The sequence below is a fragment of the Dreissena polymorpha genome, chromosome 5 (assembly GCF_020536995.1).
Source record: "Dreissena polymorpha isolate Duluth1 chromosome 5, UMN_Dpol_1.0, whole genome shotgun sequence".
NCBI classification, from domain to species: domain Eukaryota; kingdom Metazoa; phylum Mollusca; class Bivalvia; order Myida; family Dreissenidae; genus Dreissena; species Dreissena polymorpha.
In genome coordinates this window covers 49943920-50088098 of record NC_068359.1, presented here as the reverse complement: position 1 = coordinate 50088098, position 144179 = coordinate 49943920, and the positions used below count along the sequence as shown (strand labels likewise).

Below are 144179 nucleotides of genomic sequence, written 5' to 3'. Positions count from 1 at the left end.
ATTAACGCACCACCTCCAGCGATACGAACAGCTATGCTATTTTTATGGAAATAAAAAGGAAATATAAAATACGGATAAAAAATATGTATCAGAACGATTACCAGAGACAGCAGCGTTAAAGCTAGATTATCCTCACTTCACCGTTTTTACTGAAATAATGTTGTTTGCATCGTGTTGATTTGCCGTCCGCATATTTGTAAATACATATTTTAACAATCTTACTTCTATGTTCGATGCTTGTCTTGCCAAGCCCTCACAAACGAACCGTACGGATTTACGCTCATTACCATGACGAAGTTTGTCAGCTCAGCGTCATTTTGAACTCATATGTTTTTGTCTCATAAATAAGCATGCTCAAATCGGCACGGGTAGCAGTCGCAAAGATGGGAGAGTCTATTTCCTTGGACCAGACACAACTTGAGTCTAATTGACTGAGATGTCTGATCATGTTTTCACCACATTTGATGTAAAGTTTCAGGTTTTCCTGTATACATTAAATTGCATCTACCGATCATAGGAAATTTATTTTGTCTAAGTAATATGTTCGTCCAGTATTTGTTACCAATATTTATTGTTTGTTTCTTTTTAAACGTGTTTTCGTGAGAGTACTAAAAATGCATTCAGCTCCATCAAAAGCAGTTTATGAAAAATGAAAAATTGCTCAATTAATTGCAGAATTAACATGATATCAGCGTTGAAATAAAATCACAATGTATTTACAAAATGAAAAGTTATACGAGTTTTCCGACTATCAAAGTTTTCACGTGAAATCAAATATAGTACATTTGTGTGTGCTTTTTGTAATTTGAAATTGTGTGTTGTGTCTTTTGATTGCTTTGTTGTTCATAGCATAGTACGTTGTAATTGATTTTAATCAATGTCATTACATAAATAATACCATTTTATTTCACCGATGGTATGAAATATTTGAAGACATTTTAATTTCATCGATGCTTATTTGCTTATACTGTGGATAGTCTTCCCAGAATTAGTAAATTGTTAAGTGTGCCATTTTATTTATAATTGTGACTTACGTCATTTTATTTTATTTGTTGTTTATACAATACTCGATTTACGCTGAATCGATCTATTCTTTCAAAAGGCTTATTAACACAGATCGACCGATTCCAAATCCATTATTTTCCTACGGCGAAACACGCCCTAAAATGTTACACACAAACAAAGAACAAAATGTAGCGCCTTTTATGACCATCTCTTCAGACGCAAAATTATCTCCTCTCCGTTATGTATATGCGGACTTCACGAAACGACATCACATTATTTTCTTGAATGCACTCGGTATGAACATATTCGCGGTGAACTTATAAACTCAATATCCATGTATATCCATGTATTCCTTCCCCTGCATTGAAATTATATATGGAGACACCACTCGTGACTACTAAATCACGTGCCTTTCGTTCCTATCCCATTCGAACATGTACGCATAAAAAAAACATTGTTGTAATTCTATGTAAACAAAGCTGTATTGTTTGAAATAAAAAATAAATATATTTAAACTATTCGATTTTTTTTTAATTCGTTATTTGATTTTATTTATTTAAATACGCTATTTTATTGGATTTATTTTTTATGTTTAATACCTTTATTTAAAGCAGGGACCTAACCAAGTTTGTATTGGGCCCTGTTAATTTTTGTCTTTAACAAATTTTAAACTGTAAATATTTTACCAAAAAAATTTCGATATTAATCTGTCTGAACGTGCTAATAAATCATCTTTTATATTGTCATTTACTACAAAACATTTTATTTGAAAACATAATAAAACCCGACATTTCCCACGCTCTTAAAAGCACAAAGTGCAAATTGAAGTTTGAGCATAACACTTTCACCGTCTACTTGCCGATTTACAGAACGCCTTTTTGATTGTTAGCTGAAAAGGTAATAAACAAACAACAAACTGAATTGTCAACAAATTTTATAATTGAATAAAGCGTTTTGCGGTTAATTGATACCGTATAGCAGTTATATTGAAACCCGTTAATTGCCCAATTCAAAGCGATTCGCCGTTCACGCCGACGCAAAGGAAGCCTTATTATATAATAAATAGTAGATATTTGTATTGAACAAACACGAGTAAAGTTTTCTAAAAAGGACAATTACTCAAACATCTCGGTTTAATATTTAACCAGCCATTCTGCATGCGAGAAGCAAATGTCATTCTCAATCCCAATGTCGTATGCGTCGAGTTTGCAATTGCTGAAACAAATAGTACAATGTGTTCAAACTTGGAGGCGTATGTAAACATTTGAGTATTTGAAAATCCTCGGCTAGGGGATTAGACAAAAGAACAATAGGTGGGCTTGTAATGGTCATTGTTTCTTGTTCATTATAATGTTAAAATAATCAACTATTTCAATAAGAATCCTGAAGTAGGTTTTATGTCTTTCCCAACGGACTAGTTCCATTCGAATATGGAATAAGGATTATTAAAAGTACTATCTATGTTATTGCGAAATATTGAAATTGCATTATAAAATATTTACAACAAAACATCCATTAAACATTTTTATTGAAATAGCAAATCAAAAATAATATTAGAAGAATGAAATATTAAAACGAGATTTAAACGTGATTTATGTGTACAAATCTTATTATAGCTCACAGTTTATCTCATCAAACGTCGGAATATTCTTTAATAAGACCTAAGGAAAACGATATGCGAAATGCAATACTGAGTTACTCTGCATATGAACATGCTTATTGATTTTCAACATTTCTTTAACTACTATATTTGGACGGGCATTTTATTTGTTTTAAAGTAATAAATGACAAAGAATCATTTAATAAATAGTATTAATCGATAAGGTTCAGAAATCTCCAAGACCAAAACAATACGTAATAAGTATCCAATCAGGTTTGCATATTCATGATACAACAAGAGAATTTTTTAGTTGGCGTTATAATGGCGTAAACATTTCCACGTTGGCTAGTCGTAACAGTACAATAGTTCAAAATGATGCGTATACAGCGACTGATTTTACATAGTTCTAAGAGAATAATTTTACGGCAGCACCAGGCGCATTGTCTGCACTTTGTGGTTTCTGTTGCTTACAAAGTTTCTCATTTCTGTATAATTTATTATATCCTTTATTTATTTTCAAGATTTCGCCATGAGCCGATCGCTACACCGTCGGTCAGTCGCATGAATGAAATGGATATGTCGGTTGATGACGTAATATGGAGGAGGCTCTCCACTTACCCAAGTATTCAGACTATGGATATGACGCCAACTATAACCACGTCGTTCCGTTGAGCACCTGCCGCTTGTTTCGTTATGTCATCACAGGAAATCACAATGACTTCATTGAGATGTCGTTCGACGTCAACAGTTTTGACTGTTTTCTTAACCGGTTGACTTAACCGTGGCGTCAGAATTTTACTAGACTTTATCAACCGGTCATAACTGTGTAATAGTCATTTTTAACATTTGAATTGTATTCAATTGAAAAGAATTCGTTTTATAGCATTAAATATTTCTACATTTGTGTAATATGATCTTTGTAGCATTTTTATCGTGCTTCATGTGTGTAATAGACGCTGTGTACCATTTTACTTGTGTGTAATAGAGATCTTTGTAATCGTGCTTCATGTGTAATAAACACTTGGTAACATTGTAATCGTTCTACATGGACGTTTTGCAACATCTTATTCGTGTTAGCTTAGTAATATACATTTTAAACATCTTAATCATGCAACATGTATGTAAAAGACACTTGGTATCATCTTAATCGTGTAACATTTATGTCAGAGACGTTTTTCAGCATCTGAATTGCGCTTAACGTATGTTATGGACACTTTGCAGCATTTGTATCGAGATTCATTTGTAAAATGGTATTTTGAATCACATCACTCGTGCTTTCTTTGTGTACAAGACACCTGTAACATTTTTATCGTACAAATTGTATTACATTAATCGTGCTTTGGTTATACAGTATGAGTTTTGTAGCATCTCAATCGTGCTACATGTGTTTGATAAACCTTTTGAAAATTGTGTTAAAAGCATGATTTGTATCGTAACGATATGCTATTGTGTGGCATACATGTTACTGAAGAATTGTACCATCATATGTGTGTTTCAATGTTTCTATCTTTGCGACGCATGACAGTGTCTAATCTTCCACAGCTTATGTTTCGTACAGTTTCTTGATGTCACGTCTTATGTACAACGTTCGGGTTTAACTTCTCGAGTTCCGTTTGATTACACTTAATACTAGAAACCATTGAACCAAGAACGTTATCATTCATTCCGGTTCACATTTATTAATTATATGTTAACGGACTTAAAAAAAGGTTCGAATTGTTTGTTCAACCTTTTTACATGTCAATCAAATTGTTCCAATTAACGGCAACCGTATTGGCTCGGATAATGTGTAAGCAAACAGGTAATGTGTACACAAACTGAGAGGGAGGAAGGCAATATCGCAATACTGCGCGGGAGTTCCATTGTATTGTGTTTAATTTATTTTATCACTGTTCCAATACTAAAATTTGTTTAAGTCGTATTGGTTTTAAACTATTTTAACATTAGGAAAATAGTATAATTAAATATACAATATATTAACTCTAAAACAACATGCTCGGACAGTAGTATTCATAAAACGTGACACTGTCTGTTAATTTAATTTGCCTCGAAATCCAAGATACACGATGGTATTATACTGACTTGCAATGACACAAATAGGAATTTAAGAAGAGATATTGGTATTACTTTCAGCTGGTATTTATTTAATACAATTTTGAGACAACTTACTGCATGGACACGATTTCGTTTACAACATCCAGTGGAATCAACTAAAAAATCATATGGTGATTTGTTGAGGTTGCAACAGTCTATTATATTCTAAAGAACGTTTGTATGGTAGCAGTTTGAAATATTTGTGTTTTTATCGAACTTCAATACTCCGTACCATAACAATTACTCCACGGCCATGAACCCGATAAACAAACCTCGTCAATTTAACAAAATGAAACCATCGACAATCGATTTTTATATTTCGGATAATTATTTCTGTTCAATTTTGTGGTTTACCGAATATGCTCGAGCTATTAGCCCGCATGTCGCCTTTTGGGGAATGACTCCATGATGTAATTTTCTTTATGTATTTCATTTGCTAAAGAATTATGATCCATTACATGTCATGAGCAATCGGTTGATATTCACGTCGTTGTATGGGAAGAACCAATTGTATGAAAATGTATAAATGGATCAACGCTAGAAGAAAAAACGTTTCATGCACATTGGTTACCTTATGGCGTTGTTCTTCTTTATTTGGTAAAACATGTTCATGCGTAAAACAATTTCTATAATTTCTTGTCAAAATCAATTCGGATGGATCTGAGACTTCCTTCGTCAGAATTGAACGAGCATTATTGGTCTAGTGTTTGACAGCAGTTGGTGTTACTAATTTCAGATAACATCTACTTTAAAATGAACCCTCCGGAAGGACATTAATATTTAGTAATATTTAAGCCCATTGTATTTGTTTACATATAATACCTGTTTGCATATATATGTCTTTTGATAATAATTGTTTTACTGGATATTGGCTTCAATAAAAACATTCAATCAAACAGTTCTGGAAAAAAATGCTTAATTCATAGTAGGAACAACGTTATATCAACATTAAAAATAATCAGACAACATGAATACAAAGGTAAACAAATAGTGTTTGTTGTTGAAATTCCGAAATGAATAAAGATTTAAAGTGAAACATATTGTGACGTTTTTTTGTTTTAGTTTATAATGCGACTTTCTATATTGTATTGTGGGTTTTCTTCATAGCCCAATACATTTTTCATTACATGGATTTTCACACGATGGTGAAGTATTGGTACTGTTCACCTTATCCTCATAAAAAACAATAGAAAAAACTACATTATTTTGTATTATTATATTTATTTACTTTAACACTTTTTTAATTTGTCTATGCAAAGATCGAAATATATGTACATGCCAATAAACAATATTTTTTATTTCGATCTATTGCAAAACATTTTATTTGAAAGAATTGTACAATGCAAATGTTCACACACTGTGAATAGAATTTCGTGCAAATTACAGTTTGAGCCTGACATGTTCGCCTTTTATTGGCCGAATCGAAGGCGTCTCTGATTTTTGTCGAAGACGAAACAAAGAATCAACAAACCACATTGTAAACAAATTTTAAAAGTGACTTATGCTTTTTACGGTTAAATATTCCTGTATTAATTATAAAATGTAATCCATAGATCATCTAATTTTCATATAAAGAGTGCACAAATTTTGTAAATGTAGATTGTGTCTTTCATACTAATATTCTCGTTGGATATACTCCAAAATACTGAACAATTATTAAAATGGTAATTTCGAAACGAGTATCGATTTCAAAGAATGCAATAACAATTTCCCTGTATACAGATGTTATACATGTAGCTATTGAGCGCATCGTTCGAGTTGGGAACGCTCTGTGCGTGCAACATAACGCCTGTCAATTAAGACTAATAATCTATGTATCTCGAAGGAAATATAAACCAGAGCTATACAATTATCCACAAGACTAACCATCGATATAAAGTGCGTGCAAAATCAAAAGTAATAACTTAAAGACCTTTGACGCTGTTTGGACACATCGGTTTACATACGTCACAGATTATTATTGAATTCGAAACATGGCAAGTGATTTACTTACACGACATGATGTTATATAAGTTCACACAACTCATCACATTATATTGTTGATTGCAATATTCTTCTAGCTGTCAATAACGCTCATTGTAAACAAACAAACATTGACAGTTGATGTTTTATTCTTTCATTAGAACGAAAAAAAGAAACGATTTAATTCAAATAGAAAGAAACAGTATATGTCCTAGGATACAGTATAATTACGAGTAATTAAGGAACTTATATCTAAATATTTCAAGATGTTCTGCTACATTGTTGACCGCTGGCTATGTATCTTAGCACTGTTTTGCTTTCAGCTATTATGATAGTGTGTTAAGTATGTTTTAATATGTTTAATAGTCTCTTATAATTCTTATAGAACGGCTATATATATACAACTCATCACATTATATTGTTTATTGCAATATCCTTCTAGCTGTTAATGACGCTCATTGTAAACAAACAAAAAAATACAGTTGATGTTTGATGTTTTCAGTATAAAGAAAAATATGAAACAATTAAGTTCAATTAGAATAAGAAACAGTTTAAGTTCTAGTATACAAAAATAATTACGACCAATCATGGAACGACAATACACATAGTGAAAATTCTGTGAACTGCAAATAATCTACTCATTTTGCTTATGATAAAACAAATTATGCAACCGAAACGAAACAAGAAAGTGAATATTTTCGTTAAAAAACTGAATAGGAGGCCTTCAATCATAACTATTTCAATGAAATGTCATGTCATGTTACATGATCTAACCAAAAATGTCATCAGCATACGTGAAACAAACATAATAATTTATTTCAAGAGCCGATATTGCAAGAAAATGTGTTCCTATAAGTTTTATTTTCGTTTTGAATGATATTTATCGGCATGCGTTTATTCTCTGACAGCAGAAGAATAGCAACCCGCTTTGCTATAATGTTAATAATTTCTCTCAGCGTTGGTTAAATTTGAATACCTTTTCATTGCTCACAACAACAAAACTGACGTGATATGCTTAATTAAAGATATTTTTTACTTTATTTATGATTATCATCGTGACGCTTGAAAGCTATTTTCCAATTAATAATTATGTTTCAAGTATTTTCATTACAACTGTAATAGATTGTAAAGCGTATGCAAGATCTTAGTGAAAATATTGCCATATTTCTAAGGAATGTGACAACTACATCAAATATAGCGGAAAGCCACGGACTATGCCATACTTGATGTTGGCATATACCACGAGGCTTAAACTCGCGTGAAACGTAAGTTGCACTGGGCGCATACCGTATTATCAGAAACGGTCAATTAACTGCCTCACCACGCCAATGACTAACACGATTTGGTATTATTGGTCAACCATCCAACAATCACAATAGCGTGATAGTTGCCGACGTTATAGATTTATTGCCCACTGGGTGCGACCGCGGTGGCTTGGGACTCGATTAAACGCAGATGATTTGTGTACGACGTTGTTTATAAATGCGGCTTTAACGAGCATCGAGGGTCGCCAAAGCGTGCAAAATCTCGTCTGCGCCTCTTATGGCGTTTGCGCGTTGATGGAATTTTTTTTAAAGTTATCAAAAGGCCATTAACAAACTGGCATCATGCAAACGTCCCGATGAACGCTGTATTCTTTATTCAAATCAATCCCGGAAATAATAACGGATATACCAAGCCCAATCTTTTTTATTCTCGCAGACACTTTTTTTGGCAAAATAGATGCTGACCTTACCTCAAGTCGCTTTCGGTTTTCCTATATTTCTCCACGCAGATAAAGTCTAATTTTCTTTTAGGCAATATATGTGTTCGTATCATATCGACTGGTAACAATGATCAGTTTTAATCAGTCTTTTCTATGCAAATTTACGCTTGAAATTGCAGCTCTTCTTCAGATTTCGGCCAATTGTGGTTATCATAGTAGGTTTGTTGGGTAGGACTGTTGTGATACAACACTTTCCGTCACACAGTGCAGTCACAAGAGCGCATGGATCTTATAACTGCTACGAAATGCATATGAACATATCTCTTATGAACATGATCGTACGGGCATCCTATTCGTACATCTGCCTCCCGATGTCAGTTTGGATTTGCAAACACGTATGACTGCAACAACGCTTGATGGCAAATGGAATATGAAAGCACAGCTCGTAAACCGTGGATATGACGGAGAGTAAGTAGAGACCAAGAGTCAAAACGAGAGTTATGCCCCTTGTAATGGCGGCCGCATAATTTTAGTGTGCACGGGATTATTTGTAAAGCACAACATGGGCGTAGATATTGCAACATTCAGATGGCGAATCGGAGTGTTTTCAATGCCACATAAAGTAAGGAGTACTATGCATGGTCTTGTTCTTAATGCAATGGCTGTAAGTGTGAGTTTGAGAATGCTGGCGTTGTTATGTGCCCTCGTGGTGCTCAGTGGTGACGTGTAGGTCAATCCTGGACCAGGGAAAAATGCAGCCGGTGCGGCCCCTAATCGACCAGCAACCAGACAGAGACAGCTATCATTTGCTCAGGCGGTTGCTTCCCCCGCTGCCTCCCCTTCCCGTAGCGAACTCCACTCCAGAGGTAGCCAAGACAGAACATCGGACATTACGGGCAATACGGACATTCTGGCATATTTACAAGACATGAGGTCAGAGGTCAGGCAAGATTTGGCTTCCATAAATGTAAAAATTGACGATGTCAACACTACCCTTAATAATCTAAAACATGAAAATGAACAACTTAAATCGGAAAATAAAATGTTATGGAATGAGATATCATCAATGAAATCTAAAATGGATAAATTAGACTCACAGTCACAACGAAATAACCTGAGGTTTAATGGTATTAATGGAACTTAACATGTGATGAAACAGTAAAACTTCTTAGTATTGATATTGATTATAAAATAAATTTCAAAGATCATATTGGGAATATTTGTAAAAAATCGGGTAGGCAATTTAATATCCTTAAAAGAATAGGTAAACATCTAAATAAACTAAATTGATTGACATTTTTTCATACTGTTATATAATCCAATTTCAATTTTTGCCCAATGGCCTGGAATTTCTATTCTGAAAACAATACAAAGAAAATAGAAAGACTTCAAGAAAGGGCACTTAGATTTGTTTACAATGATTTTTCTTCATCTTACCATGATTTGCTTCAAAAAGTTAAAATTCCATCTCTTTATATAAGAAGAATGCGTACTTTGGCTATTGAAACCTACAAAATTCTTAACGGGCTTGCCCCTGTAGTACTAACTTATTTAGTTGTAAAAAGAAATTCGTCAAAATTTTTAGATATTCAAATATTTTACAGATTCCTAGAGTAAAGACTTCAACCTATGGTCAGCGGTCTTTCAGGTATGCTGCCCCTGTGCTGTGGAATTCCCTCCCAGAAGAATTTAGAGCCAACATAAGTTATAATCAATTCAAAAAATGTATTCAGTCTTGGAATGGAAATGTCTGTAAATGTTCTTCTAGTTCCTGGGACAGGGCCACAGCACAGGTACAGCATACTGCAAAATAAGTAGTTTCTAGTTTCTGTACCCTTCTTTTTCATGCTTAGTGTGCTTATTTTGTGCTTATTTTGTGCTTTTTGCGCTCGTTTTGTGCTTTTGTGTTGCATGTTCAACATTTCCCTGTTGAGTTATATTGTCTATATATATTCTGTACTGCTGGTTGTTTGTGCTGGAATGCTTAGGCCTATGTGTGTACCCGTCTATGTGTATAAATGTATGCATTAATGTTGTATGTTTAGAGCCAGTTGCATGACACCAGTGACAGTAAAATGAACATTATTCACTTTTCATTACTATTTTTTATTCGTTACGTAATCTGTTTACCTAAATTCTAATACGACCCAAACTTTGCCTTGATTGTCAGTCTGTATGTGCTTGATGCCAGTTCATGAACATTTTACCATTAACATTTTTCACTATTATTATGTTTAGCATGAAATCTGCTTTTACCTTAAATCTATAACTACCTTCGGTCTGCTGTGATTGTCAGTTTTTCTAAGGGCTTATATGTACTTGCTGTGCTTGTCAGTTTTAAATGTGCTTATATGTACTTGCTGTGCTTGTCAGTTTGTATATGCTTATGTGTACTAGTCAGTTTTTTATGTGCTTATATGTACTTGCTGTGCTTGTCAGTTTCATATGGGCTTATATGTACTTGCTGTGCTTGTCAGTTTTATATGTGCTTATATATACTTGATGTGCTTGTTAGTTTGTATATGCTTATGTGTACTTGATGTGCTTGTCAGTTTGTATATGTTTATGTGTACTTGTCAGTTTTTTATGTGCTTATGTGTACTTGCTGTGCTTGTCAGTTTTATATTTGCTTATGTGTACTTGCAACCTTTTATTTGTGAGGAAGCTGCTGACCAGTTCAATTCGAATCTGTTTCGATTTGATACCTCGTCTTTACCCACTTTCTTAGCTCATTTTGTGTTTGGTTTCTTCCTAGTCTTTAAATTCACAATTTTTTACGGCAGTTTTTTCATTTTTATTTTGTTAGATCTACTTATAGTTCAAGATCAGCGGCCCCCTGTACAATATTTCTTTAAATTAAATGAAAAGAAAAACTCTCTTCTTAGACGCTTTCGTTCGACTAATAATAACGTCGATTTTTAAACTATAAGGTAGCTAGATCATCTTTCAAAAACATGTGCTAGACGAAACTATGCAGGTATCAACGTAAAAAACGATTTTCACTTCTAAAATCAAGCAATAATCCGTTCGGGAAATTAGTAAGAGTCCAGACAAAGCCGGAAACGAAAAGTAATTCTGTCTCACCTGGAAATTGGCGAGATTATTTTCAATCTTTACTTTACAGTGATGACCAGATTCCAATCAATAATGTCCGTTTTGATAACAGTGACGATTATGATGTAAATAGCCCTTTTAAGGTTCATGTAGAGGCTTCATTTTGAAAAATGTGGAACCCTCAGCATTGAACTTAAATTTGACTAAAGGAAGAGTACCACATCGAAAATGTATACATATATGCTTTAAAGGATGTTTTTCCTTCAAACTGCTACCAATTTTGTACATCAACGTATCATAACATCCACATAATCAATCAAAATACAAAGCGATTTTAACACTAAAATATACATTATTTTCAAAAATCTGAATCATGATTATCCCACGTATTTCGGCGGAAAATTATATAACTAGTGAATAATATCGATATTGACGAGGGCAAGTTACGCTTAAATAGTAAAAAAAATTACATATCTAGAAATATCAAAACTCGAACACATGTCATTTCATCACCATGGGGGCAGCCATTTTTAAATTATTAAAATAGACAGAAACATGCTAAAAACTCACTCATCGCCTAATTGACATTCTAAACGGTTGACGATGACAAATGCATTGGATTGTAATCTTTCCGTTGATGTTTGCAAACTGCACGATCACTTGACTTATATTATTGCGCATAAAATAGTACGCTTACAGACTGACAGAAAGATCGATACGTAACTCCGTTCAATTCATCACGGTATACTATTCTATTGATAATATATAATAATACATCGCTTTAACAACAATCTAAAAGTAGAAATAATTCTTTTAAACGGAGTTGTTAATGACGAAAGTGAAAACAACGGAAGTTGGATGGATATTCTGTGAGATGCACTTCGGCTTCAGAAAAACAATACAAATAAACTAAAAAAGACGTGTGGGGGAAAATTTTCAGCTTGAAAATATTTGAAATAGGGTAAGTGATGATATCTCTACGTGGTCATTTCTGTTATTTAGTGCGATCTCTTGCTGATTAATGTTAATAGTTGTTTTACTAGTTGCCACCCAACTGTCAAAATAAGTATGTGTTTTCTCAGGTATGTGTATACACAAACCCGGTTTTCTCACCACTGCACGTGGTTTCGACCGATTTGTTTTGCACATTTTTCTACGGATCACAGCGATGGCCACGCTTTCAAAATGGGTAGAAGGAATCGAAATTGTTAAGCCTTTGAAATAGAAGTGTGACTCTTATTATTCACCATACCTGGATTTTTAAAAAGTAGTTACGTTTTAGTTATTTTTAGAGTTTTGTTTAGGATATTTATCCAAAAAAGGCAGTTGAATAAAAACTCATTTGTTGTTTTATGACAATAAGTTTCTGTGAAATGTTGCTAACTTGACCTTGTATATGTATATAGCTTTGTATTTATTCAACTTAAGGTAGTGCATATCCTTCCTAACTTAAGATTGAGATTTTGTAAATTAGTGTAAAAATGTATTGGTTTTAAACCAAAATATGAATAAAGCACACAAATATTGAATGTCAAAAATGTGTTTATGTTATTCTATCCGTCTTTAGCTTTAAAATGATATATAGTTTGACCATATTGTACCACATTCAATGAAGAAAAACCAAAGCGAAGTTTTAATGAATTTTATCCCCCCCCCCCCCCCATGAACCTTCCAAATAGAGATGAAGAAATAAGGATCAGTATATCTAAGCTGAAAACTGGTAAATCACAAGGTAAGGATGGGATAGAAGCGGAATTTTTTTTAAAACATACAACATATTATAATCCAGATCTTGAATAGTATTTTTAATCACATTTTGGATACAGGTATATTTCCGGAATCGTGGTGCGAAAGTATTATAGTTCCAATATTTAAATCGGGCAGTATGGAAGAGCCGGCCAATTACAGAGGAATTTCAATGATTAATGTCATGCATAAAATTTTCTCAAGCATAATTACTGACCGTATTAATGAGTGTGCAGAGAAAAACACCATCATAGAAGAGTCACAAGAGCCGGGTTTAGAGCTGGGTACTCGGTTGTAGAAACGAGTATACGTGGAAACCTAGTATGAAAACTATAAGAAGGTAATACTGTAATTTCATTAACTTATTAGCATGCATATCATATCTATTAACTTAATTTTGCTTTATTTTATTTACATATTGTAGCTGTTTTATACTTGTTACATTTATACACATGTTTATATAGTCGGTTCAAAAGCCTTAATGGCTTATGTTGTCTATTTATGTCTTGCCGACTCAAAATAAATCTTATCTTTCTATCTTATCTGTCTGAACTTTTGATGAAAAGTGGAGCGACACTGAGCAGAAAGTACGATCTTTTATCAAAGACGAACTAAATATGCCAGACTATGCGAATGTGGAGATTGAACGAGCACATAGGCTTAAATCTCGGGACGCTAAAACTGTACGATTATTGTTAAATTGTGTAAATACAAGGACAGAGAATCCATTCTCTCAATGGCCAGACGAAGGCTTAAAAATACACAGTTTTCAGTCCACGAGCATTTCACTGAACGTGTTAAGTCACACAGTCGCGAACTCGGCAAACAATTGGTTGACGAGAGAGCACGAGGAAACTACGCGGTTATGAACTATGACAAACTGATCGTAAACAATAAAATATATGCATACGATGAAAACAACCAAGAAAATTATCGAAATTGGCACAGCATGTGGACGTCCGAGGCCAATCTCTAGCGAGGGTACGTATGCGTCATGGTGGGCCGGAGAAGGCCGAGCTCATGTTTCCAACATACAAGTGCTTGCCGAAGACAGCGCAGACAGCGAAAGAGACCACTTGATAACAACAGGTTTTGTTAAACGGATTTTCAATGATTTTAAAGATTGTATTGTACTTTTTATAAAATCAAGTATCTATAATAGTATGAATTATTTAATAATGTACTTTGCGAGCGTAGCACCGGAAGGCTCTAAAATTTACAATACGTTATGTGAAAATAATGGTGTCTTTTTACTTGAAAGCAATTTATTACTGATAAAAGAACAAAAAAAACATCAAAGGAGAGTCACAAGCCGGGTTTAGAGCTGGGTACTATGTTGTAGATAACTTTGTTTGTCTCCAGAGCATGATTCAAAAGTATACGTCGAAACCTGGTGGTCGTTTCTACGTACTATACGTGACTTCAAAAGGGCCTTTGATTCATTGGTTCATTTCAAGCTTTTTACCAACTTATATGACACAGGTATGAACGGCAAGATCATAATTGTTTTGCAATCGATGTACGCAAATTTACGCGCACATATCAAAGTGTCCTGAAATATCATCACGCAACCATTCTGCTGTAACATCGGTACCAGGCAGGGTGATTTAAGCTCACCGATAATATTTTCATTATATATTAAAAATTTAGTAAGCTAAATACGTGAACATTGTAGACATGGAATATTTATAGCAAATGATATACCAGATATTTATTGTTTGATGTACGCTGATGACGTAGCTAATTGCGCGGACACAGCATATAATCTTCAATTACATTTAAACGCTGTTACAAAATTTTGCGAAGATACTGGTATGCAGATTAACCTAAATAAAACCGAAATCATAGTCTTCCGTAATGGTGGTCCTTTACGCAATTATAAAGCGTGTTTTCTAAATGGTCAAAAGGTTAAAGTTGTTTCAGTCTATAAATATATGGGTCTGTTACTTACCCCAAAGCTATCGCGGACAGCTGCTAAATCCAAGTTGGTGGCACAAGCACGCAAAGCATTCTTCTCTATCAAACAGTTTCAAGTTCCCTTTGGTTATTTTACCCATAGTGACATTTTTAAACTTTTTGACACTATGGTTGTACCCATACTCACATTTGGGGCTGAAATATGGGGTTATGAATACTGTGATATAATTGAAAGATCACAAATAGAATTTTGCAAATATTTCTTAGGCGTTGGTTCGACGGTTAATAACAGAATGGTCTTAGGGGAATGTGGTCGATTATCACTTTGTTGTGTGTATTATCTGAAATGCATAAAATACTGGTGTCAGCTACTACAAATGCCTAACCATAGATATCCAGTAAATTGTTACAGAATGCTGAAGTCTTTAGACGATATTGTAAGGAAAAATTGGGCAACATTTGTGAAGAAACTCTTATTGAAATACGGTTTTGGTTTTGTTTGGGTTTCCCAGGACGTTGGCGATATGAATATATTTTTACAATGTTTTAAACAGCGCAAACAAGGCTGTAAAACCCAAGACTGGCACAATGAGATTAATGCATCTCCGCGCTGCGACACTTACAAACTGTTTAAGTCAATTTTAACTCCGGAGAAATATTTAACAATAGATGTACCCTTTAAGTCTCGTCGCACATTTGCACGTTTTAGGTGTTCTAATCATAAATTGAACATTGAACTTTGCAGGCATTTTAACGTACAGCGCGAAAACCGAATATGCTTATTTTGTTTAACAAGATTTGACGTACATGTATTGGAGAACGAATTTCATGCGTTCTTTGAGTGTCCCCAGTACACTGATATACGAACAAGTTATTTGTATAATTGGTATAATGGCCAAAGAAACGAAACATCATTTAATATCCTAATGAGCAGCACTGATATTTCTGTTATTAAACAATTGACATTCTATGTTAAGAAATTAATGAATGTCATTGGGAATATAAATTTACATTGATAACAAACTTTGTTATGTAAATAATTTTCGTTGTACTTTGTTATGTAACAATTTTTGTTATATAATAGTTTCATTGAAAGACTCTACTTTTGTCACTAAATGCAGAAAAATAATATTTTGAGTCTCTCATGTATGAATGATGTAGATATATATGTGTATGCAGTGGTATCACGGATTTTTGTATCATTTTGTTAAAAAACACCAGTGTACAAACACAACAACAACAACATTTTTACAAGGTGGCATTTTATCATTATGAAATTGTAAATGAATGCTGTTTTTGGGCCGGAGGCCTTTGTTTACATGATACCTAATAAATCTTGAAATCTTGAATCTTGAATTAATAAAGGTCGACAATAAAAAGAGAGGGGACCTTCTACGCGAAAAAAAAACTCGGAACGTTTAAATATTTAATATGGGAAAAAACACACCGCAGCAAAAACATTGTTACGTCACGTCATGCAAAACGCTTAGGCTAGCTTCCATCTTGTTAAACAAAACAGAAATCGAGTCAATCTTTATTAATTCAAAACACAAAAACGAAATTATGCTGTTAAAATAATAATAATAATAATATATATATGAGACTCGCTCTGATAAAACAGTGCTTAATGCATGTACGTAAAGTGTCGTCGCAGATAAGTCTGTGCAGTCCACACAGGCTTGTAAGGAACGACACTTTCCGCCTGAGATAGATTTTCGCTAATAAGAGACTTCTTTCAGGCGAAAACTACTATAAAAGCTGAAAGTGTCGTTCTGGATTAAAGTCGTCGTTTGCGCTGTTCCTCGTCCGAAATATGGGAAATAGCCGATATATGCTCTGTTCTTTAGATACCGTTCCTCTTAGAGGTTACAATGGATGCTGCGAGCTATAGTTTCAACTCACAAGTTATTAAAACGCAACAAAATATGGGAAAAAAAACATTCAACTTAAATATAAAAACCAAAATAACATCAAAAATCAACGTTATAATCTGTGACCTCTACCTGAACGTACTCGACCGTGACGATCTGCGTACAGAAAGCGCTTCTCCCGATAACGTTCTTTTCATTGGCCAAACGCTGACGTCCCAAACAATGACTCACTCAATACGGGTCGGCTCGTGAAAGTTAATCCAAACTCAAATTTAATCAACGTATGTAACTTGCAAATTTCGTTAACCTATTAAAGTATAATGCAAAACGGTTTCAAACAGTAACAGTAACACATATGATAAAGAGATTTTAAACATAAATAACACTTTAATGTGATTTGTTTGCTGATTTGTTTGTTAATCTTCGCATTTTGGGCACACGAACTTCGACTGACGTCTCACGAAACGAACGGTTGTGCAGAAAGCTAGATGCACCCAACTGTCGCATTTATCACACTGTGCCCACTTGACGAGCTTCAAATGTGGATGGAGACTTTGGAAGTGTAATCTGCTTGCAAACGCTGCACGGTACTGTGTCGTCCAGCTCATCATCATCGTTTTCCGTCTGCATGGCAACGTCGGGTCGATTTATTTGAAGACCACTTGTGGATGGAAGTGGACTGCTGGGCGTTATCTTGCTGGTGTCGTTGAGCTCCTTTCTCTGGCACAGGCTATTCAGGGACGACACTCTCCGCCTTAACTGGATTTAAGCTAAGAAGAGATTTTCTTTAAATAGAAAATATCATAAAAGCGGAAAGATTCGTCCCTGATTAACCTGTGCGGACTGTACAGGCGTATCTGGGACGACACTTTACACACATGCATTAAACTGTGCGGACTGTACAGGCGTATCTGGGACGACACTTTACACACATGCATTAAACTGTGCGGACTGTACAGGCGTATCTGGGACGACACTTTACACACATGCATTAAACTGTGCGGACTGTACAGGCGTATCTGGGATGACACTTTACACACATGCATTAACCTCCCTTTCCACATATAACGACTCATACACACACACACACACACACACACACACACAAACATAACACACCGATTGCATATAAGCCATTTCTTTTTATGTTTATATTATTGCTACGTTTCATGCTTGTCTAGTAGAGAACTCATCAAAAGTGTTAAACATGGCATCCACTTAAAAACTTTACCAAAGGCTATTACACTAATATTTTGAACTCACATTCATTATTAAAAGCTTCAATAGGTCAGTTTATCAAAAAATTGCCAAATTGCATCTACCATCACCATTAAATCAGAGTTAAAAAACGAGGCAATATGTGTTTTTTTTTAATCAAAACGTACAAAAACATATATTTTTGTTTTCACAGTTTTCCGAAGAAGAAAGTTTTCAAGTTGGAACAAATATGGTAACCTATTTTAATGTGTAATGCGCCAGTATATGTTGTGTTTTGGTGTTTATATTGTTTTTTATATTCAATTGCATTTCATATTACATTATATTGTATGACAATTAATGCCATTACATATGTAATGACATATTATTTTAATCAATATCATTAAATAGTTCATGATATTTTGTTTTAATCAATGACATAACAAATTTCATTACATTTTAGTTCGATTTAGTTCGATGGTTATTTATAAATACACCCACGCCCTTATAGTTAATATTATTGTGTGAACAATAAATTAAATTACGTTATTTCTTATATTTACTTTCACACATTGTAAATGATACACATTTTTTAAAGATTTGTGAAAACCTGCACATTAACGTGTTTTTTTTAAATAAAGTTTCATCTTTTGAAAGACTTTTTATTTGAAAACGCAATAAAACCAAACTTTTCCTACGCGCCGAAAAACACACGCTGTAAATTTCAGTTTGAGCATAACACTGCCGCCGTCTGCTCAATGGATAAGGCGCTTGCGTTGCAATCCAGAGGTCTCGGGTTCGTTCCCGGGTCGGGGCACATACATGCCAGTCATGTTTTAGCGGAATGCTGACTGACAAATAAAGGCTTAGCCAGGCATTGAGACGTTTTTAACTTGCCGATTGACTGAGCGCCTCTCTGATTGTTTGTTCAATATGCAACAAACAAACGGCACTGTCAACAAATTTCATAATTGAATGAAGCGAATTACGGTTAATTTACACTGTGTCTTCCCATTAAATTAGTAAAATGTACAGTGTGGCAATTTATTTTTAATACGTTTTTTTTTTTTTAATTTAATTTCTTTTTTACGGTGTTTTGTTTTATTTATTTTAATTCGTTATTGATTTTATACATTTAAAAACGTTATTTTATTGAATTGAATTTTAATACGTTTGTTTAATTTATTTACTTTCGACACTCTCCTTTATTTCATTTTTAATACCTTAATTTATTTATTTCCTTTAAAAAAAATTTAACATTTAATATTTGAGCACAAATATATCGATATTTATCTGTCCTAACATGCGAATAAAAAATCTTCATATTTCCATTTATTAAAAAATCTTTTATTTGAAAACATAATAAAACCCCAAATTTCCCACACTCTAAAAAGCACATAGTGCAAATTGAAGTTTGAGCATAACACTTTTGCCGTCTACTTGCTGATGGACTGAGCGCCTCTCTGATTGTTTGATGAATATGTTACAAACAAAACATCAAACCGCATTGTCAACAAATTTCATAATTGAATAAAGCGTTTTACGGTTAATTGATCTCGTATAGAAGTTGTATTGAAACCCGTTAATTGTCCAATTCAAAGCGATTCGCCGTTCGCGCCGAAGCAAATTAAGCCTAATTATATAATAAATAGTAGGTATTTGTATTGAACAAACACGAGTAAAGTTTTCTTAAAAGGACAATTACTCAAACTGCTCGGTTTAATATTTAACAAGACCATTTACATGCGAGAAGCAAATGTCATTCTCAATCTCATTGCCATTAGCGTCGATTTTGCAATTGCTGGAACAAATAGTACATTGTGTTCAAACTTCGAGGGCGAATTTAAACAATCGAGTATTTGAAAATCCTCATAAGTCCCTCGGCTGGGGGATTTGACAAAAGAACAATAGGTGGATTTTTATTGGTGAGTGCTTCTTGTTCATTATAATGTTATATTAATCGACTAGTTCAATAAGAATCTTGAAATCGGTTTCATGTCGTTTCTAATTGACTAGTTTAATTAGAATATGGCAGTTGGATTATTAAAAAGTACCATCTATGTTATTAAGAAATATTGAAATTACATTATATAATATTAAAAAATGTTATTCATTATACATTTTTATAGAAATAATACATCAAAAATTAAAAAAGAAATATGAATTATTCAAACGAGATAAACACGTGATTTTTGTTCAAAAATGTTATTATAAGACAAAAGCTATAATACAAAGATGTTAATTATGTATCAATATTTCTTTCTTAATATATTCGGAAGGGCATTTAATTTGTTTTAATGTACTTAATTACAAAGAATCATTAAAAAAAACAATGTAAATCGATTAGATTCAGATATCTCCAAGACAATGACAATACATAATAAGTCTCCATTCAGGTTTGAATTCTCTTCATAAAAAACACGAGAAACTATTAGTTGGCGTTAAAGATCTAATGGCGCAAACATTTCCACGCTGGCCAATCGTAACAGCCTCTGTGCCCAAAACGGCTGAAAGCAGTATCAAAATAGTTCAAATGATGCGTATGCAAAGACTGATTTAACATACAAAGTCCCTCATGTCTGTACTGATTTTCAGGATTTGGTCATGAGCCTGCACACGATCGCTACACCGCCGGTCAGTCACATTAATGAAATGGACATGTCGGTTGATGACGTCATATGGAGGAGGCTGTCAACGGATCCAAGTATTCAGATTATGGATATGACATCAATCACGCCACCAACCATAACCGGATCGTTTCGTCGAGCACCTGCCGCTTGTTCCGCGTTGTCATCAGGCGTTCACACTGACGTCATTGAGACGTCGTTTGACGTCAACAGTTTTGACTTTGTTTCACACCCGATTGACTTAACCATGGCGTCCAATTTTGACCAGGCTTTATCAACGGGTTCAGATTCAGACCTGATAACTGGCGGGAAACGGCTTACCCGAAACTGTTACAGTGATTCGGACATCACACGAGGGGCGGTAGGACGTTTGAGAGACGTCACCGTGGCGAGATCAAAGAGCATGGGTTACCACGGCGACTATGAATGTAGGATACTCCAACCGTTGGTACCGAGAGCTAATGTCATCAAAGTGGGGAACATAAAACGTATTGCTAGCTTAAGAAACAACCAGGCGATTAAAAATGCTCGTGAATTGTTTTCAAAGACGGAACGAGATGCTATCGAGATGTCCGCAGGAAAAACAAGTGCAATGAAGAACTCTGCAAAGCCATTTTTGCCGAGCAATACGATTCAGAAAATGAAAATAACGCAACTAGTCAGACAAGGACTCAAATCTCTGACCAAAACGATGGACAATTTAAATACCACTATGTTCCAAACCCCTAAGAAATCGTCCAAAGACATACGAAAATACGCACGAATGCGCAATAGGAAGTTTCGCAAAACTATGGATATTGGTGGATTGTCTGACTTTCTACGGCGCAATGAGCAACGATTAGCGAGCTATCCGGATGTCGAAATCCCATATCTGCCCTCAGTACCAGAAGATATTGAACAAGCTTTAAACATTAACAGTTCGGGCTCTGATCTGGATTTCGAACGGCAGTTAACTAAGTTGCACTCAAGAGTCAACACCGAGTTGAAGTATACGCCAAAGCCATGGGCCGGTATATTGGACACTTCTAGAACAACTGGTTCAAGTAATCATCAACTCCCAAAATGTCAGCGAAAGTTAGCCTTTGATGACAAAGACGAGGCATCGCGTGGTGGCACCCACGATGCCAATGATATGAACCCGCACACAACTCGACTTTTACATGATAGCTTTATGGATTGCAGTGTGAACACAACGTTCCCAATGGACACAACAACGTGTTCATTGAGTTTAGCTGTATCCGCCAGACCGGCAAGGCCAAGGCTCGGACTCACATGCAAGAGCAAACCCTTTGCTACGATTACACTAGATGATCTTGACAGTGAAATAGCTGTTGACCTTAAACGAAGGTTAGAGAAGGCCGTAAGAGCAACGGCAATTAAAACGAACGGCTCTTTGAAGAAAAGACAGAGTATTGGACAATTGACCAAGTCCGTATCCAGGAAAAGCCCCACTCAAAAACGCCCCTTACCGAAGCCTTTTCGAATGCTTCCCAATACTGCGGTAGGCGTGAATCATATTCGGTTGAAGAGGGAGTCATTTGTATGACGTTTTTGCAAAACCATAATACTAATAACTGTGTGTTTGTTAACAGTTGCAAGAATTCAGAGTTTATTGTTTTATCGCGTATTTTTTATTCGTTTGTAAAAAATTGAAGTGCTAAATACCTTGTTATTTGTACATAGAAATTACAACTGAATGAAATAATAAATATTTTGACATATATTTGAATTCGTCTTTGATTCTGAGTATTTATTTAACAAGTCGTTCTTCTGTAGGGTAGGTGATAGCAAACAATCCTTTACAATGTGTTAAATGTTACACAGGGGTAATAATAGGTGTTTGAGAGGGACAACTTGTTGTGCAAATACAATCATGATCCTAAACATTGGATTCCTAGCCAAACGCAGTTAAAATAAGCTTATAATACTTATCTGATATATTAACTTTGCATCGTCGCTACGCATCAGAATCGACTAAAAAGTTCGTAGAAGCAAAGGCATTTCATTACACACTCACTTCATCTCAAAGTAAGCGTCTCCTACAAAAATAATTGAGCCGTGCTCTGTGAAAAGGGAGTTTGATGCATGTGCGTAAAGTGTCGTCCCAGATTAGCATGTGTAGTCCTTTGAGGCTAATCTGTGACGACACTTTCCGCACATGCATTAAACCCCTTTTCACAGAGCACGGTCCAGTTATATAACTCGTTTATCAAAATTTTCGCAATACGAAATACGGCGTGATTAACCATCGGGAATGATTTTTTGCATATTTCGATAAGAAACCCGATAAAAAAGATATCGAAACAAAATCTTAACTCCCATTTGTATGTAAGGATATACATGTTGCAAACAAAAAAATGAAAGTGCTATAGATATGCGCGTCTGTTATTTGTATATACTTATTTATCTGAGATTTGTTCCTTCACTGTTCCATCATTGTTCTGGGAAAAAGTGGGAAATTAAATACCGGTACAAACCAGATTTAGTTTTGATGTCATATATGGATCTTTAAACATTGCAGCAATCAATAAAGTTACAACCATGTCGTGTGATTTTAAACTTTGATTTAATATTGAACTACGTATTGTGTAAAATTTTAAAATGAACGACGAGAATTTCAATAGAGTATTAACTAAACTTAAGTCAATGATCATAGAATACAATGTATTCTATAGGTCTTTGCTTAAATTTAGATTTTTTTAAATTAATACGATGCTTTTGGGGGTTTAAGTTATGAAGTGCCTGTCAAGAAGTTTTAATTTCATTCTCTGTACGTAAATTGTATCATCACAATCAAGTCTTTCCAACAAACACAGGACTAATCAAAGATTTACAAAATACACATTTTATTTACATATCTTTGGACTAATTAAAAAAAAATCAGCGTCGATTTGAACGTTCATGTAAACGTCACTGCGCGACACCATTGTGTTAAAAGCAATAATATCGGGAAATTGCAATCATTCTGGAATAGAGAACGCGCCGTTCGTCTCCCAAATGCGTAATTTATAGTACTGCTTCAATGCGTTTAAACCAAAATTGTTTCATGAAAGAAACCCGATCGGTTTTTGAGACGAACAATTTGCGTACAAACACGAACATTGACGTTTAATTCGTCTATAGCGATAATGTACCAATAATACATCTTCATTGTAGTGGAAGATTGAACGGAGCGACTGTCTTGATATTTGGAAGTCCCTTTATGTCTGTTAACAGTGAATTAAATATACTTATTACGAAAAATCTCACCATTTAAAAATTAACATGGTCGAAGGTCAAATTATCGCGTGAAAAAGAATTTCAAGTGATATAACCCTGTAACCTAATAGTCATTGTATGTAACCTAATAGTTATTGTAGAGTATCCATATAGTACTTGTTTGCAAATAAATATAAGGATTCTCACATGATTTCACTACGTTTTATTGAATAAATAAATATATCAAATAATATCACTAACAAGAATCACATTTAAGCAGGGCAAATATTTCCACACACATATCCTATAAATGACAGAAGTAAAATAAAACTGGGTACCCATCATTATCAATGTCGTTATCAGCACTGCAATTACAAGTACTGTCATAACCAGAACTGTCATTATCAGTATGTCATTATCAGTATCAGTATTGTCATTATCTGTATTGTCATCATCATTAGTGTTCCTTTTTGTACTTGCATTATCATCTATGCCATTATCAGCACTGTCATTACCACAATAAAACATATGTTTCCCAAATCGAAATTCATAGTCCACAGACCTTTGGTGACAAATGTATTCAATGAAAGATTAAAGTCTCTATAACGCTCAAAATCAATGAAAATTTTGTAAAGTATTTTTGTAAAATAAACACCTAAACAATCAATGTTCCTTAAAGCTATAGGCACAATTGTAAAGCTAGATGTGGTATGCTTACATACATTTTTGTAGATACAGAACGCTTGTTTTTATTTATTTGTGACACAATTTGTTAACATCCCGCGAATATATCTATTCATACGACACACAAACACTAAAATGGAACCATGTTAGTGTTTATGTGTCGTATGAATAGATATCTTTGTGGGAAATTAAAATGGAATTAAATATGCAAAACAATAATAAAAACGAGCATTTTGTATATACAAACATCTATTTTACCAGACCACATCTGACGTGGAAATTTTAGCAATTGCCATAAGGAACAATGATTTTTAATTGTTTAGCTTTATTTTACCAAATATTGTACGAAATTGTTGTTGATTTTAAGTAGTAATGTTACTTTAGGTAAATGTAAGAACATGGATCAAAATTCAGCGTTCAGCAACTCTTCTCAATGTCAAGCTTACAAAATAATTTCCAAAAATTAACACAAAGCAAACAAAGAAAAGAGAGATAAGTCAAAATTATGAATTCAGCTTCATTGATATGCAAACATTTATCACAGACAGCATCAGATTCTGTTATTAGATCCAACATTTGCCATACATCATCCTTCAGTCTTAATTGCCCAAGATGCCAAGATGTCTGTGACTTTTAAAGGAGAATCAAACATTTTGGCTGCTTGTTAGAGAATAAGACAGAGAATTTCACAAATATGTTCCCACAGAACTGTACAAGTAATAGACATTAGGGTTATGATGTGACACCAATTTAATGCAAGTAAAAAGTAAGAGGTATAAATGCAAGTACTCTACTTACCTAATTATTCTAATGTTTATTAAAAGAAGATTCAAATAATTGAGAATACAAAAAAAAATAAATACAACTACTTATTGAAACAGCTGTTTGTTATTTATTTGTGATAAAAACAGAAATAGACACCTCAATCATAAATCACTGAGTTACTTTTTATGGGCTGTGATCTGTGAAAAGGGGGTTTCATGAATGTGCTTAAAGTGTCGTCCCAGATAAGCCTGTGCAGTCTGCACAGGATAATCAGGGATGACACTTTTTGCTTCTATAGTATTTTTTTGTTTACAGTAAATCTCTGCTTTGCAAAAGTCCATGGGTTGATGTGGAAAGTGTCGTCCCTGATTAGCCTGTGAAGACTGCACAGGCTCATCTGGTACGACACTTATGCTTACCCCGGTATGCATTTAACCCCCTTTTGACAGAGCACGGCTCATATGTGAAGGTTGAACAAGTCATGTCCAGAAGGTAAGATGGCTCAACATTGTACTGTTTTCAGAACTGCACTCATGTCTAAAACCCGCTGTTTTAGGTTCAAATTTGACTTTGACCTCTAAATGTGACCTTGACCTTTAACGTCAGGAGATGAGTGATACATGTCAAATGCATTCCCCTGATGGCTGTCATTTGAAGTGAGGCAAAATTTGTATGAAACAATTTTAACTTTGGCTTTTAAGTATGGCATTGACCTTCCAAATGGGGCATAAATAGGCTTTATACACTTCTGAATCATTCCCATATCTTTACAGTTAATTCATGTCAGTCCTTTTAAGTAATTAATTTCACAGATAAATACACTGAGAAACCTATTTTAAAACTGACATATAAACCTAATATTATATGCTTTACAAGAGAACAAAATTATCCTAAAATCATAATGCTAAAAAATAATTGATATGATTAAAACAATCAATATGATTTTCATTAAACAAATGTTTTGATTTATTCTATAAAAAAAAACATTAAAAAAATAATGCATTAACTAAATGCAATAAAAAATAAATTCATAGTGTTGAAAGCATACTTTCTATGGCAATCACATGAGACTCTTACATTGAGACAAGTACATGTAAATACACTGGACGGCTATTATAAATACTTATATGCAACAAATGCCATTTTTGGATTATAAGATGGTAAACAAACATTTACGTATAGCATCCAAATGATAAACACACTGTTATGTCCATTCTGATATGTTAACAGATAAAATGATTAAGAATGCAAAAGCCTTCTGCTTATTAAATAATGCTGACATAAAGAATATGACATGCATGGTAATAAGGTTATAATATTCATAGAAAATCACATTTTATAAGAAGGTTATTGTTGAAAAAAGAACATTATATTAATGAAAATCGTTTTATCTTTTAAAATTGTATAATTAAATCAAATATAATTAATTATAATTGTTTCAAAATATGTATTACCTTTTTAACACAATAACAATAAGGAGTTTATAACATACACATAAAGGTTAAAAAATTGAATGTCAAATTTCAGAAGCCAATTGAAATACACTAAATACAGTTGTGTTTAACCTATTACAAGGTCAAAATTAAAAGCAAAACTCTGATGTCAGACAGTACACAAGAAACACAGATGTAAACATTCACTAAGTCTTCTTGATGTCAAAGACTCCTAGTTCACAAGAAACACAGAGATAAGTATTCAATAATTTAAAGCTTACTCCAAACATTGACATCACAAAATAGCATAAATGCATAGGGTTATTTTCACTAAACCCATGTAAGTAGTTATTAAACCCGTTGCAGTGACCTCAGGAGGCCAAGGTTAAAGGTCAAAGGCTACTTCATCCCATTGTCAAGAGTGCTGCCTGCTGATGCCTTTCTTGGGCTTATACTTCCACCCGCTGAAAACAGACATGGTGGAATTTTTAACAGCTGTAAAAAGTTACTGTATTTTAGGTTTTGCAATGGTCTACAAAAAAGTGACAGATTTAAAATGGATTATTCATAGTTTCTAAGAGAAAAAAACTAACAGTGAAAATAATAGATCATTTGTTTATGTTTTCTGTAACTTTGCTTCTCATAATTCCAAATGATAACAGTGAATTTACAAATTGCCAATGATGTCAAATTTTGATTTAAATATGCCATCATTTAATACAATAACCATCAAGTTAAACAAGTTAAAATCAATTATTAAACAAGTAAGTCCCAAAGTCGCTCAATTGAGATACAAAGGAACTGACCTGTTCTGTGCAGCCCTAGATATCATTATAACAAATGTTCTGACCAAGTTTCAAAAAGTTAACTTTAAATGTAACTTAAGTGTGCTAACAAGGTTTTACTATAGCTATTTAAGAAAAATTCCCAGCACCAGGTGGCCATGTTTTTCAACTGACACAACTCATCCAAGATATCATTAAAACAAATGTTCTGACCAAGTTTCATGAAGACTGGACAATAAATGTGACTTTAAGATAATTTACAATTAAGTTTTTACTTATATAGCCATATAAGGACAAATGCCCTGCCCCCTGTTTGCAATGTGTTTCAACCAAATGAAACCATTTTTTAATTCATCCAAGATATCATTTGGACATATCTTCTGAACAACTTTCATGAAGATCTGACAATAAATGTAGCCTCTATAGTGTAAACAAGGTTTTACATTAGCCATATATAGCCATACAGGGAAAAATGCCCCGCCCCCTGGTGGCCATGTTTTTCAAGAACCTGGAATCATTTTCCAAATTGTCGAAAATATCATTGGAACAAATCTTCTGACCAAGTTTCATGACGATGGGACAATGCGGCCTATAGAGTGTTAACAAGGTTTAACTATAGCCATAACTGGAAAAATGCCCCGCCCCCTGGTGGCCATGTTTTTCATGCAACTGGAATCATTTTCAAACTTGTCCATGATACCATTGGCACAAATTTATCCAAGTTTCATGACGATTGGACAATATAGGTGGCCTCTAGAGTGTTAACAAGGTAATACTAAAGCCATATGTAGCCATATAAGGAAAAATGCCCCTGGTGGCCATGTTTTTCAAGCTTATGGAACCATTTTCAAACTGGTCCAAGATATCCTTTGAGCAAATCTTCTGACCAAGTTTCTAGATGATTTGACAATGAATGTGATCTCTTGAGTGTTAACAAGGTTTTACTGGTACTATGGCCGCATAGGGAAAAATTCCTGGCCCCCCTTGCGGCCATGTTTTTCAAGCAAACCAAACCATTTTAAAACTCGTCAATTGGCACAAATCTTCTTACCAAATTACATGAAGATTGGACAATAAATGTAGAGTAGAGTGTTCACAAGACACATGTTGACGCCGCACAATGGACAAAAGGCGATCACAAAAACTCACCATGAGCACATTTTGAGTTCTTTAGTCAGAAGGCAATCATGTACCAAACATTTGACGTTTAAAAAGTATATATTCAAGTCTCTTACAATCATTTTGGATATAGATTTTATTTACTCTTAGCAACAATAAACATGTATATAAATCATAATTATTTGTCATATTTTAATTTCCCTGGCGGAGACAGCTGTTTTAATTTTGCTCCATGATTTTACTGTTTTTTTGTTACAAAATGCATTTTCCAATTGTTCTGTTTATAAAGCTCTTGACTTTTTTTTATTAGAAAAATACAACTGAAATAATTGTTAGCTGTAGAAATATAGTACCACAAAAAACTATGCACAAGGTCTGAGGATGAGGTGACTTGTGTTAGCAAAGTCAATAATGTAAAATTTGTTGTTGTTTTTTTTCCCAGACAAACGCCAGTGTTCCGTTCAAACCATTTTAGCAATACACAAACTGTTATAGCTTGCAAACAGTGAGTTTAATGCCTTACGGGGAGTCACACTAATCTGCAATCAATTTGTATACCACAATTGACCTTTCGACAGCTAGAGTGAAGCCACGCCCACCGATTTCAAGGGGGGTCACTCCGCCGAAGTCCGTCATAAAAATGGCTACGCGAATCGGCCGCATAAGTGAACCAAAAAGGCCTCATGGTATACCAGAAAGGCCATACAATAGTTTTTATTATCATTGAATAGTGGTGCTGAATATAATTATCATATCTATTAAATAGTCAAAACTTTTTTATTAGTCTACTTAAAAGCCGTTAAATTTATTATCAAAGTCGGCAAAATTATCGCCAATTATCGCATACAGTATGAATTGTTCGTTAGTCACAATATTTTTCCTTGAGTAATAGATGTTTCAGTTTTTTAATTAAAAGCCGTTAATTTTTGCAACCGATGGCAACATCGCAATTGTGGCACAGGTAAGTAAATTTATTATAATAGAAGACGATGAACGTTTTTATTGAAATCCGATATAACACATATCTACAATGCGTTTGGTCAAAATGACCCATGAGCATTGTTATAATCGTAAAACATAGTTAAAGTCGTCAAAAAAGTAACATACACAATATATTATTATATATTATTATTTCCTCGTAAACTATCTTCTGCAATATTTAAAATATAAAAAGTTGAAAGAATTTTCATGTACAAAAAAACTCGCTAATCAGACCGGGTTTTCAAAGGGTCATTCACAGTTTGCGGCATCTGTTTTGATAACGGATTAGTAGAAAGCCCACATATGGTGTAAAATGACACTTATTGGCCCCTATTGATAATTACTTGCGCATTTTAAAATAGTTTCTTAACTTACATTAAATTTGGAAGACTTAAACGGAAAGAAATAAAAAATGTTTTATTCTATGTGATATTATTAAAAATATTAACTGATTGTCTTTATTATTACGCATTTCATTAGCATTAAAAAAATCTAGCAAAGTTTATAATGTCTTATTTATTTGCCGACTGCATTAGAATGTCAAATTTATTTAACGTTGGCCACCTTTGAAAAATGGTTTTAAATGTTCCTTTCTAATTTGTCTATATAGAGGATAAACAAGTACAAAGTTATACTCTTTTTTATAACGTGTCCGTTGCAAAACTTACATTTTCTATTTTCGCGTAGTATCTTATTATTACGACTGTGTTTTGCTTTCGGGCGATCGCTTAATATGTTGAGATTAAGCTGTTCGTGTGGACGACCACAAAGACGAATCCAACGTTTGAATTTTTCAAGATTAGTACCCGGTTGAGGGAACGGAAAAAACGTACTTCCATCTTTTAACCGTTCTGGATACATTGTGTCTGAATAACAAGTGCCATAACAGCACCTTTTAACCATTTTCTTTGTTTGAAACACAGAATTACGTATAAGCTTATGTGTCGGACAACGGCGAGTTTGACGGACAAAATGGCAGATAGTAACGGGCCTAATCAATGCTGTAATCTGATTGGTTAATAAGCCTGTCAATCAATCGGCTGTCGAAAGGTCAATTGAAGGTAATATTGAAAGAGCCAATGGCTGTGTTCATTTGTTCCCTTTCCTTGAAAATATTTTGCTATGTTTTGGTAATAATAAGGTTTAACCCATTTATGCCTAGGGTCTAGAAAAAAGGCCTTGGCAAACAGCGTAGACCCAGATGAGACACCGCATGATGCGGCGTCTATCATGCGGCGTCTCATCAGGGTCTGCGCAGTTTGCTTAAAGGAATTTCTGTACGAAATATTATATATATAGAAATAAATATACTAGACATCCCTAATTTTGGAAATAAATTGATCCAATTTCAAAGAATGGGAGAGTCCACTAGGCATAAATGGGTTAACCATTTGTGCAGGGCATGGCAGACTGTTTGGTCATTCCAAGACAATGCACATCAACAAGGTTATGTTATCTACATAATATACTGCCAGAATAATACTATGGTCAATAAAGAAATGATGTACGCTTCACAAGTGAAATAACTGAATAAGCACTCTTTATATCTATGTTTCTATGAAGTTAAAGCAGTAATTATACAACATATTTATTATTAAATCCATTGAAACTGACTCAAATTAAAATCCAATGACAAAGTATATTCAACAAACAGAAAACTCACTGAAGCTCTTAATACTCAGGAAATACAGTCATTTATTATATACCTGTTTAATGCTTTTAACAAAATACAGGTTGTATCAATCGTTGAAATAAAAAATCCCTTATTACGCTACTCGCTGTTTCGAATTCTGTATTACCATACTAGCCGGACTACTTCAACCCGTTTAATGACGTCACATTACGCTCACCAAAAATAGAAATATTTTATATTACGAAATATATTACGTAGTGCATCGTGTGACGTCATTTCTGTGACAAAACACAATAGTTTTATCTAAACTCTCTGGAATTTAAGGACATGTCGGACGTGGTGTTTTTTAACAGTAAACTATTTGTTAAAAGCATCGAAAGAATTCAAAACGTATTTTTGAGTGGGTGTTAATTATGCATAAATGTATATTTCGATAGGAATACAATAAAATAGACAGTGTGGTTTAAACTAAGTTTCGATAAAGACATGGAAGAATAGAAGTGGAAGTGCATATCGTTTCAACGCTTTTGTTATAAACATTGGATTAAAGTTGTCGTGGCTTGTGCTATTTCGCGTCACTCGAGGCTCTGCCTCTCGTGTGATACGTCATCACACAAGCCACTCGAGTGATACAAACTCTTGGAACAATTGACTAGCGTAATATTCCGTATATATGAGGCAAGTAATGTAAATCAAGTTATTTATTTGTTGTGAAAGCCTACGAGATGTCAGTGATATTTTAGGAAAACGTTTTAATGGAGATATGACACTCTGAAATTACCTTAAAATTTAGATTTTTCATTTGTTATTTATTAAGTAGATACTTACAAAGTGTCAGAAATACAACTGATTCGTTGCATTTATACACAGAAGTTCTAGGTAAAAATTATGTAAGATTTCATAAGAATTGACAAATAAGAGTGCCATGATGGTCAATGTCGCTCACCTGAGTACAATAACTGAAATCTTTATGATTCAATGTAGTCTTTACGGAAAACACTTATTATAAGTATTAGTGTTTAAAAGTGAGCAATATCTGAACCAAAACGCCACAAATCTTTTGGGGTTGAATATCACACTTTCCTAAGATATTACAACCTTCATTGATATAATTAAGATAAGCAAAACCAGAACAATATATATAATTATGTATGTTTAAAGGGACTATGTTGTTTCAAAGAGCCCTAAAAGGGTGACTCCTTTAAAACATGCATTAAAAAAAAAAACAACATAATTCTATGCTTTATATATTATAAATAACAAAAAAGTTTTACATTCTGAGAAAAAATATATTTTATAGTATAGGTTTGCTTGTTTTGCTTTTTTTATTTACAGTTTGAAATAATAATTGTAAAAATTCTATTATACCCATTTATTGAACAGTTATTTACCAAGCATGATCGAGGGTGCAGTTGGTTGCACGTCAACTTTCATTTCTTTGCGTGGCTCCAAAGTCTTTATTTCAAAACCCGCTTAGGATTTTATTTATTTTTATTAATCCCTTACTAATCTGCTTCTAAATCCCTTACTAATCTGCTTCTATCAAATGTATCGTTTTCTATTTTGTTTTGATGAACCGAATGCAAAATTATGTTCTGGTTAAGTTATTTTATGTAAACAGAAATAAATTATAATTGCACTAGGAATCCAGGATTTTCTTGAAATCTCTTAAAACTTAAAGATTAAACCATTATTATTAAGAGAGAATGAAAATAAATTATCTTTTGGGAAAAAAATTATCCATGCGTGCTTGAATTCAAAGTTAATGCGATAGACTTATTTTGTCTCTTTAAACAATACCATTAATTTTGTATACAATTATAATAATGTCTCATCTAAAATCAGAAACTCTGATGGACGACAGACAATTGCTATGTAAAGGACTTTACTCTTAACCCATTTATGCCTAGTGTCTAGAAAAAAGGCCTTGGCAAACAGCGTAGACCAAGATGAGACGCCACATGATAAGGCGTCTCATCTGGGTCTGTGCTGTTTGCTTAAAGGAATTCCTGTAAGAAATATTCTTAATATAGAAATAAATATACTAGACATCCCTAATTTTGGAAATAAATTGATCCAATTTTGAAGGATGGGAGAGTCCACTAGGCATAAATGGGTTAAACAACAATGGAACATGGCCTGAGTGTAAGCATGGTGATTAGCTCATACAAAATAGGTGGTGAGATAAGGAGAGCATGAAATTCACTTACAGGTGACAGATCCACTATTTTACCACCTTGTATAACAAATAGGGCGTATCATTTAACAATAGATATGAGCCATAACCATAAGAAAACAAGAGCACCGCCTTGCGGGTGCAGACCGCTCATCTATTTTCTTTTAACGGGTGAAGGGACTCTCAATTTCAATCACAAAGGAGGGAGGGGTGGAGTGAGGGTGTGGTGTATAGTGTGAGGGTGTGGTGGTCATTTGTGAGATGATCTTAAAAAAAAAAAAAATTGGGGGGGGGGGGGGTTGGGGGGAGGGGATTCTTGGGTTCGATGTTTGGACGGTATTTCATAAATAAAATAATAAAAATAAATATTTGTGTTTTTTAACCGTTTCAAAAAAAATAATTTGGGGGGGGGGTGGGGTGGGTGGGTGGGGGGGTATAGTGTGAGGGTGTGGTAGTCATTTGTGAGATGATCGTAAAAAAAAATAAAATAAAAAAATAAAAAAAATAGGGGGGGGGATTCGGGGGGGGGGGGGGGGGGGGGGGGGGAGGTCACGGGGGATGATGGTTTGGGTGGAGTCTATAGTGGTTTGTCAGGTAAGAGTAGTTTTGTCAATCAAATCTAATCGTAAATAAAGAAGTTATGGCAATTTTAGCAAAATTTTATAATTTTACCTTGAGAGTCCAGGTCATTCAAAGGTCAAGGTAATTTAACTTGCCAGGTACAGTAACCTCATGATAGCATGAAAGTATTTGAAGTTTAAAAGCAATAGCCTTGATACTTTAGAAGTAAAGTGGATCGAAACACAAAATTTAACCATATATTCAAAGTTACTAAGTCAAAAATGGGCCATAATTCCGTACAAATGACAACCAGAGTTATGCAACTTGTCCTTTTACTGTCCCCTTATGATAGTTTGCGAGTGTTCCAAGTATGAAAGCAATATCTATGATACTTTAGGGGTAAAGTGGACCAAAGCACAAAACTTAACCAAATTTTCAATTTTCTAAGTATAAAGGGCCCACAATTCCGTCCAAATGCCAGTCAGAGTTACATAACTTTGCCTGCACAGTCCCCTTATGATAGTTAATAAGTGTTGCAAGTATGAAAGCAATAGCTTTGATACTGTAGGAATAAAATGGACCTGAACACAAAACTTAACCAAAATTTTCAATTTTCTAAGTATAAAAAGGGCACATAATTCTGTCAAAATGCACGCCAGAGTTATCTAACTTTGCCTGCCCAGTCCCCTCATGATAGTAAGTAAGTGTACCAAGTTTGAATGCAATAGCATTGATACTTTCTGAGAAAAGTGGACCTAAACGCAAAACTTAACCGGACGCCGACGCCAAGGTGATGACAATAGCTCATAAATTTTTTTCAAAAAATAGATGAGCTAAAAAGGGTCTTAATGCATGTGTATCCCAGATTAGCTCATCAGGAATGACACTTTCTACCTTAACTGGATTTTTGCTAATAAAAGACTTCTTTTTAACAAAAAAGAGGATAGTGTTGTCCCTGATTAGCCTGTACAGACTGCACTGGTACAGCACTTTATACACATGCTTTAAGTCCCCTTTTCCTAGATTGCTGCTCGTATGCTGTTTAAATTCAGCAGAACCAACAAAAAACTAGAAACTGGACAGCATTACACAACAAACACAAGCAAATTCGTTGAATTGATATCCCTGCCAATATGCACTTGGACACTCTTACCAAGTTTCCATGAAATCCGCCAAAGCACTTCCAAGATATGGCTTCGGACACACAAAAAAGCATTTTTTCAAGAAACAAAGGGCCATAGATCTGTTATTAACAGATGGTGTACAATTTCATTTGTAGTGCATCATCCTATTATCCATATATATACTCATACCAAGTTTCAATGAAATCCGCCAAAGCACTTCCAAGACATGGCTCCAGACGGACGGACAGAAAGACGGATGGACAACGCCAAAACAATATCCCTACGCCTAAGGCGGAGGATAATGAAAATACCAAAACACTGCAATTCCCATCACAAAACTGACCATTACATATTGGCATATCATATATGACTACGTCAAAACAATAGATGGATGGGCATGCAGATCAAGTACAGAGAACAACATATCCAATGGCCAATTAGCCTAGGCCACTATATCATCAAGAAACACTGTGACAAATAGTATAACACTAATTATAACATAGTATGACATTAATATATCAATATTCAAATGATGCAGACAGATATGGTAAATCTGCCATGACATCTGGGCAGGACAATTTAACCCATTTATGCCTAGTGGACTCTCCAATCCTTCTGAATTGGATCAATTTATTTCCAAAATTAGGGATGCCTCCTAGTGGACTCTCCAATCCTTCTAAATTGGATCAATTTATTTCCAAAATTAGGGATGCCTCGTTTATTTATTTCTATATTTAGAATATTTCTTACAGAAATTCCTTTAAGCAAACAACGCAGACCCAAATGAGACGCCGCATGATGCTGCGTCTCATCTGGGTCTACGCTGTTTGCAAAGGCCTAAATTTTTCTAGAAGCTAGGCATAAATGGGTTAAACTCCCTAGCAGGGGCTTCCATGAACATTATCTCAGGAAACAGTTGTAAGTTAAACAGTTATTATATTAAATATTAATTATCAATTCAGAGTGTATTCTTCCAGTAACTTGACACAAATTCTAAAGAGAAATATTCTCCCCCCCCCCCTCCCCAAGTTTAAAAATTACAAATGGACAACTTAAACATCAATTGTGTCTTGTTCTGATAAAACAGGGCATAATGCATGTGCGCAAAGTGTCGTTCCAGATTAACCTGTGCAATCCGCACAGGCTAATCAGGGACAACACTTTCTGCTTTTATGGTATTTTTCGTTTAAAGGAAGTCCCTTCTTACCAAAAATCTTGTTTTGGCGGAAAGTGTCGTCCCTGATTAGCCTGTGCGGACTGCACAGGTTAATCTGGGACAACACTTTACGCACATGCATTATGCCCAGTTTTCTCAGAACGTGACACAATTATACTATCTTTTCATAATTAAACGGTTAATTAATCTGTCATTTTATCAAGCATCATCTACTTAAATTTTGGAAAACATACTAGTACAAAGTTACCCAAACTATTTCTCAGATTTAAATAAATGTATTAACAAGCCATGTGTTCATCAGACGCAATTTATGACATCATTTCTCTGACAAAATCTACTTGTTTAAGCAAGACTCTCTGGATTTAAGGGACAATAATTTGGACTGGGTGTTTTTTTAAGATTACTAAAATATTAAATATTTTAAAAGCATTTAACAAATCCAAAATGTATTTAGGATTGTGTGTTTGTAATGCATAATTGTTTACTTCAATAAAAATAAAATAACTATCTTTGACAAGATTACGATTTTGTAAATCGTGTTTTGGGTCAAAATGGTTAGCATTCGATACAATATTTTAAAAAAAATGTGACTTAAAACAAAAGCATTTTGATAAAGGGATGGAAGAACAGGAAATGGAAGTGCATATTGTTGCAACTTTATTGTTATAAGAATTGGATTAAAGTTTATTTCCTCCAATTTCAAACCTGATGAGATTTTCAGAAAGTTTGGCCATGATCATGTGAAAACTGGTTGAGTTAGAGATTGGAAACCAAAAATGTAGACTGCAATTAGTGACAGACTCTGAATTGTGGGACACTGTATGGCTCCCTTTGTTTAAAATTAACAAGGCAATCAGTTGACCAGTTATTGATTGGAAACAATTTCACTCTAAGTGTAACAGTGACCTTGACCTTTGACAAAGTGACCATAATTTCAAAGGGGCGATCTGACGCTATATATAAATGCACATGGGAAGTATCAAGCCAATCCGTCCCTCCGTTAACCAATTATTGATTGTAAACAATTTTTACTCTTAGTGTGACAGTGACCTTGACCTTTGACCTAATGACCACAATTTCAATAAGGTTCATCTACTGTCAAAGGCCAATGCACATGGAAAGTATAAAGCCATTTGGTTTATCAGTTCACAAGTTATTGATAAGACTTCAGACAGACAGACAGACCGACAGACATCAAGCAAAACAATATTACCCCTCTTCTTCAAAGGGGGGCATACACATTAAACAATATAACTATTACCTTTCAACGTTCATTTAACACATGACAAAAGTAGTCACCAGTCTTTACATACTGGTAATTTATCATCATGTTGTTTTTCATGCTAAATGAATTATAACAATCTCACACAGGAAAAAACTATTTTTTTCAAGCTTCCCCAAAATGTAAAAGCCCAGTCTGCTAATGGCATTTCCTATTAAATGCATAAATAGGAAATCAACAGGAAGCAAAGAAAAGCAATACATAATATGGTATAACATTATGAAAATAACTGTTTAATGCATCCTATATTTAAACTATTATAGACCTGAAACTATTACTATGAGACCTGAAAGCATAACATAACAAGGGACAAAATTGTCACAAAACCAGGTTTTCATTGTGAAAAAAAATCTGATAAAGGGAGAAAACTCAAACTGAACTTTTGAAATGAACAAAAAAAATTAATCCCCTTTGTAAGTTTTTTTTTTTAAATCTATTTTTAGTCGTGGCGACCTTGACATTGGAGATATTGATGTGATTCTTTCGTGCGACACACCGTCCCATGATGGTGAACAAATGTGCCAAATGATTTTAAAATCTCACAATGAATGACATAGTTATGGCCAGGACAAGCTAATTTATGGCCATTTTTGACCTTTGAACTCAAAGTGTGACCTTGACCTTGGAGATATCGACGTAATTATTTCGCGCGACACACCGTCCAATGATGGTGAACAAATGTGCCAAATGATTTTAAAATCTGACAATGAACGACATACTTATGGCCCGGACAAGCTTGTTCCGCCCGCCCGCCAGCCAGCCAGCCAGCCAGCCCGCAAGCCAGCCAGCCAGCCCGCCCGCATTCGCCAATCTAATAAAAAGTTTTTTCCTTCGGAAAACCTGGTTAAATATGTAAAATATCATATATTAATATTACCTACACATCTATGATTGTGATATTTTTAACATCCACTATATTTTGTTTCCCCTCGAAAAAGACAGTCACTTACAGCCAAAATTTATATTACTAAAAATTATGTATGTCTATATCTATGAATTCTTTCATAAATGACATTTACACAAATCAAAAGTTTAACTTAAAATGTCACATTTTTTACTGGGAGTGTGCAACATAATTCGAAAGAACTGAACATAAAAGTTTATAACTACGGTATCTCATACAGAAATGTTCATTAGATACAACAGTTTCATGCTCATCCCTTGATACCATTTGGAAGAAGCAACTGTAAAAACGAAAAACCAAACAGAAAAAAAACACTTAAATGTATGCAAAATAATAACATAATTATTCATGTCCCATTCCACTTACGTGTACAGAACAAACCAAGTCTGCATGGCTGAGAGTTGTCTACAGCATAATATAAAACTGCTTATCAATACTGAGGCTTTTATAAACAAGAAGACAAAGATGGCCCTGTCTCGCTCACCTGGGCTTAGTCCAAATTTTTGACGCTCTTAAATATTAAGCTACTTTTTATATGGGTAATATTTGGAGCGTACAAAGGGTGAAAGACCAATTATGTGGTGGGAATTTTTTGTTCTTTGTCTATATTGTTGCGCAAGGATTTTGTGCGCAACATTCAAGCCCCGATATAAGACACTTAATAATAACTGATTGCAATAATATTTACATACCTGTGTAGATAATTAATTTATCGATAATGTTCCATAAAAATTATGTAATGACACTTTGAATTTTGCACGCCTGAGCAATTTAAATCCAACCACTATTCAATTTTTCAATATCTCTCGATTCGCTCGCTGTGTAGATATAAATCGATAACACGACCTCGATGTAAAGCATCTGGTTTAAAGTGGAAGAATAAACAGCGTAAAATACAGTTTGCGTTCGTCTGTTGTGGTGCAGCGCGTTACATAGTAAACCAATGTTATACTTTTCTGGATTAATTTAGCATTGTTTTTTTTTCTAAATTGACAATTAAAAAGTTCTGAAATAAATTACATCTTTTATTTTTATACTGTACATAAATAATATTGATACAGATCGTACAGTATACCGTCCTTTGTAACGTAGAATGTAAGTACATAAAACAACACAGACAGAGGTGCGAAAAAAAAATGCATAAAGCCTTCCTGAAACTTAGAACAGTGAATAGAAACTGCACCATATCTGTTTTGAACATATGCTTATTAAATCGACAAAGTTTAGCATACTAGATCTAGTTACGTAAAAGTAGGTGTTAAAAGCTCATGTTAAATAAAATTACGCGTACACGTTACACCGTAATGCCTTCTTCTGATTGGTTCATATTTAAATCAGTTTCATGACATGGCTACAGGTCAGTGATTGTTTTGCGATTTAAGCAGAAGTTTAACTGAAGAATTTATGCCTTTCTAACTTCGAATCGACGATATTTGATGTAAAAATGAACTTCTGAATTAAAACTGAATGAGTTGGTAATGTTATTTTGCAATTTTACGCAAATTGATGAAAATTTAAACTTTCTGGTTTCCACCACAAAAAAGGTCCTTCAACGATGAGACGTTCCAAAGAATTTAGCCCATATAAAAAGTATCTCTAAATTCTTTGCGCGTCTTATAAATGAGACTAACCTGGGCTAAACAAATTAAGTGGGATTATAATTGAAACTATGATGCTTTTGAAAATAATTGTATATTGTTATCATGTAAGAACAAGAACAAAATAGTTAAATTACATAGGTTCACTTTAGGTTTTAAATTTTCTATTTAAGTATGAAATGCTTAAACTTAACAGATGAGCAGTGTATTTAATATCCTTTCAAATGAAATATGCCTTTCCATTTATTTATTTTTAAAGAGCATATTAAAACTGCTGGTAAAATAATGGCTTATGCATTACAAATATTGCAGTGAATGTGAAATTGACATTTATAAATGATCTTCTTGTATGTCTATTCATATAATTGGATAAGAATTTCTATAAGTCATTCTGACAAAATATAGTTAATCAAAAAAGTCAGTGCATGTTAGCCTGAGTTCTAGCTGATTCTTATAAGACACAGTAAATATGGGAACCACGATGACAAAAAAACAATGATTTTACACACATCTTACCCTGTTTAAGGTCCTGTATGAAGCCATACAATCAAATCAAGGGATGGTTCTCAAATTATCTTATTAAATTGCTATCAATTTTAAAGGTACAGTATTTACCAGTGATGTTTTAGTGAAAAAATTAATTACAAACCTGAAGTACAAAAATTGAAATCCAAGACAAAAGTTATACTTAACAGAGGGATAATAAAATGCAGAAATATTTATTTCTTACATTTGCTCTTGAATCGATTATGATGAATGAATATGTGAACATTGACAAGACAAATAATTGTAAGAGAATAATCATGATAATAAATAATTTTACTTCCAAGTGTCAAAAGAATACCTAATAATCAAGGGTAACACATTTAAAATGAAGACGTCTCATTTGATCACTGTTTGAAAATTTGGTAACACATCACGTTTTTAATTATTGTAAATAAGTGGTCCTGAATGGAAAAATGTTTCATAGTAGTGTTAAAAAAAATGGTGTTTTGTATTAATATCATTTTTAAGTGGCAATCTCAGTCCTAAAAGTATTTACAAAATGTAATTTGTTAGCAATAAATGATCTGAACTCGATGGTTTGTATTTTGAAAAGACAGCAATTCTAGCCCCATAAAATATTCATGATGGTTTAATGTCTTATTTTCAACAGAGGTTGGAATATGTATAGGACTACAAAGGCTGTACAGTTATAGCATTGAACATATTTCAAAGGATAAAACATCATTTAATTTTAGACATTTTGCATGTCAGAAAATAACAATCACACATTAATGAATGTCTGAAACGTATGAACAAAGATTTAATGGAAATGTGTATTCATAACAGCACTTTAACCAATTGATCGATAATCATGTGATGATTAATAGACTTTTGGCATGTTAAAAGCTACAATAATTCGCTTTAACCAACGTGTCAATTATGATGCTGCAAAAACAGAGACTATGTTTTAATTGACTTCAAATGGATGAGAAATCAAGTATCATACAGAAGGAGAATAGAGTAACTTATTTGTCACATCTTGATAAATAATTGTTTCAATCACAGTTTTTACTTTTAACCCTTTCCCACTCAGAGGCAAAGTGAAAATGGCTATATGCAAATAGCATAAAACCAGAACAGCCTGCAAGTAACTCTCAGTCTGTTCAGGCTTTATATTGTTTGCTGCTCATTAGTATATAATGGTTGGAACTGAAGCCTTTAAACCTTGAACATAGTTAGAAAGGTCTTTAATTAAATTTCACTTTCTAAGACTACAAATGCATCAAAATACTTATCTAAGTGGTAAAAGGTTAAGGCTTCTCATTGTTACGATAATAAGCACATATCTTGTACTTTATGCATCACATAGTCAATAGGAAAACACATGAGGGTTTCTCTGAAAAAACAGGGGTAAACCACATAGGCTAATCCGAAAGTGTCTTCCCTGTACAGCCAGTACAGCCTGTACAGTCTAATTATTCTGGAATGACACTCTGCACATATGCATTAACCCTTTGCATGCTGGGAAATTTGTCGTCTGCTAAAATGTCATCTGCTGAATTTCTAAAATTTGCATTTTGTTCGATTTTTTTCAAAGAATACTATCAGAATAGCAAACAGTTTGGATCCAGATGAGACGCCACAGAACGTGGCGTCTCATCTGGATCCAAACTGTTTGCAAAGGCCTTTAAAATTTGGTTCCTGAACTGAAAGGGTTAAGGCCTGTTTGCCAAAAGCAAGGCTTATATCTAAAGCAATAGATATAAGTAGATAAATGGATCAAAATACTTTTTTAGGCAGTAACAAAGAACACAGCATTTTGTAAAATCCCTGAACTTTTCCCTTGACAAGTGCCAGTGACCTTGATGACAGATGAGCAAGCTGAGGCTGATGTTTGTTGTACATTTTTCATCACAGTGAATTAAATTTCATATGGGTTTTCATTGTAGTAAATTTTGAGGAAAACAAAATATATACATATATATATCCTTTTTTCTTTGTGTAAAGGTAAAGTAGAATTGTATGATTTTATTATATTGATAAAGCAAAGCATGAACTTATATAAACTAATACAACAATATTAAAGATAATTTCAGTGTTTGGTTTAAGTAGTATGTAGTAATATTAAAAACCCTGAAACTCTTACATTTAAACTTTTGACTGCATTGGCGCAGAAATCGTAACTTATAAAACAGAAATACAGTTAAATTGCTTTCCTAAATAGATTTAAGAGCCAATATTATAGAAAATAGCAGTGTTTGTTTATTATGCAAAACGTAGTAAAAAAACACAACTGTCATGTGCGTAACTGATTAAAAAAAAAAATGTTGCCTTTGATTACAATGCGGATAGTCTTGTCTTGATAATTAAACTCTGAAGGGAAATGAAAAAGCAACATTAAGTGATGCCTGAATTTAAAGAATAACCCAGATTTGATACAGAATGTTTTGTACTAGAATTACAAGCTTTAGGACAAGTTTGCCCACATTTCTTGATTATGAGTAGATAAATGGGAGCCATTTGATTTGATTCTCACACTCATTTTGTTGGAGATATACCGGTAGTCTTTGATAGGAAAATACCAATGGATCAAAATAATGATTTAATTTTTAAGTGGAATGTATAGAACTGCTCTTCAAGTGAAAGAATTAAGCGCTTAAGAAGTTTGAGGGAAGAATATCTCCTAGTGCATTATGTGACGCCAATAACTGATATTTAATTTAATAATCAATTGAGCTTTTATTGTTGTTTTTTTAAAACATTAAGGCTCCACCTGAGATTGGCTTTGAAATATGATTGAAAAAAAGACAACATAAATACCTTCAAAACATTGGATTTATTATCATGACAATAATTAAAAGGGTACTGGAATAAAAGGCGGACATGATATACTTGTAGCCATTTTTTTTCAATAAACCAGACCCTTTTTTAACCTAACCAGGATATCATAAGAAACAATCGTCTGAAAAAAGTTTCGTAAAGATTGGAAAAAAGTGACTACAAATGATCACAAGGTTTCAAATGAACCATTTTTTAACTTTAAGATATCATAAGACCAAGTATTATGAGCAAATTTCATCACAAGGTTTCACTATAGCCATATATTGAACATCTTTTTACTACCTGATTTACCACTTTGTCCTCACACTATTAATAGGCACTTATTTGCTATATAAATCTTACGAACCTAGGGCAACATTGTTTCAACAGTTATATGTAGTAAGATTTCAAGAGAAAACAATGCCAGGGCATTTGTTATATACTTTTATTCTATGAAAGCTGGGCTTTATGCATGTGCAGAAAGTGTCGTCATTCATTTGCCTGTGCACTCTGCACATGTTAATCTGCCATAGCATCTTCTGCCTAAACTGGATTTTTGCTAAGAAAGAGATTTACTTTAAACAAAAAATACCATTATACAAGCAGAAAGTCAACTCTAAAATTAGCCTGTGGAGATTGCACAGGCTATTCTGAGAAGACACATGCTGCACATGCATTAAGCTTTGTTTTCCAATTACGAGCCTGATATTAACCCATTTATGCCTAGCATCTAGAACAAAGGCCTTGGCAAACAGCGTTGACCCAGATGAGACGCCCCATGATGCGGCGTCTCATCTGGGTCTGCGCTGTTTGCTGAAAGAAATTTCTGTAAGAAATATTCTAAATATAGAAATAAATATACTAGACATCCCTAATTTTGGAAATAAAGTGATCCAATTTAGAAGGATGGGAGAGTCCACTAGGCATAAATGGGTTAAGAAAAAGTAATAAAATCTGCCTAGAAGCTGTCCAATACCTGATTTACCCGCAGAACTGGGCCTAGGACCAGACTCAGAGAACTGGGGTGCAGGAGGCATCTGGCTGATAGAGCCCCTGCTCGACGGTCTCTTGGCCGCATTGGGGTCAGGGGTCCGAGGAATACGTGGCCTGGAACCGAACGCCTTGTCGTAGTCCGGATTTCCCGGCTTAATGACTTTTGGTGTAGTCCCCCCTGATGATTTTGCACTCTGAGGCCCTTGAAAATGCATGTGTTGTTGTTGGCATGTTAATGGCTTGTAAAAGGTCACTGAGACTTGAAAAGAAAGGCAGCTTATAACTTGTAAAAACGAGAAAGAGCTTATCTGGTGAATGATTCTCAAGATTTATGCTTATTAACATATAGACTTTTATTGTAAATGTTTTTGCAGAATGAAGCCAAATGGACGAGTTCTGTCAAGAAAATGTGCTTTTTCTTAAAGAATACTGTTGTTTTTTCACCAAATTATTATGATTTAAATGCATATTTCCACTGTACTTACTAGAAGAATTCCTGACTTCACTCTCCTGTGTACCGGGCCTGCTGCCACTGCGGGTGGGTGGGCGCACAGTGATGTCCTTGACCCCGGGGTCAGGTCGACCCGTGGCCTGGCTGGCAGGGCGGCTCCCGTCTGCTGCTGCCCGCCGATGACCTGGGGTGACAGGGCGCTGTAGAGGACCATCCTGCGACATCACAGAGTCTGTATGCTGAGGGAGGGGTAATAAACAGTGGGTATTTCACATTTTGGGAATTGGGCTGTGTCAATTTGCAAACAGAAAATTTGTGTTTCGATTGACGAAAATTGGCAAAGATAGTGTTGCTATTTTTTTGCTAACAAATACTTTAATTTGAGAATAAAAATGAATTAAGTATTATATTTACACAGGCCAACTAATAGAGCTGGTTATAAGATGAATTCAATGTTGAGACTTGAAATTAGAAAAAAAAAAGAATTTTTTGGAAATCTTCAATTGAGAATTTTTAGATCCCATTTGGGAAAAATATATACTTTTTCTATTGGGAATCGATCCTATTGGACCCAAAGTTGAAAGAAAATAAACACTGATTGATGAGAGTGGTTGGGATATCACAAAGTCTGTGTGCCATAATTACAGAATAATAGATGGGAATGGATAGAGAAGTATATTTGTAGCATCTGTAAGCTGAGGGAGGAATAATGGATATGAGTGGATAGAAAAGTATATTTGTAGAATCTGTAAGCTGAGGGAGGAATAATGTATGAGAGTGGATAGAGAAGTATATTTGTAGAATCTGTAAGCAGTGGGAGGAATAATGGATGAGAGTGAATAATGAAGTACATTTGAAGAATCTGTAAGCTGAAGGAAGAATAATGGATGAGAGTGGATAGAAAAGTATATTTGTAGCATCTGTAATCTGAGGGAGGAATAATGGATGAGAGTGGATAGAGAAGTATATTTTTAGTATCTGTAAGCAGTGGAATGAATAATAGATCAGAGTGGATAGAGAAGTGCATTTGTAAAACCTGTAAGCTGAGGGAAGAATAATGGATGAGAGTGGATAGAGAAGTATATTTGTAGAATCTGTAAGCACTGGGAGGAATAATAGATGAGAGTGGATAATGAAGCATATTTGTATAATATGTAAGCTGGGGGAAGAATAATGGATGAGAGTGGATAATGAAGTACATTTGTAGAATCTGTAAGCTGAGGGAAGAATAATGGATGAGAGTGGAAAGCGAAGAACATTTGTAGAATCTGTAAGCTAAGGGAAGAATAATGGATGAGAGTGGATAAAGATGTACATTTGTAGAATCTGTAAGCTAAGGGAAGAATTATGGATGAGAGTGGATATAGAGGTACATTTGTAGAATCTGTAAGCTGAGGGAAGAATAATGGAAGAGAGTGGATAATGAAGTACATTTGTAGAATCTGTAACCTGAGGGAAGAATAATGGATGAAAGTGGATAATGAAGTACATTTGTAGAATCCGTAAGCAGAGGGAAGAATAATGGATGAGAGTGGATAAAGAAGTACATTTGTAGAATCAGTAAGCTAAGGGAAGAATAATGGATGAGAGTGGATAAAGAAGTACATTTGTAGAATCTGTAAGCTGAGGGAAGAATAATGGAAGAGAGTGGATAATGAAGTACATTTGTAGAATCTGAAAGCTGAGGGAAGAATAATGGATGAAAGTGGATAATGAAGTACATTTGTAGAATCTGTAAGCTAAGGGAAGAATATTGGATGAGAATGGATTATGAAGTATATTTGTAGAATCTGTAAGCTGAGGGAAGAATAATGGATGAGAGTGGATAATGAAGTATATTTGTAGAATCTGTAAGCTGAGGGAGGAATAATGGATGAGATTAGATAATTAAGAATATTTGTAGAGTTTGCATGCTAAGGAAGAGTTACTAGATGAGAGTGGACAAAGAGGGATATCACTGAGACTGTTTGCTGCAGAAGCAATATTAGACTAGAGTGGATAAAGGGGGATATCACTGAGACTGTATGCTGCAGAAGCAATATTAGATGACAGTGTATAACCCTTTACCACTTGGATAATCAGTTTAGCCTGTTTGTAGTCCCTTACAAAAACAAATTAAATTTAAGACCTTCCTAATATATTAAAGTTCTAAATATAAAGAAGTGAAACTCCAGCTGCCGGAGCAGCTTTATTTCACTACCCTAAGTAGTGTTTTTCCCAGGCCGTTTTAGTGTGGCGCGGCGCCATGCCTTTTTTGTAGCGCCACGCTGCCCCCTTTCAAAGCCATTTAGCGCCACGCTGCCCTTTCCAAATGCCGCCGCTCTGCCCTATCATGAGCACCGGCTGTTTTCCTTCCCCTTTTGTAACTGTATGCTTAATCACAAGATTTAATCAAAATTGTGCTCCTTTTATGGCCCATAGGCGTTTCTAAGTGCTTTGATGTAACCAATTAATTGAACTAGTATCAGATTATGGCCCCAAGGCAGCACAGATTCTGGTGTTTGTGACTTATTCATGCGTACATAACCCTGTGTAAATATCAATTGATGATGTCAGTGCCGCACTAATCGGTCAGTAATGTGTACTCCTCCATGATAAAATCGTGGACTGTTACTTCTGGTACTTTTGATGAAAAACTTGATGTTATCCTCGTGGAAATTGTGCATTTCATGCATAGTTCAGGTATATCAAAACATATATTTTTACGTGTAATTACATTTAAAAACACAAACAAATCAATTCTTTAGCGCTATTGTCTTCATTACAGTCGAAACCCTATGACTCGAACTCGCTTGGCTCGAATTTCCGGTTGGCTCGAAGCACCGATTTTTTATGCCTATAAATTCATATAAAATTTTGTCGGATGGTTCGAACTCGCATGGCTCAGTTATCGGATGGCTTGAACTGTTTTCACAGTCCCGTCTGCAGTTTTCACACGTTCTTATGTTCGGATGGCTCGAACTCCCTTCGGGTCCCAAAAATCGATTAGGACCGCTTGATTAAAGGCACGCACAAATTGATTTAGCACTAGTCAAATAAACTGTTAATCAATTAGAACCGTTTGATTAAAGGCACGCAATAATTGATTTAACACCTGTTTGCTAACATGTCATTTACTCAATCGTTAATTGATTTGAGTAAAAGATGACATTTTTTATAACAGCTGGCGTTCTTGTAGATGCTGTATTATTATGGCTGCAACAGCTAAATCGCTTCTTGCTGAGCTACGCTAAAACGTGCTGATATTTACAAAATGCTATTTGTTAATTGTATTTGTAACTGTTAAATAATTTTTGTAAATCTAAGTATTAAGTATATATTTGTTTCTTATTAACTTATTAATTCAAAAGCAGTAAGTAGTGCAAAGCAGTACGGGGTTTAAGCAATATGTGGATTTATAAGAAATCTGATGGCTGAATTCCGGATTGCTCGAACTATTGTTGCCGGTCCCGACAAGTTCGAGCCATCGGGTTTCAACTGTATAATTAATAATTGAAATAATTACTGAGACGATGACTAATTAAACAAAATGCGAAACAGGTATTAGGCGGACGTATTATACGATTTTACATTGCTACGCGCACCTGTCGCATACAACTTTTAAACAAGATGGTGGACTATACAGAATTAAATTGTGACTCAGCAAAATGGCAAATAACATTGTAAACGATCAAATTAACTATGGAGATCATACATAAAGAAGGAATAAATGAGATGTGTGTGATATGTTGATGTATGTCACGGAAACAAGTGTAAGCGATCAGTTTACTTGCAATGTTGAACATCTGACAAGATTATCGTTAGAAAATGGGATAGGAAAAACACGGTTTCTTTTATATGTTAGTTGATCTGTGTATAATCAGATTTATGTACATATATTTCTTTTTTATGTTTGTTGTGCTGTACAGTTTATTGAAACAGCATGAAACTAAAATGTACATTGCAAGGTAAATATAAAGTAAGTTAAATACGTCAATGACCATTTAATATGCTTGTATATATTTTATGTTTTTTTCCATAACTGCCTCTAATTCAATTGCATGTTTCTCCCTAATTCAGTTATTCACGGAACCTTTTTGCCCTTTTTGCCTAAACTGCACAATGAAATGACCGTTTTGATAGTAATGTGCCATGCCCCTTTGCCCTCCTGGGAAAAACACTAACCCTAAGATACTGATGAGCAGCAAACAGCATAAAACAAACAAGAGCTGTCACCATAGGATGACTTATGCCCCCTATAAACGCTTGGTAGTAGTTATGAGCTTTTTTGGAAACCTAAATGCAGATTTCGAAACCTAAACGCGGACCATAAGTTCAAGGTCAAGGTCGCAGGGGTAAAAATTTGTGTGCCTATGAAAAGGCCTTGTCCATATACACATGCATGCCAAATATGAAATTGCTATTTGAAGCGACATAGAAGTTATGAGCATTTTTCGAAGTCTAAACGCAAAGTGTGACGGACAGACGGATGGACAGTCCGATTACTATATGCCCTCTTTCGGGGGCATACAAATGTCTTAGAATTTCAAAATATATCAGAAAGCCACATTAACTAGAGAGCGGACACCATGCTAAATCCTTGAAATGCACTAAGTGACCCAGTGACCTAGTTTTTGACCCAGCATGACCAATATTCGTACTTGACCTAGATATTGTCTTGATACAAGTTCTAACCAAGTTTGGTAAAGATCAGATGAAAACCACTTCAATTAGAGAGCTGACACCATGCTTAATCCTTGAAATGCAATAAGTGACCCCGTGACCTAGTTTTTGACCCGGCATGACCCATATTCAAAGTTTGCCTAGATATTGTCTTGATTCAACTTCTGACCAAGTTTGGTAAAGATCAGATGAAAACTACTTCAATTAGAAAGCGGACACCATGCTAAATCCTTGAAATGCACTAATTGACCCCGTGACCTAGTTTTTGACCCGGCATGACCCATATTCGAACTTGACCTAGATATTGTCTTGATACAACTTCTGACTAAGTTTTGTAAAGATCAGATGAAAACTTTTTGAATTAGAGAGTGGACACGAAAAGTGTGACAGACTGACAGACAGACTGACAGTCAGACTGACAGACAGACTAACAGAGGGATAGTGCAAAAACTATATACCCCCTTTTCTTCGAAAGGGGGCTTAAAAAGCCTGCAATTATGTTGCAGGCTGTTTTGTGTTTTTTTGCTGATTGCATAGGGCCATTTTCATTTTTTCTTTGGGAAACAGATAAAGTAGTTAATTTGTTTGTTTCATTAAATTATAATTCACAACTTATTGAGACAATAACAGTTTCATATTAGTTAGTTCCTATTATTAGGAGTTCATGTACATAGATATAGAATCTACAACAAGCATAGGTACTATTTCCTTTTTAACTGTTTGTTTTCATTTAAAAAATGTAAAAGAGGAGAACATCACGGGAATAATACCATCATTATGTCCATAATGCACAGAAAAACCGTAAAATTTTGGACATTTTTTCACATTTATTTTTTACTCTTTGAAATAGTGTCTTAAACCTTTTTTAAATCAATATCATTCCATATAAACAACCAAAAAGCTTAAGATAAAGATTTTGCTTATTTTCTAATAACTTCATGTTCCTGGCAGTAAATTGTTTTTAAATCTGCTTTAAGGTTTCAGTAGATATGTCACTTATATATTTATATGTATTACAGCTTAAAGGGAGGTCTCTTCCTAGCTAAAATCTAGTATAAGCGTAAAGTATTATCCATCTTTAGCCTGTGCTGACTGCACAGGCTAATTTGTAACACCACTTTATGCACATGCATTAACCCCAGTTTTCTCAGAAAATGGCTAATTGTAAGACATAACATTTTAACACTTCCCACTAAGAAGCAAAGCGAAAATGGCTATGTGCAAACAGCATAAAACCAGAACAGCCTGCCATTAACTCAGTCTGTTAACGTTTTATGCTGTTTGCTGCTCATCAGTATCTAAGCTTTGGAAGTAAACATAACTTTCTAAGGGACTACAAATGTGTGAAAATACGCATCTATGTGGTAAAGACTTATAACACAACTACGAGCCCCTACCCTCTTCTTGTGTTTCACGCCGGCAACATACTCCTGTAGCAGCTTCTCCCCCACCTGCTCATCCCCCGAGGCCCTGATGATCTCATCCTTGTCAAGGTCCACCTCCATAGCATCCTGGTCCTCCTAAAACAAATTTTTAAAAGTAAAATTCATTTTAATTAATAAATACTTACCTGCTATCTCTTAGCTTACTCCTTTCCAAGAGTTAACCCCCTTGAAAAGGAGTAAGCTAAGAGAAAGCAGGTAATGTATTTATGACATTAAAATGTACAAGTAAATTTGAAGTAAACTGAAACTTCAAACTTATGGGAAAACAGGGCTTCATGCAATTCCCAACAGGCTTATCAGCAATGACAGTTTCAGCTTTAATGGATGATTTCATCCTTTTTAACGTCAAACTCCAAAGCAAAACATGTCACAGCACTTCCCAGTATGTGGGGGCTCAAACTTAGAAGGCAGCTTTTCTTGTCTCATAAACAGGCTTAAAATTCACAGAAAAGACTCTGAGTTCGAACAGCTGAAATGCAGCATCACATTTACAGTAAAGTGAAGGTTAGAACTTAGAGCTGCAACTAATCGATCCGATTCATCGAAAATCGATTCAAAATGCTTCGATTCGATTACGATACCTAACCTACCAAATTCGATTTGATTCTTTAACATATATATATACAAAGAGACGTTAAGCGCACTATATTCTGACTATTGATACAGGAAGGTGTAGGCTTTATCTTTACCTGTAATTACGACGCGCGTGATTGGTTGCTTATTACTGTAGTCATCCAATCAATAAGCCCGTTATGGTCTACTTTCGGAAAAAGCATTAAAATGTCTGAACAAGTTCTTGCCGACAAATTAAAATTATCAGATGCGCCTAAGAAGCTAAAATCAAAAGTGTGGCATTATTTTGGGTTTGGGGATGGTAGCCCTACCAATAAAGCAAAGTGTAAACTGTGCTTCATGGATGTGGCGTACGCTAAGTCCCGCTCAACCACTTATCTAATGCAATATGTCAAACGCAAACATAACGTTGATTTAGCAAGACTATGAGGTCGCACAAGTGCAACTACTCAAGTCGCCAGCCAGAAAAGTAGTTCCATTTCTGTTGGAGTTTTGTTAAGTTTATTAGAGAATGTGATTTGTCCTACAGGTAACAGGTTTTGCTGTCATGGCACAATGGTAGACATGCTTATAGCGGTTTTGGGTAAATGTATAATAGTGATAGTACTACCATTCAACTGATTCCAGATACGTTCTTATGATTATTTATTTAATTTTTTATATTATTGTGTAATCAACACAATCTTCTAGTCAGAAGTTTTTATAATAAAATTGAGTCCTAATTTGCTCTTCTTTTTTATGTGTTATCTTAAAATCACATTTGAACAGAAATGTTAATTTTGAGGCATAAGAGAAAATATATGATAAAACTAGGTTGGAAGATGAATCGAATCGAAAAAATCAGTATCGGAGTGTCTGATACCGAAATCGAATCGAGCTGTTGGTGAATCGTCGCAGCTCTATTAGAACTCCAAAGTTACGCTCTTTTAGGTCAAGAAAAGGCTTAACATGCTCTGAGGTGGAACATTATGGCCCTCTTGTAGAAATGCATTCACAATAAAGTGAAGGCACAAACTTCACAGCTCTGGTCTCTAAATGTGCAGCGTTCTCAGAAAACAGGGCTCAATGCATTAGTGTAGTGTTGTCACAGATTCAAATGTTTATTCTACAAAGGCAAATCAGGGTCAACACTTTTGGCTTTTATTGAATTTTTTCATTTAAAGGAAGTGTCTTCTGAATGAAAATCAAGAAAGTGTTGTCCCTGATAAGGTTGTGCAGACTGCACAGACTATTCTAGGATGACACATCAAGCTCATGCATTACGCCCAGTTGTCCCTGATAAGGTTGTGCAGACTGCACAGGCTATTCCAGGATGACACATCTAGCTCATGCATTAAGCCCAGTTTTCCCATAGTGAGGCTATAAGTAAAACATGAGATGTGTTTGTCAGAAACACAATGCCCCCTACTGCGTTGCTTTGAAGCCATATATTTGACCTTTGACCTTGACCTTTCACCACTCAAAAGTTTTGGGACAGAATGACAGACAGACAGGACAAATACAATATACCCCTGATCATTCTACCTGGGGGCATAAAACAACCGAACACGTCACAGAACAGGCTTTGAGTTTGCACATTTAGGTCCTCATGAAAGATCCACAAAACTTGTGTATAAGGATAGGCCATGAAATTATTTCACGGCCATGCAAAACAAGCAGATTGAAAGGTAGTGTAGATTTCAATATTTCAATATTACAGCAAGGCTAAAAGGCTTTGCTTACATTTGGGCCCTATAGGGGGACCCATTCCCAATGGAAAAACGTATATATTTTGCCTAAATGGGACCAAATCATTCACATTTCAAGGCCCCCACCCGTAAAAAAAATTAATAATTTTTTTAGTATGTCTAAACATGTCAATGATCTCAAAGTCCAGCTATATAAGTTCGACCTTGAGAAAATAAAATATTGAAATCACTTTTATTATCAAGTATTTGTAACAGCATAAAATCAATACCATTTATTTCCCAATTTTAGTACAAAGGAATGTAAAATTTCTCACTCTAAAGGGACCCGGCCCCATTCCAAAAATGGTGGAAAAAATAACACTGGGCACAGTTCCAGCCTTAAGTTTAAACTAGAGTCCTGTATGAAATTTGTATGCCAGATGTAATGATTTGTACTATTCCAAAGATGACCTTGCAACATGGAACACAGGCATTACATGTAAACTCCAAAGACTCTTGGTCCTAATGGAAGTTTCACATAATTTCAAAAAACATGTTCTGGGTCCTTATTCACCAAGCAATTATTAGACTTAAGAATAAAGAATATACTTAGACCATCTTCCTCTGCTCCCCCCCCCCCACCCCCCCCCACACACACTAATGCAGTAAACAAACCGTTATATAAATGTTGTAACGATAGGTGCTTACTCGCATGCTGGACTTCACTTTTAAGTAGTAAGTAAATGTAACAGTTTTAAACATAATCTTTATTTTAGACCAAAGTCTAAGAATTGATTGGTGAATATTGGCCCAGATTGCATAGAAGAAGCTTTGTGTTCAAACAACCAGATCTCAGTTAGCACAACAGGCTATACTTTCAGAAACAGGCTAAGAGTTGACAAAATTAACAGAAAGGTTTTTATTTCATGGTGCGGCTCCGAGTTCTGAAAAATGCTCTGAGTTCACAAAACTGGCTTTAAGTTCACAAAATTAGCTATGATTTCACATAAGTGGCTCAGAGTTCACAAAACAGTCAATAGAAAGGACTTTCAATAAATGAAACATGCTCCGAGTTTCCTGTTTTTCACTACTTTATGAAGAAGGGGAAATAATCTGTAAACAGTATAATGACTTAGGATCATATTTCCAATTGAGTGAAAATAAAACCTTTCAAAAATGAAAGTGGTTAATAATTACACAAGTGTAGCAGAATGACAGCCTGTGACGTCATTAAAAAAACCTACGCCTAAAAAAGCTGTTGTTTGCACTTATTGATGGTGTTTGTCTGACATCAAATTTCAATTATATGGATGCCAATTTTCAGTCATTTTCAAGTTTAAGCTGTAACCCTGAAACACAATCACTTTGTGGCCTTTTCAAAGATATCAATCAATACTACTGTACCAGACGAGTGCTTGTACTTTCTATAAAGCATTAATGAATTAGGTTGATATATCAATACTACTGTACCAGACGAGTGCATGTACTTTCTATAAAGCATTAATGAATTAGGTTGATATATCAATACTACTGTACCAGACGAGTGCTTGTACTTTCTATAAAGCATTAATGAATTAGGTTGATATATCAATACTACTGTACCAGACGAGTGCATGTACTTTCTATAAAGCATTAATGAATTAGGTTGATATGTCAATACTACTGTACCAGACGAGTGCTTGTACTTTCTATAAAGCATTAATGAATTAGGTTGATATATCAATACTACTGTACCAGACGAGTGTTGTACTTTCTATAAAGCATTAATGAATTAGGTTGATATCAATCAATACTACTGTACCAGACGAGTGTTGTACTTTCTATAAAGCATTCATGAATTAGGTTGATATATCAATACTACTGTACCAGACGAGTGCATGTACTTTCTATAAAGCATTAATGAATTAGGTTGATATATCAATACTACTGTACCAGACGAGTGCATGTACTTTCTATAAAGCATTTATGAATTAGGTTGATAGAAGACAGGAGGTGTGAATAAATAAAGAAATATTTCTTCAAGGAATTAATTGGATTTTAATCTGGTGTGAATAAATAATTTACATTTTGTGGAATTTACATGGGAGATTGCTTTAGATGTATTGTGTTATAGTGGATTGATTAGAAAGGGCAAACTAAATATCTACAAGCTCTTGAAAGAAAGCGAAATTAGCAAAATAGGGGTGATTTTTCAGCACAGTCGCCCTCCTGGAAGACCCATGGTCTATGTGTAACTGACTAACTAGTATTTTTTTTGAAGTTCAGATTAATATTTGAATCTTTTTTAAAGACACTTCAAAGGCATATTCTGGCAACATCTTAAGAGCAAGTATATACTTACCCTTAAAACTTTCATTTCATGTTGACAAAAATGTATTCATTTTAATAACTTAATTTATGTTTAACCACCATTTACTCAAATGATATATAGTTAAATTCATTTATACAATAGGGAACTCAAGTCAAAGAATCCTCTGGTCTTACCTCATCTTCATCATCATCCTCATCATCTGACTCGTATTCATCCACCATTTCAGCTGAAGTTGCATAAAATATGGACAATATTATTTTGGTGGTATGACATGCAGTATCATCACAATAAAGGGACACAATTCACAAAAAATAAGAGGTAACTCATTGAAAATGAGAGATAATCTCTCCCTTTTCTTTGATTTAAAGCTTTAAAATACAATTATGTCTTATCCTGTCATAAAAATTCCTATCAAAATGTTCTTCCTCATGCCTTTATCATTCCATTTAAATGACAATTATCTTCCCAAATGCCAAAATAAATGATATTCCCTCTGCCTCCCACAAAACAAGAGGGCCTTAGGTCGCATCTTAGAACAAAGTACAAAAGGCCCAAAATCAATCACCTAAGACCTAAAAACATGAACGTATTCAATTAGCTTGTGTAATGTTTCAAGAACCTAAGGGAACTGAACGATTTCCATTAGCTCTTTAAATGTTGCAAGAACCATTTCAGAACTAAATCTACGATAAAGTTTAAACTAGTATTCTCATGAAGTTTTATGAAGATTCCATAAAAAATCTGAGAGTTTTCACGAGGATTTTTTTTAAGTTAATATAGTAACCTTTTGTATGACCCCCTCATGGCCAACTTTGAACTTTGCCAAGATATAATCAGGACAATATGTTCAGACAAAGTTTCATTAAGATTTTACAATATATAAGACCTCTTAAGCTTTTTCTTAAATTTCACCTAGTGACCTAGTTTTTGACCTAATTTGACCCAGTTTTAAACAAGGGCTGTTTGTAAAACATGCATGCCCCCCATATGGGCTGTCAGTTGTAGTGGCAGTCATTGTGTGAATACATTTTTTGTCACTGTGACCTTGACCTTTAACCTAGTGACCTGAAAATCAATAGGTGTCATCTGAGAGTCATGATCAATGTACCTATGAAGTTTCATGATTCTAGGCGTAAGCTTTCTTGAGTTATCATCTGGAAACCATTTTACTGTGTCAAGTCACCGTGACCTTTGACCTAGTGACCTGAAAATCAATAGGGGTCATCTGCGAGTCATGATCAATGTACCTATGAAGTTTCATGATCCTAGGTGTAAGCGTTTTTGAGTTATCATCTGGAAACCCTTTTACTATTTCTAGTCACCGTGACCTTGACCTTTGACCTAAAAATCAATAGGGGACATCTGCGAGTCATGATCAATGTACCTATGAAGTTTCATGATCCTAGGCGTAAGCGTTCGTGAGTTAGCATCCAGAAACCATTTTACTGGTTCAAGTCACCGTGACCTTTGACCTTAGTGACCTGAAAATCAATAGGGGTCATCTGCGAGTCATGATCAATGTACCTATCAAGTTTCATGATCCTAGGTGTAAGCGTTCTTGAGTTATCATCCGGAAACCATTTTACTGTTTCAAGTCATCGTGACCTTGACCTTTGACCTAGTGACCTGAAAATCAATAGGTGTCAGCTGCGAGTCATGATCAATGTACATATGAAGTTTTATGATCCTAGGCATAAGCGTTCTTGAGTTATCATCCTGAAACCATTTTTCTGTGTCGAGTCACCATGACCTTGACCTTTGACCTAGTGACCTGAAAATCTAAAGGGGTCATCTTCAAGTCATAATCAATGTACCTATGAAGTTTCATGATCCTAAGAGTAAGCGTTCTTGAGTTATCATCTGGAAACCATTCGGTGGACGGACAGACGGATGGACCATCATGTGCAAAACAATATACCCTCTCTTCTTCAAAGGGGGGCATAATTAGTCTGAAATATCATTTGGGCAAATGCTCTGACAAAGTTTCATGAAGATGTGGCAATAAAAGTTACCTCTAGAGTGTTCACAAGTCTTTTCAATAATTTAACCTGGTGACCTTGTTTTTGATCCAACAAAAACCAGTTTCACATTCAAGCAAGATATCTTGGGACAAATGTTCTGACAAAGTTTCATGAAGATTGGTCAACAAATGCAGTCATTAAGAGTGTTCATTCCAAATGTAGCCTGCATAACCATGACAAACAAAAGGCAATCAAAAATCCTCACCATGAGCACATTGCCATCAGGCAAGCTAAAAAAGACAGCCTAAAGCCTCATGTTAAATTTAAGTTACTATAAAAATTAAAAGATACTATAGCCATATAAGAAACAATGCCCATGTATTTCTACCAACCAGAACCATTTTCAAACCCATCCAGGATATTATTGTGACAAATCTTCTGACCAAGTTTCATGAAGATTGACAATATATGTGGCATCTAGAGAGTTAACAAGGCAAATGTTGACAACGCACGACGGATGACAGACAAAAGGTGATCACAAATGCTCACCATTGAGCACACTGTGCTCAGGTAAGCTAAAAGTCTAGAGCAAGTTCGCGCATACTGGAGTTGAGTTGTTTGATTATGAACTCAATCTGTCGGTTCATGTCCGGCTGGTCCTCCTTGATGAAACAGCGCAGGATTTCTTCCATGCCCTGAGAACAGAGCAACGAGAAAGTGTAAATCAATAGTTGTAAAGTGTACCCCATCTGAATCCTCTGTCCACTCAAAATATTTGGATACTACATTGACATCACTTCTTATGAATAAAATGATGTTTTATTTCAGTGAGAACTTAATCAATTACTAGAAAGACAATATAAGTTATGTAAGTGTTTATAAGTACTTGGCACAAATGGATAATTTACTTCCCTGTACAGTGGGTATGAACGTAGTGTTATTAGTCGATTTACTCCACAAGCATCGCACACTTTTGTGTGTATAGATACAATATGATTAAAATTTACCATATCCTATTAATGGACATATTTAAATGCATCTTTTTTAGCATTTGATCTGTAAAATGTCCATAAGAAACAATGTCTGCAAAATTTGAGTCATAAGCATTTGTGCACTAGAGCTAGAAAAAAAAGCTTCGTAATATATGCTTATCCACAGGTGTTGGGCGCTTGTCCAATTCACTGAAACACTATCAATATGTAATCAAACACTATTATTCATCACTTTGACCAAAAAAAAATCTGATAAAATATATGAATGTTCATTTGTATCATATCAGAACTTTTTTTTGTCAAAGTGATAAATAATGCTGTTTTATGACATATTGATAGTGTTTCAGTGAAATGCCCAATCCCTGTGTGCTTACCATTGCCTTCGCCTCCTCTCGTAAGGTGGATATAGCAAGGATACTGTACAGCGCCCCGTTAACATATGGACGGATCTGCAACAGACAGTGAGATAGAAATCGTGATTGAGGGGCAGAGCTTTCATGCATGTAAACTGTCTATACATGTTGACTTTATCCATGATTCCATTCACCATGCCCAGAAACAGATCCATGGTAACACACTGGTAACAGGTAACCATAGTAAAATTCTTTGAGGTTGCAAGTTTAATCCCAGGCTCAAATCTAACTATCTAAGTCTTTTGCATGAGATGTTAAATCGTTGTGCACTTTTTAAGTCTTTTGCATGAGATGTTTAATCGATGTGCACTTTCTAAGTCTTTTGCATGAGATGTTAAATCAATGTGCACTTTCTAAGTCTTTTGCATGAGATGTTTAATCGATGTGCACTTTCTAAGTCTTTTGCATGAGATGTTTAATCGATGTGCACTTTCTAAGTCTTTTGCATGAGATGTTAAATCGATGTGCACTTTCTAAGTCTTTTGCATGAGATGTTAAAATGATGTGCACTTTCTACGTCTTTTGCATGAGATGTTTAATCGATGTGCACCTTCTAAGTCTTTTGCATGAGATGTTAAATCAATGTGCACTTTCTAAGTCTTTTGCATGAGATGTTAAATCAATTTGCACTTTCTAAGTCTTTCGCATGAGATGTTAAATCAATGTGCACTTTCTAAGTCTTTTGCATGAGATGTTTAATCGATGTGCACTTTCTAAGTCTTTTGCATGAGATGTTAAATCAATGTGCACTTTCTAAGTCTTTTGCATGAGATGTTTAATCGATGTGCACTTTCTAAGTCTTTTGCATGAGATGTTTCATCGATGTGCACTTTCTTAGTCTTTCGCATGAGATGTTAAATCAATGTGCACTTTCTAAGTCTTTTGCATGAGATGTTTAATCGATGTGCACTTTCTAAGTCTTTTGCATGAGATGTTTAATGGATGTGCACTTTCTGATGTGCACTTTCTAAGTCTTTTGCATGAGATGTTTAATCGATGTGCAATATACGAGGTGCTTCATAACACAAAGATTTGAAAGTAGAATGGCTTCTGTAGCTCGTACTATACCCATTACAGAGCTACATTGTAACAAGGTTTGAAAGTGGAATGGCTTCTGTAACTTGTACTATACCCATTACCAGGGATCATATTTTCCAGCAACATCAATCGGTCTGGATTTAAATGGGGAAAAAGTGTCCGAAAATTTGTATCCGAAATTATTACAAATTACGTTAAAATATATACCATTGATTTTGCCATTCATGAAGAGGGTATAATAATGTACAAGTTAAATTGCCTTAAGCATTTTTTTTAAACGGAACATACGAGTTTTGGTTTTATCATTAGCTATTTCATTGTTGTTTCTGTAACTGTTTTATCTGACTTTTCATCGTTGTCAATATTATTAATCTGTGTAAGTCTATACCAATGTTTTAAATCATTGTCGACTCGATAATAGCTTACACACATGCATTGAATCTCACAAATGTCTGTGCGTAGGTTGGCTACTGGCAATAATAAAATCAAATAGTTGAAAAACAATTTGTGTCCGTTATAGTTTGTTGTCGAATAAACCACGGTCGATAGTTAAGATGCGTAGGGATTAAATCACGAGTGCGAAGCACGAATGATTAAAAACACGCATCTTAACTTCCGGTCGTGAGTTATTCAACAACATACAATAAAGTACACAAATTATTTCGATTCTAACACGATTTTTACTAAAGATTTATACACTGTATATTATTTTTTTTGTTACTATATTATGTGAAGTTACGCCCATAAAAATAACTTTCGGCTGTTCTGTCAATCAAAACCGCAACTTTCATTCATTTATTGCCGGATTATTACGCTGGTGGAAAATGTATCAGCATGTTTTGTTTAGTTACAGCGCGTGCTTTCAGTGTATAAGGTACGCCCACAATTATTGCAGAATATCCGATTTTCTTCTTTGTTTATATGAAAGTTTACTGACTGTATCATGCATGAAATGCACAATTTCCACGAGGATAACAGCGAGGTTTTAAACTCCGAAGTAACTGTCAACGATTATATCGTGGACGAGCACCCATTACGGACCGATTAGTGTGCTAAGTATAAGCCAGTGAAATTATCGATTGATATTGACACTGGGTTATTCACGCTTGACTAATACACAACCGCGCGAATCTTCGTTGTTTGGGGTCATACACTGATACTAGTCGGCTAACGTGCAATAGACTGGTCCTGACCGGTTTAGAGACTGCAGTGAATGGTTTATCACACCAAATCGAGATAAGAATGTAATTAGGGTATGCTAGCATGTGTACTGCGTAATCGATTTCATGACATTGGAATTTTAGCAAACAGAATCGGACCGACTCTTTGGGATTTTCAATCGGTCTTTCATGACCCCAAACAGTCTAGGACAGACAAAACCGAAAAAAATATGATCCCTGCCCATTACAGATCTAACAAGGTTTGAAAGTGGAATGGCTTCTGTAACTTGTACTATACCCATTACAGAGCTAACAAGGTTTGAAAGTGGAATGGCTTCTGTAACTTGTACTATACCCATTACAGAGCTAACATATTTTTGGTGCCATTGCTACATGTAAATGAAAGAGAATCCTAGTGAATTCTTTAAAATGTCCTGCACAAAAATTGATTACCCCTAAAAAAACATCATACCGAAAAATTACAAGAGACATTTTATTAGATTAAATGTTAAATAATTTGGCTAAAATCCTCTAGACATCTTTAATTATTCAACAACTTAAAAATACCCAAGGCAGCAAATGTGATAATATACTACCAGACTGAGACACACTGAGAAATTAAGTCAGAAATTTATAACTATAGATTTTCGCACCATGTGATAAACATTTATCAAAGGCCTTGTGGTGTTGTGACTATATATCCATTACATGAATTTTACCCAAACACAGACCAAAGACTAGGAAACAGGTTGATTAATTCTTGCTTGTTCATACCAGGGATAACACATTAACTTCCTGTGCACTAGTTAATAACATAGCTGAAAAAATGGTGTTCTTTTTACTTACAACTTAACATAACCAAGACTTCAAAATTAAAATATCTTGCCATAATTCTATAAATTCAACTATATAGAGTTGATAAGCCATAATTCTATAAATTCAACTAAATAGAGTTGATAAAAAGCTGATTCATTGAATTGATATCTCCAGCGAAAACATTTTGTTTATTGATAGGTGCAAATCCCCTATACAGTATAATAATACAAAATAATAAAGTGTAGGGTAATTGTTCATGCACTGCTATTTTTTTAATATTGATATCTATACACCCATGAATTTTCATGTTGAAACCTTGTAGCATGTCTGAGATAGCCCTGAACAGTTACATCATACAAAAACAACCATGGGCAATAACTGTTATTAACGAAAGTGTATGGTTATGGTTCTTGTATATGGTACTTCTTTCCATTGATGTCTTAGCACCCATATAGTTTCATGTTGAAATCTTGTATCAAATATGAGATATATTGATGAAAATTTACATCATACAAAAAAACAAAGTGTAATAACTCTTATAAGAAATTGTAGGGATATGATTTGTGTGCATGGCATTTCTCATCATTGATATCTATACACCTACAAATTTTCTATACACCCATGAAGTTTCATGTTGATATCTTGTATAGTTTCTGAAATATAGCTTGGACAAGTTTTGTTACAGACAGATGGACGGACGGAAAACGCCAATTCTATATCGCTCCGCCTTTGGCGGGGGATAACAAACCATTGTATAACTGCAGCTTTATACTACTTATAGGTTTGTATGTGATTATTATTTTAAGAACACTTTGTAATTCAGTGTAAGGTCATACAAAGTGATGACATTAATAGTTAACAAAAAACACTTTTGAACACTGTTTGTAATTTTATTCTTCATTGTATGCAGTCTACATGATTTAATAGGTGAGGATTGAAATAAAATCAATAATAAAAATCTCCGCAAAAGTCCCATAACCATTACTGGCAGTCCAATTTATTGACCACTCATTTACAAACCGGTACTAACCTTCAATGTTTGACTGCCCATAACGGCAAATAATCTGGAACAAATTTCAGGCCCTTGCACAGTTAAAACTGACTTTGTCGGAGGGCTGTTATTATTCTTGGCACAAAAGATTTGAGCATTTATAAAGCCTAAATGTGTTTAATCCATAAATGATAAACGTCATCTTCATTTAACACTCGCCTCACATTCTTTACATGAACCCCCGCACAGAGATTTGACTGGAATCAGCATAGCTGTGTCAAATCGCTGCCTTCATAACCAACCACGTGATGATAGCCTAACCACATGGTACCATAATTGAACTGTTGTTAATTATACTTTTTTTTAATATAGGTAATTTCATTTTGGTTATAAATCTTATCTATACACTATTTTCAAAACATGTAAGAAAATTGTTGCATGATTCAGATGACAAAAATGATGCTACTTTTTATAAATGGCGTCGCCCTGGCGACTAGTATGTAATGCATTTTTTTTCGCTTATGGGAGGGGAAGTTATTTTACAGATCAACGTATATATTTTTGTTTTAAGAATATCTTGCATAGTGGTGATTTTTTGTGTAAATTTGTGTAAATAAGTACTGCATTTGTGCCTATTACATTTATTACAACATTTATTTATTACAACATTTATTGCCAATAATGCAAAGCTAGTTGTTTTAATTAATAACTGATCCACAACTGATCACAGGGGAAAGATCACAGGGACTGGGCAAATACGCGAAACTTTCTGGTTTTGTATAAAAACAAATGATGTTTTTATAAAAACAAAACATAATCAAAATATACATATTTTGTGGTTTTTCTAATTTGCTCATTTAGTGGAGAATCAATGTAGTACGATATATGACGACCTATCGCGCAAGCAAGTTTATTGGAAGGCGTAGTGGTACGAAAACGTACAATGTATCAGTTTATTAATAGACATATAATAACAATCGCTATACACAACTTCACCAAATAGCAGTACATAAGTGAATGTCAGCCGGAATAGCTCAGTTGGGAGAGGGTTAGACTGAAAATGTTTACGCAACCGTCATTTCAAGGCCCACAGTTCAATTCGGCACGAACGGAACAGTATAGCGGCTGACAATTTTTTCAGTCAGGTTAATAAATATAATAAAGCTTTATTTTATGTAGACATTTTAAAATCCATTTTACTACAATTGGACATTTTTATTAAAATTAATGGATGCAACGTGGTGACAACGTTAATTAAAATTTCTTACATCACTGAAATATCTTATAAAAAGTACACATGTTTTTATATTAACAAATAAATGCAAACAACACATCTATTTTCCATGTATTTTTATGGTTGTCTATTATAGGCCTATCCCTACAACATATAGAGCGCAAAGCGCGACACGTATTATTGATTGTAACAATGAGTTGCGATAAAAGAAGCAGCTGCTTATCAAGGAGGAGCTATGTCCCAGCAACCCGTTTCCCTAGAGTCAAGCACTCCTCAGAGTGTTTTTTTAAGAACCACATATAGAGCGCGAAGCGCGACACGTATTACTATCCAGGTGGTATGGGCCCTTTAGCATTCAGTGTTTTTTTTCACTTATAGGGGAATGGCGGCGGGGCCCGTCCAAAGGGGAAAAACACGTCGTTTTTTAGGAAAAGGGGAAAATTGAAAATTCACTCTTTTATATGTAATGATATTTATTATATGAATACACATGTTTGTATGAATATTATATACACAGCAGAATGTCTCTGTCCTTTTTCTGAAATATATATCAATAATTTTTTCAACATTAGTTTCAGACAGTTCAGCCTTCATGCACAGTCTCAGTTTTCTCAGCCATTTTGAGTTGAATTGAGTTTTTTTTTATTAAATGGCAAATTTGAGCATTTTTTATCAATAAATTGACCAAATTGGAATGTTTTTATCAACAAATATTGACACAATATAGATACATCAGGGTCTTCATGGCCATTTTGGGAGAAAAATGCAATTCATGTGAAAAGTCCACTGAATTGGAAAAAACTAATCTAATTTAATATAACACTTTATAATAATTAAAAATCATATAAATTATAGTTATCTACTTTGTTAGTTATTTATGAAATAAATTTAAGATATATTTGTCATGATTATGAAACAGTTCTTTCTAAAAAAAAAAAAAAAAAAACACTGGCATTATACGACCATTATGACCATAGTTATCTTCCTTAGAATTTGAGAAATTTTGAAATCCTTGTTCAAAGTCCAAAATTTTCATCCGATTGTTCCCAAACTTGTACAGGTTTTTTTTATCAATGAGGACCCAACCCAAACTCTTTATGAGCAATATTGGACCATAAGTCCAGAATTATGTCTCTTTGAATAATCGGCCAATATATTAATATTTACAGTAGAAAAAAAATTGTTCCATGTAACTTCATTGAGTGCCTTTTACACTGAAATTCCTGAGGCCCTTTGATGCTTTGCATCAATACTTATCTTGTATAATACTTAAACAAAAAATATAATCCTACCAAAACTTGTGGAATTTTCTTGTGATGGCAGAGTTTGTGTGTGAGAGCAAGGAACAAAAACTCTGCATGGGGATTGTCTCTACTCATGAAATGCAGACTCACCTCCTGGTTGTCATGTCCTAGTAGGTCACTAAGAACCTTCAGTGTCTGGTTAGCGTTCGGGGCACACCGCTTTTTGCCTGTCCAAGAAAATGTGTACATATGATACAAGGATATGTTCACAGATATGAGTTTTGTTTAGAATACATTTATGCATTTGAATGTCAGAAATTTGCGCAAAGTCAGGTCACATGGGAATGATTGCTTTCGATATTCATTATAAAAACATCATTAGTAATAAAAACAAGAGCTGTCAGAGGACAGCGCGCTCGACTATTCGAGTGCTTGACAGTATAACGTAAGCCATCAAGGGGAAATGGTTCATATTCAATAATTTATTAGACAATCTTTCAAAAATAAAAAAAATAAAAAAAAAATTTTTTTTTGGGGGGGGGGGGGGTAGGGGGGGGTTAGAGGGGGGTATAATGTGGGATGTGGTCATTTATAAGACAATCTTTCAAAAATAAAATAGGGAAAAAACAAAATATTTTTTTTTTTGGGGGGGGGGGCGTAGGAGGGAGTTGAAAGGGGGGTATAATGTGGGGTGGGGTCATTTATTAGATGATCTTTCAAAAATAAAAAAAGGAAACAAGATGGCCAAGATGACCCTAGTTCGCTCACCTGAAAGGAGTTGGTTCATTCAATCTTTACCCAACGTCAAACTTGACCTAGATATTGTCCAGAAAAACATCCTGGTCAAGTTTCATCCTATTGAACCAAAACTCTGGCATATGGAGTAATTTTGTTTTTGTAAGATTTGACCTGGTGACCTATATTTTGAGTAGACCCCCCCCCCCCTTACCAAACATCAAACTTTGCTTACAAAAATAAATATCATGACCAAGATTCATAATCTGAAACAAAATTGTGACCACTAGAGTGTTTACAAGGATTACGTATAATATAATGAAAATTTGGACAATCTAAGGGCAATAATTATGGCATTAATTATGTGATATATATACAAGAGGGTCAAGACTGCCCTAGTTTGCTCACCACAGAGGAGTCGGTTCATTCAATCTTTACCAAATGTCAAACTTTACCTAGATATTATCCACACAAGCATCCTGGTCAAGTTTCATCATTATTGAACCAAAACTCTGGCGCATCAAGTGTTTTTGTTTTTGTAAGATTTGACCTGGTTACCTATATTTTGAGTTGACCCCCTAACCAAACATCAAACTTTGCTTACAAAAATAAATATTATGACCAAGATTCATAAAATCTGAAACAAAATTGTGACCTCTTAGAGTGTTTACAAGGATTTTGTATAATATAATGAAAATTTGGACAATCTAAGGTTAGTAATTATGGCATTAATTATGTGATTTTTCTCATTATCAAACTTGACTGAGATCTTTCAGCAACTTTGATAAAGAATGCTTGAGAAATGTGAATGCTAGAGTGTTTACAAACCAAATGTGGACGGACGGATGGCGGACAAAGACCAATCCTAAAACCTCACCTGAGCAATCAGGTGAGCTAAAAAGTGTGTTTCGACCATCTTAGCCATTTTCCAACTTGTCAGAGAAATCAATAAAACCAATGTATTGACTAAGTTTCAAGATGATTAGGCAAAAAAAGATGACTTCTATAGTGTTCGATCACAAAGTTTCTCTCTAGTCACATAAGGAAAACTGCCCCACCCCTCTGGCAGCCATGTTTTTTTACTGATCGGGACTATTTGTGAACTCATCTGAGATATATATAAAACCAACCTTTTCACCAAGTTTAATGATGCTTGGGCAAATAATGTGACTTCTAGAGTGTTCATAAGCTTTTTTTTACTATATAAATATAAGAAAAACTGCCCCCCCCCCCCGGCAGCCATGTTAATCAACTGACCGGAACCATTGTCAAACTCAACTCTTGTATCAAGGAAACAAATATTCTGACCAAATTTTATAAAAATTGGGCCAAAAATATGACTTCTAGAGTGTTCAGATGTTTTCACTATATACATATAGAGAAAAATGCCCCCCCCCCCACTGGCGGCCATGTTTTTTTCACCGATCTGGACCATTTTCAAACTCGCCCGAGATATTAATAAAATCAATGTTTTGACCAACTTTCATGAAGATGGGGCAAAAATTGTGTCTTCTAGAGTGTTTACAAAGTTTCTCTAAAGCCAAATAAGGAAAACTGCCCCGCCAACTGGCGGCCATGTTTTTCAAGGGACCGGAACCTCTTTTGAACTCAACCAACATATCATTAAGGCAAACATTTGGACAACGTTACATGAAGATTGGGCATGAAATGTGACATCTACAGTGTTTACAAGGTTTTTCTGTCTTTTTGACCTAGTGACCTAGTTTTAGACCCAGCATGACCCAGTTTCGAACTCAATTAAGATATCATTGGGACAAATCTTCAGACCAAGTTTCATTAGGATCGGACAATAAATGTCGCCTCTAGAGTGTTTACGAACAAATGTGGACGGACGGACGACAGACAGACAAAGACTGGTCACAAAAGCTTACCTGAGGGGGGTTTAGAGGGGGGGGAGGGGGGGGGTATAATGTGGGGTGTGGTCATTTATTTGACGATCTTCATTCAAAAATAAAAAAAGGAAACAAAAGATATTTATTTGGAGGAGGGGGGGGGGCGGTTGAGAGGGGGGTATAATGTGGGGCGTGATCATTTATTAGATGATCTTTCAAAAATAAAAAACGGAAACAAAAAAAATTTGGGGCGGGGGTGATGTGGGGGGGGGGGGCAGGGATTCTGGGTTGGGGAGTGGGGTATTGTTTGGGTGGAATCCATTGTGGTATTCAAGTAGGTGTTGTTTTGTCAAAGTATTAATAAAATCTGATCATAAATAAAGAAGTTATGGCCATTTAAGCAAAATGTTCAATTATCTAAGTATAAAAAGGGCCATAATTCTGCCAATATGCTTGATACAGTTGTCTGCTCTTGTTTAAAGGTTGGGGTCATGTTGGTAAATAAGTATGCAAAATATAAAAGCAATATGTCAAGGGACACAGGCAATACTTGGGGTAGTACGCAAACTTTAACATAGATTTATCAATTATATGCATATTCTAAGTATAAAAAGGGAAATAATTCTGTCAAAATGCTTGATACAGTTGTCTGCTCTTGTCGATAGGTTGGGTTCATGATGGTAAACAAGCAGGGATCATATTTTTTTCGGTTTTGTCGGTCCTATACCGATTGGGGTCATGAAAGACCGATTGAAAATCCCAAACAGTCGGTCCGATTCTGTTAGCTATTAAAATTCCCATGTCATAAAATCGATTACACAGTGTACATGCTAACACACCCTAATGACATTCTTATCTCGATTAGGTGTGATAAACCATTCGCTGCAGTCTCTGAAACGGTCAGGACCGGTTTATTGCACGTCAGACCATTAATCAAAAACTTGTGAACAGCGTATTAAAGACGCATCCGAAAAGACGCTTCTGAATGCACGCGCTGTAACTAAACAAAACATGCCGATACATTTTCCACCAGCGTAATAATCCGGAAATATAATATGATGAAAGTCGCGGATCTGATCGACAGAACAGCCGAGAGTTATTTTTATGGGCGGAACTTCACATAAAATAGTACACAAGAAAAATAATATACATTGAATAAATCTTTAGTGAAACCGTGTTAGAATTGAAATAATTCGTGTACTTTATACTTTGTTGTTGTTGTTGAATAACTCACGACTGGAAAATTAGATGCGTGGTTTCAAATGCTTCGCTCTCGTGATTAAATCCTTACGCATCTAAACTATCGGCCGTGGGTTATTTGACAACAAAGTATTTCTTAATTATTTGGTTTGTTGTTGTCAGTAGCGAACCTACGCACAGACATTTGTTTGGTTCAGTGCATGTTTGTAAGCTATTATCGAGTCGACAACAATTTAAAACATCGGTATAGACTTACACAGATTAATAATATTGACAATGATGAAAAAAGTCTGATAAAGCAGCACACGAACAACAATGAAATACCAAATGATAAAACCAGTTGAGAAAACTCGTTCTGTTTTTAAAAAAATTCCTACGGGAATTTTACTTGTACATGTATATACCACCTTCATGAATGGCAAAATCAATGGTATATATGTTAACGTAATTTGTCATGATTTTGGATATACATTTTTGGATACTTTTCCCCAATTATATCCGGACCGATTGATGTTGCGGGAAAATATGATCCCTGTAAACAAGTATGCAAAATATGAAAGCAATATGTCAAGAGACATTGGAAATATTTGGGGTAGTACACAAACTTTAACATAGATTTATCAATAATACATGTATGCATATTCTAAGTAAAAAAGGGCAATAATTCTGTCAAAATGCTTGATACAGTTGTCTGCTCTTGTTTATAGGTTGGGGTCATGATGGTTAACAAGGTTGCAAAATATGAAAGCAATATGTCAAGGGACATTGGAAATAATTGGGGTAGCACGAAAACTTTAACATTCGCACGCTAACTGAAACGGAAACGCCGACGACGGGGTGAGTAGGATAGCTCCACTATATATATTTCATATATAATAGTAGAGCTAAAAAGACATTGGTCAGGTTAAAATACTTAAAAATAACCTTACAAGTTCTCTTAACCCTTTCCCACTCAGAAGCATAGTGAAAAAATGGTTATGTGCAAACAGCATAAAACCAGAACAGTCTGCAAGTAACTCGCAGTCTGTTCAGGTTTTATGCTGTTTGCTGCTCATCAATATATAATGGTTGGGAATCAAACCTTAAAAACTTGAATCTAGTAAGAAAGGACTTAAATTAAATTAAGCTTTCTAATCGACTACAATGTATCAAAATATGTATCTAAGTAAAGGAATAAAGGCAGAGCAGTTATGCCCAAGGTTAAGTTCAAGGGCATATAATTGTAATTACCCAATGTTCTCAGACACAGGTTTATAGGGAGGGCCACAGAGTTCTCTAAAGTGAAGTCAAAAACTCGGCTAAATGCATGTGCAATAAGTTTTGACCAATATTAGCCTGTGCTAAACAAAAACCAGTTTAAGTTGAAAGTGTCGTCCCAGATTAGGATGTGCGTACTGCACAGGCTAATCTGGGACGACACATTACAAACATGCATTAAACCCAGTTTTCCCAGAACAAGGCTCACCAGATGTTCTAAGACAAAGGTTCATCAAGAGGGCCACAGAATACTCCAGCGTGTAGTCTGACAGGGAGTCGTTGTCCTCCAGCACCTTCACCAGCCACTCTATCAGGCCGTTGTCTATCATGGCCGACTGCAACTGACGTCTGTGAAGAAACAAGTGGAGGAAAGTCATTGTTAATTATGTTATAATGACAGCCACCTTTAACCGAAGGCAGGACTTCTCAGCCACAAGCTTGCTACCTTTTTTCTGTTAACTTAAAACGAAACAACATTTCTGAAGGCTTTAGGGGTCTAACAAATTTTTTAGTTTAGGACTACATTCCTATTTAAATAACTATGTTAAAACCCAGAAAACTGACTTTGTAATTTAGCCCAAGTTCCCTGAATGTGAATATTAGGCCCAAATGTCTAAACACATATTAATTGGTGAATACACTATGACCAACTAGAGCATTCAAATACCGTAAGCTGAGTTTCTGCAAGGCCCATAACACTCTTTCTCGAGTGTTTGTTGGTGAATACAATACGACCCACTAGAGCATTCCCATACCGTAAGCTAAGTTTCTGTAAATTAAATGCTCCTAGCACCATTTTTCGAGTGATTGATTGCGAATACAATACGACCCACTAGAGCATGATTGCCATACCGTAAGCTAAGTTTCTGTAATGCTCCTAGCACCATTTCTCATGATTGCCATACCGTAAGCTAAGTTTCTGTAATGCTCCTAGCACCATTTCTCATGATTGCCATACCGTAAGCTAAGTTTCTGTAATGCTCCTAGCACCATTTCTCATGATTGCCATACCGTAAGCTAAGTTTCTGTAATGCTCCTAGCACCATTTCTCATGATTGCCATACCAAAGCTAAGTTTCTGTAATGCTCCTAGCACCATTTCTCATGATTGCCATACCATAAGCTAAGTTTCTGTTATGCTCCTAGCACCATTTCTCATGATTGCCATACCGTAAGCTAAGTTTCTGTAATGCTCATAGCACCATTTATCATGATTGCCATACCGTAAGCTAAGTTTCTGTAATGCTCCTAGCACCATTTCTCATGATTGCCATACCGTAAGCTAAGTTTCTGTAATGCTCCTAGCACCATTTCTCTGCCATACCGTAAGCTAAGTTTCTGTAATGCTCCTAGCACCATTTCTCTGCCATACCGTAAGCTAAGTTTCTGTAATGCTCCTAGCACCATTTCTCTGCCATACCGTAAGCTAAGTTTCTGTAATGCTCCTAGCACCATTTCTCTGCCATACCATAAGCTAAGTTTCTGTAATGCTCCTAGCACTATTTCTCTGCCATACCGTAAGCTAAGTTTCTGTAATGCTCCTAGCACCATTTCTCGAGTGATTGAGTCCTTGTCCTCACTGCGTAGGTTGTCCATCAGACCCTTAAACAGGTCCTGGTTCTGGGCCAGGTATGTGCGACCTGTAATGTATACAGTTGTCCATCAGACCTTTAAACAGGTCCTGGTTCTGGGCCAGGTATGTGCGACCTGTAAGGTATACATGTCCATCAGACCCTTAAACAGGTCCTGGTTCTGGGCCAGGTATGTGCGACCTGTAAGGTATACAGTGAGGTAAAGAAAATGGTTTCCCACAATTATGTCTTTAATTGCCATATTATTTAATCAAGAGCTGAGTTTGTGAAAAACAATGCCCCCTCCTGCACTTTGAAAAATCACAGTAGCTTTTTCTCCAAGGTCCGTTTTGAAAAAAATAATTGACCAGAACCAAACTCAAACTTGATTTGTAAGTCATGTAGGTAGACTCACACCTCAAACATAAGGACAGTATATGTCAGCGTTTAGGAAAAAGTCGAGTTTTTTTATATTAGTGTACAGTTCTAAGTCTAAGGCCCGTAACTTTGTCAGAAATTGGTGGACTAGAACAAAACTCAAACTTGATCTGTAAGTCATGCGGGTTAACTCACACACCAAATATAAGGTAAATATCTAAAAGCTATTAAAAAAACACACTAAGGAAACAGATGAGGAAGGACAGACTGACAGACAGACTTCTATTAGCCACTCTACTGGGGGCATACAAAAGTTTTAAATGCTTTATAAGCGATTGTTATTGATAGTTTTGAAAACTTGGTGTGCACCCCTAACAGTGAAAAGGCACATGCAGGATAATTGCTGACTCTTTAGCCTATCAAAATGCTGACAGTGGTAATATGACACTGACCGATCTTTTGTGATGTTTGATAAATAAAAATTAATCTGGCTTCCAAAAGCTTACGCAGAGAAGTAGATGAGTATTAGACTAAGCCATGCAAAAGTATGCACAAATTGTCTTACCTGAACTAAGGGAGGCAAATGCATTGAACAATCTCACCTGAACTAAGGGAGGCAAATGCATTAAACAGTCTTGCTGCACATTGCTTCACTTCTGGATCGGCAGATGTTAACAATGACAGGACAGCCACCTGGCAATGGGAAAAACACTGCACTGCCTATATTCTCAAGACGTTTGAGACAAATCTTAACTCAAATTGTACTGACTTGAACTAGGAAATATATGACATTCCTTTAACTAGGCCTTAAACGATATTCTTTAAAGTTTGCCTTGCAAGGCGAACATGGCCTTTAAAGACATTCCTTAACATTTACCTTTAAAGTCTTTCATTAAACTTGTCTTTAAAACACATTCATTAAACTTGGCCTTTATAGACATGTATAAACTTGCTTAAAAAGACATAAATCAAACATGGCCTTCAAAGACAATCCTTAAAATTGGTCTTTCATTAAACTTGGTTTTAAAAGACAATCATTAAACTTGGCATCTTAAAGCCAATCATTAAACTTGGCCTTTATTAAAGTTCACTAAACTTTGCTTTTAAAGACATTCATTAAACTTGGCCTTTAAAGACATACATTTAACTTGGCCTTCAAAGACATTCCTTAAAGTTTACCTTTAGTCTTTCATTAAACTTGGCTTTAAACAACATTCATTAAACTTGGCAGCTTAAAGCCAATCAATAAAGCCAATCATTTAACTTGGAAATTCAAAAAACTTTGCTTTTAAAGACATTCATTAAACTCGGCTTTCAAATGCATTCTTTAAACTAGACAATTTAAAACATTCCTTTAACTAAGCCTTTTAAGACATTCCTTAAACTCCGCCTCTCAAACAAAATCACCCATACCCTGTGAGTTCCCGGTGCTGCACATCCCAGCACGTCGTGCTGTATGTAGGCCCGTATAGCAGCGTCCCTTGCCATAGGACTGGAGGCCTGCGTCAGCCGCTACAAGAAAGTTAAATGTCATCCGCTTAAAGTGTTGTCTGCACAGGCTAATCAGGGACAACACTTTTGGTTTTTATGGTATGTGGCTTTGAGTGGCACTAAAGCATGTGACGTTACGGCCAACGCGTTACAAAATGGCGTCCACATTCAGTCTCAGCCAATGGTGATCAATACAATTAACGCAACTGAACGAAAGAATCGAGCATAATGTCAACGACACGTAGCACACTGTTTGGATTATACAAATATCAATTGAAACTGAAACTCTTCTGTACATTAGATAAATGCCTCTATCTGAGCTTTAACAGGATTCATCAAACAGCAAAATTTATAGTTAAAGAAACACTTACCTCGATAACTTAAATCCGATGTTTGTAATAATAAAATAACAACGATGTGTTATTCAGTCCTTTTTTTGTCATCCCATCAATTATTTTATATTGATTTTGAATCACACTTTTTTAAACGATTGTATCAAATGCTAACCACTTTCACCAAAAACACGATTTACGAAATCAAATGACTTGTCGGAGCGATTACACAAAATTGATTCCTAATAATGCATGACAAACACAAAATCCGATATAAGTTTTTGATTCGTTTGATGCTTAACAATATTTAACTGTTAAATATAAATCCCTTACGACGAAATTGTTGTCCCTAGAATCCTGAGAGGCTATTACTGTGTTTCGTCACAGAAATTACGTCACATGAGATACGTCATAAATTGCGTGATCCATTGAATGAAAATTTAAGTACGGAAAGCTGGTTCTTTAATAAATAGTACAGTTAACGGGGATTAAGTATTAAAGACGGCTTTCATGGCGATAATTTTCTCTGCAGGCCGATAATCACTTCTGGCCCTCAAGCAACGAGGTATTAACCTCTACAAAATTCACAAGAATTTAAAATCTATATATGAGACCCCAATCTCAAACATGTATCAAAGAGTAAATCAGAATCTGACAAAGCCCCATATGAGACCCAATCAGAATGTCACACACCTATCTGAGAGCCAATGAGAATCAGCCATACCCAATAGTTTTTTGTTTTTTTAAATCAGAGTTTATTTACAGGTCCTACCGGCCTCTTCACGAGGTCTTTGAGGTTCAAGTTCAACCTGAGCCATACCCAATAGTGAGCCAATAATAATGTCAAATACCATTTGAGAGCCAATCAAAATCACCCATACCCATCAGGGAACCAATCAAAATCTCCCATACCCATCTGGAAACCAGTCAGAATCTCCCATACCCATCTGGGAACCAATCAGAATCTCCCATACCCATCTGGGAACCAATCAGAATCTCCCATACCCATCTGAGAGCCTGCAGAAGAAGACACTTCCTGCGTTCCAGTGCCGACTGCAGATCCTGTTTCAGCCTCTCATAGTCCAGATGCAGCTGCACTTCTTCCTGTCTCTCCAACACATTGGGCTGACTGTGACAAATACAGAAAAATAGCCTCACTCTTGGAAAATGGGGCATCATGCATGTGCATAGTGCCGTCCTACTACATTACCCTGTGCAGTTTGCACAGGCTAAACCGGAACGACACTTTCTGCTTCTATAAAATTTGTTGTTTTAAGAACGTTTCTTCTTCGTGAAAATCCAGTTTGGGCGGAAAGTGTTGTACCAGATTAGCCTGGGAACATCATGTGATATCTGGCCAGATTGATGTGTCACAGTAAAACAGAGTCAAATGATGAACTTTAAGATCTACAGAAGTGGATGCAACATCACAGCAGGAGAAATTACATGTTCCTCTATTAAGACTTTCAACCTGGTGCCCATAGACCTACCAACCCATTTACTTTCCAAAGAAATATTATCCCTCATGAAAATAATACAAATATTTTAAATTACAAGCAATTATTGTTCAATTAGATTGATTATTATCTTAAAACAAACAGACATTTTCAACATTCTTACAAGACAATAGTTTTATTATGCTTATCCAAATATATTGTAATCATTCTTTCTTGTAAAAATTCCTATAAGATGTCTCTAGCAAAAAAACACAAAATTACCTCTGAGGCTGATGCACAGACTGTCTCAGCATGGTCCCAGCTGTTCCAGGGCGGTTGTTGAAGTCCACAGACTGACCGATGTGGGCACTGAACAGTCTCCCACACAGCTGCTGTAGGTATTCGGGGCTAATCTGTGGGAGATAGTGTTTGTTTGCTTGCTTGTTTGGATTTTGTGGGTTTTAAGAGTATTTCAGTGGTAAGTTTAACCCTTTTGCATGCTGGGAAATTTGTTCTCTTCGTATCATGAGGAAATCAATTTTATGTTACAAAGCCATCTGACCTTGCCCTTTTATTTGGTTCCCTTATAATCAATATTCATTCTTTCCTAAATAGTTACCATCATACTAACTTAGACAATAATCAGTCAAAGAATGATCTAAATATCATGAACATGATGAAACCAATTTAATTATTAAAGCCCATGTCGCCTTGACCTGAGAATTGGTGACCTCAGAATCAATAGACTGCTTAATTTCCTCAAAAGAACCCACTAACAAGAGCTGTCTCCATTGGAAGACATATGCCCCCAAAAAACGCTTTTTCGAAGCCTAAACGCAGATTTCGAAACCTAAACGTGCACCCTGAGTTCAAGGTCAAAGTCAAAGGGGTAAAAATGTGTGTGCGTATGAAAAGGCCTTGTTCATATACACATGCATACCAAATATGAAGGTTACATCTGAAGCGACATAGAAGTTATGAACATGTTTTGAGCGGAAACGCATTTATTTTTATGATTCAAGGGCCGTTACTCAGAATTGCCTGGATAAATTTAATTGATTATCGACCTTAACCTAGATTTTATTGCCCTACACATTTAAATGAAGTTTGGTGAAGATCCGATGACAATTGCTGAATTTATTGAGCCGAAACGAGAAAAAACTCATTTTTTATGATTCAAGGGCTGTATTTCAGGAGTTTCTGGGTCAATTGGTCAATTATCGAACTTGACCTAGATCTTATGAGCTTACACATTATCATGAAATATGGCGAAGATCCAATGACATTTACTCGAGTTATTGAGCTGAAACGAGAAAAAAGCAATTTTTTGATGATTCAAGGGCCGTAACTCAAGAGTGCCTGGGTCAATTTGGCCTATTATTAAACTTGACCTAGATGTTACTGCCTTACACATTTTCATGTGGTTTGGTGAAGATCTGATGACCATTGCTAGAGTTATTGTGCGGAATCGAGAAAAACAAGCAATTGTTGAATTGATATCCCCCGCCAATATGCTTCTGAACACAAAAGTGTATTATTTGACACTCAAAAAAGCATTTTTTCAAGATACAAAGGGCCATAACTCCTTTATTATCTAATGGTGTACAATGCCATTTGGCGTGCATCATCGTCTTATCCATATATATATATACTCATACCAAGTTTCAATGAAATCCTCCAAAACACTGCCAAGATATGGCTCCAGACACAAAAAGCATTTTTCCAAGATACAAAGGGTCATAACTCTGTTATTAACAGATGGTGTACAATGCCATTAGGCGTGCATCACAACCTCTTATCCATATGTATACTCATACCAAGTTTCATTGAAATCCACCAAAGCACTTCCAAGATATGGCTCTGGACACAAAAGTGCCGGACGGACGGAAAGACGGACGGACGGATAACCCAAAAACAATATTCCTCCGCCTATGGCGGGGATAAAAACAATTTTACGGTGATTCAAGGAGCACTCAGGAGTGTCTGGGTCAATTTGGCCGATTATCAAACATGACCTAGATGTTATTGCCTTACACATTTTTATGAAGTTTGGTGAAGATCTGATGACAATTGCTTGACTTATTGAGCGGAAACTAATCCCGACGGAAAGACTAACTGACTAATGGACAGTGCGATTTTAATATGCCCCCAGAACCTTTGTTCTGGGGACATACAAAATTGAACTCTTTTCTTCGAAGATGGCATAAAAAGTACAACATGGCTGTATGTGCAAAAAGATACAGGTTCAGAAATATTAAAAAGCCAAATTGTTTTAAGAAAAATAAGTTTAAAAAAATACTTATTTTAATTAAAATATGGAAATATTTAGCTTTAGTTGAATTTTCATGATTAACACAAGATCCATGACATTACATTTTTCTAAATCCTGCTTTGAATATCAAAATTTCCTTACCTCCCTTAGGCTACTTACTGTTTTCCCCTGCACAGTCTGTTCCAGTGCGTCCACCAGATCTGCTGTGATGCCTATCAAACTGTGGTAGTCTGCCTGCAGTCAGCAAATACAAAACTGCGCAAATTAGTAAACACATCAAAATCAAGTAGCTCCTCATACAACTTTAATTGTCAATCACATAAATTATTTTTTGATGAATAGTAAATCATACAATGTGACAGCGCTTACATTTTATGGGCTATAATTGCGTAATTTTAATTGAGGACATAAACCCAAGGTTAAAAATTTGTATGCTTTCAATAAAAAAAATCAGTAATAAATAAAACATTGCAAATGGCGAGTGGAATGTCAGAATAATACAGCTTCTTTATTGCAACAAAAAAATGGACCAGTCAATATTAGACACTTATTGACATAGGTTTATGTCAAGCGCACCAATTCTTGACTCAATTTGACAACTCTCAAATTCTTAAATTTTCTTTATGCATTTATTTATACAAACATTAAGTAGTCTCTTTGTTCTAACCCCTACAAAGTGTTTTACTTAAATTAACAACCCCAACACTTTCAATGCAAAGAATATTTCACTATACTTGTCACAAATGTTTGAGCACTTTATAGCAAAAAGGATAATACTGACAAACATTTGCAATAAAATGGTTAAATATAATATTTATTAAACAATCCAATTACTGGTAGTAAGAGTAATCCCTCACTCATTTCCTGATTGCAGATTTGAGTTATATTTATGCTATTTAAAGCAAACTACAATGTTTTTTTTATATTTTTTTGCAATTTAAATAGAATAATTTAATATGTTGTTCATTTCAACATTGAAATATATGGACATTTAAGAACTATTAACTCCGGCACATTTTGGATTAAACTTTTCACTGACAATACAACTAATGATCAAATCAGTAAATATTTGCTTAAGTCATAAATTTAAGCATTCACAAGAGCTCCAAAAGCACAAAAGTTAGACCTCTGAGAAAATTATTTATTCCAGATCAAATCATTGTTATGACAAGCTTATCCGTTAAATTTACTTCCCCCACCTAATGCTTGCAAAGCAAAAATCTGTACACAACTTCTTATAGTGTGGAGGGACAATTGTTGTGCCTCTTTTAGCTATCCCTGTATATACTTGCCACCAAGTATGAATTTATTGTACTAACAAGATATATGTCCATAGGGCACAGATGCCCCCTTCATTACACTTTAGTCTCAAAACTCCATATTCGTAAAATAAACCAACCTCAACCTTGATCTGAGAGTCATGCAAGTAGACACACATACCAAAAATCAGTTATATATATCTGCACACCTTTCGCAAATTTTACGTTAAAGCATTATTTTAGAGAAATTGTTTAATCTAAGGCCCCTAACTTCCTCAGAAAGCAATGGACCGTAACAAAACACAAACTGGATCTGTAAGTCAGGTAGACTCACACACCAAAAATCAGGTAAATATTTAGCAAAAAGTCAAGAAAACTTTTATAGTAGAGAAAACTTTTAAGTCTAAGGCCCATAACTTTGCAAAACTCGAAATAGATCTGTAACTCATGCAGGTAGACTCAAAACTCCGAAAACAGAATGCCGAGAGGGACTAAATGAAGTCTGACTACTATATGCCAACCTACTGGGGCCGTAAGAAAAGGCATACAAAAAGATATTTTAAAAGAAAAAATGGTGAAAACTCTGTGATTAAAAAAGCAGTGTGCACCAAACTGTGTGAGACCTCAACCTTGGCCAATCATTTCCATAAGACTCACACACATTAATGATTGTTATAAAGAGCCAATCACATAACTGTTCATTGTTCATACTACTCACTACTCATAATTGTATGTAAAATATCTAGTGTTTAGACGATGTTCACTGTGCAAATCTGAATAAATATTTGTCTTGTTTTGTCTAAAAACTAAAAAAGCTACCTGGACTTTGTTGTGTCGTTTAATGTATGACATGGTTTTGCGCTCAGCTTCCACCAACTGTTGTTGGTAAATCTGAACTTGCTGGAAATGATCTAAAAAAAGACACATCATATTGAGCATCAAACATGTGTAAAATATTAAGGCTGCATACAGGTAATATTGTGGATCAGATAATTGGGTAGTGATTGATTATATAAAGCTACCTGTTCACAGATGGAAAATAAAATGTAACAAAACAAGAGATGTGTTCGTCAAAAACACAATGCCCCCTATTGCGCCGCTTTGAAATAAAAATGTGTGGTTTTTTTTACCTTTGACCTTGAAGAATGACCTTGACCTTGAACAACCACCACTCAAAATGTGCAGCTTCATGAGAACGCCGCCTAAAATTAATTTTTTTGACCTTTGACCTTGAAGGATGTCCTTGACCTTGAACTTCCACCACTAAAAATGTGCAGCTTCATGAGAACGCCACTTTGAATTATTATTTTTTTTACATTTGACCTTGAAGGATGACCTTGACCTTCCACCACTCAAAATGTGCAGCTTCATGAGATACACATGCATGCCAAATATCAAGTTTCTATCTTCAATAATGCAAAAGTTATAGCCAACGCTTTGATAGTAGTTATGAGCATTTTACCATGCTAAATCCTTGAAATGCACTAAGTGACCCCGTGACCTAGTTTTGGACCCGGCATGACCCATATTCGAACTCGACCTAGATATTGTCTAGATACAACTTCTGACCAAGTTTGATAAAGATCGGATGAAAAGTATTTGAAATAGAGAGCGGCCACAAAAAGTGTGACAGACAGACGGACAGTGCGAAAACTATATACCCCCTTTTCTTCGAAAGGGGGCATAAAAATACACTACAAACAAAATAAATACAAGTGTCTATAGAGGAGCAGATTTCTTCTAGAAACTTAGAAAGCAACAATAAACTGTGTATCTTTTCTTAATACCTCACCGGCAAAATATAAAGAAAATGCTCCTTAGTTACATGAAGCTCATTTTACTAACTTGGTTAAACATTGTTACAGATGCTTACCTCTCCCTTCAATAGATGTCCCCCTCTAATAAGCAGTTAAGGCAGAAACATTTTCACACAAGTGCTGTTGTCAGAAAGATGTGCCAATCGATAAAGCCATATGAGGTTTATAGAAACCGCACTCAAAATAAAGATTTCTTATAAATGTGTCTTGTTCTGAGAAAACTGGGCTTTATTCATGTGCGTAAAGTGTCGTCCCAGATTAGCCTGTGCAGTTCGCACAGGCTAATCAGGGATGACACTTTCCGCTTTTATGGTATTTTTAGTTTCAAGAAAGTCCCTCCTTACCAAAAATCAAGGTTAGGCATAAAGTGTCGTCCCTGATTAGCCTGTGCAGACTGCACAGGCTAATCTGGGATGACACTTTACGCACATGAATTAAGCCCAGTTTTCTCAGAACAAGACACAAATGATCAATGCAATCTTAAAGTCTAACACTAAGAAATGCTTCTGCAAGTGGGTTCAGAATTGATTCCTTAAGATTTGACCTTGCATTCGTGCCATGACCTTCAAACTTGGCAGCTGTTTACAGTGTGCAACGCTTCGACTTTTACGTGATTTTAATTCTGCCCTAATTTTCCACTAGATAGTCACATTTTTTGCTCCGGCTAGTCAACATAGATGGTCATATGCGAGTGCCCACTATGCAACAGCACATGAAACAAGGGGTGGGCATTTCCAGAAATATCTCATTTCTGTCCTCTGCCAAAAAAGTATTAAAGAAGTGGATAAGTAAACATGGCAAAGTCAGTTTCAACCAGTTAACCCTTTCCCACTCAGAAGCAAAGTGAAAATGGCTATTTGCAAACAGCATAAAACCAGAACAGCCTGCGAGTTACTCGTAGTCTGTTCAGGTTTTATGCTGTTTGCTGCTAATTAGTATCTACATGTAAGTGTTGGAAATGATGCCTTTAAAACTTGAATCTAGTAAGAAAGGTATTTAATTAAATTTGAATTTGTAAGGGACTACAAATGTGTCAAAATACGTATCTAAGTGGTAAAGAGTTAAACACACAAAGGATACATATAGATCGAACAGCCGGGGCTGGGGTGTTGACTTCAAAGACAAGGTCAGGAACTTCTCTAGCCTCACCTCTAGGTCCTTGGACCACATATCCTGTCAAGACAGCCATCAAACACTTAATATATATGAGCCTTGTTCTGAGAAAACTGGGCTTAATGCATGTGCATAAAGTGTCATCCCAGATTAGCCTGTGCAGTTTGCACAGGCTAATCAGGCACGACACTTTACGCCCAAACTTGATTTTCGGTATGGAGGGACTTCCTTGAAACTTAATTTACCATAAAAGCGAAGTGTCGTCCCTGAAGTGTCTGGGACAAAATTTTACGCACATGCATTAAGCCCAATTTTCTCAGAACAAGACACATATTATTGAAAGGGACTTGTTCACAAATTTTTGTTTTCTTTTTAAATGTCACTCAATAATTAATGCTGAAGCAAAACTTAATATAATATCAAGGATTTTTATTTATTAAAAATGTTTGCCTTATATTAGTCCCTTGAGAGATAAATCAAATGTGCTGCCATTGTTCAAAATATTTTCACACAAAAAAAGGTCACATTATATATTTATTTTTTTATTCTTTTTATTTCGCTTTTTCTTAAAAGTCTTCAGTATAAATACAATACTTCCTTTTCAAAAATATAAATCTATGTTCATGAAATATCAGTTTTTTCAAAACATAGGGGGCTTAAAATGTTTATCTTAAAACACTGGAAGGGTCATAAATCATATTACAGTTTACTTCTAATAGAAAACGTATTGATTCATAATCAATATACCACTAATACAAATGGGAACGAAACAGGCAATAAGTAAAACATTACAACAAAAAGGCAGTCCAAGAGACAGCTATATCTCCCAGCAAGGCTTTTTTCTGCTTGACATGGTGACCTCGATTTTGAGCCAGGGTGACTGGCTCATGTCCCCAGTACATTGTACAAAAACAGAGTTTTTTCACCATTTTGGGAATAGTTCCGGGGAAAATAAGCAGCGTTTTGACTAAAATTGACTAAAAGTGTTTTTATTGTTTTACTAAAAAGTGCTTCAAAATTGAGAATACAAGTGTTGTATTTACTAAGGTTGAACTTATATGGATGGGAAATGAATAATTTTGAGAGCTAAAAAACGAAATTGTTTTGGAAACCTTCAAATGTGAATTTTAAGGTCCCATTTTGGAAAAATATTTCAAAATTCCATCAGGAATGGGCCTATTACCAGACCCCATTTTGAATGAAAAAAAAACACACATTGCAATTACAGCAACATTGTTGCCTTTATGTAGGAAAATCCTTCAACAGGAAAATAAGGTATGGTCTAGACATAAAAATGGAGGTTCAAACATAAAAAATTTGACCTTGAAGTATGGCCTTGACCTTGTGTTGGCATGAATGATGAATGCCTTATGCACACCATCTCAAAACACTCACAATTGAATTTGAGGCAAACTTCATGAAAATCAGTCAAAAGGTATAGAAGATATGGCATGCAAACCAAAAGTGTTACAGAGAGACTGACCAACGGAGTGACAAACTGAGTCACAGACAGAAGAAGGGCCTTCCTGTATTCCCACAACTGCTTTGTGGCAGGGGAATAATTACATACCGTGAACAACTCTTTGTAGGATGGATGTCCTCTTGGGTTAGGCACAAATGGAAGAGCGTAAAAGGGCAAGAACTCTGTCGTCTGGCTAAGAGTAGCTCCCCTTGTCTCAAGAAAGTTCTTGAACTCTTGCATGTTCTTCTCTGCAATTGTCTGAAATTAAACTTATATAGTTAATTAAAAATATAAATATAAAAACATTGAAAAAATGAAAGTATTAAAAATAAAACAAAACCATTGTACAAAAAGTGTATCTCTGATTAACAAAAACAAAACGTAATAAATGCCCATTTAATTTGGCATGTTCTTGATTTATTTTTTTAAATGTAAGCTATTGAAGAATATTGTTTATGCTGAAGCACACTTAAATGAAGCCATATATATATATACAAATATTATGAAATTCATAAACAATCTTTTTTACCACACTAACAAGTTTCATTAAATTTAAAACTACATGTATGCCGAGTATTTTCAAAAGTACATGTATAAATTTAAATGACGGAAAGGTCAGTTTAGCCTGTATATTTATAAAAGATGCTTAAGTATATGTAGCTCAGCGTTGTTAACCCATTTATGCCTAGCATCTAGAAAAAAGGCCTTGGCAAACAGCGTCTAATCAGGGTCTTCGCAGTCTGCTTAAAGGAATTTCTGTAAGAAATATTCTAAATATAGAAATATATTTACTAGACATCCCTAATTTTGGAAATAAATTGATCCAATTTAGAATGTTGGGAGAGTCCACTAGGCATAAATGGGTTAAACAGATGGATGATCAAACCTCCCTGGTCTTCATCAATCAAGTTCTGTCAGAACTGTGCCAAATGCATGTGCGCAAAGTGTGGTCCCAGATTAGCCTGTTTTTTTCCAGAACAAAGCTCAATAATGAAACCCTTGGTTACTTATAAAAATCGCCAGTACCTGTCCTTTAGCAAACTTGATGGGGTACACAGCAAAGTAGATGTTCAGGTAGAACTCGATCTTCTGTGCCACTGAGTCACTGTCCAGTAGAGGTCTCGGCAGCGTCTTGCTCCATAGGTCAAAGAACTTCTGCCTCTTCCCATTGTGGAATGCCTCCAACATCTCATTCTGTGAGCACACAAATATTCTTACAATTCACGATATTTTTGTGTGATTTGGAATTACTTATATAACAAATACAACCGTTTTTTCTTCAGTTATCAATTCTCAGATTATTACATCATGTTATTTAGTGATTTCAGATTTTTGGGAGCCATAGCCAGTTTGCAATACAATAGACTTTGGGGTATAACGGAATGCTATCTAACTGAATTACGGGGTATCAACAATTTTTCAAAACTGTATACATTTGTTTCATGTCAGGGGTTTTCAGCCATATATAACAGGGGCCTATTAAAGACCCCTTCCCAATTGAAAATTTCTTTAAAATCATGCAGTTTTCCCAAAAATCCTAACTTACACCAGCTTTTTCATTTCCCAAAAGCAGTAATTTTAGGGAAAATTCTTCCCAAAATGAGCAATTTCTTCCCAAAATCCATAGGCTAGGGCCTCTTCCCAATAAAGCTAGGAAAACCTCATGTTCCAGTGAGGGGAAGGCTCTAACTTTGCAGTGGGAGCCTCATATTTTGACCAGCTTTTTTGTGGCAGCTGTAAAATACCAAGAACTAATGCCCATAACCCTTTGCATGCTGGGAAATTTGTCGTCTGCTAAAATGTCGTCTGCTGAATTTCTTAAATTAGCATTTTCTTCAATTTTTTTCAAAGAATGCTATTGTGTGCATAACATATTGGTTGGAAGTAACCAAACCTTGCAGTTCAGTGTTTTTTTTCATGATTTTGGGAATGAAGCCAGGTCTCTTCGGATTGGGAAAATTCCCAGGGTTGACTAAAATTTGGAAATTATTGTTGTTTTGTTAAAATATGATTTAAAATCGAGGGTAAACATTATTTCAGTATTATATTTTCTAACTTATATAGCTGATGGTAAACAAAATGTTGAGAGCTAAAAAGAAATAACATACACAAACAGTTTTCAATTCTCTGATTAATACCGGTACATCATGTGATTATGCTTGTGAGATTTTTGGGAGCCCTCCCCCATCACTGGTACAAGAAATAAATTAATACAGTTTTGAAAAAATAATAATACCCTGTTATTCCGTTTCATCTCATTCTGTTATTTATTTATTTTTATTTTTTTTGATTGGATTTCAATTGGAAAATTTTAGGTCCAATGGGAAAAAAAAAAATCCATTGGGAAAAGGTCCCCCTACTGGACCCAAATTTTGAATGAAAATAAACACTGCAGGTGCAGTTTGGGAAACAGCAGGTACTCTGAATGCTCCCCCAGCCAAACCAATATTGAAAATATATACTTAAGTAGGATGGTGGGAGTTGATCCAGTCCTCATTAAATTCTAGTATATTCTTTGACGAGAAAGGACGTTAAGGCTAATAAACTTCAAAACACTCAAACATATTAGCTTTTATTCAACATAAACGGGAAAAATGGAGGGGCATTTTGTTGTAGAATTTTATGACAAATGAGAATTTTTTGTAAGGATTACATGTTTATGACTCTTTTTTGTGTAAAGTAATTTATCAAATGCTTCAACACAAAAGCTTATATTGATTATGCTTAAACTTGGATTGATGAAATTGTTGTGATTATTCACACAAATGCCCCATATCTTTGACAATTGATGTCCAAATGTATTTTATTTTAATACTGATAATATTGAGAGCAGTATTATAGATGGGAAACATACACTGTAACTTTTGAGCATGGGAATGAAGCCTAACCTAATTTAGTCCTTAAAAAGCCACTGGCCATATACCTGAGCTGTGAGTTGTTTCTGTGAGACAGGTCCCTTGCCTTCTGTGGTGGACAAGGGCTTGCCTTTGCCTGAGATTTCTTTGTCAAAATTCTGAAGTGTCTTGTCAAAACCTCCGAAGTCCAAGTACTGAAATAAAATAAAACTAGAAATGGCGCGGCAGAGGCCGACGCGTATCCCCACGCCGCATGTTTGACCCAAGGGCGCCCCAGGGTTGATCATGGGGCCATGCATAGTTGAGATTGACTGTATTGTCATAAGAGAAGTTCAGTATCAATTAGAAGTGAATGGGTGTAAAAATAAAGAAGTTATAGTAAAAGGCAATTTTGGGAGGGTGTGGCCTATGTGGGCGGGGTGCCCCAGGGTTGGTAATGGGGCCATGCATAGTTGAGATTGACCATATTGTCATAAGAGAGGTTCAGTATCAATTTGAAGTGAATCAGTGTATTAATGAAGAAATTATAGTAAAAGGCAATTTTGGGCGGGTGTGGTCTATGTGGGCGTGGCGCCCCAGGGTTGGCAACGGGGCCATGCATAGTTGAGTTTGACCGTTTTGTCATAAGAGAGGTTCAGTATCAATTTGAAGTGAATCAGTGTAGAAATGAAGAAGTTAATGTAAAATAACCTAAATTTTTTTTATAGTAAATGGATTTTTTTGGTGGGTGTGGCCTATGTGGGCGGGCGCCCCAGGGTTGGGATTGGGGCCATGCATAGTTGAGATTGACCCTAATGTCATAACAAAAGTTCAGTATCAATTTGAAGTGAATCCGTGTAGAAATGAAAAAATTATAGTAAATGGAAATTTTTGGTGGGTGTGGCCTATGTGGGCGGGGCGCCCCAGGGTTGGGAATGGGGCCATGCATGGTTGAGATTGACCGTATTGTCATAGGTGAGGTCCAGTATCAATTTGAAGTGAATCGGTGTAGAAATAAAGAAGTAAATGTAAAATAACCTAAAAAAATGAGTGATAATTTCTGACGCGGCCCCACCCCAACCCCTATAACTTTTGACCCAGGGGTCAGATCAAAATTCCAAATAGTGCACCGTCGCACATATGCTCATAGCTACCATGTGTGTAAATTTCAAGGTTCTAGTGCTTTTAGTGTAGGAGGAGATAGTGGCCAGGACGGACGGACGGACAGACGGACGGACAGACGGACGGACGGACGGCGGAGATCACCACAATATCCCCACCTTTTTTTCAAAAAGCGTGGGGATAAATATTATTTGTTATAATTCTGAAGTGTCTTGTCAAAACCCCAGAAGTCCAAGTACATAAAATAAAATATAAATATCATATTATCATGATAATCATTATCATCATTTTTATACTTAAGTTGCTTTTTACATCATGTGCATTGAAAAATTAATCATTTTCCCAGAAAACAAAATGGCACATGGTAAAATATGTTTAAACAACAATATTATCTGGAATGCATTGAAACATTATGTCAACATCTATTAAATTTCAGAGAATTATGTCATTGAGTGCTAAAACAATAATCTTATATTTGTTTTAATTGAAACTTTGAGAATAGGGAATTCGGGGACATCATATAACCAGTATACATTTTAAAGCTATACAAAAATATAAAGAGTAATGATTACAGCAGCTCTTTTGGTGTCATTAAAACTTACTTCTCTGACAATAGCATTCAACTCGCCTTCAAAGGCAACCACTGACAGATTCCCTGACATCTTCAACCTGTTATGATGTGATCTGAAAAGGAAAATAAGCCAATTACTATTAATGGTTAAAGCATTGCATGCAAAAATGCTTATTTACAGATATGAATGTACAGTGCGCTCAAAATACATATGAAAACAGATATGAATGTATTTATGATTCCATGTAGAAACAGTCATCAAAGGATACAAGTAAACTGGGGTAGCTTCACTTGCATTTTTAAATTTCACTAAGTCTTACACTTACAGGTACTTTTGCACAATTCGGCAGAGATTCATGGAAGAATGTTTGAAATATTTTCAAACACACTCACATTCCTGCCTAAGAATTTTTTTACTATTTTAAAATAACCAAATGAAATCGTCAAAGTTACAAAGCAAAATAAATGCTTTTCTTTGATAAATTTGCAAAAACATGTACATGTCAGTGCTTTCCACAGGATTTTTGTCAGGCGCCCCGGGGCTGCTAGAGATGGTTCGGGAGGGGTGTCCCCTGCCGACGTTGATTTTTTTTTTAACGTGTCAATTCACGTTCTAAGGTGCGTTATAACTCAAAGAAAAACAGCATCAAAAGACGTCATTTGTTGCGCTATGAATCTTCAAAAAAATCCCCCAGTCATTTAAAAATAAATTTTTATTATATTGTTAAATTGTTTTAAAACTTTCCCGCACAGATAGTAAAATCCCGACTTGAACGATTCCCCAATACAATCGTTTCAACCCGACTCTATTACTGTATACTTACTACTTTTCAAGTTTCTATTTATTACCCGATAATACCGTTTATTCCGTTTTTATCAATTACTTTCTGGTAAATATTTACGATAAAAGCTCTCAATTATTTCTTTAACACAAACCTTGCCATTTTTTTAAGTGACTATTTATAGATTTGATGAAATATTGCCTCTGAATATGCTTCAATCCCCTAACCTGTTGTGTGCTTGTTAAAATGCTCAATACACGCACGCTTTTGTATGTAAATGATGCGACGTTGTACATGCTGCATAATTTTCGCGCTCTTTTTAATTGAGAAAAAGATTCGACACAAAAAAATTTGCACTGCTAATTTGAAGCAAACATATTTAACGTTGCGGTAACATTTACATTCGGAAGTGTGTTTCGAATTAAAAACACGTTAACATCGACTTACGGGAATGGGTTTCGGATTACAAATTAAATTATTCCCATTTGAGATTTCAACAAATATCAGAGACGTAGAATAATCGATACGCGCGTCATGCTATTCTCTTATCAGTGGATTATCCATTACCCCATGTGGTGTTTATGGCGATTACATGTGAAAGAAGGTACCGAGTGCTCTTTTAAAACATGGAATATTGATACACTGATAGAGAAACCTTGTTTTTTTTACAATCTCCACTTTCTTTTACTGAAAAATACACTGATCGGAAAATTTCAAGCGCCCCTAGGGCTCTGATTGCGAAATGCAAGTGCCCGGGCAAGGGGCGCTTAAATGGCCTGGGGAAAACCCTGCATGTATAACCTATAGTGTAGCCGTAGCAAGTGAGCTTTTGTTCAAGGGTTACATGTAGATCCCCAGGGCTGGCCCTTTTATTTTATTTTATCCTTTTTCTTGTCATTATAATTATGAACAAGCAAATTCGTTGAATTGATATCACCCGCCAATATACTTCTGGACACAAATATATCTGGACGGATGAACAACACCAACGTGCATCATCCTCTTATCTACTTGCATACTCATACCAAGTTTCAATGAAATCCGTAAACCACTTCAAGATATGGCTCCGGACACACAAAAGAAGCATTTTTTCAAGATACAAAGGGCCATAACTCAGTTATTATCCGATTGGTGTACAATGCCATTTGGCGTGCATCATCCTCTTATCCATATATATACTCATACGAAGTTTCAATGAATTCCGACAAAGCACTACCAAGATATGGCTCCGGACACAAAAGTGCCGGACGCACTGACGGAAAGACGGACGTACGGAAGGACAAACAACGCCAAAACAATATCCCTCAGCATATGGCCGGGGAAAAAAAGTGATGAGAGTACTTAAGTTTATTTAGTAAACTAATGAAATGATATTTTCCAACAATATGAAAATCTGTGAACCATGTCCATTTGACAAAGAATTTGATTTACATGTACACTGTGATAGACATGCAATATGTACACTTATCAAAGGTGTATGTACGAGTCCGTTAAACGGACCATTCCAAAACCTTATTAGTAAAACCAATTCCCATTTTCAAACAAACAACACTTAATTTATGCCCCAAATTTTTGTGAGAAAAAAGTAGCATGTCTATCCCTAGTACCGGCCCTCTTAATGAATGCATACACATTTTGAAAGTGAACATATACAAAAACATGCATGTGTTATAATTATGTCAATTTATAAATGTAGTTAAATGTGTATTCTTGGACAAAACAATTAAAACTGCATTTAAATCTGCAATGTTTTGACAAAATACTAGCTAGACTTAGCTCCCTGTAGTAATCTGTTTCATATACAATTGTCTCATAGTATCAGCCCTTCTGATTGGTTGCTAAGATTTGTTAATATGTGCATGTGCTTGTTCTAAAAAAGTAACTTACTGGAAAATGAAACTCTTACTCATGCTGTTCTTAATTTTTTTGTTATTTTTTTTTTCAAAAATAAGCACCATATAAATCATTTGATAAAGCTACTATTAATCCATAAACAAACTAATATTATTGTGTGCTACATAATTAGAAATCATAGCATCACCCTGGAATAAACATGACCTACTTGCCAACAAACACCGGAAATCATGAGAATGATCGTCGTTATAGTCATGGATAACCATCAAATAAATTACAACTTCTAAAGATTGAAAAAAACATTAACTTTCCAGCACTTCTTGGAGGTTTTTTGTTAAAGGCATGATACCATGAGGAAGACCAATACTAAATACTATGAGAGTAAGGGATATAATAATATTTTTTTTCTAATTTTATTTCAATTACATCTAATAAATTATGACTTTAATTTACATGATTTAGTTCTCCTAATTTTAATAAAAATACATATTAAATTAGTTTTTTCCAAATCAGTGGAAATTTTGCGCATACAAATTCCCAATCCCGAACTTTTATATTTTCCATAATTGTGTTGAAATTGTATCTTGGCATGTGCTGACTAATTATTTATCCAAACACTCTAGAATATTCAGTTAAACTACAGGGCTGATTACTTGAAAACCTATCTCAAAGCATACTCTGGCAAGAAGGCAAGTTTTTCATTTTTTAGTGTGGATCAATAACAGTTAAACACCTTCTGAATTTAACTTCTGTCAAGGTCTTAACTTGGTCACATTAGGGGAGAAGTTGTGTGGTGGCCTGGTTAGCTCAGTAGGGAGAGCACTAGCCCTGTCAGCGAGGTGTCCTGGGTCGAGTCCCGGACTGGCTGCACAACTTTCTCACCCTGTGACATTTAGCGCCCAGCGGGGGACCGTGACATTACCTGGGTATACTTCTACGAAGGCCCATGGTTAATTATATATCACCCCGGTTCCCTGTATTCGAGGACGAACACGTATTCAAGTGGGGGTGTTTGTCGCGGTCTGAACTTAGTCACGTTAGGGGAGAAGTTGTGTGGCGGCCCAGTTAGCTCAGGCGGGAGAGCACTCGCCCTGTCATCGAGGTGTCCGGGGTTCGAGTCCCGGACTGGCCGCACAATTTTCTCACCCTGTGACGCTTCCTTACATATATGAAAAAGTATTTCTGCACACTCTTAAAGTTGGAATGGAAACTTCAGAGCTATTACATACAATTAATTTGCGTATATATTAGGGTATCAGAAAGGCTTGAATTAAGATTTACTTTAATCCGAATAACATCAGTCCGAAATACAGCCTAGTTATCAAATAACTGAATATTTCACAAGTCACATAAAATCATGCACAATATACATTGAAATAATGAATATCACAAATGAAAACAATGTAATTTTATTCTTAATACGTTGTTTAGGACAAAATATCCCGCATTCCTCTTGAAGATTATGATGCTACTTCGAGGTTGTTGTGGAATCCAAATAAACAACCGCACATCCAAATGTAGGTCAGAGTGTAGCAGTTTAGAGGGAAGCTACGCGTGTTGCTTTTTTGGTCCTGGAAGCGGTCCACATACTTGGTAAAATTCGGGCATTTATTCTGCACTAGAAGTATGTTGTTTGTTAATGGGATCCTTCTGCGACTAAGGCTGCATTAAGTGAGAACTCGGAGAGTTTCTAAGGATTCCTACTGTCACGGTCTGAACTTAGTCACCTTAGGGGAGAAGTAGTGTGGCGGCCCGTTAAGTTATCTTCTTCTTCCGGATTTAGTGCTGGGCCCCTCTGGAGCATCGTTGCACAAGTTCAGTCGGGAGAGCACACGCCATGTTAGTGATGTGTCCTGGATTCAAGACCCGGACTCGCCGAAAAATTTTCTCACCCTATGACATTTGGCGCCCAACGGGGGACCGAGACGTAATCTGGTATACTCCTACGGATGCCCATGGTTAATTATATAACATCCCCGAATGCCTGTAATCAATGACGAATACATATTCGAGTGGGATGTATGTCACGGTCAAAACTTAGTCATGTAAGGGGAGAAGTTGTGTGGCGGCCCGGTTTACTCAGTCGGGAGAGTCCCCGAATAATTTTCTTACCCTGTGACACTACATAAAAGGGATCGCGGCTGAGGAAAAAGCGTGGGCTGTCCGTTTAACAATTTTGCGACCCGGATTCAATGCCCTTTCCCGAGTTTGGTTATTGGTCACCTTACCGGACATTTGGGGCTTCCTTTTGGTACTCCGGTTTCCACTATAGCAAAATACCACTCCGAAAATTAAAGTGCCTTTCGTGAAATATAAATAGCTGAAGATTGCTTCTAAATTCAACTTGTGTGAATCTGGTGCATACATTAGCTTGGAGTGATTAGAAACGATCCGGTTCTCACACAATAATGCCTTAGGCGCGTAAGACCTGAAAAACTTCGAAACGACACAATATCTGCTTAAACGATACCGTTTTTTTCTCACGGTATTTTCCTGATTTTAATTGAATATTATTAACAAAAATAAGCATTGCAAAAAGTCAAATCATAAACTAACGTAAAATAATGCAAGTATGAAAGCAAATAATGTTCACGATTGTGGCTATAAATGAAATGTTTATCGAACATTTAAATTTGTTTGTTTTTGTTTTATTAATGCTTAAATATTCGTGTATGTGGTAACCGCTTAAGATTCCTAAGATATGTCTTATGTATTTACTACTGTTATTACGCATATATTTACATCGAGGTAGGTACTTGTTATGGGACCGTTTAATTACATGGACATCGACACTCTTTTTTCTAACAAATAAACTTTGTGCATTTAAATTATATGTATTGTATTTGTGAGTTTGGTCTGACACATCCCATGTTTATGTATCCAGGCTACAACCCTAAAATGCGTTCTCGCCATACCCTTATATATATTTTAAATATTTATGTTTTATTGTTTACTTCTGTATTTAAATTTTCATTAAACGTAGCTAAGCAAACATGCACCCGTAATTAATAATTAAAATTACAACCAAATTTTTTTCACAGTTTTCGTTTTAAGTTTGGTATCATTTTACTCTCGGCAAGTTTTCTTTTTCTTTTAACGTGTTCTTTTTGTCACTATAAGGAACACTGATTGCTTAGGTGTTAACTTTATTTTAAATACTTTACGAATTTTTCGTATATATTGAGCGTTATAGAGGCTTTAAAAGTGTTATCAACTCATGGCCATTTTCTATGCAACGGAAAAGTGTAATTTCCCTTATGTGTTGTTTTCCTTTATAACGCGTTGTATAAGGATAATTAAGACCATGTATTGATATCTGTACGTTTCGTCATATGTTTAATTTGGTCAACATAATTTGCTAACCCATTTCCTGTTTTGCTCAATTCCTAAGAACTCAGTTACATACATATTCATATGTTTGCTTTCTTGTCGTTTCAGGGTAGACCTCCTCTTCATTGTCAGTATGTATCGGTTCTGCGTTCTCATATGAATTTGGCGATTGCAGCAATTTTAATAACGGTTCGGTTTGATTTGTTTAGTTACAACAAGCGGAACAAAGCGCTTTTGAATCCAATAGCTGGTGCGCTCACATGTGAAACTGTGCGACTATCAAAACTTCAAAACCATACATCACATCTTGTAATTAGTGTTATCGTCCAAAACTTATTTCTTCGTGAATCTAATTTTGTCGATTGTTGTTTTATTTAAATTTCTTTTGCAACGTCATGACATAATATGTTATGATTTCAAAATATATATTGTGATAGCTTCAAAAAGAACTTATATTTATCTTAATCCAGTGTCAATCTAAAATTTATATTGCGTTATTGTGCTCTTATAAATATGCTTCGACAAAAGATAATTATACATTTTCACTCATTATATATCCCAAAACAGTTCATTGTGTACCGGTCTTTCTGATAATAACGGTGATAATAACGCTAGTGACGTCACCATCTATGTATAGAATGCAAAACAATTATGTTGTCATTGTGTAAGAGTGTATCTTCTGACCAAAAAATACAGTGCGGCATAGTTTTTTAACGTGAGATGCCCGGATGTTGTCATTGGTTTCAAAATGGCGCACAAAGTGCGTGTTTTAGCTGGCATATTATCATAATTCCAAAACGCACGCAAGTATCTATCTATCTATATATACTGCCAAGCGCCCTTTAGAGCATTATAGGCAGAGGGACATTATCGAGTCCGTTTCCTGGGAAGAACCAGTACTAGGTGTCTATGGAGGAGATAATGAGAATGCTCCCCGAGTGGGGAGCGAACCCACGAACTCCCGATCGCTAGGCGGACACCTCATCCACTACACCACCGCGATCTTAATATGACATGCTTATATTATTATTTTTTATCGTATGGAGTAGTAAAACGTATTTTTAAACAGAATAGTTACATATTATTAAATAAATTAACCAACTAGATCTAGTTTGCAAAGATAGTTCAGAGACAGAAAATCAGAAATGTCAAATTCCAATTTTGACACCCCAATGCTCGCTTGATTATGACATTTTGTTGTGTTAAGGTTTAAATTAAACATTTAGACGAAACTTGAATGTGTTATTGTATTGCTCGGGCTACAATAAATGTCACCAAAATCTAAATATCAGAGCAGAGGAATTTGAACTTTCAGACTGTTCATTGAATGTATATTATGAAAATTCAAGTTTTTCAGAGTTCAGTTTGTTAAATAGTTTTATTCATGGCACTGAAATTGTTGATTTAGATATTACAGAAAATCTAAGTAATACATGAATGGGTATTCTGAAAGTTCATTCTGAGTAGAGACAGACACATTGAATACATGTTCTACAGAAAATTTTGCCGAAATTTCATTCTCGGAGGAGACGAACTCATTGAATACAAGTTCTACAGACCTTTTCTCTGAAAATTCTTTTATGTCAAGGCCTGACTCAGGAAATAAACTGAAAATTTTATTACACAAATGCTGACAATTTGTTGAACAAGTTGGATGAATTAGAAATAATGATGTTATTGAAGGACATAGACATCGGGATTTTAACCGAAGTGTTTCCTAAAAATATCAAACCCACAAATGTTAACCGTCAGGAATATGCATTGAAAGGGTTCCAGTGTTTTACATTAAGAGTGAAGGAGCACAGTAGAGGTGTAGTCATTTATGTTAAAGATGCTGTATCAGCTGATTAATATGAAGTGTTAAATGACAATGAATTTTGTGAATCTGTATGGTGCACACAGACAATTGAAACTGTAAACATATTATTGGGTGGAATATACAAATCTCCTTCTAGTAATCTAGATCTACATCTACATCGGTACGTTGACCAGTCAAACTTGACAATTACTCAACGGGTAGTGGCGCTTAATACAAGGGTAAAGAGATCGATAGAAAGATAGATGATATAAAAATAAAAGATGTGATACTAATTAAGTACAATATAATAGAAAATATACAGGGGATATAAGGTTAGGAGAGATAATACAGATAAAGTACACGATACTACATATTTAAATTAGGAATAATAAGGATAGATACATAGTAGAAGGAAGGATAAAGAGAGATAATCCCAGCTAGTCATAAGGCCAGCTGGGAGTGTTGCGTAATTACACATTGTTCGTGGAGAACACACAGTAACAAACAAAGTTCATTTCTGTTTTCATCGAGATTTATTCCTGTTTAATAATTTCTAACACAACGCTTAAAATGTTCATGAAGTACAATTTTACAGCGCGGCGGCCGACATGGCCACCACGTCAAATAGACGTGACAAATCTCTAACCGCAGACCTTTCTTATTAACTAAAACACTGCATTTTATCCCCAGGATAATTTACATAAAATCTACTTGTAATTTCCATTGGTCATCAAGGTCTGGGCTTATTACGGATTGGTTGACTTATTAGAACGTTCTAGAAGGAACAATCTATTCATGTATTTACTTGATTGCCAAATGCACTAAAATCTAATCAATTTATATTGGTTTAGAGTAATCCCGTTACGTTCGTCAGTACTATAACTTTTGTACCCCAGACAATAGGTGACCTTTTCATCTGTGCTGTTTGTTGACCATGTGTGTTACTTACAATCTCGTATCTATATGCTGACTCTGGACTCATTGTGTTCTTATTTGGATTTAATCTTAAATCAGGTCTGACTTTCCATTTTATTGATTCCAATTATACCCTACCTGAGTGTAAACATATTTGCGTTCTTACTTTAAATAAATCTTAAATCAGGTCTTAGTTTTGCAAATACCTCCCAATGCGTATTATTAAATTCTCAAACTTCATCTTAACATTGCCTATACATATTATTGAAATATCCCCTTATTAATTTCCGTCATAAGAATAAACTCATTAGAATAAACGATATGTTATAAGCTGTTACATGACAGGAGTGAAACCCCTTGTTATAAGTGCAGCGTCGCTAGCTCCCTCTTGAAGGATACCAAAGAGAGGGCCTCAGCTACTGTAGCTGGTAGTCTGTTCCACACTGGGATGGTTCTGGGGAAGAAGCTGAACTTAAAGACATCTAATGATGTTGAGTAGTGGTTGTAGGTCAAATTATGCATATTACGACGTGTTCGCGCTGGTGCTTCTGATAGATAGGCATCGCTTGGTATGTCAACCAGGTCATGTATTATCTTGTACAGAATCACTAGTTGGAGTTTTGTGCGTCTCTCCTCAAGAGACTCCCATTGAAGTAGGTTCAACATATCGGTAATGCTGCTGGTATTGCGGTAACGGTTGGTGGTAAAACGTGCAGCTCTTCTTTGGACCATTTCGATTTTCTTTACTTGTTCTTTTGTGTGAGGGTTCTAGATTGATGCGCAATATTCTAAATGGGGTAGGACTAGGGAACGGTTGGACAGGAATGATGCAATCCATCTGTGGGTGTTTCCTCGGATGCCGTAGTGGCCCAATTTTTTGAGTAGGCGTTGGTGTGGGACCCGGTCGAATGCCTTGCTGAAGTCGAGCACGACCATGTCGGTCTGGGTGCCTTTGTCAAGTGAGCATGCGAGCTCGTGACTTAGCGTAAGTAGCTGGGCTTCGCAGCTTCGACGTGCTCTGAAGCCATGCTGGCAGTTCGAGAGAATGTTAAGCTCGTCCAGGTGTTTTAAAGTGTTGCTGACAATGACGTGTTCCAGGAGTTTACAGCAGAGACTGGTCAGAGACACGGGGCGGTATTTGCTGGCCTCATATCTTGAACCCTTTTTGAAGATGGCTGTGACGTTGGCTTGGCGCCAATCTTCTGGGACCTCGCCTTGCTGAAGTGACTCGTTGAAAACCAGCGTCAGGATAGGTGCAAGCTCTGCAGAGCATTCTTTAAGTATCCGAGCTGGTATCTGGTCTGGCCCTGTCGCTTTGTTAGGGTTACTTTTGTCAAGGAGTTTCTTTACTCCTTCTATTGTCACCACAATGTCACTCATGGATGAAGATGATTGTCCTCTTGGTTCTGGTACATGGGTCTGGTCTTCTCTAGTGAAGACAGAAGAGTATTGGCGGTTTAGAATGTCGGCTTTATCCTTGGCTTCGTTGAAGAGCCGACCATTGTCTTTCAGGGGCGTTATTCCTGTTCTATCTTTTCTAAGTGATATGATATATGTCCAGAATCTTTTTTGTTTACTTGGCTGGCTCGTATCTGGATCTTCAATTTCTATTATGTTATTAATATATTCCCAGTATGATTGTCGTTCCACTTTCTGGGCTTGTCGTTTTGATTCCTTATACTTTCTTAGGTCACTTTCACTTTTGGTGCTTCTCATTCTTGTATATAGACGCGTCTTCCTGTGCAGCACTGACCTGTAACTTCCTTGTTGATCCAAGGCTTCTTGGTCTTGTTGCCTCTAAGGAGTCTAGAGGGAATGTGTTTTTCCATAAGTTTGAGGAGGTTAGTTTTAAACATAGTCCAGAGACGGTCAATGGTCTTATCACTTGTCAAAAGCATGCCGTGAAGGTCGTTCAGATCTTTCCTGTCAGTGCTTTGTATTCTGCCCTCTTGTAGCAGAGGACTTTTCTTGGCCTTGTTTTTATTTTTCCTGGGCGAAGGCTTGACTCTACATAGACAGCTTCATGGTCGGATAGCCCTGGTATTACTTTAACAGTGTTGACAAGGGATGGATTGTTGGTCAGGAATAGATCCAGAATGTTATCAGCTGTCTCTGTGTAGCAGGTGGAGGAAGTTACCAACTGTGTGAGGAATTTGTCATTTGCTATTGACATTAGTTGGTGACTTAGGGCCTTCTTGGATGCTCCTGGTGTAACCGAATAATCATAAGAATTTAAACAACTTAATTTCACAAGCTTTTAATATGGTCTTTGATCATCTTATTATTTTGGGAGATTTCAACTTTCCAAAGATTAATTGGGAAACATGGACAGTTAACAAAAGCATAACACATCCATCATTTTTATTCGTTGAATGTGTTAGAGATAATTATCTAAGCCAACATGTATAAGTGACTTTACACGATATAGACAGGGTCAAGACCCTAGCTGCTTGGATTTGGTATTAACTGACAATCAAACAGAAATTGAAAATCTATCACTAAATAGCAAATTAGGTGCCATTGATCATGTTTCAATATTCTTTGAGATTCCTTTTATTGGAAAAAAGAATGTTCAACCAATAAGCAGGGCAAACTATTTCAATGGAGACTATACTAAAATAAAAAACTATTTGAGCAATGTGGATTGGAGTGAAATGGTAGAGATGAATGTAGAAGATTCATTGCTGTTTTTTCAAAAACATATTAAACATTGTGAGGAGAATTTCATTCCTAAATTTGGCAAAACAAAGGATATACAAAAACCTAAATGGATGGATTATTATTGTGTCAGGAAGGTAAAGAAAAAGTATAAAGCCTGGAAACGTTTTACATACAGTCGTAGTTATAGTGACTATCAAAATTACTGTAAGCTTAGAAATAGTGCAACCCAAGCCCATTCGAATTTCAAAGAAAAAGTACCAGAAAGGAGTAGCTGAAAGTGTATAAACTAACCAAAAATTGTTCTGGAGCTTTGTAAAAGGTGAAACAAAAGGAAAAGTGGGATTGGGGATTTGAGGGATAAGGACGGAAATATTAAAACTGAAACTAGTGAATGATAAAGCTAATGTGTTGAATGACTTTTTTGCATCAGTGTTTATGCAGGAGGATAATTCTGAATTGCCTGGCTTTCCAGATAAATTGGATCCACCACATTTCTTATCAGACATTATAATTTCTGAAGATTCTGTATTTAAACATTTGAATGCTTTAAAAACTTCGAAAGCCTGTGGTCAAGATGATTGCCACCCTTTTTTCTTTAGGACTTGTGCAGAGGAACCTTAAAAAAAACCTCAGCGAACTATTTAAAAAATCAATATCTACTGGTACATTGCCCAGCGAGTGGAAATTAGCTAATGTAACTTGCATCTTTAAGAAGGGTGAAAAATGTGAGCAGGAAATTATCGTTCAGTATCTTTAACTTCAGTTGTTTGCAAAATTCTGGACACAATTATTAAACTCTCTATTGTTCAGCATATGACTACCCATAACCTACTGTCAGACTGTCAATTTGGATTTAGAAAGAATAGAAATGTGTTACAATTGCTAGCTGTATTTGAGGATTGGACGGATGCCCTAGATAAGAACCTTCAAGTTGACACTGTATATTTAGATTGTAGGAAGGCGTTCGATAGTGTACTACATAAGAGACTTCTGAAAAAAGTAAAAGGATATGGCATTTCAGGTCCCATTTTGAACTGGCTTACAGATTTTTTATATAACCGGAAGCAAAGAGTAGTTATTGATGGACACAAATCCAGTTGGCAGAGTGTTTTGTCTGGGATTCCTCAGGGTTCTATTCTTGGGACAGTACTTTTTATCATCTTTATTAATGATTTGCCGAATGTGGCTGGCTGTTTATGTAAGATGTTTGCAGATGATTGCAAAATTTATAAGGGTATTGAATCGATTAATGAACAACAACAACTTCAGGCTGATATTGATCAACTTATAAATGGAGTAAGGACTGGTTGTTAAATTTCAACATTAGCAAATGTAAAATTGTGTCATACGGAAATAGAAAATTTCATTTCAACTATACCATATTGGATGGTGATGGAAATGCTCAAAATCTAACCAGAGATGATTCTGAGAAGGACCTTGGTATACTCTTCACTAACAATTTGAATTTTGAGAGTCACATTAGTAGCACAGTTAATTAAGTCAACAGAATACTTGGAATAATCAGGAGAAAATTCACCCACATGGACAAATCCTTGTTTTTGGCACTATACAAGTCGCTCATTAGATCTCATAATTATGGACTATGGGGACTTGGTTTACTATCCTCACACTAAGAAATGTAAACAAATTATTGAAAATGCACATCGTAGGGCCACCAGACATCCGGCCACCAGATTAGTACCTAAAAGACGTGAACTATCATATCAAGATCGTTTGGCTGAATTAAATCTTCCTTCAATGGACTATTGACGTAAAAGATTCGACATGATTCAAGTGTTTAAGATAATCCATAAAATTGATGATATTGAGGCTGGAATTTTTTTTGATTATGCTGAAAATAGTGGGACAAGAGGGCATTGTTTAAAACTTGCAAAACCAAAATCACATAAGTCAGTTTGCCTCCATTCTTTTGGACACCGCACAGTCTCAGTTTGGAACAACTTACCACAAGACATTGTGACATGTGATACAGTAAATTCGTTCAAGTCTCGACTAGACAAATTTTGGAGGGATAAGCGTTTTAACATATCAGAAGTTTATTAATTAAAGAAAATTTAATATCTTGGGACATTTATAATATACATAATTCAGACTGGAGTGGAGATATTAAAATTGAAGAAATCTAAAGGGATCAACTAGCTTTAAGAGCTATGAAAGTCCCTGGAAGACACAAGGTAGAAACAAAATTTAATTAACAAGCTCTATACATTTCATATGATTTCATGTCATGAAATCTGTCCTATATAAAAACAATACAAAGCAGCATGCTTTATATATTATAATGTTAGTAAAGACATCTTATTCTCATTACAGTTAAAACCATAAACACTTGACCTTATAAGCTATTTTGCTTGCAGTTTTCTTCTGCCTTCTTTTATCTTGGAATCAATTTACTGTTATCATTCCATTTGACATATCATGATGTTGCCCTATTTAATGCTCAAACTCAAGGCCGTTGCTTTATGCCAATTTCTATGTTCTTCTTGAATACTTTCTATGTTCTTCGTGAATACTTTTAGCTTTAATGATTACATACATACTGCCAAAAGTTCTTAATAACAATACCGATCAACATTAGTATGCATGTCGGACTGAGTTGTGGAGAAATATTCACAACAAAGACTTGAAAAAAAACCTGAAGTTTTGAATTGACTATTCAAGCTATCTCAGAGAGGTTCTGGAAATAGTTGATGTATTGCGATTGGTTTATTAGACTTGTGATCTAGCTCCCTGAGGATACCAGAGATATTTTCTAATTCGGAATACTTGGTTTGTCCAATTGCAAAAATTTGCACATTTCATGAACCCTGATGTTTTTGAATTATGGACATTTTGATATAAATGATTGCAATATAGTTGATCTGCAGTGTATAATTTAGTTTTTTATATCAGTGTTCTTTTTAGTTCAAATTTGGGCCTGGTATTGGGACCCATTCCCTATTAAAAAAAGTGTATATTTTCCCCAAAGTGGACCTAAAAATTCCCAATTGAAGGTTTCCAAAAAAAGAATATTTTATAATAAGTCTAAACATATAAATTATCTCCAAGTCCAGCCCTATAAATTGAACCTTAGAAAATATATTGAAGTCACTTTTATTATCATTATTGTATCTTATTGTATTATGACTTTTATTATCATTGTATTATAATATTATATTAATATCATTCCTGAATTTGGGCAGGAATTAATATATGACGCATAAATTAAAAAAAAAAGAATCAGATTGCCATAATATGATCTTTGCCCCAGTACGTTAACAAAATTTCATAGTGGCAAGAAAAATGCTAATGATTAAGATATTTAGGTCAGTTTTTCTGCACAGGCTGAAATTTTATCAACTGAAGCACAATTTAGAAATTACCTCATTATTTTGACCTAATAATGTTGATTTATAATTTAACCCATTTGTCTAGAAATTGCATGTTCATAAATATAATGCAAAAGAAGAATAACCCCTCATGAGGTGAAATAAATAAATAAATTCTGTGATATATAATAGCATTATTCTAATTGTTTTTTTTCTGTTTTGATTTTAAGGAGCTGAAGTTCAGTCAGGACAGGGTTTTCACTCAGTAAAGTGATACAGAAGCTTCACAATGTCAGAGCTGGACTCAGAAGGGAAACTGGAGAGGTTTTCTCCTCAGCATCCTCTGCCGGAGGAAATTCAGAAAATGGGAAGGGATGAAACAGTATGCAGGTAAATATTTGAACTTGCTGTTTAGTTATTAGCAAGTTTTTTTCTAACCATGGAAAGTCCTCTCTATCATGTTGCATGAAATGATATCCTTTTTATCATGAGATGTTCACAGTTCTCTTAATCAACTTATTTAACTGCCAGTTTTGTTGATACATTCATAATAACGATAATTGTCAAATTTGCTTGGGTATATAGCAATTTGTGGTAATGTAAAAATAAGAGATGTAATTGTATGTAAAGGATATTCTCTATATCAATATAACACTATTAATGGTTTACAGTCAATAGTATAATTTTGATATAGAGCCTAGCCCTTAAATGCATGGTTAGGAACCAAACAGTTAGACACAAAACAAATGAGCTAGACCAGAAACACATGTACATAACAAACGCAAAAAACATAAGTAAAACTTGTTTCATTGCCTTGGAATGTAAAAGCACTGCGGGTTTCAACTGGTTTGTACATTTGGGGACTTTTCAAACGGATCACTTTTCAAACTTGAACATCTCAGTTATGCGTAAAGATATTGATTTAAAATTTTACATACGATAATTTGACCACATTCTATGCAAGCTCACGATGAAATCATTCATCCATGAAGATTGGACGCTTTAGCACGATTTAATTCTAGTTTAATTTTAATTTAATTATTTAAGGTGGGTTCTTACACAAGGAAAACATAAAATTAATTTACAAAACAATATAGCTCATATGAATATTCAGAAGCGCAATCGCGCACTTTGCATTTTACAGGCTACCTTTCCCACTTGCTTAAGCGTCCGATCGTCAGGGATGAATGATTTTATCGTTAGCTTGCACATATTGTAGTCAAATGATCACATGTGCAATTCCAAATAAAAGTATTCACTTATTACTGAGATTATGTAAGTTTAAAAAGTGTTGCATTAGAAAAATCAAAGCGCTGAAGGCACTAAAGTTGTTTGCTGTTGTCGTCCTTGATTAGCTTGTGCGCATTGCACAGGCTAATCAGTGTGCACAGGCTAATATTATTTGACGTGCATTAAGCCCCATTTTCCCTGTAAGCAGCCAATATGTACAGATTTCAATGATAAACACTTGACTGGTCAATTTCGTCTTACAAGCTGGTATATACACTCACTGCTAGAGGGTAAATACACTCTCTGCTAGAGTAGAATCATTTGTCGTCTGCAACAAACAGGCAGCGGTAATCGTCCCTAGCAGAGTGAGTTGCGGTTCTTACCGTACTTAAGGCTTCTAAGCACATACTGATTTGCAAAATATGCTTTGTAAATTTAGCTGGCCGCTAACGTGACCAACTAATCACCAAGTGTAGTAAAAGGCGATATACATGTTATTCCAATTTAATTTCAATTTCATAATTCAAGGTAAGTTTTTACGCAAGAAAAATATAACATTCATTGGATATTCCGGAGCGAAACGGCTCAATCGGCATGTTGCAAGCCGGTCAGTTATTAAGAAGTGTAAGTTTATGCGTTTTACTTTTCACATTGTTATTATGTAACATTGTACGAGTTTGCGAATTTGACTTTTGAAGTGATGTTTTTAATTTAAGTTTGATATTTTGTTGCTTTTCAATTTCAATTAAATTTTCATGAATTATCAGATTTGTGTTGAATTTTTCTTGGTCCAAATTTCAACACAGGCCGTTCAAAAATAAGGTAGCTATATTGATATGATTTGGTGATGCCTTACTAAAGTCTCCAAGTGTAGGAGCTCCTCATCAAGTTTGAAAGAAAATTTAAGAAAAAATTAAATGTTTTTGTTATGAAAATGGCATGTTAAACTTTGATTGCAGGTACTGTGGTGTCAGCTACCTTATTCACAGTGAAATCAAAGCCCTTGAGAAGAAAGTGAAATCCCTGGAAAAAGAACTGGACCATTATAAAGGCAGTGAGGAAAGGGAGAACAAACTCAAAGCCGAGTTACAGGTACATGTCATTGTAATGCTATGTATGGTTTACATATCAGTTGCATGTAACTAGACAATAATGAATTTTAACGTTTTTTTTAAATTTAATTGGTTGTATGTTGGCCATCAGTTTGTGAATAATAATTCAACTGAAATAATCTTTGGTTGTAAGAAATTGAATTACTTTTCTGTTTGGACGGATATGTATTTATAGTAAAACCCCATCACACAGACTATAAAAGTGGTTTGAAGGTGTAGCGTGGTCTTATTTGTACAAAATGTATGAAGCCATTTTTTGTATTCTAGATTCTACAGGATCAGAGAGGAGAATTTGAAATGACCATCACGGTGAAGGAAGCGGCGTATGTAGAATATTTTTAGCACGGCTGTTTTCGGAGAAAACCCGAGGCATTGTCATAGCCAGCTCATCGTGTCCGCCGTCCATGTCGTGCTAAAACCTTAACATTTTGTCAAGGTTTTGAACATTGGCTCTAAATCAAAGTGCTTCAACCTACAACTTTTAAACTTCATATGTAGCTGCACCTTGATGAGTTCTACATACCACACCCAATTTTGGGTCACTAGGTCAAATGTCAAGGTCACTGTGACTTCTAAAAAAAATAATCTGTCAAGCTTTTATTTATTCAAAACTGCACCCGCAGCCGAGCGTGGCACCTGTTATGCGGTGCTCTTGTTATGATAATGAATTCCTTGCATTTTATGATGATGATGACTATCATTATAATGTCTTTAGTCATTATTAATTTATTCGTGTACAGTTTTTTTGTTTTTTTTATCTCTCAAACTGAATGCTATTTTTCCAAAACATACTTATTCTTTGAATCTAATAAATAAAACATGACCTGAAAGCATGAGATGTAACATAAAACAGTGAGAGTCACATAGATTGTAGACAAAACATTAATATACACATTTCAAACTTTCAGTTTAATCCCTTTGTTTTAAAGTTAACTGGTAAGGTGAAGATGAGACACTTCTTTCAGGATTTCTACATTGAATAACAAGTTGAAGAGCCAAGAGTCCTTATGTCAGCGACTACGCAGTGAAAATGATGATGTCCTCGAGCGAGCTAGCAATGCGGAGAAATCATGCAAAGCTCTAAAGTATGTAATTTTAGATGGTTTTGGGCATCAACTACTATATTTCAGCTTTTTTGAAAATACATTTATTTTTACCAAAATTTGCAAAATATAACCCATTTAATAAGCCCACATATTAAGCACTTTGGCCCTTACAAATCTTGTGGCTTTCTGTAACTGTCGACAATCTTAACCCTTTACCACTTAGATATGTATTTTGACGCATTTGTAGTCCTACAGAAAGTTACATTGAATTAAATACCTTTCTTACTTACTTACTTAAGCGAAGTTGTAAAGGCTTCATTTCCAACCCATAGTTACTGATGAGCAGCAAACAGCATAAAACCTGAACAGACTGCAAGTTACTTGCAGGCTGTTCTGGTTTTATGCTGTTTGGACATTTTCTCTTTGCTTCTGAGTGGGAAAGGGTTCAAACATGTATAACATGTCTGTGAAATCACTATTTCTTCTTCGTGAAGAGACAGAAACAACCAGCTGGAAAGGGCTCTACCCAGGCTTAGGTCTACGTTGCATCAGCAGAAGGCAGCTATAGAAGAGATTCACTCCTTCATAGAGCAACGGGACACGCAGATGAAAGAAGAAATGGACGTCCTTCTGTCTCACATACGCAACACATGCGATATGGAAATGAAAGGTGATACGATGTTGGTACTTAAAATAAGAATCAATAGCCAAAGTCTTTCAATACAAATATTACTATATGATAGACATAATGATTGTCCTTTTTGTAGTGATAAATATTACCAATATAAAATATGGACATTGTCCATAAATATATGTTATTGTTGGATATTTTAGTTTACTGTATTGGTATCTTAGTTACATATTTTGATGGTTTAAAAAAAAATATACACAGATTCATTTCAACTTTTATTCTGTATTGCAGAAAAGCTAGTACTGTAACAAATAATTCTGGTCCCTCATAGAGAAGCTGGGCTGTGTAGATTTAATTTAGAAGCCTATAATTCCAGTCCATGATAAAAATCTGTGTAGTCACATAATTTTTTCTCATAGTTATAAGACATAATACTACTTGATCCTTCAGAGAAGTGCAAGCTCCAAGCTCTAGTCACAGACCTGCAGTCTCGGTTTGGCAGCACCACGGCAGAGACTGAAGAAATGAAGCAACAACTGGCGAGGCAGGAGAAACAGATCCTGCAGCTCGACAAGCTATTCACGGAGAACAAACAGCTGCAACAGAAGTGTGCCCATTTGGAAGCAGCGCAGGCAGGTCAGTGTTGAATTTTCCATAGTTTTCATTGTAGAGACAGGGGTTTTATTAGTTACTTTATGGAGTAATACAGGGTAAGTATATAATAAATTTGCAGAACTAAGCATAAGCCTAATTTTAAGTTATATAGAATGTAGTGTCAGATAGATGCTGTGAAACTACTACCCTGTATTATATAGAATGCAGGTGTCAGATAGATGCTGTGAAACTACTTCCCTGTATTATATAGAATGCAGGTGTCAGATAGATGCTGTGAAACTACTTCCCTGTATTATATAGAATGCAGGTGTCAGATAGATGCTGTGTAACAGAAAGGGGGCATAGGTTTACCCTCCGTCCTCATGACTGTCGGTCAGCATCTCCGCTTGCAAAAATTGTTACTGTCATTTCGCAAGTACTGAGTATACTTGTCATACTTATAAAAGACAATATTTATGTATTATGTATGACCCCTTTTTTAACCAGGTTTTTCGAAGGAAAAAACTGGTTATGAGATTGGCGAATGCGGGCGGGCTGGCTAGCTGGCGGGCTGGCGGGCGGGCGGAACAAGCTTGTCCGGGCCATAACTTTGTCGTTCATTGTGAGATTTTAAAATCATTTGGCACATTTGTTAACCATCATTAGACGGTGTGTCGCGCGAAAAAATTACGTCAATATCTCCAAGGTCAAGGTCACACTTTGAGTTCAAAGGTAAAAAATAGCCATAAATGAGCTTGTCTGGGCTATAACTATGTCATTCATTATGAGATTTTAAAATCATTTGGCACATTTGTTCACCATCATGGGATGGTGTGTCGCACGCAAGAACCACGTCAATATCTCCAATGTCAAGGTCGCCACGACTAAAAATAGATTTATTTTAAAACAAACTTACAAAGGGGGTTAATTTTGTTTGTTCATTTCAAAAGTTCAGTTTGAGTTGTCTCCCTTTATCAGATTTTTTTTCACAATGAAAACCTGGTTTTGTGACAATTTTGTCCCTTGTTTAACCTTCAAACCTTTTAATAACCCAAGAACTACATAAGATATGAATATCGTATGATGGATTTATAGATGGAGATATGGATAGATGTTTTGATGGGGTCATACAGTTTAATCATATCTTCACCTGGCACATAAAATGGTGGCAAAGTTTAATAATCAGCCAATTTGTTCAAGGCTTTTCAGAGTTATTTCCCTTTATTTAAAATTGTTCAAGTAACTGTTTCTGCACCCTTACTCGTACAGTTGTCATTTAATTTTCACCAAACTTTGCGTCAATGTTTTTTTCACATTAAAAGGAAGCCAATTTTGACAACAAGGCAGTCTCATAAGGGTCTCTAAAACTTCCGTTTCTGCTATCTTACTCCTACAGTTTTCATTAATTCTTAACCAAACTTTCTGGATATGTTTGTTTACATAATATGAAGGTCCAGTTTGATTACAAGATTACTAGTATTTATTGGCATCTTATACTCCTCAAAATGTCTGCAAAAGTTTGTATACATGAAATGGAGGCAAAGTTGGATTATCATCCAATGTGTGTAAGTCATTTCAGACGTATTGGCTGTTGTTTATAAAAAAAAATGCACAATTCATCATAAGATCTCTTTTCTCTCATTCTCTTTTCTCCAAATCATCACCAAACCCTTTAGGTATGGGGTCCATGTTTTACAATTATAATGTTTGTCTTGTAATATATTTATATTTGACTAAGTAAACAAACATCTTTTAGTGAGTGCATTTAAATAATGTACAAAAAATAGTAAACTTTAAAGTAGGAATTATGTTTTTTTCTTGCTATAAGCCCTTTAAAATTACTGTGCTACATGGAGAATAACATAAGTTGTTAAAATCTTGGAAGTGCTAAGCTTGCACAGAGAACTACCCTAGCTTGGACTTGCATTAGGGGCTAGGTGGGTCAAGGGCACTAATTCTATTGATGAGAAAAATGTTTCTTGCTTTTGCTCACTAAATTGAGTTTGGATTTAGGTATTGTACTTATTGTGAATAGGTGGACTACATTAGCTTAGGATTGCAGTCAGAAAAGGTCAAGGTCAATATTTATAGAAATTAGCTTAGGTCATTTTAGGTCAATATTTATATAAATGGTAAAAAACCTTTCTGCTTGATTACTGTATCAAGGATGTTTGGTTAAGCTTTAACGAACTGGCACGGAATGTATGTTGATGTTGATCATTTCAGACATTTGTATAATAGAAACTGTCTGTAAACTATTTCAGCCCTTGAAAATAACAAACTTAAAGTTGACGAAAATGTGCTAGCTTTGACCAAGAAATATACAGGTAAAATTGAATAACACATGCACATGCACTATTCTTTTATCATGAAAAAGCAGCTTAGTGGCAAATAAAAAATAAATTATTTTCTCGTATACTGGTACTTTATAACGCCTCATGCACACTTCTTATGAAGGCTTTAATGTTACTCATGTTTGTGAACATGAGAAACAAAGTAAATGAAGATTAACTACCAATATTTATCAAATTCGACTACCAAACTTTTACACAGCACATTGAAATGTTTCTTTAAAATGTTTTTCCTTGTTAAATATGACCATGCATTAAACATTTATTGAATGCGTAGACCTGACTTTACGTAACATCCATGTAGAAAGTAAGTTAGACAAATTTAATTAAAAAAGGAAATAAAAAGATTTTGTAATATACAACTGCACACTTTGAAAGGTAAAACACATCATTTACAATAAATCATGCTAATGTATATTTCAGAACTTGAAACGCAAAAATCTGAACTTGATTCAGTGTGTTCTTATTTAACTGCAACTAATAAAGGTATGAATTGCAATACAGCACCTCAACCCATTTTACCCATTTGTTGTTTTGTGATTGGCAGAAAGGATTTTTAATGCATTTTGTCTGCTATGGGAATTGATACAAATTGTACATATTTTTCTATGGGAATTAAAACAAATTGTACATATATTCTATGGGCATTGATACATATTTGTCTATGGGAATTGATACAAATTGTACATATATTCTATGGGAATTGATACAAATTATTACAATTTTACAATATTTTTAGTTAAAACCTTTAAAATAATCCATGAAGATAATATCAATGTAATGCTTTGCAAATAGTAGCTTTAAATTCAACATTTCTACTTAGAAAACTTTGAGCTTAGCTGTATGTTGTGTATTTGTATTTTAATGTTCAATCATGTTTGTATTTGAATTTGTTTAAATGTCCATGCTTTGGATTTTTGTAAATATTTAAAATCTCCAAGTTTTGAAAGGGAGTCTGTTGCTAATATAGCATGACTGTTAAGAGTCTGTTGCTAATATAGCATGACTGTTAATCATAATAAGCTTTAATTCCTTAGAATTTACAAACCATATGAGCCGAGCTCTGTGAAAAGGAAGTTTAATGCATGTTCTTAGAGTGTCGGTCCAGATTAACCTGTGCAGTCCACACAGGCTTATGAGGGACGACACTCTTCACACAGGCTTATGAGGGACGACACTCTTCACACAGGCTTATGAGGGACGACACTCCTCACACAGGCTGATGAGGGATGACACTTTTCACACAGGCTTATAAGGGACGACACTCTTCACACAGGCTTATGATGGACAACACTCTTCACACAGGCTTATGAGGGACGACACTCTTCACACAGGCTTATGAGGGATGACACTCTTCACACAGGCTTATGAGAGACGACACTCTTCACACAAGCTTATGAGGGACGACACTCTTCACACAGGCTTATGAGGGACGACACTCTTCACACAGGCTTATGAGGGATGACACTTTTCACACAGGCTTATAAGGGACGACACTCTTCACACAGGCTTATGAGGGACGACACTCTTCACACAGGCTTATGAGGGACGACACTCTTCACACAGGCTTATGAGGGACGACACTCTTCACACAGGCTTATGAGGGACGACACTTTTCACACAGGCTTATGAGGGACGACACTGTTCACACAGGCTTATGAGGGACAACACTTTTCACACAGGCTTATGAGGGACGACACTTCACAAAAACTAGATTCTTGCTTAGAAGGGACTTTCTTGAAACCAAAAATATCATAAAAGCGGAAAGTGTTGTCCCTGATTAGCATGTGCGGACTGCACAGGCTAATCTAGGACAGTACTTTATGCACATGCATTAAACCCCTTTTTCACAGTCCACAGCCCATATCTATTAAAGGAACAAAACCGTAACATAAAGCTACATTCAATCAAAACATAATTTATTGTTGGTATCATTTTGCTTAATTTCAGAACTTATAGCAGATTATGAGGCATTAAAGCTAAAATGTGAAAATATCAAGGAATATGACCAAGGTATACATTATATATTATATAAAAAACTGAAAAAGAGGTCACTTTTTTGCTGAAAAAAAGGAATACATGTATGCTGCCAAGTTTTGTCAGTTAGATATATTTATATATTTTTTACTATCCCCACGCTACGAATTGGAACAGCCGGGGATTATGTGGTTATCTCAGCCTTCCAAGTCTGTCCGTCCTGGCCACTATCTCCTCCTACACTATTAGCACTAGAACCTTGAATCTTAAACACATGGTAGCTATGAGCATATGTGTGATAGTGCATTTTTTTGGAATTTTGATCTGACCCCTGGGTCAACAGCTGCCGCGTGGGGATACGCGTCAGTTATATTGTTTTCATTTTAAATTGTAAATCCATTAACGTAATTTTTTCTTAAATGGCATTTCACATAAGAAATAAAGTTTATAATTATGGAAATATAATTTTTCATTTGGAAAGAATAAATCATATTCCAATTAATACTATTCTCTTATATTGAAAACCACAACATCAAACATGATACGTTTACTTTTTAACAGAAAATCAAGAATTGGTTGCAAAATGTTCAACTTTATCCTCAACAATTGAAAGTATGTTGCCAGCACAATCATTTTGGAATTGTTTTGACATAAAGTTTCATAACAGTTTGAGTGTAATTTTGAAAGCAGTGGTTGATTGTCAGTATTTTCTCACAGTACTTTGCATTGCATTTTTGCATAGCATGAGGCCAATGCCAATGTTTTGTTAAAGTAAGTATTCTTAAAAAGAATGTCTTCTTAAAATGCTCTGCAGTGCCTATTCACAAGACTTTGGCATGGGTTTAAGACTCATGGTATTAGGGGAAACTTGAATTGGTTGCATTTATGACCTGTCATATCTGTTTGGTTTAGTGTTTTTTCCAGGCCGTTTTAGCGCGGCGCGGCGCCATGCCCTTTTTTGTAGCACCATGCTGCCCATTCAAAGCCATTTAGCGCCACGCTGTCCTTTCCAAAGGCCACCGCCCTGCCCTTTCATGAGCACCTGCTGTTTTCGGCCCTTACTGATAGCATCTTAATTGCCCCTTGACCAAACTTCGTATCAGATTATGGCCCCAAGGTAGCGAAGATTCGCGCAGTTGTGAATTAGTCATGCGCAAATAACCCCGTGTCGATATCAATCGATAATGTCAGAGGCTATGTTATACCAAGCGCACTAATCGGTCGGTGATGTGTACCCTTCCACGATAAAATTGTGGATTGTTATTTCGGAGACTTTTGATGAAAAACTCAATGTTATGCTCGTGAAAATTGTGCATTTCATGCTTAATTCAGTTATATCAAAACCTATATATTTTTACGCATAATTACATTTAAAACACAAACAAATTCATTCTTTATCGTTATCGTCTTTAAGATAATTAATTATTGAAGTAATTACTGAGACGTATACTAATTAAACAAAACGCGAATCGCGTATTAGGCAGACGTATTATACGATTTTACGTTGCTATGCTCACCTGTCGCTTACATCTTTTTAACATCAAGAATAAAATTGTGACTCTGCAAAAATGGCAAATAACGTCATAAACGATCGAATTAACAATGGAGATCATACAATTATAAGGAATTAATGAAATATCTGTGATAATCAACGATGCATACAAATGTTTTAGATGGCAACAACATATTTACTTGTTATCTACTCAGTGGATGTATGTCACGGAAACGAGTGTTTGCATATTAATAGCAATCAGTTTACTTGCAATGTTAAACATCTGACAAGATTGTTGTTAGAAAATGGGATAAGACAAACATGGTTACATTTATATGTTAGTGCATCTGTGTATAAGCAGATTCATATGCATATATTGGTTTACTATGTTTGTCGTGCTGTACAGTGTATTGAAACGGCATGGAACTTAAATGTACATTGCAAGGTAAATATATTAATATAAATCAAAGTAAGTTAAATACCTCAAATACCATTAAAAGTGCTTGTTTATATAACCAAGCAGATTCTGCATTGCAACCATAGTGTTTTTCCCAGGAGGGCAAAGGGGCATGGCGCATTACTTTCAAAAAGGGCATTTTAGTGCGCAGTTTAGGCAAAAAGGGCAAAAACGTTGAATACCTGAATTGGGGAAAAACATGTAATCGCATCAGAGGCAGTTGTGGAAAAAAAACGGTTGTAATGCAATATCAGCACTTGACTTGTTGCAATGAACACTCACCTGCATGTTGATTGGTTGCAATAAAGACTCATCCATTGGTTATAACACTGACTCATCACTTTTTACTGATTTCCATAAGACTCATCCATTTTATTGGTTTTAACTGATTTCAATAAATACACATTAGTTTTAACAGATTGTTACAAAATAAATACCAATCGGTTTTAATAGATTGCAATAAATATATATCGGTTTAAACAGATTGCAATAAATACCATTAGGTTTAAAGTGATAGCAACAAAGACTTATCCATTTTAAATGATTGTATTTAAGAGCTGTCAATTTTAACGGATTGTAAGAAAGAACTGTCAATTTTAACTGATTGCAATAAAGACCTTTCAGTTTTAACATATTGCAAAAAAGACTCATCAGTTTTAACTGTAAAGATAAGAGGCATCAATTTTGACTGATTGCAATGAAGACTCCTATCCGTATACTGGATGCAATAAACACCTATCACTTTCAAATGAACTCAATACAGAATCATCACTTATGAGTGGTTAAGCAATTATAAATTTGACACAGTTGAAGTTGAAGTAAGCCAATACGGTTCATTTGACATTGATACAAACAATATGTACTCTATTCATTGGTTACCAAAATGACCAAACTGAAGTAAAAGGTAATGATAAATATTATATTATTGTGGATAATTAACATTTCAGACCTGCGTCGAGAACTGGATGAAAGTGTTGAGAAGTGTCGAGGTTTGCAAATGGAGAACCTTCAGTTTAAAGATCAGTACAGGTAAACACAGCTGCCGTGATTAATTCAATATTTTACATGATACATGATAATCCATTATTTTTATATCTTTTGACAAGAACACAATTCTTGTTGCTTAACAAGCCAATTTTCCATGCAAAATGACCTTACAATCCTGAGCGCGGCTTTGTATGCCCCCGAATCGAATGATCCGGGATATATTGTTTTTGGCCTGTCTGTCTGTCATTCACTGTGTCTGTCACAAACTTTAACCTTCAGGTTAAACTTTTGCAATAACTTTTGCAATATTGAAGATAGCAACTTGATATTTGGCATGCATGTGTATCTCATGGAGCTGCACATTTTGAGAGGTCAAGGTCATCCTTCAAGGTCAAAGGTCACATATATGGCTTCAAAGTGGCGCAGTAGGGGGGTATTGTGTTTCTGACAAACACATCTCTTGTTTAGTTATGGTTCTCCTTTCAGTTGCAAAACTATGTGACGGATCATACTAAAATCTAAATCGTTCTGCATCATAGTTTTTTTTTAAAGAAATAAACCACTCTTTGTTGTTATCATGTCATTTCCTGCATTATTTCATTGCAATTTATTATATTAAGAAATCCATATAGTTATTTATTTGCTAATAATAAATGTTAATTGAAAATTGCTGAAACAATTCAATACTTAAGTAAATTAAATAGACATGGTGCAAATTGTGGCTGTAGTGAAATGGAAAGGGTGTCCTTCTGACAACTAGCAACCATGGAGGTGCCAAGTTTGATCTCGCTGTAGTGAAATGGATATAGGGTGTCCTTCTAGCAACTATCAACACTGTAGATGCCAGGTTTGATCTCATTGTATTTAAATGGATAGGGTGTCCTTCTGGCAACTAGCAACCATGGAGGTTCCAGGTTTGATCTCACTCTAGTGAAATGGATAGGGTGTCCTTCTGGCAACTATCAACACTGTAGATGCCAGGTTTGATCTCACTGTAGTTAAATGGACAGGGTCCGGTGTTCTTGTGGCAACTATCAGTCCTGGTGGTGCCAGGTTTGATCTCACTGTAGTTAAATGGATAGGGTGTCCTCCTGGCAACTAGCAACCATGAAGGTGCCAGGTTTGATCTCGCTGTAGTAAAATGGATAGGGTGTTACTCTGACAACTATCAACCCTGGAGGTGCCAGGTTTAATATAGGTGTAGTGAAATGGATAGGGTGTTATTCTGGCAACTAGCAAACCTGTAGGTGCCAGGTTTGATCGCAGTCTGGGATTGGTCTCAGAACTTTCTGTCAAAACTCTTAAGTACTCATTCTACCAAGAAAATAGACTCAAGTGTGTCTCAATAAGCCTAGGTCTTTGATGCAAATGGGTCTTTATACATATGCATAAAGTGTTGTCCCATATTAGCTTGAGCAGTCTTCACAGGTGTAGGGACATTTTGATAATATTTTCTCTAAGAATTTATTACTTTAAACAAAAATACCATTAAATTGGAAAGTTTGGTCCCTGATTTACTTGTGCAGACTGCACTGGGTAATCAGGGGAGACACTGTACGCCCATGTGTTAAGCCCCATTTACCCAAAGTTTGTGAATTATATATTCTATATATTATAATACCTTTCAGGTCTAAAAGCAACGAGATGGAGGAGTTGGCAGCCGTGCAGAGACGGAAAGACATGGCCAATGAAATGACCACACAGAAGTAAGAGCATGGCAAATATGTATTGTGGTCCTTTTATCATGCTTTGATTATTTTGAAAGGATCATTGGCCCGGTGTCGTAAACATACTTAAGTCAATATTCTGAGTCCACTTTGAGTTTTTGTGCTCCTCAAAGGGATGGATCATTCATACAGTTAGCGGTTTGTCCGAGGGTCTGTATTCACATTTAATGGAATTGAGTTTACGTATTCCTCTGATAATTGTTTTTGTCCTGCTCATTGTCCCTCCTTTCTTCCGTCCATAGCTTTCTCTTTCTGTGTGTCAAGCTTGTTTAGTTTGTGTGCACTGTTTCAGATGTTAATTATCAGTCAATTTTTGCCATAAAATGTTATTATTGGGAGTTTTTGAAATTTTATACATACACTTTTCCAAATAAATTAATTTCAAACTCCAAATGTGTAATCAGCATGAAGTTTCAATGTGCAAGACAATATTTTCATGCCTGATGGACCTTATGGTCCTGTGTTACATGAATGTGCCCTTAAACAAGAGGGGCACATTATGATAACCATATGCATGTCATAAGTTTGCAGAGCCAATTTCTTAAGTGAAACAATTGAAACTTAAAATTTGTCATCACCATTAATTTTAAATGTGAAATACACTTGATTATCCTCAAAAATCCATACGTTTTGTTATTTGCCCTTGAACATAGCTTACAAAGTGGTGTGAAGCTATTAATCTGTTTGTGACAAAGCTCAAGCTTTCTCTAGTGGCACATTTTTCATATTCTATTGTTATAATCAATAGGTTAAAGTCTGATCTGAAGCAAAGGGAGACAGATCTGTCCAGTGCCAAGAGAGAGCTGAAGGAGCTCCTGAGCAAGTTTGAGGAGCAGCAGCAGCTCGAGGCTGATCTAACCCGCAAAACATCGAAAACCATGAGTAAGTTCAGACTTGTAGGGAAAGATTTGACCCACAAAACATCTTAAACCATGAGTAAGTTCAGACTTGTAGGGAAAGATCTGACCCACAAAACATCTTAAACCATGAGTAAGTTCAGATTTGTAGAGAAAGATTTGACCCACAAAACATCTTAAACCATGAGTAAGTTCAGATTTGTAGAGAAAGATTTGACCCACAAAACATCCAAAACCATGAGTAAGTTCAGACTTGTAGGGAAAGATCTGACCTGCAAAACATCAAAAATTATGAGTAAGTACAGAATTGTAGGGAAAGATCTGACCTGCAAAACATCAAAAACCATGAGTAAGTTCAGACTTGTAGGGAAAGATCTGACCTGCAAAACATCAAAAACCATGAGTAAGTTCAGAATTGTAGGGAAAGATCTGCCTTGGAAAACATCAAAAACCATGAGTAAGTTCAGAATTGTACGGAAAGATCTGACCCGCAAAACATAAAAAATCATGAGTAAGTTCAGACTTGTAGGGAAAGATCTGACCTGTAATACATCCAAAATCATGAGTTAGTTCAGACTTGCAGGGGAAGATCTGACCCGCAAAACATCCAAAACAATTAGTAAGTTCAGACTTGTAGTGAAAGATCTGACCCGCAAAACATCCTTAACCATGAGTAATTTCAGACTTATAGGAGTAAATTTAGACTTGTAGAGGAACATGTTAGCAAGTAAACATCAAAATCCTAAACTAAGTGGAAACTTGTAGGGAAAGATCTGCCTTGGAAAACATCAAAACCCTTGAGTGAGTTCAAACTTGTAGGGAAAGTTCTCACCCGCAAAACATTGAAAACCTTGAGTTAGTTGAAACGTGTAGGAAATGATCTGAACCGGAAAACATTGAAAACATTGAGTAAGCTCAAACTTGTGTGGAAAGATCTGAACAGGAAAACATAAAAAAAATAAGTAAGTATAAACTTGTGGGGAAAATCTGACTTGGAAAACATAGACAACTTTGAGTAAGTTCAAACTTGTAGAGAAAGATCTTACCCAGAAAACATCGAAAATAGTAGTTGAAACCTTTAGGGAAAGATCTGATCCGGAAAACAAGCCTACACACAAGCATATTCATGATTGAACTGTAAACCGTAATGAAAACATGAATTGGTAATGACTAGCATATGAATAATCATTTATAAAAGATGAGTAAGTTAAAGTTGGTATGATGTTGAACATAAGAGACATAACGTCAACAATCATGAGCCTGTTATAACTAGAAGATGATATATGTAAATTAAATATTGAAAACATGGAGCAGGTTGAAGTCAGTATCTGACAGCAAAAGAAAATACAAACAATTAATTCTTTGTGAGAACATAATGCATACAAAGAATAAAAATTCTTTTATAAGTAGTTGTTAAAAGATTGTCTTCTAAATTAAAAAAAAAAACAGTGAAGTTTCCACCAACAATATTCTGGACTATTTCTGGATACATCTCTTTCAATTTTTTGTAACTTGTAAAAACAAAAACAAGTGCATGAAATATAAACAATGTATATATCAGCCAAGCTTATTTTTCATGGATGTAAAGTGTTGTCCCAGATTATCTTGTAAAGTCACATTCAGTCTAGGCGTAAAGTGTGGTCACAGATTTGTTTCTGCTGACATTAAGCCCAGTTTTTCCAAAGCCCGACTCATATATGGTCCGTGCTCTGTGAACAGGGGGTTTAAAGCATGTGCGCTAAGTGTCCTTTGAGATTAGCCTCTGAATTCCGCACTGGCTAATCAGGGTCAACAATTTCCCCTTTTATGGTATTTTTTATTAGTCCCCTACCAATGAAACTGGAGGGGACTTATGGTTTGCACTCTGTGTGTCCGTGAGTCTGTGAGTCTGTCACACTATTGTGGATCCTGCGATAACTTTAAAAATTCTGAATATTTTTCATGAAACTTGAAATATGGACAGATGGCAATATGGAGATTATGCACATCATTTCATTTTGTTCCTTTGTCAAATTTTCTGGTTGCTATTGCGACACATAGACTAGAAATATTGCTGAAAATGGTGAATCCTGCGATAACTTCAAAAGTTCTTCATATTTTTTTATGACACGTGGACAGATGGTAATATGGAGATTATGCGCATCATTTCATTTTGTTACTACGTCAAGAATTTTAGTTGCTATAGCAACAAATAGACTAGGCATATTACTGAAAATGGTGGATCCTGCAAAAACTTCAAAAGTTCTTCATATTTTTTCATGACACTTGAAACATGGACAGATGGCAATATGGAGATTATGCACGTCATTTCATTTTGTTCCTATGACAAGAATTAGGGTAGCTAGGGGACTCTTATTGCTTGGCAATAGTCTTGTTTACAGAAAGTCTCGTCTTAGCAAAAATGCAGTTTAGGCAGAAAGTGTCGTCCCTGTACAGACTGCACAGGCGGCTCTCGGAAGACACTTTACGCACGTGCATTAAACCCCCTTTTCCCAGAGCCTGACTCATATATATTTTTTTTTTCTGATACATTTACTTCCAGAGGAGACCAATGAGCTGAAAGAATCATTTTTCAAGGCTAAGGAAGAAATTGACAACCTAAAACAAGAGAGGTAAGGACTTAACAGGTAAATCTAGGTTTGCTTTGATTAATAGTTTCGTGATGGATATATTGCCAGCCAATGTTTTTTGTGGTGGTAAATATCATTCTCTATTTCTGATCACCATGTAGCATTGACTGTGGATTTTATGTGTGGGATTTTTTGCTCATGAATTTTTGTAAGACTTATTCAGCTTGCATTGGTTGACAATTATTTGATTTGAGCTCTGTCTGAACTACAGTCGAAACTTGATGGCTCGAACTTGGTTTGCTCAAATTTCTGGTTGGCTTGAACTCTCTTTGAAGCACCGATTTTTTATTTCTATATATTCATATAAATTTATGTCGGATTGCTGGAACTGGCTTGGCTCGAATTATCGGATGGCTCGAACTGTTTTCACAGTCCCGGCCGCCGTTTTCGCACGTTCTTTTGTTTGGTCGGTTTGAACTCGCTTCGGGTCGCCTAAAACTGTAAATTAGGACCTATTGATTAAAGGCAGGCAATAATTGATGTCACACAGGTTGATAACATGCCATTGACTCAATTGTTAATTGATTTGAGTAAAAGATGACATTTTTTATAAAATCAGCCTTTCTTGAAGTATTATTATTGCTGAAACCATTTAATCGCTTCTTGCTGAGCAATCTAGAAAAGGTCCCGGTACCCAATGTGGAATATCTAAATCAGCACTACAAAAAGGGTCAGCTGTAGGAAGTAAAGGGACAAAGAGAAAGTCAAATGTAAAAAAGTTGCACAGTAAAATATTAAGCCATTTTGGCAGTAGAAAGTGGTGAAAACAACAAAAGGGGAAATAAACGAAGAATTAGGAATGCATGTGTTTTTTTTCTAAGTGCGCTGTTACATCTAAGCGTACATGGTCTACGTAAAAAGATCTGATCCAGAAAACAAGCCTACACACAAGCATATTCATGATTGAACTGTAAACCGTAATGAAAACATGAATTGGTAATGACTAGCATATGAATAATCATTTATAAAAGATGAGTAAGTTAAAGTTGGTATGATGTTGAACATAAGAGACATAACGTCAACAATCATGAGCCTGTTATAACTAGAAGATGATATATGTCAATTAAATATTGAAAACACCACCCCCCCAAAAAAAAAAAAAACAAACAAATGGAGGGAAGTAAATAAAAATCATTGAATTAGTCCCAAAACTTTACACCATGTGACTGCATGTGTATAGCATGTGTTGTTGTTGTTGCCACACTCAATGGTCCATGTCAGGGAGTTCTTAGAAAACTGGGCTTTATGCATGTGCCTAAAGTGTTGTCCAAGATTAGCCTGTGCAATCTGTACAGGCTAGTCAGGGACAAAACTTTCCCTTTGAATGGAATCCTTGAATTGGTCGCACTATCTTCACTGCATGTTGTTGTTGCCCTACACAGGGAGGCCATGATCACGTCTCATCAGAACCGCATCGAACAGCTCAGAGAGAGCTTCAAGAACAAACTGGCCGAGGCAGATAACTGGCAGGAGAAGGTACACAAGTCAGGGGAATTGCGCAATAGTTGAGACCACGCGTTCTGGGAATATTGGGCTTAATGCATGTGTGTAAATTGGCGTCCCAGATAATCACGGACAAGACTTTCTGCATATATGGATTTTTTCATTTACAGGATGTCCCTTCAGAACAAAAAGCCAGTCTCGGAGGAAAGTGTCTTCCTTGATTGTAGACTGCACAGGATAATCTGGGATGACACTTTACGCACATGCATCAAGCACTGTTTTCCTCAAACTCGATTCAGATGTGTGGAGACTCAGGCCTGTTCTAATCTTTGTTATTTTTTGAAAAACAATAGAAGTAACACATGGCATTTGAACCTTATTTGGCAACTGAGGGGAAGCATAAAAAACTAGCTGGCAAAGGTCAATAACTGACACTTGAAGGTAATGATAAGGCTGTGCCCAGCTGAAATGGAAATCATTTTAGTTTTCTATTTTTAATACAGTCACTTTTGGGCTTTCCTAGTTCAATGCAGTAAAAACACAGAATCACTGTTGTACATTTGCATGGGTTACAGCTCTGTAAAACCAAGTAATATAGTGTTGTCTAAGTAGTTACGAGCAAACTATTTTACTGCAAAATAACTTGTGCAAAATGGACTGCTATGTAAAGCTTGAATATTATTACTGTTATGTTATAATGGCAGTAGTGTCAGCTCATGTGATGTTTAAAAAGAATGAATTTCTTTTCAATCTGGCAGCCAAGGCCCATAATTGTGATGTGCAATTAAGAAGAATTATCCCCATTTTTGTACTTATGAAATTAAGGATAAGGTTTTTTGTGTATCCTGTTTCTAAAATAGATATTCAATTGCAATGGCTAACTTGTCTTAACCCATTTGTGCCTAGCTTCTAGAAAAAAGGCCTTGGCAAACAGTGTAGACCCAGATGAGATGCTGCATGATGTGGCGTCTCATCTGGGTCTGCGCTATTTGCTTAAAGAAATTTCTGTAATAAATATTCTAAATATAGAAATAAATATACTAGACATCCCTAATTTTGGAAATAAATTGATCCAATTAAGAAGGATGGGAGAGTCCACTAGGCATAAATGGGTTTAGCATGATTGTTCTGTTATCATTCTAGCTGGAGAATGCCATACAGCAAGAGAAAGAGAGACATGCTCGAGAACTACAGGCCCTTGAAACTCGCCTCAAAGACAGCTTTGTCATGGTATTGCATAGATAATTTTGAGCATAAATCCTGATTATAGTGTTGTAGAGAGTTTTTTCTCATTTTTGGAAGATTGAACTGTACCTATGAAATTTGGAACTTAAGTATTAATACAGTGTAAAGGAGTTAACATATTTTTGTTTAAATTAAATTAAACAATTTCATTTGTAATTTCATTTCATCGTTCCTCAAAAAGTTGTAACTCTGTTGTTATGGTCTCTTTCCTACCATTGAGTAATTAAATTTTAATTAAATTTAATGTGTGTTTAATTCCCTTTTATTATTGTTTATTATTTGAGATGCAATGCTATGAGGTTAAATTTTATTGTCCCCTACCGGTTTGACCGGAGGGGACTTATGGTTGGCGCTCTGTGTGTCTGTCAGTATGTCTGTCAGTCCGTCAGTCTGTCACACTTTTCTCGATCCTGTGATAACTTTAAAAGTTCTTCATATTTTTTATGAAACTTGAAACATCATGGATAGATGGCAATACGGACATTATGCACATCATTTCATTTTGTTCCTACGTCAAACATTCTGGTTGCTATGGCAACAAATATAAAAATATATATATAAATTCTGACAATGGTGGAGCCAGAGGGGACATATATTGCTTGGCAATAGTCTTGTTTACACTTATATGTAATATGAATATTGCTGGGCCAAGTGTGAGGTTAAGTGCTCTAAAACCAGTTTAAACCCCCAATTCTTTGTATTGACTGTCCAAGGCGATGATCCCAGTTTTATTCTTCCATGTATGTTGTTTCATATTGTGCTGTTTTAGCAATTGGTCACTTGCCTTAAATAAAGGACCAACAAATTGTGTATGATAAGAATGCAATACTGCTCCAGCTGCTGGAGTTTCATTTATTAACCAGGTTTTCCGAACGAAAAAACTGGTTATTAGATTGGCGAATGCGGGCGGGCTTGCTGGCTGGCTGGCTGGCTGGCGGGCGGGTGGAACAAGCTTGTCCGGGCCAAAACTATGTCGTTCATTGTCAGATTTAAAAATCATTTGGCACATTTGTTCACCATCATTAGACGGTGTGTCCCGCGAAATAATTACGTCGATATCTCCAAGGTCAAGGTCACACTTTGAGTTCAAAGGTCAAAAATGGCCATAAATGAGCTTGTCCTGGCCATAACTATGTCATTCATTGTGAGATTTTAAAATCATTTGGCACATTTGTTCACCATCATGGGACGGTGTGTCGCCAAAAGAATCACGTCAATATCTCCAATGTCAAGGTCGCCACGACTAAAAATAAAATTTTTTTAAAACAAACTTACAAAGGGGGTTAATTTTGTTTGTTCATTTCAAAAGTTCAGTTTGAGTTTTCTCCCTTTATCAGATTTTTTTTTCACAATGAAAACCTGGTTTTGTGACAATTTTGTCCCTTGTTTATATTGTTTAAATTATATTAATGGAATAATTTATAAAAACAATGTAAAATCCCAAACAAATAGGTAAAAAATAGGTATTGCTTCTTCTAAAGTCATTATTTCTACATCGAACACCTCTCATTTCCAAACATCTGAAAGGTAAACCATATCTTGGGAACATTGGACTAGACTTAATCGTAAATAAAAGATACTCTTTGTCATTTGGAAATATGACCCAATAACATTAATAAAAATCAACTGTTAAAACTCTGTTACCATAAATTCTTGTATTTTATTTTGATGACCTCAACATATTTAGAGACTTATTGACCCAGTGTCATCATGGTTCTACAAGGAGAAAATATATGACAGTATTCTTCTTCTTGCCATTTCAGAGGCCTGTTGAGTAAAATTTATTTCCCTTGTTGTCTCTGCAGAATCATTTCTCTGTGTTGTGTTTGTAATGATCTAGCAAGCCCTCCTCAAGAAGTTTTCTTGTAAGAAAGGTTTGTTTGTATCATGCATCTGGGTTCAAACCTTGCCACACCCTGGAGGTTAATGCTAACTTACCTAAAAAACAGTCTGTCCTCAACCCTTTCACACTCGGAGGCAAAGTGAAAATTGCTATATGCAAACAGCATAAAACCAGAGCAGCCTGCGAGAAACTCACAGTCTGTTCAGGTTTTATGCTGTATGCGGTGCTCATCAGTATCTAAGGGTTTGAGATGAAGCCTTAAAAACTTGAATCTAGTAAGAAAGGCCTTTAATTAAATTAATTATTCTAAGGGACTACAAATGCGTGAAAATACCTATCTAAGTGGGAAAGGGTTAATCCACATATACAGCACAACTATAAGGCCTAGGACAAAGATTTGGGGCCATATTGGGCTACTTGTAAGTTCAGAGTATGTACCTGATTTCCTTGCAGGAGTTAGAGATAGAGAAAGGGAAGTACAGAGAGCTCATGAAGAAGTACCAGGCTGGCAGCCAGGAAACAGAAGAGAAGGTCAGTGGCCTAGACATTATTATTTGATTCTTTCTCTGGGAAAACTGGGCATAATGCATGTGTGTAAAGCGTTGATGCAGATTAGCCTGTTGGCGCAGGCTAATTAGGGATGACCCTTTCTGCCTAAACTAGATTTTTGTTTAGATAAGACAGCCTTTAAATTAATAATACACTTACAGCAACAAGTGTGGTCCCTGATTAGCATGTGCGGACTGCACAGGCTAATGTGGGACTTCACTTAACGCTCATGCATTAAGCCCAGTTATCCCAGAATGAGGCTTAATTTTGTTAATAACTTCTTTTAGCTAAATATATTCATTAAGTGAATAAAATATAATATGATGCATTATGAACAATTTGAAAGAAAAAATTAGCAAACAGCAATGCATGAATTGAAACCCCAGTTTGCTTTGATGCTTATGACTAATTTGCCATGCAAAGAAATGACAAGTGGACATGACTTTAACTAACTGCGCTATCATGCTTGGTGAATAATCCTGTCCAACCTATGGGTACATAGAATAAACGCAATTATGACATCTAAATGTCTACAAAGGAAAACAAATCCAGCCTCATATTGTCAAACGATGTTAATGTCAGTTTGCATCAACTATATTACCCATCATTTGCCAGCTCCGGGCCCAGCTGCAGTCGATAGAGGCTCGTTACAAGTGCGAGATCCAGGACCTGACGGACCTGCTGGCGGAGACCCGGCGCAAGTCCAAGGAGATGGAAGACGAGCTTCGGCGTGAGATCGCCAGTCTCAAGGCCATTATAAAGGATCTTGAGGCCAGGCTGGGTAGGACGATTGAGACTGTATTACGCTGTGATTATTTGACATAAGCTTTTTTTTTCGCATCGTTGGTCATAAAGGACATAAAAGCAAGGCTGTGTAGGAAAAATTGGGCTGTTTTCTGGGAAAACTGGGCTTAATGCATGTGAGAAAAGTGTCGTCCCAGATTAGCCTGTGTATTCTGCACAGCCTAATCCGGCTCGACACTTTTAAGCTGTAAATTGATGGAATTTTTGTTTAATATAGCCTTCATTTGAACGAAAAATACCATAAAAGCGGAAAGTGTCACCCCTGATTAGCCTGTGCAGACTGCACGGGCTAATCTGTACGACACTTTACTCCAACTCATTATGCAATTTTTAAAGTATCATATTGTGTTTATTTCACCTGAGTTATTGTGATTGCATTTTGTTTATTTGGTGTCATTCGACAAATTGTAATATACAGCCTTGGGTAAACCACTTGCAGATATTCACTAAACTTCACTGGAATGATGCTTGGGTGACACTTTTTTCAAAATTGTTGAAATTTGTTTGGTAAACAAAAAACAACAGCTAATGGATGATATATTTAAAATACATATGTATACCATTTTTTTATCACCATTATGCAGGCTTGATGATAGCACAAAGAGCATGTGGTGCAACTAAAAGCTCCGCAGAGAGAGACTACTCTCATATAATATTTGTGTTGTGTTTCCCTGCTAGGTCGTCTGGATGTTGGCAATGAAGAGCTGGTGGTGAAGTTGAAGGCTCAACTGAGGGAGACACATCAGGAGTTGGAGGAGACCAGGGAGGTACTGGACAAACAGACCAAGGCAGGGGACGACTTCCAGGAACAGGTGACAGTCACATTGTTGTCAGAAACCACTCTAAGCATTACATAATGCATAGGGTGTTTGACTATCAAAATCATCATCATCATCATCAATGTTGTTGATGTCATCAGATATCATAGATCATGCATGAAAATTAAAATGCTATTGCTATAATATTTTGTCTTACTATTTTTATTATCATCATCTGCATTAGCAGCAGCAGTAGCAGCATAGACGTTTATGAATACATCTGTCCACCATCATCAGCATCGGCACTTACGTTCAAATAAATGTGGATAAATTCAAGCACACAATGACACAAATATAGTATTCTATTCATCCTTAAATATAAATAAAAAAGATCTGTGTAAATCAAAATATTAGTGTTTTTTCAATATCCAAACCCAATTAAATTAACTGAATAGAACCTTGCGTAGTAATATCCAATTATTTCTGATTTTTTCTGGTTAGGCCACAAAAAATAGACATCAAAAATTTAATGAAAAGGCTGAGTTATACAATAATATATCGCTATATGCCTCGATTCATATTTAATCAGCATTTAAAATATTACACACTCAGGTAGAACACAGATGGTTTTGTTCAAACTTCAATACTTGTTTCACCGAAGCGAAATACCAAAAACAAGGATGGCTGCCATTTTTCAACTTACAAAATGTGTACCCCTACGACAAGCATGATTTAGCATTTATTACCGCAAATATTGTTAATTTAAGTCTATAAACAACTCTTCTTCTGACTCATATTTTACTATCTGGCATAATAAGTTGAACCTCATCTAGATAATGCTCTACTCACCAAGTTTTTGGAATGCACTAAAATCAACATGTTTATTTCCGTCCAGTTTTGTTTTCTTCCATGAAGAGTTGGAAATCTGCATGGGGTATACATGATACATTTGTTCATCGCCATATTCCTCTTCCATTAATTTTTTTTATATGTAAGCTGGCAATTCTTTGTGGAAAGACATTCTTTGAACAACTAACAAAGGAACAACATACTCATCAAAGTAATTATGCTTTTAATTCTATGTCAATATATGTAAAACACTATAGAAACAATGAACTACATTTATTAGATTCAACACTCTATCAAGTCAATAACACTGTTCTCAATCGGTAAATAATTTACTAAATTGTTAACAAAAACATGTAATTTAAAACGTCTTTTTAATTATGTGGAATAAAGAAATCTAAGAGGAAATCTCACCATTTTTATTTCTATCATATATTAATGCCCCTGCGTTGAAAATTCCCTAACAATCACGTCCTTCAACTAAATTAATTCTGCAATCCAGTGATGTTATGTCAGCAGACAAGTGCATGTAGTTTGGCCATGTGTTTTAGATTACAACATTTTTACTTTAACATAATATGAAAGGCTAAAAAAGTAATCTACTATATACATGAAGTAAGCATGTAAAGCACACCACCTACAGTAGGTGAGTAAAGCATTTTTAACATGTTAAAGTCCCTTTTACAAAATCATTTAGCGGTAGGATATCACTCATTGTTTTGTTTCTTTCAGATCAAACATCTCCAAGAGACAGTTCAGAAGGAGTGTGAGGAGAGGTTTGAGCTTACAGAGGCTCTCAGTGCTGCCAAGGAGGAGCTGCTGTTGCTGAAGAGACCCATAGGTAGGTTGTCATAGCAACACATAGGTACTTTGTAATAGCGACCCATAGGTATGTTGTCATAGCAACCCTGTTGCTAAAGCGACCCATAGGTATGTTGTCACAGCAACCCATAGGTACTTTGTAATAGCGACCCATAGGTATGTTGTCATAGCAACCCTGTTGCTAAAGCGACCCATAGGTACGACGTCATGACAACCAGAATCTGAGATGTTGATTGAGAAGGGTTGAAGTAGAAATGAGGGTCGCTCTCTAAAAATGGGTTTTAATGCATGTGCGTGAAGTGTCGTCGCAGATTAGCTTGTAAATTCCGCACTGGCTAATCAGGGACATACTTTTGGCCTTAGCTGGATTTTTTTCAAGAAGAGTCTTCCTTTAAACAAAATAAAAGAGGAAAGTATTGGGACAGCGCTTTACGAACCTGAAATAAACCTCTATTTCACAGCATTAGGATTAAATGTTTTTAATAGTTGATTTGTTGCAGGGTTTTTGTTAAGATTTTTTTTTATATAGATTCTATACCAATCCAAACTTTGAGCAGAAGGTAGGAAATAATCTGATAGGAAATGTGATTATTGCATATCAATCTCTTGAAATGTAATGGACCCAATTAATGTACATGTAGGTGTATTCCACCGTCACTACAGATTTTCTGTTTGAATGCTTAGTAACCTTTTTGTTTGAGACTGTACTTCTGGATTGTTGTGTTGTCTTTACATTGTTCAAAGCTTTTCAATTTCATTATCATTTGATTATTTTGTGGTAAAAAAATAATCATGTTAGCACAGCAAACACAACATTAGAAGTGAACTTTTTTGGCTCCAGCTATTTGTCGATGGTATTTATAAATTTGGAGCTATATTTTCTAACACTTAGAAAGTTGTGTCTGTTCCAAGTTTTTTAATTAATTTTGACATTATGTAAAATAATTTTACTGTTTATTAAATGAAATAAATATATTGAAAATCAGAAAATATATTGGTTGAACACAGTAACTAGCTTTTACTCATACACATTCCGATCTAAGTAAATAAAGGACCACATTAAATAATTGGGTTTCTTTGTGCTTGTACAGTAAAAGTTTCAATCCATGTGTACTTGATGATCTGAGACACAACAAATATTGTTTTGTTTCCGTTGTCTTTAATATATTTTTCTTACGGGCAGGAAATCTTCTCATTCCAAACAGTAAACAATTTAGCTTCAACAAAGTACCCCACTTTCACGGAAATTTAAATAAAACATTTTGTCATATCTGTTGTTTGTTCATTCACAAAGTGTGACTAATGTTGTGTGCTTGTTTTTTCCTCTAACCAACAGCTACAAGCCAGTCTGACAGTGCAGGTATGTAGCTGAAATTTTTTGTAAACTATCCTTAACTCATTTATGCCTAGCGAATTCTCCCATCCTTCTAAATTGGATCAATTTATTTCCAAAATTCGGGATGTCTAGTATATTTATTTCTATATTTAGAATATTTCTTACAGAAATTCCTTTAAGCAAACAGTGCAGACCCAGATGATCTGGGTCTAGGCTGTTTGCTAAGGCCTTTTTTTCTAGATGCTAAGCATAAATGGGTTAACATAGAAGAGATGCACAGTTCTGATGAAATACCTCAGTACTGAGAATTATTAAAGTTGGACACTCAATAATAATGTAATATTAAATAGTTATCCTCTACAAAGTTTTCTATAAATAAAGCCCCTGTGGTTAAAATTTCCCACACTCTGGGTATCACTGGATTTATAAAAAATTATAGTGAACAATCATATAAAAATATCATTTCCTCTTGAACCACATGGCACAGAGGTTTAATACTTGGAATGATACATCTTAGTGCTGTCTTGCCTTTGGGTCACATGATTAGACTACAGACTTGCATATTAAAATATATCTTGAATGGCTGTGAACACATTTGGTATATATCATTTTATAGTTATCCTCTAAATTTTGTTATAAAACCATGCCCATGTAGTCAAAACTGGCCACAGCTCATTGGTTAATTTTTGGTCTATTTCCACATGTTATGAAATATAAAATTTGGTGTTAGTGTTGAGTGGAGGGAGGCAGGTATCTTGGTCACTACAAGCTCTACAAAGTCAGACAAAGAAAGGACTTTGTAAATGATAATTTCAAAATCTAGTGCATCAATTCATTCAAAAAAGTCTACTATCTTGAATTAAGGTAGATTTTCATTGGATTCCTGGATAATTTTTTTTATGACATTTGAAATTACAAAACTTGTGAACTTTGGGTCGCACTTACCAAAGTGATTTTCCGGGTAAATATCTGGGCTTGTCTGCAAGGTCAAGTTTAAGAAAATAATGCATAATCAAAGATGTGTCTTGTTAGGACATTTTATTCAGTATCAAAGGTTTGTTACGCAACTGTTGTTTCTGCTGAATATTTCTGTATCAGAAACAGTATTTTCACACTAATCTCTTGTATAAAAGCTAATTATTTTAGCTTGATTGCACAAAAGTTCTAAGACTTATTGAAACACTATTGAGACTGTTTTCTGGGTAGAACCAATATGAGGTGTCTCTAGAGAAGATCTAGTTAACACTTTCAAAATGGAGATTGAACCCATGACCTTTTGGTTGCTAGGCAGATACAATATTCACTATGCCACTGTGACCTGCTAATCTCTCAAAATGTATGACAATATTTGCGTCACGTTTAAAAACTAATTGTTGAGATGTTTTTAATTACAAAATATGGAAAATTTAGTCATAATATTAATTTATTATTTAATTGCTGCATTAAATGGAAACCCATAAAGAATTTTACAAATATAATGTCTCAATATTTTACTGGAAGTAAGGAGTTGCATTCCAGACCAGTATGAAGCTTACCTAAGAAGGAAGAAATTCCTCAATTTTTAGCGCAAATGCATTTTGGCGAACTCTTTAATGCAGTACAAATAAAAAACAATATTTATTGTTTCCATGCAGCTAGAAAAGCCGTGTTCAAAACAGCGTGTAAGCCTTTGGGGAAGGAAAGATCAACTTACAAATAGGTTGCGGCTAACAAACCCCAAAACCCTGTTTGCAGTTGTTTGTTCCAGTTTCTTTTATTCTTTCACATTGCTTAATAGGAAATACAAATGATAAAAGAATGTTAATGCGCTGCTACAAATAAAGTAATTTTGCTCTGTGTCACTGTAAAACCTTTTTTCTGCCCAAATTGATACAAATAATTTGTTCAATGACCAAACAAACAACTTCATCCATAAAAAGGGATTTGTTTTAGTGTACGGTAGATTATCAAGTTTTATCGTCACTATTGACTGAGTAGCGTCAGCTAGACGACTCACACACAAGTCAGTGTTGGTGTTGGTGCCCACATAATGCTCTGTTTAGGATAAGCATGCAATTTCTCCATATTACTGTTTCTACTAGAGATATTCAATAGAAATTGTACGCATCTGTTTAGGGTCATTGTTCGAAGTCATAGACCAAGGCCCATGTTTCTGACACTCATTTAGCAGATATATGCCCCTTATTGTTCTTTGGAAATTCAGGTTAACATAGTTGAAATGTTTATACCTCAGACATAGTGTCACTATATGTTTATACCTCAGACATAGTGTCACTATATTACCTGTTGTGAAAGTAAGTACATGAGGCACACCTTGCCATTTGTCATCAGTTTATTCCTATGCAAGAATGAAGATGTTTGAGTTCTTGACCATGGCTACGCCTCTGTAACATATGATATCAAACCACAACATCACAATGTGTTAGAAGTGTGAGGTATGGTCAATTGCTGTATAACATAACAAATATTAGCCTTTTAAATTATGCTAATTATGTTCACATGTTGCTACTCACACCCCATGTCAATAAAAACAGTACATTTAATCCTTTCCCAGTCAGAGGCAAAGTGAACAGGGCTATGTGCAAACAGCATAAAACGAGGACAGCCTGCGAGAAACTCTCTGTCTGTTCAGGTTTTATGCTGTTTGCTGCTCATCAGTATCTTATGGTTGGAAATGAAGCATTTACAACTTGAATCTAGTAAGAAAGGTCTTTGATTAAATTAAAATCTTTCCAAGGGACTACATAAGTGTAAAAATATGTATCTTAGTGGCAAAGGATTAATTATGTTAATGTTGGAAAGTGCTTGTGTGAATTAAATATATTCTTTTGCGTGAACTCGGTATGAACATGATGTACCTATTTCTAAGGCTTCATCATCTATAGCTATAAAAGAGTAACACTGTTTATAGGGTAATGTCATATAACACAGTGCTATGTTGCAGCTATTGTATTATACCCCAAGAGGTAAAGGAGGGTTTACGGGATTCACTATGGGTATCTGTCTGTCCTTCTGTCACAAACTTGTCGGACAAAGCACTCCTATCCTTTAAGACATACAACATAGAAACTTGCATGCTTTATTATGCTCCCCCTAAATTTTTTAGGGGAGCATATAGTCGCCGCTTTGTCTGTCCATGTGTCCGTCCGTCCGTGCACAATTTTTGTCCGGGCTATTTCTCAGCAATTAATGACCGGAATTCAATTAAACTTTATTTGAAGCTTCACTACCAAGAGGAGATGTGCATACTATCAGCCGGTTCTGGTCTGATGATTTTTCACAGAGTTATGGCCTTTTGAAATTTTCCATTAACTGTACATATAGTGCAATTCTTGTCCAGGCTTTTTCTCAGCTACTAATGACCAGAATTCAATGAAACTTATGGGAAGCTTAAAAAATTCTTGTCCCCCCAACTACTGTGCCCTCAAGACGTTTCCTTTTATCTGAATATATAGTGCAATATTGTGACAAAAAAAACCTTGGGGAGCATCACCTGTCTCCGACGGTTTCTTGTTTAGAGAGTTATTGCCCTTTGAAATTTTTAAGTTGCTAAACCATCCATCGTATTATTTTGTCCAAAGTTATGCCCCTCAAGACGTTTCCTTTTATCTGAATATATAGTGCAATATTGTGACAAAAATCAACTTTGGGGAGCATCACCCGAGTCCGACAGTTTCTTGTTACTTCTGTTATCTCAAGTTGTACATGTTAACTCTTTATTTTCCTATGTCAAAGATTGGTGGAACTATGAACCTTTGTCCATTTAGAATTTCTATTACTTGTTACTGGGGGGGGGGGGGGGGGAGGTATTTGTCACTACAGAGACCAGCTTTTGTTTCTGTAAGCTGTGATTAGATTTATCTTTTTTAAATCCTTTTTCATTCATCTAAAATCTAAATTCTGTTCAAAATCAAATTAAGTGATTACAGCGATATTTAATAATATTTTGTGTTTCATTTAAGTTTGTTTACATATAAGGAATAATTCAACTAACCTTTGAGCTAACCAATGCCTTTCAAATAATAACCGGAATGAAGTTTTCAACAACTGTTCCCTTTAAAAGCATTTTATATTTCAATATTTAGCCATGTTTGTTGTGTATATTATACTAAAACCAATCACCAAGTAGCACATTAATGCTTATTCCTTAAATGTGTCAACAGGAAACTTTTTCGCCTTTATTTAAAGATGCATATAAATCATTATGGAAATTAAGCTTTAAAATGGAAGACTGGGACTTTAAACCATTTTTTGTCTGCAGCATACTTTTTAGCATGGCTTTGATATAGCTGTTTCTTAAAAATTCATATGTTGAGCTTTTTTTGTTATTGAGAAGTTTGATTGGTTTTATTTTTTTGTATTAAGAAAAATGTCAAAGATTTTGGTAGCTTTATGAATGAAAATGCTTTTGATTTAAATGATTATTTTCTTTCTTTTTTTGGGTTAGGTAGACCACATTTTTCAGTAAAATAGATGCCAGATGCCACTTCTAAATGAATAATTATCTAATCTAAGTATATCTTAGATGTTCTTTCTGTAGAAAAATGTATCTTTTTTTTTATAGATCCACCTGTACATGCATCATTGTTAAAATATTCATGATTTTGTTTGTATGCAAAAGCAATACAAAAGGTAATTAGTTATTTTAGTTTTCCAAATATTCTATTATTTTACATGTAGCAATAAAACAAGTTTATTTTAATGGACATTTTGTTAATAAGTGAGGTACAATTGATAGCAAAATGTGTTTTTCCAACACAAACTGTGGTGTTAATTTTTTTAACAAAACATATGTATGAACTTCTTTGTACTGTGCCCGCCTATTTAAAGGGATCTTTTCACGCTTTGGTAAATTGACAAAATTGAAAAAAGTTGTTTCAGATTCGCAAATTTTCGTTTTAGTTATGATATTTGTGAGGAAACAGTAATGCTGAACATTAACCATGGTCTAATATAGCAATTATATGCATGTTTTGACGATTTTAAAACCTAAAAATTATAAAGCGTTGCAACGCGAAACGATTGAATAATTTGGAGAGTTCTGTTTTTGTCGTTAAATTTTGTGAAACTACGAAGATTGCTTATATAAGGTATAAAATACTACACGTATGTGTAATCGGCGGAATAGCTCAGTAGGCTAAAGCGTTTTTACTTCAGGACTCTGGCAGGACTCCAGGGGTCACTGGTTCGAAACCTGGTCCGGGCAATGTTCTTTTCCTTTTTTAAATTTTATTCTTGATTTTTTACTGGAGCTTTTACGATCCAATGTTTACATTTATCGATATAAAGCATTTAATGAATAAGTTAAAAAATGCCAAAATCTGTGAAAAGGCCCCTTTAATGTGAAAGCAACTAAAAAGTAGTTCAATAACTGAACTGATTGTTATTCACTTCAACATGATCTGCCAAGAAAAATGAACATTTTATTTATTATTTAAATAAGCTGATTCACTTAATGTAATAATTAATTACAATGTGTTTTTTTTTAATGTTTGAACACAAGGTGGTTACCACGGCACTCACAGGCAGCCAACCAATCTGTCATTGCCAATGGACGAAGAGCCTCCAAACCCAGGCAGCCAATCAACACGCAGGAGCCTCTCAGAGCCACAACCGGCACTTTCAAACAGACCAATCACGTCCAAGCCCCGGACATACAACTCCGGAATCAAGCGGGAGTACACTATTACCAACAATAACAATATGGTGTTTATGGGTGAGAAAGAGAACAATGGGGTTAGGACAGTGGGTGCTTCAACTAAGCGTGCTGGCGGGTCATTGGCAGAAAATCGGCGACGTATTGCGGCCATACTGGGTAGAAAGTAATAGAAAACATTTGAGGGGCGGTCTGAGAAAACTGGGCTTAACGCATGTCAATAAAGTGTTGTCCCATATAAGCCAGTGCAGTTTGCACAGGCTAATCAGGGAGATATATACTGCTTTTATAGAATTTTTAGTTTAAAGGAAGTCTCTTTAAAACAAAAATTCCCAGTGAAAGGGGAAAGTGTTGTCTTGGATAAGCTTGTGCACACTGCACACTACACAAGTTAATCTGGGACAACACTTGATGCTTTTGCATTCAGCACAGTTTTTTCTGAAAGGGGCTCATTTTTATAGCCTTATTTATGTAGTGCCTTTAGTTGTTTGCATGCCTTTGCTTGTCAATGTACAGTCTCTGAGATATGTTTATTTTATATCTTTAAAGAGTGCCTTTAGTCATAGTTTTGGTCTCAGATGTTTAGATATGAGCCTTGTCCTAGGAAAACTGGGCTTAATGCATGTTCTCAAAGTCTTGTCCTAAATTAGCCTGTGCAGTCTGAACAAGTTAATCAGGGACAACACTTTCTGCATAGACTATTTTGGTTTTTAAGATACTTCTTTATACAAAAAATTCAATAAAAGTGTTTTGTCCAATTTTCACCTCTGCTCAAAGTTATTCTTTTTAAAATTGTCTGGTTTTATTAGCTCGGCTGTTTTCAGAGAAAACTCGAGGTATTGTCATAGCCAGCTCGTCGTCCGCCATCCGCCGTCCGTGTCGTGCTAAAACCTTTACATTTTGTTAAGGTTTTGAACATTGGCTCTTAAATCAAAGTGCTTCAACCTACAACTTTGAAATTTCACATGTAGCTGCACCTTGATGAGTTCTACATGCGACACCCATTTTTGGGTCACTAGGTCAAAGGTCAAGGTCACTGTGACATCTAAAAAAAAAAAAAAAAAAATTCTGACAAGCTTTCATTTATTAAAAACTGCACCCGCAGCCGAGTGTGGCACCCGTTATGCGGTGCTCTTGTTACATGTCTGTTAATGTAACTTAAGACATGGTATAATATATATATGAGCATATTATGATTGTTAGACTTTATTAATAAGTGCCATTATTTTACATTGATTTGTGATTAACGTGACAAATTCAAATGACCTCCTGACATCAACAGTTTGTTGATTCAGATATGCTGTGTACTCAGTTCAGTTTCATATACATTCTTAGTACATGTGTGAATTGTATGCACAGTGAATTATATAAATCCTTTAAGTGGTTAATGTTTTGTTTAGATGTTTGCGTATGTGGGAAAAGCCATAATTAGTTTTTGATTGAAAGCACAGGACTGTCAACTTAGATAAAATGTATGCTCTTGACATATCGTATTGCTGTTGGCATCTTGTTATCATGGAATTTTCTCTTAACATTCTTAACTTGCTTGGACATGCCTTCGGTAGCCAAAGTACATGTCATTAATGTAAAACAAAAAAAACCTGAGAGGAGACCCAAATTTCACAATTAAGGTATACTTTTTTAGCTCATCTATTTTTTGAAAAAAAATTATGAGCTATTGTCATCACCTTGGCGTCTGCGTCCGGTTAAGTTTTGCGTTTAGGTAAACTTTTCTCATAAAGTATCAATGCTATTGCATTCAAACTTGGTACACTTACTTACTATCATGAGGGGACTGGGCAGGCAAAGTTAGATAATTCTTGCTTGCAGTTTGAAAGAATTATGTGCCCTTTTTGTACTTAGAAAATTGAAGATTTTGGTTAAGTTTTGTGTTTAGGTCCATTTTATTCCTAAGGTATCAAAGCTATTGCTTTCATACTTGCAACACTTACTAACTATCATAAGGGGACTGTGCAGGCAAAGTTATGTAACTCTGACTGGCATTTTGACAGAATTATTTGCCCTTTTTATACTTAGAAAATTGAAAATTTGGTTAACTTTTGTGTTTAGGTCCACTTTTTTCCTAAAGTATCAAAGCCATTGCTTTCATACTTGCAACACTTACTAATTATCATAAGGGGACTGTGCAGGTAAAGTTATGTAACTCTGACTGGCATTTTGACGGAATTATTTGCCCTTTTTATACTTAGAAAATTGAAAATTTGATTAAGTTTTGTGTTTAGGTCCACTTTTTTCCTGAAGTATCAAAGCCATTGCTTTCAAACTTGCAACACTTACTAACTATCGTAAGGGGACTTTGCTGGCAAAGTTATCTAACTCTGACTGGCATTTTGACAGAATTATGTGCCCTTTTTATACTTAGAAAATTGAAAATTTGGTTAAGTTTTGTGTTTAGGTCCACCTTTTTCCTAAAGTATCAAAGCCATTGCTTTCATACTTGCAACACTTACTAACTATCGTAAGGGTACTGTGCAGGCAAAGTTATGTAACTCTGAATAGCATTTTGACGGAATTATGGGCCCTTTATACTTGAACATTTGGTTAAGTTTTGTGTTGTGGTCCACTTTACCCCTAAAGTATCATAGATATTGCTTTCATACTTGAAACACTTGCAAACTATCATAAGGGGACAGTAAAGGACAAGTTGCATAACTCTGGTTGTCATTTTTACCAAATTATGGCCCTTTTTTGACTTAGTAACTTTGAATATATGGTGACATTTTGTGTTTAGATTCAATTTACTTCTAAAGTATCAAGGCTATTGCTTTTAAACTTTAAATACTTTCATGCTTACATGAGGGTACTGTACCTGGCAAGTTGAATGTTACCTCGACCTTTGAATGACCTTGACTCTCAACGTCAAGTTATTAAATTTTGCTAAAATTCCCATAACTTCTTTATTTATGATTAGATTCGATTGATACTTTTTTAATTATTGATCATGTAATAAATTACCACCACCCCCTCACACTATACCCCCCCACCCCAAAAAAAAATAAAATTTTATGACCCCGGTAGGGTGGCATATAGCAGTTGAACTGTCCGTCAGTATGTCAGTAAGTCTGTCTGTCAGTCCGAAAAAAACTTTAACATTGGCCATAACTTTTTCACTTTTTAAGATAGCAACTTGATATTTGGCATGCATGTGTACTCATGGAGCTGCACATTTTGAGTGGTGAAAGGGCAAGGTCAAGGTCATCCTTCAAGGTCAAATGTCAAATTTATGGTGTCTGTCCGTCCCAAAACTTTTAACATTGGCCATAACTTGTTCAATATTGAAGATAGCAACTTGATATTTGGTATGCATGTGTATCTCATGGAGCTTAACATTTTGAGTGGTGAAAGGTGAAGGCAAAGGTCATCCTTCAAGGTCAAATGTCAAATTTATGGTGTCTGTCCGTCTGAAAACTTTAACATTGGCCATAACTTTTTTAATATTGAAGACAGCAACTTGATATTTAGCATGCATGTGTATTTCATGAAGCTGCACATTTTGAGTGGTGGAAGTTCAAGGTCAAGGTCATCCTTCAAGGTAAAAAAATAATGATCAAAGCGGCGTTCTCATAAAGCTGCACATTTTAAGTGGTGGAAGTTCAAGGTCATCCTTCAAGGTCAAGGTCATCGTTTAAGGTCAAAGGTCAAAAAACAAATAAAAAATTTCAAAGCGGCATTATCATGAAGCTGCACATTTTGAGTGGTGGAAGTTCAAGGTCAAGGTCATTCTTCAAGGTCAAGGTCATCCTTCAAGGTCAAAGGTCAAAAAAAATAATCAAAGCGGTGTTATCATGAAGCTGCACATTTTGAGTGGTGTAGGTTCAAGGTCAAGGTCATCCTTGAAGGTCAAGGTCATCCTTCAAGGTCAAAGGTCAAACAAAATATTTAAAAAATCAAAGCGGGTTATCATGAAGCTGCACATTTTGAGTGGTGGAAGTTCAAGGACAAGGTCATCCTTCAAGGTACAAAAAAAATAAATATTCAAAGCCGCGTTCTCATGAAGCTGCACATTTTGAGTGGTGGAAGTTCAAGGTCAAGGTCATTCTTCAAGGTCAAGGTCATCCTTCAAGGTAAAAAAAATAATAATTTCAAAGCGGCGTTATCATGAAGCTGCACATTTTGAATGGTGGAAGTTCAAGGTCATCCTTGAAGGTCAAGGTCATCCTTCAAGGTCAAAGGTAAAAAAAATAATTTTTCAAAGCGGCCTTCTCATAAAGCTGCACATTTTGAGTGGTGGAAGTTCAAGGTCAAGGTCATCCTTCAAGGTCAAAGGTAAAAACTTTTTTAATAATTTAAAAGCGGCGCAATAGGGGGCATTGTGTTTCTGACAAACACATCTCTTGTTTTTTTTCAAACATGGTTAAAAAACACAAATATTTATTTTTGTTATTTTATTTTTGAAACACTGTCCAACCATCCCACCCAAGAATCCCCCCCCCCCCCAAAAAAAATAAATATTTTTTTTGCATTTTTGGAAGATAATGTAATAAATGACCAGACCCCCACACTATACACCCCTCTCCACTCCACCCCTCCATCCTTTGTGATTGAAATTGAGATAGGTCCCTACACCTTTAAAAAGAAAAATAGATGAGCAGTCTGCACCGGCAAGGCGGTGCTCTTGTTAATTTGAATAGCAATCAGTTAGTTTCAGATCACTTTATTTCCAAAGCTTAATTTTTAAAGATTTAAAGATTTAGTTACTAGTTTACAACTGACAATGCCAGAGGCAATTGGACAAGAAGAATAACATCTCTAACATCTCAAACATTTGAATACTTATTTGTGTCTAGTAAGGTACCTTTGTGTAATTTTTTAAAATGATTTTAACAATTTGCAAAATTTGGTAACTAAAGACTGTCAGAAGATTCAATATTGTAAGGCTATGAATTACACCTGAGAATTTTCAATAAAACGTTGTCAAAATGGAGAAACAATGTGTAGCCACTTATTAATGGATTTTTATGCCCCCGGATCGAAACATCGGGGTTATATTGTTTTTGGCCTGTTTGTCTGTCATTGTATGTGTGTGTCCCAAATTTTAACCTTGGTTAAAGTTTGATAACTTTTTATGTCCCCCACTATAGTAGTGGGGGACATATTGTTTTTGCCCTGTCTGTCTGTTGGTCTGTCTGTCTGTTTGCGCCAACTTTAACATTTTGCAATAACTTTTGCTATATTGAAGATAGCAACTTCATATTTGGCATGCATGTGTATCTCATGAAGCTGCACATTTTGAGTGGTGAAAGGTCAAGGTCATCCTTCAAGGTCAGAGCTCAAATATATGTGGCCAAAATCGCTCATTTTATGAATACTTTTGCAATATTAATGATAGCAACTTGATATTTGGCATGCATGTGTATCTCATGGAGCTGCACATTTTGAGTGGTGAAAGGTCAAGGTCAAGGTCATCCTTCAAGGTCAGAGATCAAATAAATGTGGCCCTAATCGCTTATTTTATAAATACTTTTGCAATATTGAAGATAGCAACTTGATATTTGGCATGCATGTGCATGTCATGGAGCTGCACATTTTGAGTGGTGAAAGGTCAAGGTCAAGGTCATCCTTCAAGGTCAGAGATCAAATATATGTGGCCCAAATCGCTTATTTTATGAATACTTTTGCAATATTGAAGATAGCAACTTGATATTTGGCATGCATTTGTATCTCATGGAGCTGCACATTTTGAGTGGTGAAAGGTCAAGGTCATCCTACACAATGTCAAGGTCATCCTACAAGATCAAACATCATATAGGGGGACATTGTGTTTCACAAACGCATCTTGTTTAATATTGAAGATAGCAACTTGATATTTGGCATGCAAGTGTTTCTCATGGAGCTGCACATTTTGAGTGGTGAAAAGTTAAGGTCAAGGTTATCCTTCAAGGTCAAAGGTCAAATATCATTGTATTTTTCCATCCTAAAACTTTAACCTTCGTTAAAGTTTTGTCATAACTTGTTGAATATTGAAGATAGCAACTTGATATTTGGCATGCATGTGTATCTCACGGAGCTGCACATTTTGAGTGGTTAAACACACACAACTGTACTCTTAATTATGATTTATAAGGTCCTCAGATGTAATTTTAAATACTTGAGGTAAGGGCATCCAAGATGGAGCCCAACAACTTCCGGTATTTGCAATTGCCTCCGGTAAACCTTGTTGGAACGTACAATTACAATCTGTTTGCAAATATTCCATGCATGCATATCTGTGTGCAAATATTCCATGCATGCATATTTGAGGTTTGGGCTGTTTAAGATATTGAACTATAGTTATACAAGTTCATAGACTAACAACAAATGTAGTTTTACCGCACTTTTTTTTAATTGGTGTACATCATTGGAATTGCGTGTATATAAAAAAAATATTTGAAAAACAATACAAATAGGAATATAATAATAATAATTATTAGTTATTATTTTGTGTTTTATGTGATATGTGATATTTTTATATCTTGTTTCATCAAAATTATAATTGAGATTAATCAGTATGTTTTGTAAGACTTCATACCATGAAACAATCCTTTGACTGTAATGGACTTCGTCATGTGATTCATAGCAAATGTGCTTCTCAGGTCAGTAACTGTGTTAGTGTAAACATTTGTGAAAGCATACATTTGTATTACATGTTTATGCCTTTGTTATATACATATTAAATGTTTTAAAATGGACGTCAGTTGTTTTTTATTAGCTCACCTGAGCACAATGTGCTCATGGTGAGCTTTTGTGATCGCCATTTGTCCGTCGTGCGTAGTGCGGCGTCAACATTTGCCTTGTTAACACTCTAGAGGCCACATTGATTGTCCAATCTTCATAAAATTTGGTCAGAAGATTGGTCTCAATAATATCTTGGATAAGTTTGAAAATGGTTTCGTATGCTTAAAAAACATGGTTGCAAAGGGGCAGGGCATTTTTCCTTATATGGCTATAGTAAAATCTTGTTAACACTCAAGAGGCCACATTTATTTTCAGATCTCCATGAAACTTGGTCAGAAGATTTATCCCAATAATATCTGGGACGAGTTCAAAAATGATGCTGGTTTGTTGAAAAACATGGCCGCCAGGGGGCGTGGCATTTTTCCTTATATGGCTTTAGTAAAACCTTGTTACACTCTAGACGCCACATTTATTTTCCGATCTTCATGAAACTTGGTCAGAAGATTTGTTCCAATGATATCTTGGACGAGTGCAAAAATGGTTACAGTTTCTTTAAAAACATGGTCACCAGGGGGCAGGGCATTTTTCCTTTTATGGCTATATACGGCTTTAGTAAAACCTTGTTAACACTCTAGAGGCCACATTGATTGTCCAATCTTCATGAAATTTTGTCAGAAGATTGGTATCAATAATATCTTGGATTAGTTCGAAAATGGTAACGTTTGCTTGAAAAACATGGCTGCCAAGGGGCGGGGCATTTTTCCTTATATTGCTATATATGGCTATAGTAAAATCTTGTTAACGCTCTAGAGACCACATTTATTGTCTGATCTTCATGAAACTTGGTCAGAAGATTCATCTCAATAATATCTTGGACGAGTTAAAAAATGATGCCGGTTGGTTGAAAAACATGGCCGCCAGGTGGGGCATTTTTTTATATGGCTATAGTAAAATCTTGTTAACACTCTATAGAGGCCACATTTATTTTTTGATCTTCATGAAACTTGGTCAGAAGATTTGTCCCAATGATATCTTGGATGAGTTCAAAAATTGTTTTGGTTGCTTTAAAAATATGGCCACCAGGGGGCAGGGCAGTTTTCCTAATATTGCTATATTATGGCTTTTGTAAAACCTTATTAACACTCTAGAGGCCACATTTATTTTCAGATCATCATGAAACTTGGTCAGACGATTTGTCCTAATGATATCTTGGATGAGTTTGAAAATTGTTCTGGTTGGTGGAAAAACATGGCCGCCAAGGGGGTGTGGCATTTTTCCTTATATAGCTATAGTAAAACTTTGTTAACACTCTAGAAGCCACATTTATTGTACGATCATCATGAAACTTGGTCAGAAGATTTGTCCCAATGATATTTTGGACAAGTTCAAAAATGGTTTCAGTTGCTTGAAAAACATGGCCACCAGGGGTGGGGCATTTTTCCTTATATGGCTTCATGAGTCTTCATGAAACTTTGTCAGAATATTTGTTTAAATGATATCTTGGATTTGTATGAAAATGGTTCTGCTTTGTTGAAAAACGTGGCTGCCAGGGTGTTCACTAGTCATGAAAGTTGGTTAGAACATTTGTTCTAATGACATCTTGGGCTGCACAGAACAGGTTAGTTCCTTTGAATCTCAGGTGAGCGACTATGGGCCTTTCATGCCCTCTTGTTGCATTATGCTATAAAAGTTGTATGCAGCATAATTAAAAATAGATTTTAATATTATCAATTATAGCAACTTAAACATGATAATAATGAGATTAATGACATAATTACATGTATTTGTATGAAAAATCCCTCCCCACCCACATCTTCCATCGAGGCTGGTTGGAATGTGTTCGATCGATGTTCGTTTTGCGCTCTATGACTAAAAATGTTTGGATTTCGACATAAGACAATAGTAAACATAAACATACATGCTGGTTCTGGCCTCGACTGTACTTGACCATAGTTCCACTTCCGACAATTGGAAACATCCAGCATCGTGTTGTTTATCTCAGACTGGACATGAAGTAAATTAAAGCATTTGTATATTACCGATCAATGTTGCTCATTGGTCCCGATCGATAAGATAATGGGGTCCAGAGGGCGATACTTTTATTCCTTTACGAGGTCCAGAAACCACTTGAAATTATTAAACCGGACAATTTCGTCAGTCGTATTATCTAAAGTTGTATGTTGACAAAAGTGATTATTACCTGATGTCTTATATAAATGATAATTAATTATCTTTTGCTATTTCCTCGTCGAAAAAGAAATTTGCAATGTTTTAAACTGTTACCG

General features: G+C 35.4%; 2 protein-coding genes across 6 annotated transcripts; one reads left to right on the top strand and one right to left on the bottom strand.

Moving 5' to 3' along the window:
* Nucleotides 1–24184: 24184 nt before the first annotated feature.
* LOC127832517 (lisH domain-containing protein ARMC9-like) lies at nucleotides 24185–92310 on the bottom strand. 4 transcript variants are annotated; one of them, XM_052358016.1, is made up of 24 exons: nucleotides 92216–92310; nucleotides 88189–88270; nucleotides 86554–86679; nucleotides 84657–84824; nucleotides 83739–83888; nucleotides 82136–82228; nucleotides 81112–81136; nucleotides 80058–80149; nucleotides 78139–78213; nucleotides 75990–76120; nucleotides 75277–75400; nucleotides 73862–73960; nucleotides 73051–73141; nucleotides 72016–72139; nucleotides 70709–70848; nucleotides 65606–65682; nucleotides 58934–59008; nucleotides 58172–58262; nucleotides 55780–55832; nucleotides 51008–51130; nucleotides 44983–45187; nucleotides 44481–44699; nucleotides 38967–39005; nucleotides 24185–27322 (listed from the first exon to the last, which is right to left on the bottom strand). In XM_052358016.1, exons 2-24 carry the CDS (start codon nucleotides 88246–88248, stop codon nucleotides 27258–27260), a joined length of 2445 nt encoding a protein of 814 aa, XP_052213976.1. In that variant the 5' UTR covers nucleotides 88249–88270; nucleotides 92216–92310; the 3' UTR covers nucleotides 24185–27257. The 4 variants fall into 4 exon arrangements, with proteins under 4 accessions (XP_052213976.1, XP_052213979.1, XP_052213977.1 ...); XM_052358019.1 differs by lacking the exon at nucleotides 38967–39005 and adding an exon at nucleotides 33587–33612; XM_052358017.1 differs by lacking the exon at nucleotides 38967–39005.
* Nucleotides 92311–94832: 2522 nt separating this feature from the next.
* LOC127832519 (uncharacterized) lies at nucleotides 94833–141906 on the top strand. Of its 2 annotated transcripts, XM_052358020.1 has the most exons (20): nucleotides 94833–94930; nucleotides 103057–103216; nucleotides 105016–105148; nucleotides 105436–105491; nucleotides 106134–106253; nucleotides 106709–106884; nucleotides 107296–107481; nucleotides 109704–109766; nucleotides 114664–114745; nucleotides 116332–116409; nucleotides 117179–117312; nucleotides 119830–119899; nucleotides 121300–121393; nucleotides 122504–122590; nucleotides 124902–124979; nucleotides 125613–125778; nucleotides 126480–126613; nucleotides 128138–128246; nucleotides 129564–129587; nucleotides 135067–141906. In XM_052358020.1, the coding sequence occupies exons 2-20, from the start codon at nucleotides 103116–103118 to the stop codon at nucleotides 135387–135389; spliced, it is 2214 nt and encodes a 737-aa protein (XP_052213980.1). In that variant the 5' UTR covers nucleotides 94833–94930; nucleotides 103057–103115; the 3' UTR covers nucleotides 135390–141906. The 2 variants fall into 2 exon arrangements, with proteins under 2 accessions (XP_052213980.1, XP_052213981.1); XM_052358021.1 differs by lacking the exon at nucleotides 109704–109766.
* Nucleotides 141907–144179: the final 2273 nt, after the last annotated feature.

Excerpts from the sequence above, each read along its gene's own strand:
- LOC127832517 (XM_052358016.1), bottom strand. The coding sequence starts at position 88,248 with ATGTCAGGGAATCTGTCAGTGGTTGCCTTTGAAGGCGAGTTGAATGCT. Across the intron at positions 78,214-80,057 it reads AACGACACAACAAAGTCCAG|GCAGACTACCACAGTTTGAT; the intron begins GTAGCTTTTTTA and ends TGCTGACTGCAG. Across the intron at positions 59,009-65,605 it reads TAGGACATGACAACCAGGAG|ATCCGTCCATATGTTAACGG; the intron begins GTGAGTCTGCAT and ends TGTCTGTTGCAG.
- LOC127832519 (XM_052358020.1), top strand. The coding sequence starts at position 103,116 with ATGTCAGAGCTGGACTCAGAAGGGAAACTGGAGAGGTTTTCTCCTCAG. Across the intron at positions 105,149-105,435 it reads AACTCAAAGCCGAGTTACAG|ATTCTACAGGATCAGAGAGG; the intron begins GTACATGTCATT and ends TTTGTATTCTAG. Across the intron at positions 106,254-106,708 it reads AAATCATGCAAAGCTCTAAA|AGACAGAAACAACCAGCTGG; the intron begins GTATGTAATTTT and ends TTCTTCGTGAAG.